The sequence below is a fragment of the Somniosus microcephalus genome, chromosome 3 (assembly GCF_052327205.1).
Source record: "Somniosus microcephalus isolate GS21.2 chromosome 3, FLI_Smic_1.0, whole genome shotgun sequence".
Taxonomy (NCBI): Eukaryota; Metazoa; Chordata; class Chondrichthyes; order Squaliformes; family Somniosidae; genus Somniosus; species Somniosus microcephalus.
In genome coordinates this window covers 127338515-127482693 of record NC_140989.1, presented here as the reverse complement: position 1 = coordinate 127482693, position 144179 = coordinate 127338515, and positions in this window count along the sequence as shown.

Genomic DNA, 144179 nt, shown 5'->3' with positions numbered 1-144179 from the left:
ATACAATAAGCATCATCTCCACTCAATTGGGATAATTTCTTTTTACCTTTTAACAAGGTAAACTTTCATAAAATCGCATGGTGCGTTAATTTTCCATTTTACAGCTAAGTATCCTATCATTTACAATAAATTTCTCTTCCAAACAAACATCAAATCTGTTTATTTAACTTCCTATTGAGTGATGAGGGTACTTTGCTGTACCCTGCCGGTAAATGTGGCAGGGTTAGTAGTTCTCTGTTTGATTCCAATGATGTATCAGATCAAGCATAGCCAACACCCTGCTCTAGTCTAACTCTGCAAGGTTTATTTACATTTTTAATAGCCATATCTCCTTAATGTATTCTGTTATGTTTTGACCCCCCGAACTTCCTGCAGCACGCAGTCTGCAAATTGATTTACAATTACATATTTCAAAAATCATTTGTTTAAAGAATCATAATCCCTTCTGGAATACAGCTAAGAGTTCATATTCAGGTCATTTGCTTTTTCACTTATAAATCTCTGCACTTGTACCTCACCCTTTTTCTTTTCTTCTTCAGTGCCATTTGAGCTAATCTAACTGGAATATAGAACAGCATCAGTTAAGGCAGGTATTATTCCAGAATCAGGAAGCTTGCAAATGCAGAAATAGATGCAACTGATTAAAAAGATCTATGGCTCTATATATTTGAAGCAGAGAAAGGCATTGGCCCGTAATTTGCAGTCAGCGGCGAAGCAAAGCCGTTTGCCGCTGGCCCCGAAGAAAGCTGCCCACAGAAATCTTGCAATCTCTGTGGCTAGAAGCTTGCCTTTCTTGGCGCACAATTGATTGTAGCACAGTGTAATGGGAATCCTCAGCAAAGAGCTGCAGTGACATCAACAAGCTGTCTAAGCAACCAATCGCATTGAAGAATTCTCACAGACAGCAAACCAGGAAATGAAAAGCAGCTTTTATCCGCACTTTTAAAAAATGCTACAGAGAGAAAAATAAAGATTCGGACTTTCATATGGGGATAAGGTAACATTTTTTTTAAACTATTTTATATAGTTTTTAAAATTGTAATTTTTATCACAATGGAGAAATTTGACACTCCACAAATATAAAAAATAGTTTTTCAGGGCCAGAACATTTGATTAGCAGTCAATGCGCTTATTAAACCCCAGTTACACCTATTCCAACAAGGCTTAACATTTAATGGGGTATTTAACCGCGATATATAGTGCAGAAAAGCCCAAGTTTTCGTCAGTTCCACTGATTTCACTGATTGCTGGCTATGGGGGGCGGGGAGGGTCCACAATGCAGCCAGTGTCGGAGCAGTGAATGCCTGACCGTAACTTCAGGATTTCCGTGTTTAGATGCGCATGTGCTAAATCCTGATGTCCGTTTCAGAGGGGTAATGACAGGGAACGCTGACAGTTCGCCATTATTACCCACTGCAAAATCTGGGCCATTGAAAGACAGTGAGAATAGTTTTGGGTTGCTCTGTCAAAGAGCCAGCACAGGAACAATGAGAACTGGCCTCCTCCTGTGCTATAAACTTCTATGGTGCTATGGCAGGCTCATGGCACTGAAAGAAGCTAAGACCCTGGGTGCAGATGGATTGCACATTTAGTACTAAAAGAATTAGCTAATGAAACGGGACATATTCTAACAAATATTGTTCAGGAGTTCTTAGAAACAAGGGCCTAGAAATTCAGTGCCCTTAGCACCGATTTTGCGGCGCTAGAGGGCCTAGCGCTGCAATTGGCGCCGGTTCCTAAATTGCCTGGGGCCCTTCCGCGGCGGTAGACCGGTAGCGCTGCGCCGGCACCGATGACGTCATCGGTGTGTGCAGCGTCCCGGTTGCCGTGGTAACCCGGCCCCAAGCCGAAATTCAGTTGCGGCCGCCTCGCCAGTGGCAGCCGCAACTAAGACTCCGGCAAACGAGTGTTGCCGGAGTCTGCGCCGGCGCTTTAAGGAGGCGCGGCGGCCGGCCGCTTTCCCGCCGGCCGCCTGCCCGCAGCTCCCTCCCCGGACTTCTCCCCGCCACCCCCCCCCCGGAACAGATGCAAGCCCGGCACTTGTCCGAGGTGCCGGGCTCATTTTTGCAGAGATTTGCGCGGGCCGCGGCCGGGTGCAGGCAGCTCCTCCTTAACGGAAGGAGGAGGCCTGCACTTCCCGAGCCTGCCGCACCGCAGTGGGCGCCGCAGCGCCGGAATAGCGCCGCAATGCGGCGCGTTGCGCCAGTTTTCAGGCGCTAAAACCCTTCAGTAGCGCCGGCAGCCGTTTGAGCGTGGCGCTACTGAATTTTTGGCGCGCGCAAAGGGACTTAGCGCCGGCGCTAACGTCCGGCGTTAAAGCCCTGGCGCAGCGCAAACTCAATTTCTAGGCCAAGGACTGTGTCTGAGGATTGAAGAAATATTGATGCCAATATTACATAGAATTTACAACACAGAAACAAGCCATTTGGCCCAACCAGTCTATGCCGGCGTTTATGCTCCACCCGAACCTCCTCCCACTCTATTTGCTTCATCTCACCCTATTGACATATCCTTCTATCCCTCATTTACTTATCTAGCTTCCCCTTAAATGCACCTACAATGTAAAGAAATGGCAAAGAGATAACGCAGCAAACTATAGGCCGGTCAGTCTGACATTCATTATAGGGAAAGTCTTTGAGGGTCTCTTGAGGGAATGAATGATGAATCAGCTGGAGAAATAAAGAGGTATAACAGGGAGCCAGCATGGCTTTAGGGGAGGGAGATCCTGCCTGATAAATCTCAACTCCATCCCTGCCTCAGCTTATTTGCTGTCGAAACTCTCATTCATGCCTTTGTTACCTCTAGGCTGGACTCTTCCAACGCTCTCCTGGCCGGGTTCCCACCTTCCACCCTCCATAAACTTAAGGTCATCCAAAACAACGCTGCCTGTATCCTAACTCACACCATGTCCCGTTCACCCATCACCCCTGTGCTCGCTGACCTACATTGGCTCCTGGTTAAGAAAGATAAATGGTATTATTCTACAGGATCCATTACAGGAGAACGATTTGGGATTACTGATGGATAGATCGTCAGAGCTATCATTACAGTGAAGAAAGCAAATAGGATCTTGCTCGGTATTGCCAGAAGATTAGAGCATAAACGTTGGCAAATAATTGGGAGTTTGCACAGTACTGATCTACACCCTTTTCCCACAACAGAGTACTGTGTATAATTTAGATCACCGTGTTATAAGAAAGAAATCCAGGCATTTGAGAGGCTGCGGGGGAAGGGCAACTAGATTGATAGTTGGGATCGGGCATGTGAGTTATGAGGAGAGTCTGTAGAAGCTGGAAATGTTGACACCAGAAGAGTCTCAGAGGTGATTGTACAGAAGTATTCAAGGTCCTGAAAGGTAAAGACAAAATCAACATCAGTAGCCTAGAATTTCATTGAAATGACTTACACCACTGTTGCACTTTTAAAACAAATGTTGCATTTACCGGTGGCCTCTAAAGGGAGATGCACACAGAGTTTCCTGGATTTTCAGGCACTAGTGTGAAACCGTACCTGAACTGCCTGGAAATGTCTGTGCAGCCTTTAAAAAGGCAGTACAGCCCACACTCTTTACCAGCAGACTGGGGGACAGGTAAGAGAAGAACAGTGTTTTGCTCTTCCACTTCATTCTCTAAGTATTTCACTGCATGCCTTGGCGATAGTTTTATTACACTTGTAAAAAGATTATGACCACTGAAGCGCCATCTGTGCCCAGAGGGCTTCAGGGCCCGGCTCCAAGCCAGAGAAGAAGAAAGCATTCAGAGCTCCAATCCCTCCTGGGGGGGGGGGCACTGAAAGCAGAACAAACAGGCGTGGGTAACACCAAGTCACCTAGAATTATCACTTATGCCACCTGGATAGAGGCGGTACAACAACAACTAGTATTTCTATAGCGCCACAGGCGTCCCAAGGCACTTCACAGGAGCGTTATCAAACAAAATTTGACACTGAGCCACATAAGGAGAAATTAGGGCAGATGACCAAAAGCTTGGTGAAAGAAGTAGGTTTAAAGGAGTGTCTTAACAGAGGAAAGGGAGGTAGCAAGGCAGAAAGGTTTAGGGAGGAAATTCCAGAGCTTAGGGTCTAGGTAGTTGAAGGCATGGCCACCAATGGTGGAACGATTAAAATCAGGGATGGTCCAGAGGCCAGAATAAGAGGAGCACAGAGATCTCGGATGTTGTAGGGCTGGAGGAGATTACAGAGATAGGGAGGGGCGAAGCCATGGAGGGATTAGAAAACAAGGATGAGAATTTTAAAATCGTGGCATTGCTTAACAGGAGCCAATGTAGGTCAGCGAGCACAGGGGTGATGGGTGAACAGGACTTTGTGCAAGTTAGGACATGGGCAGCAGAGTTTTGGATGACCTCAGGTTTATGGAGGCCAGAATGTGGGAGGCCAGCCAGGAGTGCATTGGAATAGTCAAGTCGAAAGGTAACGAAGGCATGGATGAGGGTTTCAGCACCAGATGAGCTGAGGCAGGGGCGGAGTCAGGCGATGTTATGGAGGTGGAAATAGGTGGTCTTAGTGATGGCGTGGATATGTGGTCGGAGGCAAAGGCCACTCAAGGTACCACCTTTTCGGGTGGATGTAAACAATCCCATGGGATTATTCGAAGAGGGGCAGGGAGTTCTCTCAGTGTCCTGGCCAATACTTGTCCCCCAACCAATATCACTGAAACAGATTATCTTGTCATTTAATTCATTGTTGTTTGTGGGATCTTGCGGTGTGCAATTTAACTACCATGTTTCCCTACATTACAATTTCTGAAGTATTTAATTCACTGTGCAGTACTTTGGGCATCAAAGGTGTAGTATAAATTTATTTCCTTCCTTCCTCCCTCCCTCTCTTTCTATCTCTCTCCCTCCTCTCTCTCCCTCCCCTCTCTCCCTCCCCTCCCTCCCTCTCTCCCTCTCTATGTACCTCCCTCCCTCTCTTTCCCTCTCTCTCCCTCCCTCTCTCCATCCTCTTCTCTCTCTCTCTCACCCAGCTCAACTTACTCCCCTGCCCCACCCAAATTAATTTTAAAAACTGTGGAATTTAACCTAAAGCTATACTTTCAGCTCTGCATACAATGGTTACTTATCACCCTTTACTAACGCCTTACCAGTGGCAAACACCTATTTCCTCCAATAAGCAACTAACTGAACAATCTGACTAAATAGAGATGATGACTTAGGCTCAGCAAGTTTATCCAGAGAGTAACTGAGCCATAAAGGCCTGTGAGATGAATTTCCTCAGAGCTTCTCCCACTCCACTGCAGTAACTTTGGCAGCGATTCAGCGGAAAGCCCCGTTTGAAGCTCGTCGTTGCCTGACACTTACATGGCACAAATGTCGCTTTCTGCTCATCAGCCCAAGCCTGGATGTCATGCTTTGGTCTGACTTGAGCAGTTAATGGAGCTGATCTCATTGGCGAGGTGGCCTCTGGTCTAAGGAGGATGAAATCTGACAGTGTTCCTGTTCACTAAACAGTGTCACCTGCTGGAAATGCATGTTTGTGCGTCTGAGAAAGTGCGGACATCAAACGAGGACAGGATCAGGCCCAACTGTGATGTCTGAACAGTCAAACAGCCTAACGACATACCATCAAGGCTCACGTGTAAATAATGGTCATTAGCGTGAGGCACCAGTGCCACTGGATTTGTAACCCAGTAAGGACTCACTACATTTGACACTTCTAATTTTCTGAATTCACACACCCAGCAGGGAGTCTCACCCACTGAGAGTGCATTTGAGACATTCTGGCACACTGCACTTCATAAAGGTCAGAAAATCAAGCATACTCTGTGCTGGAAATTTCAGTACTTGCTCCGATGGGCAAGGTTCCCTGATGAGACTGCCTTTAATTACCCCAATATAATGGCTTTAATGCGATGAAATGTCCCCAGGTGCTTTACAAGATGAATGACTGACCCAAGCAGGAGTAGGGAGTTAAGGAGGGGGTCAAATACATTGTCAGAAGAATAAGTTTTGAAGGTGGGGAGAGATGTAGCAAGGGTTTAGGGAGAGAGTTCCAGAGTGGGGGGATAAGATGGCTGAAGACTGTCACCAATGGTGGAGTAGAGAAAATGGAAGTCATCAAGTGGATGATCCTACTACCACATAAGTTAGAAGCAGGGTTTTTTAACATAAGATCATAAGAAATAAGAGCAGGAGTAGGCCATGCGGCCCCTCGAGCCTGCTCCGCCATTCAATAAGATCGTGGCTGATCTTCTACCTCAAATCCACTTTCTCACCCTCTCCCCACATCCCTTGATTCCCTTAGTGTCCACGATCCCAGCCTACCAGTCGCCACACACCATGACCAGGAGAGAAACTTGTAGCATGATTTGGAAAATTACATCATATGTCCACATAATGTTGGAAATGATCCAAAATGATTCAGCAAATCATATTTGAAATAAAAAATGTAGGAAAAAGACAAACTAATCAGCTATGGGTCAACTGCATTATTTAACAACTGCAATTAAACAACAAAATGCTAATTTCTTGCCCAATTAATTGTGAAACTAAATAATTAAGCCAATACAGATTTTAGTTTCCTCATCTTTAAAGGTATCTAAAAAAATGTTTTTTTTAAATCCTACGGCATCTCCAGTTTTACTGCAGAAATGAAACCATCTTGTGTAACATCCCTACAAATAATCAGGCAACACTGTGCCCTGTTCCATCCCTGACAACTGTAGTCTAAAGTCACTCAAGGTCATCTGCACAGCCGGCTGGGTAATGACATTGGGTGCAGAGGAGGGAACTGCTGATTGTCTACAATGCTGCTACACTGTTGCCAACAAGACAAGCCAGCCTAAGATCATATGATGGCAGCAAATTGTATTTATTTTTTCCTATTTCAAAGATGCTGCTCTCTCTCAGTTGTAGAATGATGACAATAGCGCTTCTATCGCCAACAAGTAATTTAAAAACTAAGCATTTGACAATTATTCCCCCTCAAATACTCAGTATGCAGAATACATCGAGCTTTCACTTGATGAATAAAGTCTTCCAAATCAAATTACAAAATGGTGTTAAAATGACAGCATTACCTTTGTTGCATTAAAGGACAATGCTGTCCTATTTGTAAAATTGCAAAATTAATTACTTGCAAAACAAGGCTCTCTGCCAAGTGCTATGTATATTTTGTATATATATAGGATTGCTTACTTCAGCTGAAAATAGTTCACAATAAGATCCTCTACTGATAGACAACAAACTCCATGAAAACTCCCCAAATGATTTGCATTTGGCAATTCTGTGTTTATTTGTGCTTATTTGAAATTTTGGTTCAAAGCCATTTGGGGTTCAGAGGCTCCTGTCCCTTTAAATAGAATGTCATTGTTGATTGGTACAGCATAAAATGTGCCCCTGTGGACATATGACATAATTTTCCATATCGTGCTATAATTTTCTCTGCTGGTCATGGTGTGTGGTGGCTGCTAGGCTGGGATCTGGTCACAGAAACAAAGGTAGGCTTTTACACAGCTATTATTCTTTATGTGTGCTTATGCTAATTGTGTGCTCATCAATTTTATGAGGCGACGGAACATTTTTTTTTTCACTTTCTGCAACCAGTGTGAGCATTAAGCACTCCCAGGTCAGATGTAACATGCATTAGATGCAGGATAAAGCTCCCTTTACAGCACTCCGACAATATGCCTTAACCCCAATCTCTGAAGAGCACCCCTTACTACATCAATGTGACATTTTCATTTCCTCACTCCAGACATCCTTATGTCCTCTCTGAGTGAGACATCCAATTTAGTGCCAATTAGTGCTGAATTATGGGCAGTTTTGTGTTGTGGACTTGTGCCCACTAGAAACTGAATTGACACTGCTCAATTATATTTCACTTAGAACAGTTACAGCTGGCAGTGGCAGAATCATTTCATTCCATCACTCTGATCTAGATTCGAACCTAAGTCCCAGAAGTGAATATATGTGTGTATATATATATTTTAATCTTGATTGGGGCTGGCTGATATGACCAATGCTTAGCTGCGGAGTGAGATACATCTAATCCCTAGTGATCCACTGGCAGATGTGCTAGCTGGTCGATCTAGAGGTCCGAGTGCGGTAGTTATATATAACCTGATCTTTGCTAGACTAGTGCTGGGTATCTTTTCAGGTAGTTACATAGTTCGATCGAGTCTACAGCATAGAAACAGGCCATTCAGCCCAACTGGTCTAAGGGGCATTTATGTTCCACATGAGCCTCCTCCCACCCCATCAACATATCCTTCTATTCCTTTCTCCCTCATGTGCTTATCTAGCTTCCCCTTGAAGGCATCTATACCATTTGCCTCAACTACTCCTTGTGATAGAGAGTTCCACTTTCTCACCACTCTCTGGGTAAAGAAGTTTCTCCTGAATTCTCTGCAAGATTTATTAGTGACTATCTTATATTTATGACCTCTCGATAGGTAGTCTTGATAGCCAAGCTGAATTAAGGCCCCCTTGTCTGCAAGGCTTCAGCGATAAATAATCATCAGTCTGGCAGTTGGTTTACATCCAGCCAGGAATTTCATTGGCCATTCTCCCAATGAGCCAGCGCAAGATCGGTGGAAACACCAGATACACCACAAAAAGAAGGTTTTGTGTTGACCTTCTGTCAAAGCTACAGTGGCTGATTGAAAGAATGAACTTGCATTTCTATAGCGTCTTTCACGACCTCAGGACATCCCAAAGTGCTTCACAGCCAATGAAGTACTTTTGAAGTGTAGTCACCGTTGAAATTAAAAAAAAATTATTTGCTTATGCGATGTGGGCGTTGCTGGCAAGGCCAGCATTTATTGCCCATCCCTAATTGCCCTTGAGAAGGTGGTGGTGAGCTGCCTTCTTGAACTGCTGCAGTCCATGTGGTGAAGGTGCTGTTAGGGAGGGAGTTCCAGGATTTTGACCCAGTGACGAAGAAGGATCGGCGATATACTTCTAAGTCAGGATGGTGTGTGACTTGGAGGGGAACATGGAGGTGATGGTGTTCCCATGTGCCTGCTGCCCTTATCCTTCTAGGTGGAAGAGGTTGCAGGTTTGGGAGGTGCTGCCGAAGAAGCCTTGGCAAGTTGCTGCAGTGCATCTTGTAGATGGTACACACTGCAGCCACGGTATGCCGGTGGTGGAGGGAGTGAATGTTTAAGGTGGTAGAGGGGGTGCCAATCAAGCAGGCTGCTTTGTCCTGGATGATGTCGAGCTTCTTGAATGTTGTTGGAGTTGACTTCCATCTTACTTGTACGTCTCTCTTCCATTTCCTCATCCAGGCAAGTGGAGATTATTCCATCATACTCCTTACTTGTGCCTTGTAAATGGTGAAAAGGCTTTGGGGGTCAGGAGGTGAGACACTCGCCGCAGAATACCTAGCCTCTGACCTGCTCTTGTTGACGCAGTATTTATGTGGCTGGTCCAGTTAAGTTTCTGGTCAATGGTGACCCCCAGGATGTTGATGGTGGGGGATTTGGCGATGGTAATGCCGTTGAATGACAAGGAGCGGTGGTTAGACTCTCGCTTGTTGGAGATAGTCATTGCTGGCACTTCTGTGGCATGAATGTTACCTACCACTTATCAGCCCAAGCCTGAACTTCGTCCAGGTCTTGTTGCATGCGGGCATGGACTGCTTCATTATCTGAGGAGTTGTGATTGGCACTGAACACTGAGCAGTCATCAGCGAACATCCCCATTTCTGACCTTATATTGCAGGGAAGGTCATTGATGAAGCAGCTGAAGATGTTTGGGTGTAGGACACTGCCCTGAGGAATGCCTGCAGCGATGTCCTGGGGCTGTGATGATTGACCTTCAACCACCACAACCATCTTCCTTTGTGCGAGGTATGACTCCAGCCAGTGGAGAGTTTTCCCCCCGATTCCCATTGACTTCAGTTTTACTAGGGCTCCTTGATGCCACACTCGGTCAAATGCTGCCTTGATATCCAGAGCAGTCACTCTCACCTCATCTCTGGAATTCAGCTCCTTTGTCCATGTTTAGACCAAGGCTGTAATGAGGTCGGGAGCTGAGTAGTCTTGGCGGAACCCAAACTGGGCATCAGTGAGCAGGTTATTGGTCAGTACGTGCCGCTTGATAGCACTGTCGATGACACCTTCCATCACTTTGCTGATGATTGAGAGTAGACTGATGGGGCGGTAATTGGCAGGGTTGGATTTGTCCTACTTTTTGTGGACAGGACATACCTGGGCAGTTTCCCACATTGTTGGATAGATGCCAGTGTTGTAGCTGTACTGGGACAGCTAGGCTGAACCCCAAGGAAACTTGTGGCTAATGGGAAACACAATCATTTTGCGGAAGTTGGTACGCATCTATTCTCTTCACTAATAGTGGGTTGAGGGAATGCATCCAGGTTTAGGGAGACCTGAATGCTTCAATTTTCAGACTCAGTTTCTGCCTTTCTAAATACCTGAGTATTAAGGTTGTAAACCTCCCCGAACCGTACAACAAAAATAATCCAAATGACCATTCTTAAAATGCTATTGGCCAAATCAGAATAAGAATCTGGGTAAAACGAGCATTAAAGCAGCTCTCATGAAATGATCATTACAAACAAGGTAGAGATGCAGAATAAATAAATAATAAAAATGAGTCACTACATTGGTATGAAATCAAGGTTGTGGAGTAATCCATCTTCAAACTTTCACTGGCATTTGAAGTTGCTAAAATAATAATACATATCTCTTTTAATTATAAACCAAAATTCTGAGGCAATTTTATAACTACAAAAATGAGTCACAGTTATATAAAGCCACCCACCTCTGGGTTTTGCATTTCATCTAAGCTATACATCAAGAGGTTTGTAAGAGCCTGGTATAGATGCTTAATATGAGTTATCATTCACCAGAACTAAAATTCCATTGTATGCCCTGAACAGGCAATTTAACACCATCTAGGAACATGGATGAAGGATGCACAGATACTTAAATAGAGCGACATAACAGTCCGAAATAAAAACAGGAAATGCTGGAAATACTGAACAGGTCAGGCAGCATCTGTGGAGAGAAAAACAGAGTTAACGGCCGGAATCTTACCTGAAGAGATGCGTTGGGGGCAGGACTGCTGCCTTTCGGGTTCTAGTCCCACCCCAGTGACGTCCGACGCACAGATGCTATTTTGCGTCAATTGGCCTTGTTCAGCCCGCCCTGTGGGCTTGCCGGCCAATTAAGAGAAAGCCGGTGTCAGTTGATGACGCGTCATCTGCCGGTTTTCTTAAAGGGGCCACAACCATTTCTTTTTGACAGATGATTTTTTTCAGTGTTTGACAGCATTGAGGTGCTGCAAACACTGACAATCACTGTACAAAGGTGAGCCCTTGCACCCAGACTCTCCAGTGACTCTCTCCTTAGGCTACAACAGATGGCAGTTGCAGGTGAGGTTACAGAAGCGATCTGTCACTGGTGAGAGAGGTCCTCCCAATGAGGTGGGACTACACAAACACTTCAAAGCTTGTCACGTACAGAAAATTCTAAACACATTAAAAATGACTTTCCCAACATTTTCTTACCTCTGCAACTCACCAGTGTCCCATTGGATCCTTCACACCAATTCTGTAGCTGTCATCTATACACTAACATTACAGTAGACCCACAGCATGCCACACTTACCCTGGCAGGGTTTCCCGACATCGGGAAGCCCACAGTAGAAGTGTCAAAATTGGAAAAAGCCTCTTAACTGCCTGTTAACTACCTGTTAATAAGCAGTGAAGTGGCTATAATCCTCTTCCCACCGCTAGAAGTCGGGTCCCTGTGCAAATCGGGGACCCGACTCCCGGGAAGAATGATTGGAAGCGGGTTTGGGACCCGCTGCCAATCTTTTTGATTTTTCCAGCAGTCCTGCCTCCAAACCCAACCCGAGCACCGCCAAAATCCCTCCCAACATCTCAGGTCGAAGACTGAAGATTTTACAGATACACAGCTTAGAAGTAGGTACAGAGCCAGGGAAAAGGGGGCAAAAAAAGAAATAATGGGTGCCGGGCAGGAGATGCCTTGTAGAAAGATGAGGTGCTGTTCCTCGAGCTTGCGTTGAGCTTCATTGGAACAGCGGAGAAGGCCGAGGACTCCTACTAGGGTTGTATTCCCTGGAATTTAGAACATTAAGGGGTGATTTGATTGAAGTTTTCAACATATTAAGGGGAACTGATAGGGAAGATAGAGAGAAACTATTTCTGCTGGTTGGGGAGTCTAGGACCAGGGGACATAGCCTAAAAATTAGAGCCAGGCCTTTCAGGAGTGAAATAACAACAGAAAATGCTGGAAAAACTCAGGAGTGAAGTTAGGAAACACTTCTACATGCAAATGGTGGGAGAAGTTTGGAATTCTCTTCCGCAAATGGCAGTTGATGCTAGGTCAATTGTTAATTTTAAATCTGAGATTGACAGATTTTTGTTAACCAAAGGTATTAAGGGATATGGGGCAAAGGCAGGTATATGGAGTTAGGTCACAGATCAGCCATGATCCGATTGAAATGGCGGAATAGACTCGAGGGACTGAATGGCCTCCTGTTCCTATGAAACTCTGAAGAGAATTAGTTGAGGCGGATAACTTCCATCATTGGTGAGAAAAGGAAGCAGGAACTATTGTGTAATAAAATTAATTATAGGAGAAATTGTAAGCTATTTATTACTTTCTATTTACAACAAACAATTAGTTAAATTTAGCAAATACTACTGAGGTCATCCAACAGGGTTTCTGTTCATTTCTGGCCACACTGTGGATTTTACCGAGATAGTGGGCAAATGAAACACTCTTGGGGACAATAGGGAGTTCGGCCTCACCTAGGAGAGTAACTTAAAACACAAAGGTCCAAGGACGTGTAGAGAAACCACAAAAATCTAATAATGCTATTAAATGCTAAAGTATATTTATGATATATATTATTCATAAAACAAGATGCATGTCGCCTCTTCTTTCTGCTCTGATTATTTTGACAAGTGCAATTTTCTTTAGCTTTGTGCTAATGCTGAAGAGTCAAAGGACTAACAACCCTATCTGTTTAATTTTGCTTATTGCTTTTATGATAAATGTGCTGATAATATTGCATACTATAATTTCCATGGTAATTATGCCCAGGGGATTATTTCTAGAGTGTGAGGTGCTTTAGATGAAACCACACAAGAATCTTCAAACACAGTTGACTTTAAACTATGCAGAAGGCACAGCGGTCCTTGTTTTCAATATACCTGTTAATTGTGGATTTATTTCTATAATTTATGACCTTGTGCTCATGGGCTCATTAAGAAATCAATCTGGCACCAAGCCAATCGTAGACAAAAACTCCATGGGGGCTTTACTGTTCATGAAATATCCTTACAATCTCTGCTCATAAAATAACTCAAAGTTTGATGCCCTCCCATTGGTCTATGTATGTTTTACTGATGTAAAATAGAATGATACAGCACAGAAGGAGGGCATTCAGCCCATTGTGTCTGTGCACCCCACTACCGCAAATGCCCTGGGGCCACCACCCCCAAGCTGTAGATCCATCCCAAATCCCAAGGACGAGGTCATTTGCATAACCGAGATGGGCATACTGCCACCTGCAAGGGTGCTTCAGTTTACCAGGAGGTGGAACCGCTTAAAGCTGCTCTGCCTGATGTGCCTCCAGGCCCTTCTGTGCCTTAGACTTGAAAGGAAGACTTCATTGTCAGCAGAGCCATTGGGCTGGATTTTATCAATGGAGGCGAGTAGGAGGCGGGACTCTCACTTTTGGGGTTGTAGTCCAGCCTCCATCGAGTTGTGGTCAACCCACTCGATTTTCCCTTGATTGACCTTGTTGAGCCCGCCCAGTGGGCTCAGCAGGCCAATTAAGGGCCACCAGGCAACAGGTGACATCACAGATTGACATTTCATCTCTCAAGAGCTTTTGACAATGTAAGATTCGCAAAATTTCCACATTTCCCCAAAGGTTATTATTAATAAAAGGGACCCTGCATGGACATTAAAAAAAAAAGTGTACCCAAAGATGGCATCCGCACCTCATGGCCAAAAGCCTGCAAGATTTTAAAAGCTTGGACTCTGTGGCACAAGCAGCTTTTGAGAAAATCGAAACCTAAAATGCCGTTTCTGTGAAGAAGGACTTTGTATTTTGAAAAGCAGACAGAACTCTGAATTATGCATTAAGCCAAATCGCAGACAGACCAAAACCAGTTAGGCCTATACTTGAGGCCATCAAGCTGTTTGCATAAATAATCGGAAACAGCTTAAGGAAGCCATCGAGGCTGGTCAGGCCGATTAAGATGCATTAATAACAAAACAACTCAATAATCAGGCCAGTAGGTGCGATCACCGGCCATCTAAAAACAGTTAGTTTAGATTGCTACAATTATTTAAACTAGCCCGCCAAGATTGGGACAATGAACTAACCTGATTTGGTGCGCAGATAAGGGCCATCCGAATGAGTATAATTGTAGGCCCACTAGCAACCGACGCTCTCTTCTCTTTGCTCTTGCTCTTGGCTCCTGCTCGGGCCCCTCGCCCTCATGGCTGCTGCTCTTTCCCCTCCCGCGCTTGCCGCCTGGCCACTGCCCGTGCCTTTCCCCATCCCATCAGGAACGCCCGGCATTGCACCAGGTGGACACGGACAAACCAGGCCAGGCGAGGCGGGACGAAACGGGGCGAGGTGGTGAGATGAGACGAATTGGGAGACGATTGAAGAACGCTTCGAATAATCGGGCCTTCAATCCAGCTGACCTGCGACTATCTTCATGCAAACTCCAACTGCCGCCCGAGGAAGAGGAACCATCATCCCTGTGAGGTAAAGTACCCAAGCAAAGAATTTAACCTTGGGGTACTTGTACCTGGACGATGCCCTTACAGCGCCCCGGGACCACGTGACAACGGCAAGCCCCAGAGAGCACAAAGAGCGAACCCCAAGCCCCACCGCTGTTTGAATTCAGCAGATCTTTGATTGGTGAGCATGAATTCTGGCCCCTCATAGCTTAATCTAGTTAGGTATAAGGGGTGGGATAAGGATAAGGGGATTGTTAAGATAGTTGTTTTCCCTCGATGTGCCATGTGTTCCCCATTCCCTGTATAAGTATAGTTATTTTGTATTTGCCTGTAATTTTATACTAGTAACTTTTCATAAGATTGTGTTAATTTCTATTTCAAAAAAATCTTGGTTTTCTCACATCCAAACCACCTGCCTACTCGAGTCTTTTCTGTATCGCCGCCTGTACCTAAGTCCGGTGACTAGAACCCAGGGGCGTGTGAGCGATTCGAACCACTCACAAACAGTCAGGGGCATAAATGACTGGGCGCATGCGCCAACCCCACACCACCTCCTACAACAAATGAAATATCAGCGTTTGACAGCTCTTTGAAGCTGTCAAACACTGACAATCTGTACTCTAAGTTAATTCCTTCATCTCAGGCTGATTTAGAAATCTCTCCAGAACAGAAAGCAAAGGTTGCAACTTTTGACAGCTCGCGGCCATTCTGCTTTCTGTGCCGGTGAGATGAGGGACTCCCGAGATCTGAAGGAAGGAAGCCTAAGTAAAGGTAAGTAAAACTTATTTAAACACTTTACACACACCAAACACACTTATCTCTGCACTCATGCACCCATCACTCACCTGAACACCGGACATCTCGAACCCTCCAAGTTCTTCAGCCCGACAGTCCGCCTCGCTAACTGGGAGTGGTTTGGAGCCGTCGGGCAGCCCACACTTCAGGGATAAAAATAGAGATTAGGCTAAAAACTGCCTGTTAACTACCTGTTAACAGGCAGTTAATTGGCACTAATCCCCTTCCCGCCTCGGGGAGGCGGCTCCCAGCACAGGTTGGGTACCTGCCTCCTGGGAAATGGGCATGGAGGAGGTTTGGGGGCAGGATGGGTTCGTGCCCCCGATTTCGCGCTTTTAACACCCCACACGCCTCCATTCCCGCCTCCATGGCCCTGGGAAATTCTAGCCCATTGTGTCTTCAGAATAAGGTATCTGATGCTGCCCAGGATTGATTACCTTACTGTAGTAAAGGTTTTGACGCCTACACTAGGCCCATAACTAAAGCTATGCCTGCTCCATTGGACTTATCAGGAGTTATACTAGGAGAAATTTCTGGGAAAGTCTGGAAACTCCTCCAAACAATGCCTCCTTAATGCGGGGAGGGGGCAAGCGGAAGATCCACCCATGGCACCCTCAGAATTTAAAGGCCACAGCAAATGGGACTGGATCCTGGTAAAACCGAGTTCCTCGCCAAATTTCTTGCCCTCCCCGCCCCCACGGGCAGAAATCTGGCTTTCCACCTTCTCTGGTTCCAGAAATTTTAGGGCCTATGAAGCCTCCCAAAACTAGGAAAAAAGGATTACAACTAAGAAGCATTGGGACAATACGCTATACATCGGATCCACAACTATGCAGTTTGGATATATGTAAAACTATTGAAATATGAATTGAGGATTCCCCATTTCCTTCTATTCATCTTCAATAAAGTGTTGTCCCATTTGAATGAATACCTTATGGTGCACTTTTGCCACAGTATGTTACCACATTGAGATGTTACCACACTGAGTTACTACACTGTATTTATCATACAGAGATGGTTCTTCTCATTTCCAAATATGCTTATCCTTCTTACAAAGTATTTACGGCACAGAAACAGGCCATTCGGCCCAACTGGTCCATGCCGGTGTTTATGCTCCACATGAGCCTCCTCCCACCCTGCTTCATCTCGTCCTTCTATTCCTTCCTCCCTCATGTGCTTATCTAGCTTCCCCTTAAATGCATCTATGCCAGTTGCCTCAACTACTCCCTGTGGTAGCGAGTTCCACATTCTCACCACTCTCTGGGTAAAGACATTTCTCCTGAATTTCCTATTGGATTTATTAGTGACTATCTTATATTTATGGCCTCTAGTTCTGGTCTCCCCACAAATGGAAACATCTTCTCTACGTCTACCCTATCAAACCCTTTCATAATCTTAAAGACCTCCATCAGGTCACCCCTCAGTCTTCTCTTTTCTAGAGGAAAGAGCCCCGGCCTGTTCAATAGATTCTGGCATCATTCTCGTAAATCTTTTTTGTACCTTCTACAGTGCCTCTGTATCCTTTATATAATAGGGAGAACAGAACTGTTCACAGTACTCCAAGTGTGGTCTAACCAAGGTTCTATACAAGTTTAACACAAATTCTCTGCTTTTCAATTCTATCCCTTTAGAAATGAACCCCAGTGCTTTGTTTGCTTTTTTATGGCCTTATTAACCTGTGTTGTTACTTTTAGTGATTTGTTTATCTGTACCCCCAGATCCCTCTGTTCCTCTACCCCATTTAGGTACTTATTTTCCAAGGAATATGTGTCCTCCTTATTCTTCCTACTAAAATGCACTACCACACATTTTCTATATTGAAGTTCATTTGCCAATTACATGCTCATTCTGGAAGTTTATTAATGCCTTCCTGTACTTTATCACAGTCCTCCTCTGTACTAACTACACCTCCCAAATTGGCATCATCCGCAAATTTTGAAATCGTACTTCCGACTCCTGAGTCCAAATCATTTATGTAAATGGTAAACAACAGTGGTCCCAGCAGTGATCCTTATGGAACACCACTTCCCATCACTTGCCAGTCTGAGTAACTACCTGTAACCCCTACTCTCTGTTTTGTAGCCAGCTTGCTATCCATTTTGCCACTTGTACCCTGACTCCACATGTTCTGACATTAGTCATGGGTCTACTATGCGGTACCTTATCAAAGGCTTCTGGGAAATCTAAATATATTATATCTACTACACTACCCATATCCACCCTTTCTTTTATTGGCCCAGAAATTCGGGTCGGAGGCTTCCCGTGGGTGCAAGCCTCCAACCTGCACTTACCTAGCGTGCCGGCCATTGTGCTGTGGGCCCGCGTGGGATTCCGATCCTGGGCCTCCTCCAACTGCCAGCGCGCAGTGCTTGCGTATCCCAGGGGCGTAGTTAGTTCGAAGCATCCCCTGAGATCACGTGGGCCATGGAGAGCCAATGGTAGCAGGGAAATGCCCTTTCATAAAATTGACAGGAAGAGCTGTCAAAACTATAAATACTATAAGCCCCAAAACATTACTAAAACTTCAAATAATTTTTTTTTTAAAGCATACTTTTAAAATAACTATAAATTACATAAAATAACTATTATAAACAATAATTTAAATTTTTGAAAAATTAATTACATTTTCTAACGGGGCTAAAAAATAAACTTACCTTTCTTTAAAGTATTTAAAAATAATAAACCTGTGGAAAAAATATGTTTTAATTTTAATTAATTCACTACTTACCTTGTTAAAAGCAGGCCTTGCGTCAGCTTTTTAAAAGTGTAACTGTTAGAGACTTACCCTCCCGGAGAAACCTGGAAAAAAAACCATAAGTTCCATGCGCACGCGCTGCCTCTCTGGCGTACGCGTCGACCTCTGAACCCCTTCCTTTAAAGGAACGGAAGTTCCGGTTTCCCGCGCATGCGCAGTGCATGCATGAAACCGGCACTTTCATTGGGCCTACGGGTGAGTACCCAACGTGTACTCACCTGTGGAGACCCGAATTGCTGGGCCAATGGCCCAGAAATTCGGCTCTCCCCGGGTGAGTACGCACGGGGTACTCATCCGTAGGCCGAATGGAATTGCCGGTTTCCTGCATGCACTGTGCATGTGCGGGAAACCGGCACTTCCGATCCTCGGAACGAAGGGGTTCAGAGGTCGAACGCGCGCGCAGGGGAGGTTGCGCGTGCGCTTTGAACTTAGTTTCTTTTTACAGGTTTTCCCGGGAGGGTAAGCCTGCAGGATTTACACATAAAAAGCAGGCGTAAGGCCTGCTTTTTGCAAGGTAAGTGGTCAATTAATTAAAATTAAATCATTTTTTCCACAGGTTTATTATTTTTAAATTCTTTAAAGCAAGGTAAGTTTATATTTAGCCCCGTTATAATATAAAATTATTTTTTTCAAAAATTTTAATTATTTTTTAAAATAGTTATTTCATGTAATTTATAGTTTATTTAAAAAGTGTGATTTAAAAAAGAATTTATTGGAAGGTTTACTGCTATTTTGGGCCCGTAGTATTTATAAGTTTTGACAGGTCTACCTGTCAATCTTATGAATGGGCTTTTCCCTCCTCCGATTGGCTGCCCATGGCTCACGTGATCCCAGGGGACGCATCGCACTAACTGCGCCCCTGGGACACTCAAGCACTGCGCGCCGGTAGCTGGGCCAGGCCCCTGAGCGGAATTCCACGGGGCCCTACAGCTCAACTGCCAGCGCGCAAGGTAAGTGCAGGTCGGGGGCTTGCACCCGCGGGAAGCTCCCGACCTGAATTTCTGGGCCATTATTTTTTTGATGTGCCTCTTCCAACACAACATCCAAACTGTTCCTATCAAACTGAGCAGTTCCAGAATCATTCCTTTGCTGGCTGGGTAGGTTTCCTGCAGCCGAATAAAACAGCTTGATCTGAAGTCAGCATCCCTTTAAGAACTGCTGTTCTCCAGATGCCTTGCCCCCTACCAACCTATCACTTCTTGCACCTAATAAGCGTGGAAACCCTATAGCTGCAGTCCTGTCGTTTATATCATCAGTACTTGTGTCATTTTTGATGTGTTAGGTCTTTCTCTTAAGAGTAGCTAAAATTTAAACAGAACACAGGTGAGTTGCAAGTCTCATGTAGTAGTTTATCAGGTGATTTTAAATATTTTTTCATATAATCATGTCAGTTGCATTAGATTCTGCTGCCACAATGTAACATTACAAGGTTTCTTGGCAGGAATCTAATAGAAACTCTACAATTTCAACCTATCACCAGTTGTCCCCATCACCAGTTGTCCCATCACCACCACATGTTGTGAGAAGAGATGACCTGTTTTCAAGAAGTAGGATTAAGCACCTGAGGAAAGATTTTCCTCAGGGTAGGTAATAGGAGATTTACCATGGTTGGGCCAAGAGAAAATCAGCCATTAACTGAGGTTTGTTTTTATTACTTTTATTTTCCCACCTCTAAATGCGAGGTTATCCACTTTGGTGGCAAAAACAGGAAGACAGATTATTATCTGAATGGCAATAGATTGGTAAAAGGTGAAGTGCAATGAGACCTGGGTGTCCTTCTGCACCAGTCGCTGAAGGTAAGCATGCAGGTGCAGCAGGCGGTTAAAAAGGCAAATGGTATGTTGGCCTTCATAGCGAGAGGGTTCGAGTACAGGAGCAAGGATGTCTTGCTGCAGTTGTACAGGGCCTTGGTGAGACCACATCTTGAGTACTGTGTGCAGTTTTGGTCGCCTTATCTGAGGAAGGATGTTCTTGCCATGGAGGGAGTGCAGCGAAGATTCACCAGACTGATACCTGGGATGGCAGGAATGACGTATGAAGAGAGATTGGGTCGATTAGGCTTATATTCACTAGAGTTTAGAAGAATGAGAGGGGGTCTCATTGAAACTTATAAAATTCTAACAGAACTAGACAGACTAGATGCAGGAAGGATGTTCCCGATGGCGGGGGAGTCCAGAACCAGGGGTCACAGTCTAAGGATAAGGGGTAAGCCATTTAGGACTGAGATGAGGAGGAATTTCTTCACCCAGAGAGTGGTGAACCTGTGGAATTCTCTACCACACAAGGCAGTTGAGACCAATTCATTAAATATATTCAAGAAGGAGTTAGATATATTTCTTAAGGCTAAAGGAATCAAGGGATGTGGGGAGAAGGCAGGGACAGGGTACTGAATTTGGATGATCAGCCATGATCTCATTAAATGGCGGAACAGGCTCGAGGGGCCGAATGGCCTACTCCTGCTCCTATCTTCTATGCTTCTATGTCCCTTGCCTAACAGAATGATATGCTCTGGGACTGCCACCATTGCTTCTCTGTAGCCAGTTCCAGCCTGGTAATTAACATTGGCTTTATGCATTATGCCAGAGGCAATTAAGCAACAACAACTTGCATTTATAGAGCACCTTTAACATCATAAAACATCCCAAGGTGCTTGACAGGAGCGATTATCAAACAAAATTTGACACCAAGACACATAAGGAGGTATTAAGAAAAGTGACCAAAAGCTTGGTCAAAGAGGTAGATTTTCAGGAGAATCTTAAAGGAGGAAAGAGAGATGGAGAGGTTTAGGGAAGGAATTCCAGAGCTTAGGGCCTAGGCAGCTGAAGGCATGGCCACCAATGGTGGAGCTATGAAAATCGGGGATGCGCAAGAGGCCAAAACTGGAGGAGCGCAGAGATCCTCGGGGTGGGGGTTTGTAGGGCTGGAGGAGATTACAGAGATAGGGAGGGGCGAGGCCATGGTGGGATTTGAAAACAAGGATAAGAATTTTTCTGTAAGGGGCAGCCATTTTGGTGGTTCTGTGCTTTGCGTGCACTGAGCAGCTGTACTAAAATTGCTGCAGGTTTTTTCAGCGGGTGATACACTTTAGCTCAAATTATGCAGGATGATTATTTGGCAGGCAAGCCTGGTTACTATATTGTAGTTAAAGGGGGAGCCCAGTAAATTGCTGTCTTCACACATTGCACTAGTCATACCCATATGAAATAGGTGTTAGAACTTATCCAGGTTGTCATGCTTCAGACAAATGCTACATTTTGAACCGTTGGATATTCATGTATCAGATTTTTCGCCCAGAGAAGGTGTAGAGTTGTTACTGATCCTGAACAGAAAAATTGAGAGTCCTGTAGAATTACATTGCTGCCTTCAATGTGATCTATGCACTGAAATATTAGGAGGGCACAGTTAATTAACCCCAGAGAATATCTAGAAAGGTAACGTTTTAAAACGTTCTTGGTACTGTGCTATTAATAATATTTCATATGTTCTGTTAGAAGTTCTGGATGATGATTCATGAGATGCATCATGATAATAGTAGTTTTTTTCTTTTTTTAAACTACTGATAGCCAATGAAGTCATCAAAGCCGAGATATTGGTGTATATTCCACCATCAGCAACTGTAGGATCAGTACAAGAAGGAGCAGAGAAGACCCACCAGAGATATCAGATGGTACTAGCAGTGTACTCTACACACTCATGCTATGCCAGCCATCACATCTACTGGTCCAGGCGCAGTACCAGGCAATGACTGAGCAGTACTGCCATAGGAACATGAGGAGACCATTCAGACCCTCAAGCTTATTCCACCATTCAATGAGATAATGTCTGATTTGTATCTTAACTCCTTCCACCCGCCTTGGTTCTGTATCCCTTTATACCCTTGGCTAGCAAAAATCTATCGATCTCAGGTTTCAAATTATGAATTGAGCTAGCATCTACTGCTTTTTGTGCGAGACAGTTCCACACTTCTACCACACTTTATGTGAAGAAGTGTTTCCTAACTTCTCTCCTGAATGGCCTGGCTCTGACTTTAAGGTTTTGTCCCCTTGTCCAAGAAGCCCTCACCAGCAGAAAAAGTTTCTCTCTATCCCATCAATTCCTTTCAAAATCCTAAAAACCTTAATCAAATCACCCCTTAAACCTTCTCTATTCCAGGGAATACAAGCCCAGTTTATGTTATTTCTCCTCATGATCTAACCCTTACAGCCCTGGTAACATTCTGATGAATCTGCGCTGCACTCCTTCTAAGGCCAATATATCCTTTCTATGGTGCAAAGCAATCATAACCTAATAAAGGAAAGTTTAAAACCTACCATTGGGTGGGACGTGCACTACAACAACTTGCATTTATATAGCGCCTTTAACATAGTAAAACTTCCCAAGGCGCTTCACAGGAGCGATTATTAAACAAAATTTGACACCGAGACGCATAAGGAGATATTAGGACATGTGAGCAATAGTTTGGTCAAAGAGATAGGTTTTAAGGAGCATCTTAAAGGTTGAGAGAGGTAGAGAGGTTTAGGGAGGGAATTCCAGAGCTTAGGGCCTGGGCAGTTGAAGGCACGACCGCCAATGGTGGAGCGAAGAAAATCAGGGATGCACAAGAGACCAGAATTGGAGGAGCACAGATATCTTGGAGGGTTGTAGGGCTTGGAGGGATAAGGAGCAGCGAGGCCATGCAGGGATTTGAAAACAAGGATGAGTTTTAAAAATCGAGGCGTTGCTTAACCGGGAGCCAATGTAGGTCAGCGAGCACAGGGGTGATGGGTGAACGGGACTTGGTGTGAGTTAGGACATGGGCAGCAGGGTTTTGGATGAGCTGAAGTTTACGGAGGTTGCAAGGTGGGAGGCCAGCCAGGAGAAATTACCCTAAATAGCTGTGTGAAAAATCTGGATACTTAGTGAACTAAAGAAATTAGTGCTGTCCTGTGCAGATCAGTAGCACATTATTAACAAATGCAAAGGTGTTCTACGATCTTACAAAAAAAAATCAGAGGAAAAGTACAATTAGTCAATTAATTGACTATTAATTGACTGCAGCTGTAGTCAAATAAAAGTGAAATGGCTGATTAACTGAAAAATAATCATTGGCTGTTCTTTAAAAATCCCCTGTTCCAGAGCCATACTTGAGTCAATTTGCCATTATAATGAAGCAAATTATAGAATTTGCATAATATGCATGGTCGCAATCTTACAATGCAAATGGCATAATCCCCTACAAACGTGTCATTAGAGCGCTGAAAATAAATTGATTGTTAAGCATCACCACCCGCAGTTATTGAAACTCCACTGCATTAAATTTCTCTTTGGCGAGACTTTCTTCCTCCAAATGTTGGAATCCAGACCCATTACACAGCAAAAAATACAAAGTTACAATGCAAAAACTTAATTCCCCCATTAAAACGTCATTATTTTGATGTACTTTTCATGACTACATGAATATTTAGAATCTGCAATATTTACGCACAAAGTCTGTAGCCTATGACTTAGCATTGCTAGTAGCTGCACTGTTTTCTAATTAAACTGCCATGTTAGTTGCTTTTGTGAGAGTTATACATCTTTCTCTTGCTATTGATGTCCATTTAAGTCGAATAAAGACAAGTTGCAAGTGTCATGTTGTATTTTCTGAGCTTCATTTAAAAATATACTTTTCATATGAACACGTCTAGAAACTGTCAGCTGGTTTATTGCTCACGAGTATTTTATCTAAATTAAACACCGTACTCCATTTTTTGCTGTGAATTACACTAAAACAGAAGCATGGATGTCCGATTAAGTGTTGCCGTCGGTCATTATATAACCTGTGGAATGGAAAGTGGTCACTTAGCCAATTGAGCTCGTTCTAGACGCGATGGGCAGCTTCCAAATGTTGCTATTATCTGAGTGTGTCGGGGGAGAACTTCAGCTCGCATGAGGCCCGAGCTAGCCTGAGACCCGAGCCCCGAGCCAGGCTGGTCCAAGACCCGAGACTCGAGCTGGCCCGAAATCTGAGCCCGGAGACTCAAGACCTGAGCAGTCCCAAGACTCATATTGTCATGGTGTTGGGGGTAACAGTATTGTCACAGTGCCAGGGGTAACAGTATTGTCACAGTGACGAGGTAACACTATTGCCACAGTGTCAGGGGGTAACAGTATTGTCACAGTGTCGGGGGGCAACAGTGTTGCCACAGTGACGAGGTAACACTATTGTCACAGTGTCGAGGTAACAGTATTGACACAGTGTTGGGGGTAACACAATTGTCACAGAGTCGGGGGTAACAATATTGTCACAGAGTCGGGGGTAACAGTATTGTCACAGTGTCGAAGGAGGTAACAGTATTGTCAATGTCGGGAGGGTAACAGTAATGTCAAAGTATCGGGGGGGTTAACAGTATTGTCAGTGTCAGGGGTAACAGTATTGTCACAGTGTCGGGGGGGGGTAACAGCATTGCTACAGTGTCAGAGGTAACAGTCTTGTCACAGTGTCGGGGGTAACAGTAATGTCACAGTGTCGGGGGGGTAACAGTATTGTTACAGTCACGGAGGTAACAGTATTGTCACAGTGTCGGGGGGTGACAGTATTGTTACAGTGTTGGAGGTAACAGTATTGTCACAGTGTCGGGGGTAACAGTATTGTCACTGTCGGGGGGGTAACAGTACGGTCACAGTGTCGGTGGTAACAGTATTGTTACAATGTCGGAGGTAACAGTACTGTCACAGTGTCGGGGGTAACAGAATTGTCACAGTGTCGGGGGGTGACATTATTGTCACACTGTCGGGGGTAACAGTATTGTCACAGTGTCGGGTGGGTAACAGTATTGTCAGTGAAGGGGGGTAACATTATTGTTACAGTGTCAGGGGTATCAGTATTGTCACAGTGCCAGGGGGTAACAGTATGGTCACACTGTCGGGGGGTAACATTATTGTCACAGTGTCGGGGGTAACAGTATTGTCATAGTGTCGGGGGGTAACAGTATTGTCACAGTGTCGGGAGTAACAATATTGCCACAGTGTTGGGAGGTAAAAGTATTGTCAGTGTCGGGGGGTAACAGTGTTGTCACAGTGTCAGCGGTAACAGTATTGTCAGAGTGTCGGTGGTAACAGTATTGTTACAGTGTCGGGGGTAATATATTGTCACAGTTTTGGGGGGTAACAGTATTGCCACAGTGTCGTGGGGGTAACAGTATTGTCAGTGTCAGGGGTAACAGTATTGTCAAAGTATCAGGGGGGTAACAGTATTGTCAGTGTCGAAGGGGTAACAATATTGTAACAGTGTTGGGGTAACATTAGTATCACAGTGTTGGGGGTATCAGTATTGGCACAGTGCCGGGGGCTAACAGTATTGTCAGTGTCGGGGGTAACAGTATTGTCACAACGTCGGGGGGGTAACAGTATTGTCACAGTGTCGGGGGTAACAGTATTGTCAGTGTCGGGGGGTAACAGAATTGTCACATTGTCATGGGGTAACAGTAGTGTCACAGTGCCGGGGGGTAACAGTATTGTCACAGTGTCAGGGGTGACAATATTGACAGTGTCGGAGGGTAACAGTGTTGTCACAGTGTCGGCGCGTAACAGTATTGTCACAGTGTCGGGGGGGGTAACAGTGTTGTCACAAAGTCGGGGGGGTAACAGTATTGTCACAGTGTCAGGGGGTAACAATATTGTCACAGTGTTGGGGGATAACAGAATTGTCACAGTGCTCGTGGGGTAACAGTATTGTCACAGTGTCGGGGGGTAACAGTATTGTCACAGTGTCGGGGGTGGTAACAGTATTGTCACAGTGTCGGGGGGTAACAGTATTGTCAGAGTATCAGGGCGTAACAGTATTGTCAGTGTCGGGGGGTAACAGTATTGTCACATTGTCAGGGCCTAACAGCATTGTCACATTCTCAGGGGGTAACAGTATTGTCATAGTGTTGGGGGTTAACAGTATTATCAGTGTCAGGGGGTAACAATATTCTCAGAGTGTTGGGGGGGGGTAACAATATTGTCAGTGTCGGGGGGTAACAGTATTGTCACAGTGGCGGGGGGTTACAGAATTGGCACAGTGTCGGTGGTAACAGTACTGTTAGAGTGTTGGAGGTAACAGTATTGTCACAGTGTCGTGGGGGGTAGCAGTATTGTCACAGTGTCCGGGTGTATCAGTATTGTCAGTGTCGGAGGGGTAACAATATTGTCACAGTGGCGGGGGGGTTACAGTATTGTCACAGTGTTGGGGGGTAACAGAATTGTCACATTGCGGGGGGTAACAGTATTGTCACAGTTTTTGGGGGTAACAGTATTGTCACAATGTCGGGGGGTAATAGTATTGTCACAATGTCAGGGGGTAACAACATTGTCACAGTGTCGAGGAGTAACAATATTTTCAGTGTCGGGGGTAACAGTATTGTCAGTTTTGGGGTTAACAGTATTGTCACAGTGTCGGGAGGTAACAGTATTGTCACAGTGTCAGGGTGTAACAGTATTGTCACAGTGTCGGTGGGGTAACAATATTGTCAGTGTCGGGGGGTAACAGTATTGTCAGTGTCGGGGGGTAACAGTATTGTCACAGTGGCGGGGGGTTACAGTATTGGCACAGTGTCAGGGGGGGGTAACAGTGTTGTCACAGTGTCATGGGGCGTAGCAGTATCGTCACAGTGTCCGGGAGTAACAGTATTGTCAGTGTCAGAGTGGTAACAGTATTGTCACAGTGGCGGGGATAACACTATTGTCACAGTGTTGGGGGGGTAACAGAATTGTAACAGGGTCGGGAGGTAACAATATTAACACAGTGTCAGGGTAACAGTATTCACAGTGTCAGGGGTAACAGTATTGTCACAGTGTCAAGGGTTACAGTATTGTCACTTTGTTGGGGGTAACAGTATTGTTACACTGTCGGTGGTAACAGCATTGTCACAGTGTCGGGGGATTACAGTATTGTCACAGTGTCGGGGGTAACAGTATTGTCACGGGGTATCAGTATTGTCACAGTGCCATGTGGTAACAGTATTGTCACTGTGTCGAGGGGTAACAGTATTTTCAGTGTCGGGGGGTAACAGTATTGTCACAATGTCGGGGGATAACAATATTGTCACAGTGTCGGAGGTAACAGTATTGTCACAGAGTCGGGGGGTAACAGTATTGTTAGTGTCGGGGGGTAACAGTATTGTCACATTGTCAGGGGGTAACACTATTGTCACAGTGCCGGGGGGGGTAGCAATATTGTCACAGTGTTGGGGGGTAACAGTATTGTCAGTGTCGGGGGGTATCAGTATTGTCACAGTGGCGGGGGTTACAGTATTGGCACAGTGTCGGTGGTAACAGTATGGTTACAGTATTGGAGGTAACAGTACTGTCAGTGTCGGGGGTAACAGTATTGTCACAGTGTCAGGGGTAACAGTATTGTCACAGTGTCGAGGGTAACAGTATTGTCACAGTGTCGAGGGTAACAGTATTGTCACAGTGTCGGGGGATTACAGTATTGTCACAGTGTCGGGGGTAACAATATTGTCACACTGTCAGGTGGTAACAGCATTGTCAGTGTCGGAGGTGTAACAGTATTGTCACAGTGTCGGGGGGCAACAGTATTTTCAGTGTCAGCAGGTAACAGTATTGTCACAATGTCGGGAATAACAGTATTGTCAGTGTTGTGGGGGTAACAGTATTGTCTCTGTCGGGGGGGAACAGTACTGTCACAGTGTCGGTTGTATTGGTATTGTTACAGTGTCAGAGGTAACTGTTGTCATAGTGTTGGGGGGTAACATAATTGTCACAATGTCGGGGGGTAACAGTATTGTCACAATGTCGGGGGGTAACAGTATTGTCAGTGTTGGGGGGGTAACAGTATTGTCACAGTGTCAGGGGGGTAGCAGTATTGTCACAGTGTCTGGGGGTAACAGTATTGTCAGGGTCGGAGGGGTAACAGTATTGTCACAGTGTCGGAGGTAACAGTATTGTCAATGTCGGGCGGTAACAGTATTGTCAGTGTCGGGGGGTGGGGGTAGCAGTATCGTCACAGTGTCCGGGAGTAACAGTATTGTCAGTGTCAGAGTGGTAACAGTATTGTCACAGTGGCGGGGATAACACTATTGTCACAGTGTTGGGGGGGTAACAGAATTGTAACAGGGTCGGGAGGTAACAATATTAACACAGTGTCAGGGTAACAGTATTCACAGTGTCAGGGGTAACAGTATTGTCACAGTGTCAAGGGTTACAGTATTGTCACTTTGTTGGGGGTAACAGTATTGTTACACTGTCGGTGGTAACAGCATTGTCACAGTGTCGGGGGATTACAGTATTGTCACAGTGTCGGGGGTAACAGTATTGTCACGGGGTATCAGTATTGTCACAGTGCCATGTGGTAACAGTATTGTCACTGTGTCGAGGGGTAACAGTATTTTCAGTGTCGGGGGGTAACAGTATTGTCACAATGTCGGGGGATAACAATATTGTCACAGTGTCGGAGGTAACAGTATTGTCACAGAGTCGGGGGGTAACAGTATTGTTAGTGTCGGGGGGTAACAGTATTGTCACATTGTCAGGGGGTAACACTATTGTCACAGTGCCGGGGGGGGTAGCAATATTGTCACAGTGTTGGGGGGTAACAGTATTGTCAGTGTCGGGGGGTATCAGTATTGTCACAGTGGCGGGGGTTACAGTATTGGCACAGTGTCGGTGGTAACAGTATGGTTACAGTATTGGAGGTAACAGTACTGTCAGTGTCGGGGGTAACAGTATTGTCACAGTGTCAGGGGTAACAGTATTGTCACAGTGTCGAGGGTAACAGTATTGTCACAGTGTCGAGGGTAACAGTATTGTCACAGTGTCGGGGGATTACAGTATTGTCACAGTGTCGGGGGTAACAATATTGTCACACTGTCAGGTGGTAACAGCATTGTCAGTGTCGGAGGTGTAACAGTATTGTCACAGTGTCGGGGGGCAACAGTATTTTCAGTGTCAGCAGGTAACAGTATTGTCACAATGTCGGGAATAACAGTATTGTCAGTGTTGTGGGGGTAACAGTATTGTCTCTGTCGGGGGGGAACAGTACTGTCACAGTGTCGGTTGTATTGGTATTGTTACAGTGTCAGAGGTAACTGTTGTCATAGTGTTGGGGGGTAACATAATTGTCACAATGTCGGGGGGTAACAGTATTGTCACAATGTCGGGGGGTAACAGTATTGTCAGTGTTGGGGGGGTAACAGTATTGTCACAGTGTCAGGGGGGTAGCAGTATTGTCACAGTGTCTGGGGGTAACAGTATTGTCAGGGTCGGAGGGGTAACAGTATTGTCACAGTGGTGGGGGGGTTACAGTAGTGTTAGTGTCGGGGGTAACAGCATTGTCAGTGTTGGGGGTTTAACAGAATTGTCACATTGTCAAGGTGTAATATTATTGTCACAGTGCCCGGGGGGTAACAGTATTATCACTGTGTCGGGGGGGAACAGTATTTTCAGTGTCGGGGGGTAACAATATTTTCACAGTGTCGGGGGTAACAGTATTGTCAATGTTGGGAGGGTAACAGTATTGTCAAAGTGTCGGGGGTAACAGTATTGTCACAGTGTCGGAGGTAACAGTATTGTCAATGTCGGGCGGTAACAGTATTGTCAGTGTCGGGGGGTGGGGGTAGCAGTATTGTCACAGTGTCCGGGGGTAACAGTATTGTCAGTGTAGGAGGGGCAACAGTATTGTCAGTGTGTCTGGGGTAACAGTATTGTCAATGTCGGAAGGGTAACAGTATTGTCACAGTGTCGGGGGTAACAGTATTGTCACAGTGTCGGGGGTAACAGTATTGTCACAGTGTCGGGGGTAACAGTATTGTCACAGTGTCGGGGTTTTACAGTATTGTCACAGTGTCGGTGGTGACAGCATTGTCACAGTGTCGGGGGGTAACAGTATTGTCACAGTGTCGGGGGGTAACAGTATTGTCAGTGTCGGGGGGGGTAACAGTATTGTCACAGTGTCGGGGGGGTAGCAGTATTGTCACAGTGTCCGGGGTTAACAGTATTGTCAGTGTTGGAGGGGTAACAGTATTGTCAGAGTGGCGGGGGGTTACAGTATTGTTACAGTTTCGGGGGTGTAACAGAATTGTAACAGTGTCAGGAGGTAACAGTATTGACAAAGTGTCAGGGGTAACAGTATTGTCAGAATGTCAGGGGTAGCAGTATTGTCACAGTGTCGAGGGTAACAGTATAGTCACTTTGTCGGTGGTAACAGTATTGTTACACTGTCGGTGGTAACAGTATTGTCACAATGTCGAGGGGTAACAGTATTGTCAGTGTCGGGGGTAACAGTATTGTCACAATGTCGGGGAGTAACAGTATTGTCAGTTTTGGGGGGTAACAGTATTGTCAGTGTCGGGGTAACAGTATTTTCACAATGTCGGGGGGTAACAGTATTGTCAGTGTCGGGGGTAACAGTATTGTCACATTGTCAGGGGGTAACAGTATTGTCACAGTGCCGGGGGGGGGGTAACAGTATTGTCACAGTGCCGGGGGGGGGGTAACAGTATTGTCAGTGTCGGAGGGTAACAGTAATGTTACAGTGTCGGAGTTAACAACATTGTCACAGAGTCGGGTGGTAACAGTATTGTCAGTGTGTCGGGGGGTAACAGTATTGTCACAGTGTCGTGGTGGTAACAGTCTTGTCACAGTGTCGGGGGTAATAGTATTGTCACAGTGTCGGGGGGTAACAGTATTGTCACAGTGTCGTGGTGGTAACAGTCTTGTCACAGTGTCGGGGGTAATAGTATTGTCACAGTGTCGGGGGGGGGTAACAGTTTTGTTACAGTCTCGGAGGTAACAATATTGTCACAGTGTTGGGGGGGGGGTGACAGAATTGTAACAGTGTCGAAGTTAACATTATTGTCACAGTCTCAGGGATAACAGCATTGTCACAGTGTTGGGGGGTAACAGAATTGTAACAGTGTTGGGAGGTAACAGTATTGACACAGTGTCAGGGGTAACAGTATTGTCAGATTGTCAGGGGTAACAGTATTGTCACAGTGTCGAGGGTAACAATATTGTCACTTTTACGGGGGTAACACTATTGTTACACTGTCGGTGGTAACAGTATTGTCACAGTGTCGGGGATTACAGTATTGTCACAGTGTCAGGTGGTAAGTGTATTGTCAGTGTCGGGGGTGGTAACAGTATTGTCACAGTGTCGGGGGGCAACAGTATTTTCAGTGTCAGGGGGTAACGGTATTGTCACAATATCGGGAATAACAGTATTGTCACAGTGTTGGGGGTAACAGTATTGTCACAGGGGTATAGGTATTGTCACAGTGCCGGGGGGTAACAGGATTGTCAGTGTCGGGGTAACAGTGTTGTCACAATGTCGGGACTTAACAGTATTGTCAGTGTCGGGGCATAACAGTATTGTCAGTGTCGGGGTAAATTTATTTTCGCAATGTCGTGGGGTAACAGTATTGTCAGCATCGGGGGGTTACAGTATTGTCACATTGTCAGGGGGTAACAGTATTGTCACAGTGCCGGGGGGGTTAACAGTATTGTTACAGTGTCGTGGGTAACAGTATTGTCAGTGTTGGGGGTGTAACAGTATTGTCACATTGTCAAGGTGTAACATGATTGTCACAGTGTCGGGGGGGTAACAGTATTTTCAGTGTCGGGGGTAACAATATTTTCACAGTGTCGGGGGTAACAGTATTGTCAATGTCGGGAGGGTAACAGTATTGTCACAGTGTCGGGGGTAACAGTATTGTCACAGTGTCGAGGGAGGTAACATTATTGTCAGAGTGTCGGAGGTAACAGTATTGTCAATGTCGGGCAGTAACAGTATTGTCACAGTGTCGGGGGGTAACAGTATTGTCAGTGTCGGGGGGGGGGTAGCAGTATTGTCACTGTGTCCGGGGGTAACAGTATTGTCAATGTCGGAAGGGTAACAGTATTGTCACAGTGTCGGGGGTAACAGTATTGTCACAGTGTCGGAGGTAACATTATTGTCACAGTGTCGGGGGGTAACAGTATTGTCACAGTGTTGGGGGGTAACAGTATTGTCACCGTGTTGGGGGGGTAGCAATATTGTCACAGTGTCCGGGGTTAACAGTATTGTCAGTGTCGGAGGGGTAACAGTATTGTCACAGTGGCGGGGAGTTACGGTATTGTTACAGTGTCGGGGGTGACAGTATCGTCACAGTTTTGGGGGGTAACAGAATTGTAACAGTGTCGGGAGGTAACAGTATTGACAAAGTGTCAGGGGTAACAGTATTGTCACAATGTCGAGGGGTAACAGTATTGTCACTTTGTCGGGGGTAACAGTATTGTCAGTTTCGGGGGTAACAATATTGTCAGTATCGGGGTAACAGTATTGTCACATTGTCAGGGGGTAACAGTATTGTCACAGTGCCGGGGGGGCTAACAGTATTGTCACAGTGCCGGGGGGTAACAGTATTGTCACCGTGTTGGGGGGTAAAAGTATTTTCAGTGTCGGGGCGTAACAATATTACAGTGTCGGGGGTAACAGTATTGTCAATGTTGGGAGGCTAACAGTATTGTCACAGTGTCGAGGGAGGTAACAGTATTGTCACATTGTCGGAGGTAACAGTATTGTCAATGTCGGGAGGGTAACAGTATTGTCACAGTGTCGGGGTGTTAACAGTATTGTCAGTGTCGGGGCTAACAGTATTGTCACAGTGCCGGGGGTAAAAGTATTGTCACAGTGTCGGGGGTAAAAGTATTGTCACAGTGTCGGGGTAACAGTATTGTCAATGTCGGGAGGGTAACAGTATTGTCACAGTGTCGGGGGTAACAGTAATGTCACAGTGTCGAGGGAGGTAACAGTATTGTCACAGTGTTGGAGGTAACAGTATTGTCAATGTCAGGAGGGTAACAGTATTGTCACAGTGTAGGGGGGGTAACAGTATTGTAAGTGTCGGGGTTAACAGTATTGTCACAATGTCGGGGGTAACAGCATTGTCACAGTGCCGGGGCTAACAGTATTGTCACAGTGTTGGGGGGTAACAGTATTGTCACAGTGTCGGGGGGGTAACAGTCTTGTCACAGTGTCGGGGCTAATAGTATTGTCACAGTGTCGGGGGGGGTAACAGTATTGTTACAGTCTTGGAGGTAACAATATTGTCACAGTGTCGGGGGGTGACAGTATTGTTACAGTGTCGGAGTTAACAGTATTGTCACAGTTTCGGGGGGGGGGGGGAACAGTATTGTCACAGTGCCGGGGGTAAGAGTATTGTCACAGTGTTGGGGGGGGGGCACCAGTATTGACACAGTGTCGGGGGTAACAGTATTGTCACAGTGTCGGGGGGGTCACAGAACTGTGATTGAGGTGGGTAACGGTTTTGTCACAGTATCAGGGGAGTAACGATATTGTCACAGTGTCAGAGGGGTAACAATATTGTTACAGTGTCGGGGTAACAGTATTGTCACAGTTTCGGGGATAACAGTATTGTCACAGTGCCGGGGGTAACAGTATTGTCACAGTGTCGGGGGGTAACATTATTGTCACAGAGTCGGGGTAACAGTATTGTCAATGTCGGGAGGGTAACAGTATTGTCAAAGTGTCGGGGGTAACAGTATTGTCAAAGTGTCGAGGGAGGTAACAGTATTGTCACAGTGTCGGAGGGAACAGTATTGTCAATGTTGGGAGAGTAACAGTATTGTCACAGTGTTGGGGGTGGTAACAGTATTGCCAGTGTCGGGGGGTAACAGTATTGTCAGTGTCGGGGGTAACAGTATTGTCACAGTGTCGGGGTAACAGTATTGTCACAGTGCCGAGGGTAACAGTATTGTCAATATCGGGAGGGTAACAGTATTGTCACAGTGTCGGGGTTAACAGTATTGTCACATTTTCGGGGATAACAGTATTGTCAGTGTTGGGGGGGTAATGGTATTGTGACAGAGTCGAGGTTAACAGTATTGTCACAGCGTCGGTGGTAACAGTATTGTCACAGTGTCGGTGTAACAGTATTGTCAGTGTCGGGGGTAACAGTAATGTCATAGTGTCGGGGGTAACAGTATTGTCACAGTGTCGAGGGGTAACAATATTGTCAGTGTCGGGGGTAACAGTATTGTCACATTGTCAGAGGGTAACAGTATTGTTACAGTGCCGGGAGGTTACAATAAGGCCACAGTTTCGGAGGGGTAACAGTATTGTCAATGTCGGGGGTAAGAGTATTGTCACAGTGTCGGGGGAAACAGTATTGTCACAGTGTCGGTGGTAACAGTATTGTCAGTGTCAGGGGTAACAGTATTGTCAAAGTGTCGGGGGGTAATAGTATTGTTACAGTGTCGGAGGTAACAATATTGTCACAGAGTCGGGGGAGTAACAGTATTGTCACAGTGTCGGGGTGGTAACAGTCTTCTCACAGTGTCGGGGCGAGACAGTATTGTTACAGCGTCGGAGGTAACAGTATTGTCAGTGTCGGGGGTAGCAGTATTGTCACCGTGTCGGGGGTAACAGTATTGTCACCGTGCCGGGGGTAACAGTATTGTCACAGTGTCGGGGGGTAACAATATTTTCACAGTGTCGGGGGTAACAGTATTGTCAATGTCGGGTGGGTAACAGTATTTTCACAGTGTCGGGGTTAACAGTATTGTCACAGTGTTGGGGAGTTAACAGAATTGTAACAGTGTCGGGAGGTAATAGTATTGTCAAAGTGTCGGGGGTAACAATATGGTCACATTTTCAGGTGGTAACAGTATTGTCAGTGTTGGGGGGGTAACAGTATTGTCAGTGTGTTGGGGGCAACATTATTGTCAGTGTCAGGGGGTAAAAGTATTGTCACAATATCAGGAATAACAGTATTGTCACAGTGTTGGGGGGTAACAGTATTGTCACAGGGGTAGCAGCATTGTCACAGTGCCGGGGGGTAACAGTATTGTCACACTGTCAGGGGGTAACAGTATTGTCACATTGTCAGGGGGTAACAGTATTGTCACAGTGCCGGCGGGGTAACAGTATTGTCACAGTGTCGGGGGGGGTGAACAGTATTGTCAGTGTCGGGCGGTAACATTATTGTCACAGTGTCGAGGGGTAACAGTAATGTCACAGAGTCGGGGGGTAGCAATATTGTCACAGTGTCCGGGGGTAATAGTATTGTCAGTGTAGGAGGGGTAACAATATTGTCACAGTGTCTGGGGTAACAGTATTGTCAATGTCGGAAGGGTAACAGTATTGTCAGTGTCAGGGGTAACAGTTTTGTCACAGTGTCCGGGTTTAACAATATTGTCAGTGTCGGAGGGGTAACAGCATTGTCAGTGGCGGGGGGTTACAGTATTGTTACAGTGTCGGGGGTGACAGTATTGTCACAGTTTCGGGGGGGTAACAGTTTTGTCACCGTGTTGGGGGGTAACTGTATTTTCAGTGTCGGGGGGTAACAATATTGTCACAGTGTCGGGGGTAACTGTATTTTCAATGTCGGGAGGCTAACAGTATTGTCACAGTGTCGGGGTAACAGTATTTTCAATGTCGGGAGGCTAACAGTATTGTCACAGTGTCGGGGTAACAGTATTGTCACAGTGTCGAGGGAGGTAACAGTATTGTCACATTGTCGGAGGTAACAGTATTGTCAATGTCGGGAGGGTAACAGTATTGTCACAGTGTCGGGGTGGTGACAGTATTGTCAGTGTCGGGGGTAACAGGATTGTCACAGTGCCGGTGGTAACAGTATTGTCACAGTGTCTGGAGTAACAGTATTGTCAATGTCGGAAGGGTAACAGTATTGTCACAGTGTCGGGGTTTTACAGTATTGTCACGGTGTCGGTGGTAACAGTATTGTCACAGTGTTGGAGGTAACATTATTGTCAGAGTGTCGGGGGGTAACAGAATTGTAACAGTGTCAGGGGTAACAGTATTGTCACAGTGTCGAGGGTAACAGTATTGTCACTGTCGGGGGTAACAGTATTGTTACGCTGTTGTTGGTAACAGTATTGTCACAATGTCGGGGAATAACAGTATTGTCACAATGTCGGGGAATAACAGTATTGTCAGTTTCGGGGGGTAACATTATTGTCAGTGTCGGGGTAACAGTATTTTCACAATGTCAAGGGGTAACAGTATTGTCAGTGTCAGGGTAACAGTATTGTCACATTGTCAGGGGGTAACAGTATTGTCACAGTGCCAGGGGGGTAACAGTATTGTCACAGTGTCAGGGGGTAACAGTATTGTCAATGTCGGGGGGTAATAGTATTGTCACATTGTCAGGGGGTAACAGTATTGTCACAGTGCCGGGGGGGCGAACAGTATTGTCACAGTGCCAGAGGGCTAACAGTTTTGTCACCGTGTTGGGGGGTAACAGTATTGTCAGTGTCGGGAGGCTAACAGTCTTGTCACAGTGTCGGGGTAACAGTATTGTCACAGTGTCGATGGAGGTAACAGTATTGTCACATTGTCGGAGGTAACAGTATTGTCAATGTCGGGAGGGTAACAGTATTGTCACAGCGTTGGGGTGGTAACAGTATTGTCAGTGTCGGGGGTAACAGGATTGTCACAGCGCCGGTGGTAACAGTATTGTCACAGTGCCAGGGGGGTAACAGTATTGTCACCGTGTTGGGGGGTAACAGTATTGTCACCGTGTTGGGGGGTAACAGTATTGTCAGTGTCGGGGGGTAACAGCATTGTCAGTGTCGGGGGGTAACAATATTGTCACAGTGTCGGGGGTAACAGTATTGTCACAGTGTCGAGGGAGGTAACAGTATTGTCAATGTCGGGAGGGTAACATTATTGTCAGTGTGTCGGGGTGGTAACAGTATTGGCAGTGTCGGGGGGTAACAATATTGTCAGTGTCAGGGGTAACAGTATTCTCAATGTCGGGAGGCTAACAGTCTTGTCACAGTGTTGGGGTAACAGTATTGTCACAGTGTCGAGGGAGGTAACAGTATTGTCACAGTGTTGGAGGTAACAGTATTGTCAATGTCGGGAGGGTAACAGTATTGTCACAGTGTCGGGGGGTAACTTTATTGTCAGTGTCAGGGTTAACTGTATTGTCACATTGTCAAGGGGTAACAGTATCGCCACAGTGCCGGAAAGTAACAGTAATGCCACAGTTTCAGGGGGGAAACAGTATTGTCACTGTGTCGGGGGGTAACAGAAATGTCACTGTCGGGGGTAACAATATTGTCACATTGTTGGGGGTAACAGTATTGTCAGTGTCGTGGGGTAATAATAATGTTAGTGTCGGAGTTAACAATATTGTCACAGAGTCGGGTGGTAACAGTATTGTCACAGTGTCGGGGGGGTAACAGTATTGTCACAGTGTCGGGGTGGTAACAGTCTTGTCACAGTGTCGGGGTAATAGTATTGTAACAGTGTCGGGGGGGGTAACAGTATTGTTACAGTCTCGGAGGTAACAATATTGTCACAGTGTCGGGGGGTGACAGTATTGTTACAGTGTCGGAGATAACAGTATTGTCACGGTGTCGTGGGTAACAATATTGTCACAGTGCCGGGGGTAACAGTATTGTCACAGTGCCGGGGGTAACAATATTGTAACAGTGTCGGGGGGTAAACGTATTGTCACAGTGTCGGGGGGTAAACGTATTGTCACAGTGTCAGGGGTAACAGTATTGTCAATGTCGGGAGGGTAACTGTATTGTCACAGTGTCGAGGGGGTAACAGAATTGTAACAGTGTCGGGAGGTAACAGTATTGTTACAGTGTTGGGGTAACAATATTGTCACATTGTAAGGTGGTAACAGTATTGTCAGTGTTGGGGGGTAACATTATTATCACAATGTCGGTGGGCAACAGTATTGTCAGTGTCAGGGGGTAACAGTATTGTCACAATGTCGGGGTAACAGTATTGTCACAGTGTCGGGGGGTCACAGAACTGTCATTGAGGTGGGTAACGGTTTTGTCACAGTATCAGGGGAGTAACAGTATTGTCACAGTTTCGGGGGTAACAGCATTGTCACAGTGCAGGGCGTAACAGTATTGTCACAGTGTCGGGGGGGTATCATTATTGTCACAGAGTCGGGGTAACAGTATTGTCAATGTCGGGAGGGTAACAGTTTTGTCAAAATGTCGGGAGTAACAGTATTATCAAATTGTCGAGGGAGTTAACAGTATTGTCATAGTGTCGGTGGGTAACAGCATTGTCAGTGTCGGGGGTAACAGTATTGTCACAGTGTCGGGGGGTAAACGTATTGTCACAGTGTCGGGGGGTAAACGTATTGTCACAGTGTTAGGGGTAACAGTATTGTCAATGTCGGGAGGGTAACTGTATTGTCACAGTGTCGAGGGGGTAACAGAATTGTAACAGTGTCGGGAGGTAACAGTATTGTTACAGTGTTGGGGTAACAATATTGTCACATTGTAAGGTGGTAACAGTATTGTCAGTGTTGGGGGGTAACATTATTATCACAATGTCGGTGGGCAACAGTATTGTCAGTGTCAGGGGGTAACAGTATTGTCACAATGTCGGGGTAACAGTATTGTCACAGTGTCGGGGGGTCACAGAACTGTCATTGAGGTGGGTAACGGTTTTGTCACAGTATCAGGGGAGTAACAGTATTGTCACAGTGTCGGGGGGGTATCATTATTGTCACAGAGTCGGGGTAACAGTATTGTCAATGTCGGGAGGGTAACAGTTTTGTCAAAATGTCGGGAGTAACAGTATTATCAAATTGTCGAGGGAGTTAACAGTATTGTCATAGTGTCGGTGGGTAACAGCATTGTCAGTGTCGGGGGTAACAGTATTGTCACATTGTCAGGGGGTAACAGTAATGTCACAGTGCCGGGAGGTAACAGTAATGCCACAGATTCGGGGGTAACAATATTGTCACTGTGTCGGGGTGGGGTAACAGAATTGTCACGGTCGGGGGTAACAGTATTGTCACAGTGTTGGGGGTAACAGTATTGTCAGCGTCGGGGGGTAACAGTGTTGGAGGTAACAATATTGTCACAGAGTCGGGGGGTAACAGTAATGTCGCAGTGTCGGGGATAACAGTACTGTCACAGTTTCGGGTCGGTAACAGTATTGTTACAGTGTCGGGGGGTAACAGTATTGTTACAGTGTCGGGGAGTAACAGTATTGTCAGTGTCGGGGTAACAGTAATGCCACAGTTTCGGGGGGGAAACAGTATTGTCACTGTGTCGGGGCGTAACAGAAATGTCACTGTCGGGGGTAACAGTATTGTCACAGTGTCGGGGGTAACAGTATTGTCACAGAGTCGGGTGGTAACAGTATTGTCACAGTGTCGGGGGGAGTAACAGTATTGTCACAGTCTCGGGGTGGTAACAGTCTTGTCACAGTGTCGGGGGGTAACAGTATTTTCAGTGTCGGGGGGGTAACAGTATTGTTACAATCTCGGAAATAACAGTATTGTCACAATGTCGGGGGGGTGACAGTATTGTTACAGTGTCGGGGGTAATAGTATTGTCACAGTGTCGGGAGGTAACAATATTGTCACTGTCGTTGGGGTAACAATACGGTCACAGTGTCGGTGGTAACAGTATCGTTACAGTGTAGGTGGTAACAGTATTGTCAGTGTCGGGGGGGGTAACAGTATTTACACAGTGTCGGGGGGTAACAGTATTGTCACAGTGTCGGGGGGTATCCGTATTTACACAGTGTCGGGGGGTAACAGTATTGTCACAGTATCAGGGGAGTAACAGTATTGTCACAGTGTCGGGGGTAACTGTATTGCCACAGTATCAGGGGAGTAACAGTATTGTCACAGTGTCGGAGGGGGAACAGTATTGTCACAGTGTCGGGGTAACAGTATTGTCAGTGTCAGGGGTAACATTATTGTCACAGTGTCGGGGGTAACAGTGTTGTTACAGTGTCGGGGGGGTAATAGTATTGTCACAGTGTCGGGGGGGGTTATGGTATTGTCAGTGTCGGAGGGGTAACAGTATTGTAACAGTGGCGGGGGTTACAGTTTTGACACAGTGTCAGGGGTAACAGTATTGTCACAGTGTCATGGGTAAATGTATTGTCACAGTGTTGAGGGTAACAGTATTGTCACTTTGTCGGGGGTAACAGTATTGTCAGTGTTGGGGATAACAATATTTTCACAGTGTTGTGGGGGGTTACAGTATTGTCACAGTGTCGGGGGCTAACAGTATTGTCACAGTGTCGGGGAGGGCAACAGTATTGTCATTGTCAGGGGGTAACAGTGTTGTCACAGTGTCGGGGTATCAGTATTGTTACAGTGTCAGGGATAACAGTATTGTCACAGTGTCAGAGGGTAACAGTATTGGCACAGTGTCGGGGTGTAACAGTATTGTCAGTGTCGGGTGTAACATTATTGTCAGTGGCGGAGGGGTATCAGTATTGTCACAGTGCCGGGGGTAACAGTATTGTCACAGTGTCGGGGGTAACAGTATTGTCACAGTGTCGGGGGTAACAGTATTGTCACAGTGTCGGGGGTAACAGTATTGTCACAGTGTCGGGGGTAACAGTATTATCAGTTTCGGGGGGGTAACAGTTTTGTCACCGTGTTGGGGGGTAACTGTATTTTCAGTGTCGGGGGGTAACAATATTGTCACAGTGTCGGGGGTAACAGTATTTTCAATGTCGGGAGGCTAACATTATTGTCACAGTGTCGGGGTAACAGTATTGTCACAGTGTCGAGGGAGGTAACAGTATTGTCACATTGTCGGAGGTAACAGTATTGTCAATGTCGGGAGGGTAACAGTATTGTCACAGTGTCGGGGTGGTGACAGTATTGTCAGTGTCGGGGGTAACAGGATTGTCACAGTGCCGGTGGTAACAGTATTGTCACAGTGTCTGGAGTAACAGTATTGTCAATGTCGGAAGGGTAACAGTATTGTCACAGTGTCGGGGTTTTACAGTATTGTCACGGTGTCGGTGGTAACAGTATTGTCACAGTGTTGGAGGTAACATTATTGTCAGAGTGTCGGGGGGTAACAGAATTGTAACAGTGTCGGGAGGTAACAGTATTGACAAAGTGTCAGGGGTAACAGTATTGTCACAGTGTCGAGGGTAACAGTATTGTTACGCTGTTGTTGGTAACAGTATTGTCACAATGTCGGGGAATAACAGTATTGTCACAACGTCGGGGATTAACAGTATTGTCAGTTTCGGGGGGTAACATTATTGTCAGTGTCGGGGTAACAGTATTGTCACATTGTCAGGGGGTAACAGTATTGTCACAGTGCCAGGGGGGTAACAGTATTGTCACAGTGTCGGGGGTAACAGTATTGTCAATGTCGGGGGGTAATAGTATTGTCATATTGTCAGGGGGTAACAGTATTGTCAGTGCCGGGGGGGCTAACAGTATTGTCACAGTGCCAGAGGGCTAACAGTTTTGTCACCGTGTTGGGGGGTAACAGTATTGTCAGTGTCGGGAGGCTAACAGTCTTGTCACAGTGTCGGGGTAACAGTATTGTCACAGTGTCGATGGAGGTAACAGTATTGTCACATTGTCGGAGGTAACAGTATTGTCAATGTCGGGAGGGTAACAGTATTGTCACAGCGTTGGGGTGGTAACAGTATTGTCAGTGTCGGGGGTAACAGGATTGTCACAGTGCCGGTGGTAACAGTATTGTCACAGTGCCAGGGGGGTAACAGTATTGTCACCGTGTTGGGGGGTAACAGTATTGTCACCGTGTTGGGGGGTAACAGTATTGTCAGTGTCGGGGGGTAACAATATTGTCACAGTGTCGGGGGTAACAGTATTGTCAATGTCGGGAGGCTAACAGTCTTGTCACAGTGTCGGGGTAACAGTATTGTCACAGTGTCGAGGGAGGTAACAGTATTGTCAATGTCGGGAGGGTAACATTATTGTCAGTGTGTCGGGGTGATAACAGTATTGGCAGTGTCGGGGGGTAACAATATTGTCACAGTGTCAGGGGTAACAGTATTCTCAATGTCAGGAGGCTAACAGTCTTGTCACAGTGTTGGGGTAACAGTATTGTCAGTGTCGAGGGAGGTAACAGTATTGTCACAGTGTTGGAGGTAACAGTATTGTCAATGTCGGGAGGGTAACAGTATTGTCAGTGTCGGGGGTAACAGTATTGTCACAGTGTCGGGGGTAACAGTATTGTCACAGTGTCGGGGGTAACAGTATTGTCACAGTGTCGGGGGGTAACTTTATTGTCAGTGTCAGGGTTAACTGTATTGTCACATTGTCAAGGGGTAACAGTATCGCCACAGTGCCGGAAAGTAACAGTAATGCCACAGCTTCAGGGGGGGAAACAGTATTGTCACTGTGTCGGGGGGGTAACAGAAATGTCACTGTCGGGGGTAACAATATTGTCACATTGTTGGGGGTAACAGTATTGTCAGTGTCGTGGGGTAATAATAATGTTAGTGTCGGAGTTAACAATATTGTCACAGAGTCGGGTGGTAACAGTATTGTCACAGTGTCGGGGGGGTAACAGTATTGTCAGTGTCGGGGTGGTAACAGTCTTGTCACAGTGTCGGGGTAATAGTATTGTAACAGTGTCGGGGGGGTAACAGTATTGTTACAATCTCGGAAATAACAGTATTGTCACAATGTCGGGGGGGTGACAGTATTGTTACAGTGTCGGGGGTAATAGTATTGTCACAGTGTCGGGAGGTAACAATATTGTCACTGTCGTTGGGGTAACAATACGGTCACAGTGTCGGTGGTAACAGTATCGTTACAGTGTAGGTGGTAACAGTATTGTCAGTGTCGGGGGGGGGTAACAGTATTTACACAGTGTCGGGGGGTAACAGTATTGTCACAGTGTCGGGGGGTATCCGTATTTACACAGTGTCGGGGGGTAACAGTATTGTCACAGTATCAGGGGAGTAACAGTATTGTCACAGTGTCGGGGGTAACTGTATTGCCACAGTATCAGGGGAGTAACAGTATTGTCACAGTGTCGGAGGGGGAACAGTATTGTCACAGTGTCGGGGTAACAGTATTGTCAGTGTCAGGGGTAACATTATTGTCACAGTGTCGGGGGTAACAGTGTTGTTACAGTGTCGGGGGGGTAATAGTATTGTCACAGTGTCGGGGGGGGTTATGGTATTGTCAGTGTCGGAGGGGTAACAGTATTGTAACAGTGGCGGGGGTTACAGTTTTGACACAGTGTCAGGGGTAACAGTATTGTCACAGTGTCATGGGTAAATGTATTGTCACAGTGTTGAGGGTAACAGTATTGTCACTTTGTCGGGGGTAACAGTATTGTCAGTGTTGGGGATAACAATATTTTCACAGTGTTGGGGGGGGTTACAGTATTGTCACAGTGTCGGGGGCTAACAGTATTGTCACAGTGTCGGGGAGGGCAACAGTATTGTCATTGTCAGGGGGTAACAGTGTTGTCACAGTGTCGGGGTATCAGTATTGTTACAGTGTCAGGGATAACAGTATTGTCACAGTGTCAGAGGGTAACAGTATTGGCACAGTGTCGGGGTGTAACAGTATTGTCAGTGTCGGGTGTAACATTATTGTCAGTGGCGGAGGGGTATCAGTATTGTCACAGTGCCGGGGGTAACAGTATTGTCACAGTGTCGGGGGTAACAGTATTGTCACAGTGTCGGGGGTAACAGTATTGTCACAGTGTCGGGGGTAACAGTATTGTCACAGTGTCGGGGGTAACAGTATTATCAGTTTCGGGGGGGTAACAGTTTTGTCACCGTGTTGGGGGGTAACTGTATTTTCAGTGTCGGGGGGTAACAATATTGTCACAGTGTCGGGGGTAACAGTATTTTCAATGTCGGGAGGCTAACAGTATTGTCACAGTGTCGGGGTAACAGTATTGTCACAGTGTCGAGGGAGGTAACAGTATTGTCACATTGTCGGAGGTAACAGTATTGTCAATGTCGGGAGGGTAACAGTATTGTCACAGTGTCGGGGTGGTGACAGTATTGTCAGTGTCGGGGGTAACAGGATTGTCACAGTGCCGGTGATAACAGTATTGTCACAGTGTCTGGAGTAACAGTATTGTCAATGTCGGAAGGGTAACAGTATTGTCACAGTGTCGGGGTTTTACAGTATTGTCACGGTGTCGGTGGTAACAGTATTGTCACAGTGTTGGAGGTAACATTATTGTCAGAGTGTCGGGGGGTAACAGAATTGTAACAGTGTCGGGAGGTAACAGTATTGACAAAGTGTCAGGGGTAACAGTATTGTCACAGTGTCGAGGGTAACAGTATTGTCACTGTCGGGGGTAACAGTATTGTTACGCTGTTGTTGGTAACAGTATTGTCACAATGTCGGGGAATAACAGTATTGTCACAACGTCGGGGAATAACAGTATTGTCAGTTTCGGGGGGTAACATTATTGTCAGTGTCGGGGTAACAGTATTGTCACATTGTCAGGGGGTAACAGTATTGTCACAGTGCCAGGGGGGTAACAGTATTGTCACAGTGTCGGGGGTAACAGTATTGTCAATGTCGGGGAGTAATAGTATTGTCATATTGTCAGGGGGTAACAGTATTGTCAGTGCCGGGGGGGCTAACAGTATTGTCACAGTGCCAGAGGGCTAACAGTTTTGTCACCGTGTTGGGGGGTAACAGTATTGTCAGTGTCGGGAGGCTAACAGTCTTGTCACAGTGTCGGGGTAACAGTATTGTCACAGTGTCGATGGAGGTAACAGTATTGTCACATTGTCGGAGGTAACAGTATTGTCAATGTCGGGAGGGTAACAGTATTGTCACAGTGTCGGGGGTAACAGGATTGTCACAGTGCCGGTGGTAACAGTATTGTCACAGTGCCAGGGGGGTAACAGTATTGTCACCGTGTTGGGGGGGTAACAGTATTGTCACCGTGTTGGGGGGTAACAGTATTGTCAGTGTCGGGGGGTAACAATATTGTCACAGTGTCGGGGGTAACAGTATTGTCAATGTCGGGAGGCTAACAGTCTTGTCACAGTGTCGGGGTAACAGTATTGTCACAGTGTCGAGGGAGGTAACAGTATTGTCAATGTCGGGAGGGTAACATTATTGTCAGTGTGTCGGGGTGGTAACAGTATTGGCAGTGTCGGGGGGTAACAATATTGTCACAGTGTCAGGGGTAACAGTATTCTCAATGTCAGGAGGCTAACAGTCTTGTCACAGTGTTGGGGGTAACAGTATTGTCAGTGTCGTGGGGTAATAATAATGTTAGTGTCGGAGTTAACAATATTGTCACAGAGTCGGGTGGTAACAGTATTGTCAGTGTCGGGGGGGTAACAGTATTGTCAGTGTCGGGGTGGTAACAGTCTTGTCACAGTGTCGGGGTAATAGTATTGTAACAGTGTCGGGGGGTGACAGTATTGTTACAGTGTCGGAGATAACAGTATTGTCACGGTGTCGTGGGTAACAATATTGTCACAGTGCCGGGGGTAACAGTATTGTCACAGTGCCGGGGGTAACAATATTGTCACAGTGTCGGGGGGTAAACGTATTGTCACAGTGTCAGGGGTAACAGTATTGTCAATGTCGGGAGGGTAACTGTATTGTCACAGTGTCGAGGGGGTAACAGAATTGTAACAGTGTCGGGAGGTAACAGTATTGTTACAGTGTTGGGGTAACAATATTGTCACATTGTAAGGTGGTAACAGTATTGTCAGTGTTGGGGGGTAACATTATTATCACAATGTCGGTGGGCAACAGTATTGTCAGTGTCAGGGGGTAACAGTATTGTCACAATGTCGGGGTAACAGCATTGTCACAGTTTCGGGGGGGAACATTATTGTCACAGTGCCGGGGATAACAGTATTGTCACAGTGTCGGGGGGTCACAGAACTGTCATTGAGGTGGGTAACGGTTTTGTCACAGTATCAGGGGAGTAACAGTATTGTCACAGTTTCGGGGGTAACAGCATTGTCACAGTGCAGGGCGTAACAGTATTGTCACAGTGTCGGGGGGGTATCATTATTGTCACAGAGTCGGGGTAACAGTATTGTCAATGTCGGGAGGGTAACAGTTTTGTCAAAATGTCGGGAGTAACAGTATTATCAAATTGTCGAGGGAGTTAACAGTATTGTCATAGTGTCGGTGGGTAACAGCATTGTCAGTGTCGGGGGTAACAGTATTGTCACATTGTCAGGGGGTAACAGTAATGTCACAGTGCCGGGAGGTAACAGTAATGCCACAGTTTCGGGGGTAACAATATTGTCACTGTGTCGGGGTGGGGTAACAGAATTGTCACGGTCGGGGGTAACAGTATTGTCACAGTGTTGGGGGTAACAGTATTGTCAGCGTCGGGGGGTAACAGTGTTGGAGGTAACAATATTGTCAGAGTCGGGGGGTAACAGTAATGTCGCAGTGTCGGGGATAACAGTACTGTCACAGTTTCGGGGCGGTAACAGTATTGTTACAGTGTCGGGGGGTAACAGTATTGTTACAGTGTCGGGGCGTAACAGAAATGTCACTGTCGGGGGTAACAGTATTGTCACAGTGTCGGGGGTAACAGTATTGTCACAGAGTTGGAGTTAACAATATTGTCACAGTCTCGGGGTGGTAACAGTCTTGTCACAGTGTCGGGGGTAACAGTATTTTCAGAGTGTCGGGGGGGTAACAGTATTGTTACAATCTCGGAAATAACAGTATTGTCACAATGTCGGGGGGGTGACAGTATTGTTACAGTGTCGGGGGTAATAGTATTGTCACAGTGTCGGGAGGTAACAATATTGTCACTGTCGTTGGGGTAACAATACGGTCACAGTGTCGGTGGTAACAGTATTGTTACAGTGTAGGTGGTAACAGTATTGTCACAGTGTCGGGGGGGGTAACAGTATTTACACAGTGTCGGGGGGTAACAGTATTGTCACAGTGTCGGGGGGTAACAGTATTGTCACAGTGTCGTGGGGTAACAGTATTGTCACAGTGTCGGGGGTAACTGTATTGCCACAGTATCAGGGGAGTAACAGTATTGTCACAGTGTCAGGGGTAACTGTATTGCCACAGTATCAGGGGAGTAACAGTATTGTCACAGTGTCGGAGGGGGAACAGTATTGTCACAGTGTCGGGGTAACAGTATTGTCAGTGTCAGGGGTAACATTATTGTCACAGTGTCGGGGGTAACAGTGTTGTTACAGTGTCGGGGGGGGTAATAGTATTGTCACAGTGTCGGGGGGGGTTATGGTATTGTCAGTGTCGGAGGGGTAACAGTATTGTAACAGTGGCGGGGGTTACAGTTTTGACACAGTGTCAGGGGTAACAGTATTGTCACAGTGTCATGGGTAAATGTATTGTCACAGTGTTGAGGGTAACAGTATTGTCACTTTGTCGGGGGTAACAGTATTGTCAGTGTTGGGGATAACAATATTTTCACAGTGTTGGGGGGGGGGGGGTTACAGTATTGTCACAGTGTCGGGGGCTAACAGTATTGTCACAGTGTCGGGGAGGGCAACAGTATTGTCATTGTCAGGGGGTAACAGTGTTGTCACAGTGTCGGGGTATCAGTATTGTTACAGTGTCAGGGATAACAGTATTGTCAGTGTCAGAGGGTAACAGTATCGGGGTGTAACAGTATTGTCAGTGTCGGGTGTAACATTATTGTCAGTGGCGGAGGGGTATCAGTATTGTTACAGTCTCGGAGGTAACAGTATTGTCACAGTGCCGGGGGTAACAGTATTGTCACAGTGTCGGGGGGGGAACAGTATGGTCACAGTGTCGAGGGGGGTAACAGTATTGTCACAGTCTCAGGGTGGTAACATTCTTGTCACAGTGTCGGGGGTAACAGTATTGACACAGTGTCGGGGCGGTAACAGTATTGTTACAGTCTCGGAGGTAACAGTATTGTCAGTGTCGGGGGGTGACAGTATTGTTACAGTGTCGGGGGTAACAGTATTGTCACAGTGTCGGGGTAACAGTATTGTTACAGTGTCATGGATAACAGTATTGTCACAGTGTTGGTGTGAGGAATGGAACTTGGTGAACTCAACTGCAGGAAGGCAAACTGAGGCAGAGGTTAGATTGCAAAAACAAAGATAGACTTTACTTGAAATAAACAAAATAACAACAGCACAGATACAGGCTAGCAGGCCGGCAAGCGGATCACAAGGCAGTGAATCTCAAGACTGAGCAATGAACATAAACTAAGCACCACTTAAATAGCAGGCATATAACCATGCACAGGTGAGTACAATTAGGAATAAAGAAGGAAACAATTAAGAGTTCATGGTGCCCTCTGGTGGCGAGGCGAGGCAGAACCTGGGTCATTCCTGACAGCGCCCCCCCCGCCTAGGAACGGCCCCTGACGTTCTCCCAGAAGCTCCATGGCGACGACGAAGAAAGTTCTGCACTAAATCGCGATCCATGATGTTCCGATCCGGGACCCAGGAGCGTTCCTCTGGACCATATCCCTCCCAGTCCACCAGGAACTGGAGGCCCCCGCAAACCCGGCGAGAGTCCATCAGGCGACAGACCGTGTAGGCAGGCTGGCCTTCGATGATGCGGGGAGCAGGAGGAGGCCTCGTGGCGGGCGCCAGGGAACTGATGGCCACTGGCCGGAGCCGGGAGACGTGGAAGGTAGGATGAATCCGCATGGAGCGGGGCAGCTGGAGACGGTAGGACACCAGGTTGACCTTCCTCAACACTGTGAAGGGACCGATGAAATGGGGCGCCAGCTTGCGGGACTCCACTCGCAGCAGGAGATCCTGCATAGAAAGCCAGACCCTCTGACCAGGACGGAATGAAGGAGCCGGTCTGCGCCGCTTGTTGGCCTGGATCCGTCGTTGCCAAGAAGCTCGTTGTAAGGCCAGCCGCGCTCTCCTCCAGGTCCGTCGACAGCGCTGGACAAACTTCTCCACGGAGGGAACCCCCACCTCAAGCTCCTGGAACAGTGGAGGCTGAAACCCGAACTGGCACTCGCATGGTGACATTCCTGTGGGAGAGCAGCGCAAGGTGTTGTGCGCGTACTCAGCACAGACGATGTGACGACTCCAGGTCGCAGGGTTAGCGGACACGAGACACCTCAGGGTCGTCTCCAGGTCTTGGTTGATCCGTTCTGTTTGACCATTAGACTGAGGGTGGAAGCCTGAGGAAAGGCTGACAGTAGCTTCAATGAGCTTATAGAAAGCTCTTCAAAACCGGGAGGCAAATTGTGGACCACGGTCAGAGACGATGTCAAGAGGCAAACCGAACAACCTGAAAACATGTTGGACCACGAGCTCGGCTGTCTCTTGGGCTGAGGGAAGCTTGGGCAAGGGCAGAAAGCAACAGGCTTTGGAGAAGCGATCTACGATGACCAGAATGACAGTGTTGCCTTGAGATGGTGGAAGGCCTGTGATGAAATCCACAGCGAGGTGTGACCAGGGGCGGGTGGGAATGGGGAGAGGATGCAGCAAACCCTGGGGGCGAGATCGGGGGTTCTTGTTTCGTGCATAAATAGCACAAGCTGCCACGAACGCCTTTACGTCCTTCTCCATGGTGGGCCACCAGAACCTTCTGCAAAGGAACTCCAGCGTCCTGGATGTGCCTGGATGGCCGGTGAGTCACGACGAATGTCCCCACTGCAGGACTTGTGAGCGTGCCGTGTTGGGAACAAAAAGGCGACCTGGTGGGCCGTTGCCAGGGTCTGCCTCCCTCTGTTGCGCCTTTCTGACCAGTGTCTCGATCCCCCAGCGAACCGGTGCTACAATTCGAGAAGTTGGAAGAATAGGTTCTGGTTGTCTCTCCCGCTCGGGTGGATCAAATTGCCTGGAGAGAGCATCAGGCTTGAGATTCTTGGATCCTGGACGATATGACAGGACAAAGTCGAAACGATTGAAAAACAGTGCCCAGCGAGCTTGACGAGAGTTAAGCCATTTGGCCTCCTGGATATAGGCCGGATTCTTATGGTCTGTCCAGACAATGAATGGGTGTTTAGACCCCTCCAACCAATGTGTCCACTCCTCCAGTGCCAACTTAACTGCTAGTAGTTCCCTGTTTCCAATATCGTAGTTTCGTTCTGCAGGAGTGAGTCGACGAGAAAAGGAGGCGCAAGGGTGCAGTTTGTTGTCGTTAGACCACTGGGACAAAACGGCACCCACTCCTATATCAGAGGCATCCACCTCGACAATGAAGGGGAGTGAGGGATCCGGAATCACGAGGACAGGAGCAGACGTGAAGTGCCGCTTGAGATCCTCGAAAGCCTGCGCAGCCTCAGCGGGCCAATTGAACCGGGTGGAAGCGGTTTTGGTGAGGGCGTTGAGAGGGGCAGCAATGGTGCCGAAGTTCCTGATGAATCTCCGATAGAAATTAGCAAACCCCAAGAAACGTTGCACCTGTTTGAGAGAGGTGGGTGGTGGCCAATCTCGGACAGCTTGGGTCTTGCCAGGGTCCATTTGGATGTTGCCGCAGGAGATGATGAAGTCCAGGAATGAAACCGTGGAAACGTGAAACTCACAGTTCTCAGCCTTGACAAACAAGAGGTTATTAAGCAGACGTTGCAGGACTTGCCTTACATGCTGGACATGATCGTGAAGAGTTTTGGAGAAAATGAGAATGTCGTCCAGGTAGACAAAGACAAAGCGATTCAGCATGTCTCGGAGGACGACGTTGATGAGCGCCTGGAACACAGCAGGGGCGTTGGCCAATCCAAAAGGCATGACCAGGTTCTCATAGTGCCCCGTAGGTGTGTTGAATGCCGTCTTCCACTCGTCGCCTTCGTGGATGCGGATGAGGTTGTAGGCGTTGCGGAGATCCAATTTTGTGAAGACTGTGGCTCCCTGTAGTAGCTCGAAGGCCGTCGACATGAGCAGAAGAGGATAACGGTTTTTTATAGTAATCTTGTTAAGGCCACGGTAGTCGATGCAGGGGCGGAGACCTCCATCTTTCTTACTCACAAAGAAAAAACCGGCACCAGCAGGAGAGGTGGACGGACGGATGAAGCCAGCGGCGAGGGCGTCACGGATGTAATCCTCCATGGCGGCGGTCTCTGGAGCAGAAAGGGAGAAGATCCTACCCCTAGGTGGGTATGTCCCAGGCAGGAGGTCAATGGCACAGTCATATGGCCTATGAGGGGGGAAGTGATGTGGCTCGAACCTTACTGAAGACCTCTTTTAAATCCTCATACTCGGGAGGCACTCGGGACAATTCAGGGTGCGATGGGGGCTCCTGGGGCTGGGAAGGAGATTTGGAGCGAAGACAGGTGGTATGGCAGGCAGAGCCCAATTACGTAAGCCGGCCGGCGGCCCAATCCATGAGTGGATTATGGCAGGCCAACCAAGGGTAACCCAGAACTAATGGAAACTCGGGAGAGTGGATAAGGGAGAATTGGATGGTCTTGAAATGTTGTCCTTCCACGCCCAAACACAGGGGGGCAGTAAGATGGTGAATAGTTCCGGAGCCCAGGGGTTTTCCATCCAGGGCGATAACAGTGAGGGGGTGAACTGGATGGGTCAGGGGAATCTTGAGCTGTTTAGCTAAACCCAGATCCATGAAGTTACCATCGGCCCCAGAATCCACCAGGGCCTTAAGATCATGTTGTTGATTGCCCCAGAAAAGGGAGGATGCCAGCAGGACCCTAGAAACAGTGGGACCGGGAGGGATGGCTACGCTTATCTCAGGTCCCTCCGTCCTGGACAAGCCCTGGCTTTTCCCACCAACTTTGGGCAAGAAGAGCGAAAGTGGCCCGGTTCCCCACAATAGAGGCACGATCCCTCTCTCATTCGGCGATCACGTTCAGGCTGCGAGAGACACGAGTTACTCCCAACTGCATGGACTCCTCTGGATCAGTCAAAGATGGACTCGGGATGGCTTGGAGGTTCTCGGATGGCTTCGGAGCAGGGAAGGTTCTTGTCTCCGGAAGTGGGGTGAAAAAGGAGCGGCGGTCTCTTCGCCTCTCACGGGGAAGATTATCCACTCGAATGGAGATATCAAAGAGAGACTCCAAATCACTCACTGGATCTCTGGAAGCCAGTTTGTCCTTGATTTCATTCGTGAGACCATGGCGAAAAGTGGCGATGAGCGCCTCCGAATTCCATTGGCTCTCTGCAGCGAGAGTGCGAAACTCAATAGCGTAGTCCACAATGCTACGAGCTCCCTGGCGAAGCCAAAGCAGTTTGTTAGATGCCTCTCTCCCACTGACAGGATGATCAAAGACCCTTCTCATTTCCTCAGAGAAAAGTTGGAAGTTTGAACATGCCGGAGTTTGCTGTTCCCAGATGGCCGTAGCCCAGGTAAGTGCTTTGCCGGTGAGTAGCGAAATGATGTAGGCTACTCGGGAACGGTCACTGGGAAATAATGAATCTTGCAGTTGGAAAGCCAGGGAACACTGAGTTAGAAAGCCTCGACATCCTCCCGGGTTACCGTCGTAGCGCTCGGGTGCAGGTAATCGGGGTTCTTTCAGAGGGGGAGGCGAAACCGGAGGAGTGGGTAACAGTGCTGGAGTAGCTTGGGTCGCCTGACTCTGGCTCTGATGGAAAGCAATGACGAGGGCCTCCAGCAGTTTCTGGCTTCGGGAGAATGACGTGGCGAGGCACCGCAGTTCGTCCAAGACCAGTTGTAGCTGTTCAAAGACTTGTCATAGCCATTGGTCCTTCTCTGCTGGGTCCATGTTTGGCTCAGTCTTGCTGTGAGGAATGGAAGTGGTGAACCCAACTGCAGGAAGGCAAACTGAGGCAGAGGTTAGGTTGCAAAAACAAAGATAGACTTTACCTGAAATAAACAAAATAACAACAGCAAAGATACAGGCTAGCAGGCCGACAAGAGGATCACAAGGCAGTGAAACTCAAGACTGAGCAATGAACATAAACTAAGCACCACTTAAATAGCAGGCATATAACCATGCACAGGTGAGTACAATTAGGATTAAAGAAGGAAACAATTAAGAGTTCATGGTGCCCTCTGGTGGTGAGGCGAGGCAGAACCTGGGTCATTCCTGACAGTTGGGGATAACAATATTGTCACATTGTTGGGGGGGTAACAGTATTGTCAGTGTCAGGGGGTAACATTATTGTCACAGTGTCGGGGGGGTTACAGTATTGTCACAGAGTCGGGTGTAACAGTATTGTCAATGGCGGAGGGGTAACAGTATTGTCACAGTGTCGGGGGGGTATCAGTATTGTTCCAGTCTCGGAGATAACAGTAGTGTCACAGTGTCGGGGGTAACAGTATTGTCACAGTGCTGGGGGTAACACTATTGTCACAGTGTCGGGGGTAACAGTATTGTCAAAGTGTCGGGGTAACGGTATTGTCAGTGCCGGGGGTAACAGAATTGTCATAGTGTCGGGGGTAACAGTATTGTCACAGTGTCGGGGGGTAACAGTATTGTCAGTTTCGGGGGTAACATTATTGTCACATTGTCAGGGGGTAACAGTATTGTCACAGTGCCGGGAGGTAACAGTAATGCCACAGTTTCTGGGGGGTAACAGAATTGCCACAGTGTCGGGGGGTAACAGTATTGTCACAGTGTCTGGGGGGGAGGTAACAGTATTGTCACAGTGTCGGGGGTAACAGTATTGTCACAGTGTCGGGGAGTAACAGTATCGTCACAGTGTCAAGGATAACAGGATTGTCACAGTTTCGGGGGGGTAACAGTATTGTTACAGTGTCGGGGGTAACAGTATTGACAGTGTCGGGGGTAACAGTATTGTATGGAGTGTCGAGGGTAACATTATTATCAGTGTCGGGGGGTAACAGTATTGATACTCTGTCGGAGGTAACAATATTGTCAGAGAGTCGGGGGGTAAACAGTTTTGTCACAGTGTCGGGGGGTAACAGTGTTGTCACAGTCTCGGGGTGGTAACAGTCTTGTCACAGTGTCGGGGGTAACAGTATTGTCACAGTGTCGGGGGGGGGTAACAGTATTGTTACAGTCTCGGAGGTAACAGTATTGTCACAGTGTCGGGGGGGGTAACAGTATTGTTACAGTCTCGGAGGTAACAGTATTGTCACAGTGTCGGGGCGTAACAGTATTGTCACAGTGTTGGGGGGGTAACAGTATTTTCAGTGAAGGAGGATAAAATTATTTTACAGTGGGGTAACAGTATTGTCACAGTGTCAGGAGGGTAACTCTGTTGTCAGTGTCGGGTGTAACAGTATTGTCACAGTGTCAGGGAGTAACAGTATTGTCAGTGTCGTGGGTAAAAGTATTGTCACATTGTCAGGGGGTAACAGTATTGTAACAGTGGCGGGGGTAACAGTATTGTCACAGTGTCGGGGGATTACAGTATTGTCACAGTGTCGGAGGTAACAATATTGTCACATTTTCAGGTGGTAACAGTATTGTCAGTGTCAGGGGGGTAACAGTATTGTCACAGTGTCGGGGGGTTACGGTATTGTCACAGTGTCGGGGGGGTAACAGCATTGTCAGTGTCGCAGGGGTAATTGTATTGTCACAGTGGCGGGGGGTTACAGTATTGTCACTGTGTTGGGGGTGACAGTATTGTCACAGTGTCGGGGAGGGTAACAGTATTGTCATTGTCGGGGGGTAACAGTGTTGACACAATGTCAGGGGTAACAATATTGTCACAGTGTTGGGGATAACAATATTGTCACAGTGTTGGGGGGTAACAGTATTTTCAGTGTCAGGGGGTAACATTATTGTCACAGTGTTGGGGGGTAACAGTATTTTCAGTGTCAGGGGGTAACCTTATTGTCACAGTGTCGGGGGGTTACGGTATTGTCACAGAGTCGGGTGTAACAGTATTGTCAGTGGCGGAGGGGTAACAGTATTGTCACAGTGTCGGGGGGGTAACAGTATTGTCACAGTCTCAGAGGTAACAGTATTGTCAAAACGTCAAGGGTAACAATATAGTCACAGTGTCGGGGGTAACAGTATTGTCACAGTGCTGGGGGTAACACTATTGTCACAGTGTCGGGGGTAACAGTATTGTCAAAGTGTCGGGGTAACGGTATTGTCAGTGCCGGGGGTAACAGAATTGTCATAGTGTCGGGGGTAACAGTATTGTTACAGTGTCGGGGGGTAACAGTATTGTCAGTGTCAGGGGTAACAGTGTTGTCACATTGTCAGGGGGTAACAGTATTGTCACAGTACCGGGAGGTAACAGTAATGTCACAGTTTCTGGGGGTAACAGAATTGCCACAGTGTCGGAGGCTAACAGTATTGTCACAGTGTCTGGGGAGGAGGTAACAGTATTGTCACAGTGTCGGGGGTAACAATATTGTCACAGTGTCGGGGATAACAATATTGTCACAGTGTCAGGGGGTAACAGTATCATCACAGTGTCAGGGATAACAGTATTGTCACAGTTTTGGGGGGTAACAGTATTGTCAGTGTCGGGGTAACAGTATTGTCACAGTGTCGGGGGTAACAGTATTGTCACAGTGTCGGGGGGTAACAGTATTGTCACAGTCTCGGGTGGTAATAGCCTTGTCACCGTGTCGGGGGTAACAGTATTGTCACAGTGTCAGGGGGGTAACAGTATTGTTACAGTCTCGGAGGTAACAGTATTGTCACAGTGGCGGGGGGTGACAGTATTGTTACAGTGTCGGGGGTAACAGTATTGTCACAGTTTCGGGGGGTAACAGTATTTTCACTGTTGTTGGGGTAACATTACGGTCACAGTGTCAGTGGTAACAGTATTGTTACAGTGTCGCAGGTAACAGTATTGTCACAGTGTTGGGGGGTAACAGAATTGTCACAATGTCGGGGGGGTAACAGTATTGTCACAGTGTTGGGGGGTAACAGTATTGTCACAGTGTCGGGGGGTAACAGTATTGTCACAGCTAGGTAGCAGATTAAAGAGCAGGACCTGAAAGTTTGTAATCTCTGGATTACTCCCAGTGCCAGGTGCTAGTGAGTATAGGAATAGGAGGATAGAGCAGATGAATGCGTGGCTAAAGAGTTGGTGCAGGATGGAGGGCTTTAGTTTCCTGGATCACTGGGCCTGCTTCTGGGAAAGGTGGGACTTTTACAAGTCGGATGGGTTGCATCTGAACCAGATCAGGACAAATATCCTTGCGGGGAGGTTTGCTAGAACTGATCGGGAGGGTTTAAACTGAAATGGCAGGGTGTTGGGAACCTGAGCAGGGAGACAGAGGAAAGGAAAACAGGGATAAAAGCAAAAGATAGGAAGGAGAAAAACAAAAGTGGCAGTCAGAGAAATCAGCGGTTTAAATCAAACGTGGCCACAGTAAATAATAATTCTAATAGGTCTAAGAGCGTTAAAAAAACAAGCCTGAAGGCTTTGTGTCTTAATGCGAGGAGCATTTGTAATAAGGTGGATGAATTGGCTGCGCAAATAGAGGTAAACGAATACGATTTGGTTGGGATTACAGAAACTTGGCTCAAGGATGGCCAAGACTGGGAACTCAACATCCAGCGGTATTCGATATTCAGGAAAGATAGGCAAAAAGGAAAGGGAGGTGGGGTAGCATTACTGGTTAAAGAAGGGATTAATACAATTGTAATGAAGGATATTAGCTCTGATGATGTGGAATCTGTATGGGTAGAATTGAGAAATACTAAGGGGAAAAAAACATTAGTGGGAGTGGTATATAGACCTCCAAACAGTAAGTTGGAGGTTGGGGATGGCATTAAAAGGGAAATTAAAGAAGCGTGCAATAAGGGCACAGCAGTCATCATGGGTGACTTTAATCTACATATAGATTGGGCCAACCAAATTAGTAACAATACTGTGGAGGAGGAATTCCTGGAGTGTTTACGGGATGGTTTCCTGGACCAATATGTCGAGGAACCAACCAGACATCAGGCCATCTTAGACTGGGTATTATGTAACGAGAAAGGATTAATTAGCAATCTTGTTGTACAAGGCCCCTTGGGTCGGAACGATCATAATATGATCGAATTCTTCATTAAGATGGAGAATGAAGTAGTTGACTCAGAGACAAGGGTCCTCAATTTAAATAAAGGAAACTACGATGGTCTGAGGAGCAAGTTGGGTAGGATTGAGTGGGGAATGGCGCTCAAAGGGTTGACGGTGGATAGGCAATGGCAAACATTCAAAGACCGAATGGATGAGCTATAGAATTTGTTCATCCCAGTTTGGCATAAAAATAAAACAAAAAAGGTGACTCAACCGTGGCTAACAAGGGAAATTAGGGATAGCATAAGATCCAAGGAGAGGACATATAAATTGGCTCAAAAAAGCAATAATCCTGAGGATTGGGAGCAGTTTAGGAGTCAACAAAGGAGGACAAAGGGATTAATTAAGAAAGGGAAAATAGAATATGAGAGTAAGCTAGCAGGGAACATAAAAACTGACTGTAAAAGCTTTTATAGATATTTGAAGAGAAAAAGATTAGTGAAGTCAAGCGTAGGTCCCTTACAGTCAGAATCAGGGGAATTTATAATGGGAAACAAGGAAATGGCAGACCAACTAAATACATACTTTGGTTCTGTCTTCACAAAGGAGGACACAAATAACCTCCCAGAGATGCCGGGGAACATAGGGTCTGATGAAAGAGAGGAACTGAAAGAAATCAGTATTTGTAGGAAAATGGTGTTAGGAAAATTGATGGGACTGAAGGCCGATAAATCCCCAGGGCCTGATGGTCTACATCCCAGGGTACTTAAGGAAGTGGCCCTCGAGATAGTAGATGCATTACTAGTCATCTTCCAGAACTCGATAGACTCTGGAATGGTACCCATGGATTGGAGGGTAGCTAATGTTACCCCACTATTCAAAAAAGGTGGTAGAGAAAAAGCAGGGAATTATAGACTGGTAAGCCTGACATCGGTAGTGGGGAAAATGCTAGAGTCTATTATTAAAGATGTAATAGCAGAGCACTTGGAAAGCAGTGACAGGATCGGACAAAGTCAACATGGATTTACAAAAGGTAAATCATGCTTGACTAATCTACTGGAATTTTTTGAGGATGTAACTGGTAAAATAGATAGAGGAGAACCAGTGGATGTGGTGTATTTGGACTTTCAGAAGGCTTTCGATAAGGTCCCACACAAGAGATTAGCGTGCAAAATGAAGGCACATGGGATTGGGGGCAAGGTATTGACTTGGATAGAGAACTGGTTGGTGGACAGAAGGCAAAGAGTTGGAATAAATGGGTCGCTTTCCGAGTGGCAGGCAGTGACTAGTGGTGTACCGCAAGGATCGGTCCTAGGACCCCAGCTGTTCACAATATATATTAATGATCTGGATGAGGGAATTGGATGTAATATCTCCAAATTTGCAGACGACACAAAGCTGGGCGGGAGGGTAAGCTGCGAGGAGGATGTCGGGAAACTCCAGCATTGTCAGTGTTGGGGGTATCAGTATTGTCACAGTATCGGGGGTGAAAGTATTGTCACAGTTTCGGGGGGTAACAGTATTGTCACAGTGTCGGGGGGTAACAGAATTGTCACAGTGTCAGGGTGTAACAATATTGTCATAGTGTTGGCGGGGTAACAGTATTGTCAGTGAAGGGGGATAACATTATTGTTACAGTGTCGTGGGGTAACAGTACTGTCACAGAAATAACAACAGAAAATGCTGGAAAAACTCAGCAGGTCAAGCAACATCCGTGGAGAGAAACTTGAGTTGACTTTTCGGGTCAGGAGGGTAACTCTGTTGTCAGTGTCGGGGGTAACAGTATTGTCATTGTCGGGGATAACAGTGTTGACACAATGTCAGGGGTAACAGTATTGTCACAGTGTCAGGGGGTAACAGTATTGTCACATTGTCGGGGTGTAACAGTATTGTCAGTGTCGTGGATAACAGTATTGTCACATTGTCAGGGAGGTAACAGTATTGTCACAGTGTTGGAGATAACAATATTTTCACAGTGTTGGGGGGTAACAGTATTGTCAGTGTCAGGGGGTAACAATATTGTCACAGTGTCGGGGGGTTATGGTATTGTCACAGAGCCGGGTGTAACAGTATTGTCAGTGGCAGAGGGATAACAGTATTGTCACAGTGGCGCGGGTTTACAATATTGTCACAGTGTCGCTGGTAACAGTATTGTTACAGTGTTGGAAGTAACAGTATTGTCACAGTGTCAGGTTTAACAGTATTGTCACAGTGTTGGGGGTAACAGTATCGTCACAGTGTCAGGGATAACAGTATTGTTACAGTGTCGGGGGTAACAGTATTGTCACAGTGTCAGGGGGGTAACAGTACTGTCAGTGTCGGGGGTAACAGTATTGTCACAGTGTCGGGGGTAACAGTATTATCAGTGTCGGGGGGTAACAGTATTGCTACAGTGTTGGAGGTAACAATATTGTCACAGAGTCGGGGGGGTAACAGTATTGTCACAGTGTCGGGGGGGTAACAGTATTGTCACAGTCTCGGGGTGGTAACAGTCTTGTCACAGTGTCGGGGGTAACAGTATTGTCACAGTTTTGGGGGTAACTGTATTGTCAGTGTTGTGGTTAACAGTATTGTCACAGTGTTGGGGTTAACAGTATTGTCACAGTGTCAGTGGTAATGGTATTGTCACAGTGTCGGGGGAACAGTATTTTCAGTGTCAGGGGGCAACAGTATTGTCAGAGTGTCGGGGGGAACAGTATTGTTCAGTGTCGGGGGGGTAACAGTATTGTCACAGTGTCGGGGAGATAAAAATATTGTCACAGTGTCGGGGGTAACAGTATTGTCAGTGTCGGGTTAACAGTATTGTCACAGTGTCGAGGGGTAACACTATTGTCAGAGTCGGGGGGTAACAATATTGTCACAGTGTCGGGGGTAACAGTATTGTCAGTGTCGGGGTGTAACAGTATTGTCAGTGTCGGGGTGTAACAGTATTATCAGTATCGAGGATAACAGTATTGTCAGCGTCGGCAGTAACAGCATTGTCACAGTGACAGAGCTAACAGTATTGTGACAGTGTTGGGGGGTAAGAGTATTGTCAATGTCGCGTGGTAACAGTATTGTCAATGTCGTGGGGTAACAGTATTGTCAATGTCTTGGGGTAACAGTCTGGTCACAGTGTCGGGGGTAACAGTGTTATAAGTGTCGGAGGGGTAACAGTATTGTCAGAGTCATTGGGGTACCCGTATTGTCAATGTCGGTGGGTAACAGTATTGTCAGTGTTGGGTTTAGCTGTATTGTCACAGTGTCGGGGGTAACAGTATTGTCACAATCTCGGGGGTAACAGTATTGTCACAGTGTCTGGGGTAACAGTACTGTCACAGTGTCGGTGGTAACACTATTGTCACAGTGTCGGGGGGTAACAGTATTGTCACAGTGTCGGTGGTAACACTATTGTCACAGTTTTGGGGGTAACAGTATTGTCACAGTGTCGGGGGTAACAGTGTTGTCACAGTGTCCGGGGGGTAACAGTATTGTCACAGTGTCGGGGGTAACAGTATTGTCACAGTGTTGGGGATAACAGTATTGTCACAGTGTCAGGGGGGTAACAGTATTGTCAGTGTCGGGGAGTAACAGTATTGTTACAGTGTCAGAGGTAACAATACTGTCACAGAGTCGGGTGGGTAACAGTATTGTCACAGTCTCGGGGTGGTAACAGTCTTGTCACAGTGTCGGGGCTAACAGTATTGTCACAGTGTTGGGGGTAACAGTATTGTTACGGTGTCGGGGGTAACAGTATTGTCACAGTGTCGGGGGTAACAGTATTGTCACAGTGTCGGGGGTAACAATATTGTCACAGTGTCGGGGATAACGTTATTGTCACAGTGTCGGGGGGTAACCGTATTGTTACAGTGTCGGAGGTAACAATATTGTCACAGTGTCGGGGGGTAACAGTATAGTTACAGCGTCGGAGGTAACAATATTGTCAGTGTTGGGGGCTAACAGTATTGTCACACTGTTGGGGGGGTTACGGTATTGTCACAGTGTCGGTGGTAACAGTATTGTTACAGTGTCGGTGGTAACAGTATTGGAACAGTGTCGGGGGGTAATAGTATTGTCACACTGCTGGGGGGGTTATGGTATTGTCACAGTGTCGGTGGTAACAGTATTGTTACAGTGTCGGGGGGGTAATAGTATTGTCACAGTGTCGGGGGGGCGGGGTAGCAGTACTGTCACCGTGTCCGGGGGTAAAATTATCATCAGTGTCAGGGGGTAACAGTATTGTCACAGTGTCAGGGGTAACAGTATTGTCACAGTGTCGGGGGGTAACAATATTGTCAGTGTTGCGGGGGATAACTGTATTGTCACAGAGTCGGTGTTAACAGTATTGTCAGTGTCGGGGGTAACAATATTGTCACAGTGTCGGGGGTAAAAGTATTGTCACAGTGTCAGGGGGTAACATTATTGTCAATCCCGGGGGGTAACTGTATTGTCGGTATCGGGGGGTAACAGTATTGTCAATGTTGTGAGGTAACAATATTGTCACAGTGTCGGCGGTAACAGTATTGTCAATGTCGGTCGGGTAACAGTATTGTCACAGGGTCAGGGGTAACAATATTGTCACAGTGTCGGGGGTAACATTATTGTCAGTGTCGTGGTGGTAACAGAATTGTCAGTGTTGGGTTTAACAGTACTTTCACAGTGTCAGGAGTAACAGTATTGTCACAGTGTTGAGGATAACAGTTTCGTCACAGTGTCGGTGGTAACAGTACTGTCACAGTGTTGGGGGTAACAGTATTGTCACAGTGTCTGGGGTAACAGTATTGTCACAGTATCGGGGGGTAACACTATTGTCAGAGTCGGGGGGTAACAGTATTTTCACAGTGTCGGGGGTAACAGTATTGTCAGTGTCGGGGTGTAACAGTATTGTCAGTGTCGGGGTGTAACAGTATTATCAGTATCGAGGATAACAGTATTGTCAGTGTCGGCAGTAACAGTATTGTCACAGTGTCGGAGCTAACAGTATTGTCACAGTGTTGGGGCATAAGAGTATTGTCAATGTCGGGTGGTAACAGTATTATCAATGTCGTGGGGTAACAGTATTCTGAATGTCGTGGGGTAACAGTATTGTCACAGTGTCAGGGGGGTAACAGTATTGTCAGTGTCGGGGGTAACAGTATTGTCACAGTGTCGGGTTAACAGTATTATCAGTGTCGGGGAGTAACAGTATTGTTACAGTGTCAGAGGTAACAATACTGTCACAGAGTCGGGTGGGTAACAGTATTGTCACAGTCTCGGGGCTAACAGTATTGTCACAGTGTTGGGGGTAACAGTATTGTTACGGTGTCGGGGGTAATAGTATTGTCACAGTGTCGGGGGTAACAATATTGTCACAGTGTCGGGGATAACGTTATTGTCACAGTGTCGGGGGGTAACCGTATTGTTACAGTGTCGGAGGTAACAATATTGTCAGTGTTGGGGGCTAACAGTATTGTCACACTGTCGGGGGGGTTACGGTATTGTCACAGTGTCGGTGGTAACAGTATTGTTACAGTGTCGGTGGTAACAGTATTGTTACAGTGTCGGGGGGGTAATAGTATTGTCACAGTGTCGGGGGGCGGGGTAGCAGTACTGTCACCGTGTCCGGGGGTAAAATTATCATCAGTGTCAGGGGGTAACAGTATTGTCACAGTGTCAGGGGTAACAGTATTGTCACAGTGTCGGGGGGTAACAATATTGTCAGTGTTGCGGGGGATAACTGTATTGTCACAGAGTCGGTGTTAACAGTATTGTCAGTGTCGGGGGTAACAATATTGTCACAGTGTCGGGGGTAAAAGTATTGTCACAGTGTCAGGGGGTAACATTATTGTCAATGCCGGGGGGTAACTGTATTGTCGGTATCGGGGGGTACCAGTATTGTCAATGTTGTGAGGTAACAATATTGTCACAGTGTCGGCGGTAACAGTATTGTCAATGTTGGTCGGGTAACAGTATTGTCACAGGGTCAGGGGTAACAATATTGTCACAGTGTCGGGGGTAACATTATTGTCAGTGTCGTGGTGGTAACAGAATTGTCAGTGTTGGGTTTAACAGTACTTTCACAGTGTCAGGAGTAACAGTATTGTCACAGTGTTGAGGATAACAGTTTCGTCACAGTGTTGGTGGTAACAGTACTGTCACAGTGTTGGGGGTAACAGTATTGTCACAGTGTCTGGGGTAACAGTATTGTCACAGTGTCGGGGGGTAACAGTATTTTCACAGTGTCGGGGGTAACAGTATTGTCAGTGTCGGGGTGTAACAGTATTGTCAGTGTCGGGGTGTAACAGTATTATCAGTATCGAGGATAACAGTATTGTCAGTGTCGGCAGTAACAGTATTGTCACAATGTCGGAGCTAACAGTATTGTCACAGTGTTGGGGCATAAGAGTATTGTCAATGTCGGGTGGTAACAGTATTATCAATGTCGTGGAGTAACAGTATTCTGAATGTCGTGGGGTAACAGTATGGTCACAGTGTCAGGGGTAACAGTGTTATAAGTGTCGGAGGGGTGACAGTATTGTCAGAGTCGTTGGGGTACCCGTATTGTCAATGTCGGGGGTAACAGTATTGTCAGTGTTGGGTTTAACAGTATTGTCACAGTGTCTGGGGTAACAGTACTGTCACAGTGTCGGTGGTAACACTTTTGTCACAGTGTCGGGGGTAACAGTATTGTCACAGTGTCGGTGGTAACACTATTGTCACAGTTTTGGGGGTAACAGTATTGTCACAGTGTCGGGGGTAACAGTATTGTCAAAGTGTCCGGGGGGTAACAGTATTGTCACAGTGTCGGGGGCAACAGTATTGTCACAGTGTCGGTGGTAACAGTATTGTCAGTGTCAGGGGTAACAGTATTGTCAATGTCGGGGGGTAACAGTATTGTCACAGTGTCCGGGGGGTAACAGTATTGTCACAGTGTCAGGGGTAACAGTATTGTCAATGTCGGGGGGTAACAGTATTGTCACAGTGTCGGGGGTAACATTGGGCCAGTAATTCCGGTCCCAACGCGTGAGTACGGATGGGGTACTCACGCGTGGGCCCGTTGGAAGTGCCGGATATCAGCATGCACAGCGCATGCGCGGGAAACCGGCATTTCCTCCAAGGGGTTCAGAGGTCCAACGCGTACGCGCAGGACTCTGCGCGCACGCGTTGAACTTCCTTCTTTTTGACAGGTTTGCCCGTGTGTAAGGGCCTGAACTTTTTAGAAATGTAAAAAGGAGGCGTAAGGGCTTGATTCTTTCAGATAAGTGGTCTATTATTTAAAATTATAACATTTTTTCCACAGCTTTATTGTTTTTAAGGAATTTACAGTAAGGTAAGTTTATTTTTAGACCCGATTTCTTAAAAAATTATTATTTTCAAAAATTTGATTAATTGTTTAAAATAATTTATTTAAGTTATTTATAGTTCATTTAATTACTGGGATGTTTTTTAAAATTTTATTTGAAGTATAAGTAGTGTTTTGGACGCCTGTAGTTTTCATGGGTTTGACAGTTCTTACTATCAAACTCATGAGTGAAGTTTCCCCTCCCCTAATTGGCTGCCCAGTGCTCACCTGATCCCAGCCGGCACATCGCACGAACTACGCCGCTGGATCAGGCAAGCACAGAGCACCGACAGCTGAACCGGGCCAGTGACAGGAATTCCAAGCAGTCCCAGGCTTCAGCTGTCGGCGCGCTGGGTAAGTGCACATCGGGGGCTTGCACGCGCGGCAAGCTCCCGATCCTAATTTCTGGGCCAATATTGTCAGTGCCGGGGGGTAACAGTATTGTCACAGTGTCGGGGGTAACAGTATTGTCACAGTGTCAGGGGGGTAACAGTATTGTCAGTGTCGGGGGTAACAGTATTGTCACAGTGTCGGGGGTAACAGTATTGTCACAGTGTCAGGGGGGTAACAGTATTGTCAGTGTCGGGGGTAACAGTATTGTCACAGTGTCGGGTTAACAGTATTATCAGTGTCGGGGAGTAACAGTATTGTTACAGTGTCAGAGGTAACAATAATGTCACAGAGTCGGGTGGGTAACAGTATTGTCACAGTCTCGGGGCGGTAACAGTCTTGCCACAGTGTCGGGGCTAACAGTATTGTCACAGTGTTGGGGGTAACAGTATTGTTACAGTGTCGGGGGTAATAGTATTGTCACAGTGTCGGGGGTAACAGTATTGTCACAGTGTCGGGGGTAACAGTATTGTCACAGTGTCGGGGGTAACAGTATTGTCACAGTGTCGGGGGGTAACAGTATAGTTACAGCGTCGGAGGTAACAATATTGTCAGTGTTGGGGGCTAACAGTATTGTCACACTGTCGGGGGGGGTTACGGTATTGTCACAGTGTCGGTGGTAACAGTATTGTTACAGTGTCGGAGGTAACAGTATTGGAACAGTGTCGGGGGGGTAACAGTATTGTCACAGTGTCGGGGGGGGGGTAGCAGTACTGTCACCTTGTCCGGGGGAAAATTATCATCAGTGTCAGGGGGTAACAGTATTGTCTCAGTGTCGGGGGTAACAGTATTGTCACAGTGTCGGGGGGTAACAATATTGTCAGTGTTGCGGGGGTTAACTGTATTGTCACAGAGTCAGGGTTAACAGTATTGCCAGTGTCGGGGGTAACAGTATTGTCACAGTGTCGGGGGTAACAGTATTGTCACAGTGTCAGGGGGTAACATTATTGTCAATGTCGGGGGGTAACTGTATTGTCGGTATCGGGGGGTAACAGTATTGTCAATGTTGTGGGGTAACAATATTGTCACAGTGTCGGCGGTAACAGTATTGTCAATGTCGGTCGGGTAACAGTATTGTCACAGGGTCAGGGGTAACAATATTGTCACAGTGTCGGGGGTAACAGTATTGTCAGTGTTGGGTTTAACAGTACTTTCACAGTGTCAGGGGTAACAGTATTGTCACAGTGTTGGGGATAACAGTTTCGTCACAGTGTCGGTGGTAACAGTATTGTCACAGTGTTGGGGGTAACAGTATTGTCACAGTGTCTGGGGTAACAGTATTGTCACAGTGTCGGGGGGGTAACAGTATTGTCACAGTGTCGGGGGTAACATTATTTTCAGTGTCGGGGTGTAACAGTATTGTCAGTGTCGGGGTGTAACAGTAATATCAGTATCGAGGATAACAGTATTGTCAGCGTCGGGGGTAACTGTATTGTCACAGTGTCGGGGCTAACAGTATTGTCACAGTGTTGGGCGTTAAGAGTATTGTCAATGTCGGGCGGTAACAGTATTGTCAATGTCGTGGGGTAACAGTATTGTCAATGTCGTGGGGTAACAGTATGGTCACAGTGTCGGGGGTAACAGTGTTATAAGTGTCGGAGGGTTAACAGTATTTTCAGTTTCGTGGGGGTACCCGTATTGTCAATGTCAGGGGGTAACAGTATTGTCAGTGTTGGTTTAACAGTATTGTCACAGTGTCGGGGGTAACAGTATTGTCACAATCTCGGGGGTAACAGTATTGTCTCAGTGTCTGGGGTAACAGTACTGTCACAGTGTCGATGGAGCACTATTGTCACAGTGTCGGGGGTAACAGTATTGTCACAGTGTCGGTGGTAACACTATTGTCAGAGTTTTGGGGGTAACAGTATTGTCACAGTGTCGGGGGTAACAGTATTGTCAAAGTGTCCGGGCGTTACAGTATTGTCACTGTTAAGTCTGTGTGTTCTAGTTATTGTTAATAAGAATCACTGCACACAGACCACAAGAATAAATTCAACAGGTCTTTACTAGTCGAAGGTCAGGCTGAACTGCCCAATAAATCATTACACAGCACTTATATACCGGTGTGGTCACCACCGGTATTACAGTATACAGCAGCCAAGATAAAGTAGTGCATCTCTTAAAATAGTTCTCTTAAAGGTGGAACGGTTACATACACCACAATCCTCCCTTTTTAGCTTATATTATATTCCCCATTTAACATAACATAATAACATATATACAGAACTTCACGTAAAAACAGTTCACAGATTCAGTCTCTGAGGAGGCCTCCTGATCCGAGACGGATAACGCCTTTCAGGGGTCTCTGGTTCTTGTTGCTGGGGTGACTCATCTAGTTGATCCCCTATGGATAGGACATCATCATCAGGTATATTCACTTCTGAGGTAGATGCTTCAGGTTCACTAACGTCCTCCACGGTTGTCTCTGTCGTAACCATGGGCTCAACCCTTGTTCTCGATCCCACCAGTTGGTCAGCATGACGTCGCATTACGTTTTCACCAACATCTACCGTGTACATCAGGGGTCCTTGTCTGGCCCGAATTGTTCCAGATTGCCATTTCTCATTTTTATAGTCCCTGGCTAACACCGGTTGTCCTATTTCAAAACTCCGAGTGGGCTTGTTATTGATATGCTGGAACTGTTTGTTTTCGACTTCCCTCCGCACATTAGGTTTTAACAAGTCCAACCTGGACCGCAACCTCCTGTTATAGAACATCATGGCAGGACTTTGGTTTGTTGTTGCATGGGTGGCGTTTCGATATGCCAGTAGGAAATTGTCCACCTTGTGTTGCAGTGGAATCTGATCTTCGCTCATGGCCTTTATTGCCTTTTTGAACGTCTGTACAAACCTCTCGGCCAGCCCATTCGTAGCTGGATGATATGGGGCAGAGGTATAATGTTTCACCCCATTCTTCTTCAGGAATTTCTGGAATTCCTCTGACACGAACTGTGGTCCGTTGTCTGAACATATTTGCTCTGGCAATCCATTTCTTGCAAATATCGTTCTTAGCACCGCGATCGTCTTCTCCGAGGTAGTGGTAGTCATTTTAATCACTTCTGGCCATTTAGAATGTGCGTCCACCGCAATTAAAAACATGGAGTCCATGAATGGACCAGCAAAGTCAATATGTACACGTTGCCATGGGGTTGAAGGCCATTCCCATGGATGCAGCGGTGCAATTGGAGGTGCATTTTGGACTTTTTGGCACCCTGAGCAGCTTTTCGTCAGATCCTCTATCTGTTGGTCGATACCCGGCCACCACACATAAGCCCTAGCAAGGCTTTTCATCTTGACTCCCCCCAGATGACCTTCATGTAGTTCTTTTAGAACTCTCTCTCTTAGGAGGGATAATCACCCTTGTTCCATACATCAATGTTCCCTGACAGATGGACAGCTGTTCTCGTCTTGCTGAGAATGCCGGTAACAGTGGATCACCATGGGCTGGCCATCCCTTTACTGTCAATTCGTAGACCCGGGACAGTGTCGGGTCATTCCTAGTCTCCCTTTCAATATTTGCATTGGTGACAGGTAAACACATTCGATGATGGTCGAGTGAAATAACTCCACCGGGTCAACCGTCGGTGCCTCCTCCTCAGTAGGTAGTGGCAGGCGCGACAGCCCATCAGCATTACCATGCTGCTTTGTACCTTTGAATTCTATCTGATATTGATGTGCCCCTAGGAAAAGGGACCACCTCTGGAGCCTCTGTGCTGTCATCACCGAAACACCCTTCTTAGGGTTAAAAATGGATACCAACGGCTGGTGGTCTGTCAGCAGTGTAAACTTCTGGCCCTGCAGGTAATGATTAAACTTCTTTACTCCCCACACAAGGCTGAGAGCCTCCCTATCTATCTGAGCATAGTTGCGCTCAGCGGAGGTCAATGATCTGGATGCAAATGCGACTGGCCTTTCCAAGCCATTTGGCAACTTGTGTGAGAGTACTGCTCCAATACCATAAGGAGAAGCATCACAAGCTAAACGAATAGGTAGCATTGGGTTGAAGTGAGCCAACACTTCCTCTGAGGTGATCAATGCCTTGCTTTTGCGAAAGGCCTTCTTACAGTCCTCGCTCCACTTCCATGGTACTTCTTTCTGCAAAAGAGCGTTCAGCGGGTGCAGCACCGTGGATAGATTTGGCAGAAACTTATGGTAATAGTTAATCAACCCTAGGAACGACCTCAACTGGGATACATTTTCCGGAGAGGGAGCCTTCACAACAGCTTCGATCTTGTCAGGTGACTTGTGCAGCCCCTCCTGGTCAATGACATGACCACAGTACGAGATCCGTTTCTGAAAGAACTCACATTTCTGGCGATTAACTCGAAGTCCATATTCCTTCAATCTGGTGAGCACCAGTTTCAAATTTGCAAGGTGTTCCTCATCGTCATCTCCTGTAATCAGGATATCGTCCAAGTAACATTGAGTGCTTGGAATTCCCTGTAATACCTGATATACCTATCAATTTGTCCAATGAAAAGCGACGAGTTAAGAAAGTAACTATAGGTTTTTATTGACTAAATAACAGAGCCCACCCTCGTGGGTGATCGGATCCAAGAAGGAGGAATACCAGCCAGTCGACCACCTTTATACCCGGGCAGGTAGGCGGAGCCATGGGCGGAGTCGGCAGTGGTCAGCCCAGGTATAGCAGCGTGACAAGAGGCGACCTCGTACAGTGATACAACAATGTGAACAGTGATAACTATAGGGAAACGATCTAACAGTGATAACTATAGTGTAACGATAGTGAACGGTAAAAGTGGTTTACCACAATACCTGCTCCATGGCCCTCTGCCAAATTGCTGGAGCCGAAGCCACTACAAAAACCAGTCTATTATATCGATACAAGCCTCTGTGCGTGTTGATTGTGAGATGCTGGCGCGACTCTTCCTCAACTTCCATCTGTAAGTACGCTTGCGCCAGGTCTATCTTGGTGAAGTGTTTCCCGCCAGACAATGAAGCAAAGATATCCTCAATCCGCAGAAGCGGATATTGCACCGTGTGAAGCACCGGATTAACCGTGATCTTGAAGTCTCCACAGATGCGGACATTCCCCGGTTCCCCTGGCTTGTTACTCGATGAACGCTTCATGACGGGAACAACGGGTGTGGCCCACTCACTCCAGTCCACCTTAGACAGTACTCCTGAACGTTCTAGCCCTTCCAGCTCAGCTTCCACAGCAGGTCGTATCGCATAAGGTACCGGTCTGGCTTTGAAAAATTTTGGGTTTGCATGTTCTGCAATCTTGATTTTTGCCGTAATTCCTCTCAGTGTTCCCAATCCCTGTTGGAACACCTCTTTAGCCTCATCCAATATTCTGGACAATCGTTCAGGTTTGACATCTTTTTTTCCGGAATCTATCGTTATTGCTTTTAGGGAGTGCCAGTCCATATTTATTTTCCTGATCCACTCCCGTCCCAGAAGTGGTGGACCTCCCTCACGTAGTACATATATGTCCATTCCTTGGTGTTCTTTGCCCTTGTGTACCACCTTGACTTTTATCTTTCCGATGGGGTATACTTTTTGCCCCGTGTATGTCTGCAATACTATCTCCGTATCCCGTAGGGGAATATGTGTGAATAACCTTTTGTAATCTTGCTTATTCATGACCGTCAACGCCGATCCGGTGTCCAATTTCGTCTTCACTTGGACTCCTGCTATCTGAAGTGTGACCCAGATAGTTTGTAGTCAGCTTCCTTACTCACATTGTGAATTCTCAGACTACCCAGTTCCTTGCTGTTGGAGTCTGAATCCGAATTCTGTTCATCCGAACTCTTCTCAGCCACCTTATGTACCTTTCTGCACTTTTCCTGCGGTGACTTTTTGTTGCTGGTCTTCTTTCCTGACCGGCATACTTTAGCTATGTGACCAAGCTTGCCACATTTTCTACATTCCTGATTTTTAAACCAGCATTGGTTCTGATCGTGTGTTGTCTTTCCACAACGATAACATTTCGCTGTACCCAAAGCCATTTGATCTACGCTGAGTACCGCTGCCTTCAGCTGCATTTCCGCAGTGCCTCTCGCTGCGGCTTCGTGCAATGCTGCAATAGTGACAGCCTTATCAAGTGTAAGATCATTCTCTTCAAGCAGCCGCTTTTGTGTTCCTTCTTTCGACAATCCACACACGAATTTGTCTCTCAGTGCCTCTGTCAGTCTTTCCCCAAACTGACAGTATTTCGCTAGCTTACGCAGTTCAATTAAATACTCCGCGTTGCTTTCCTCTTTCAGTTGCGTTCTCGCATAAAATTTAAATCGTTCCGCTAACATCAGCGGTGTGGGGTTCAAATGATTTCTCAGGACAGCAACAATATTAGTGAAAGCCTGATCCGCCGGTTTAGCTGGTGATAGAAGATGCTTTAATAGCCCGTATGTCTTCGCACCCATTGAGTTTAGTAAGGTTAGTGCTTTATCTTCATCTGATATTTTATTTGCCTTACAATAAATCTCTATGCGTTCTACATACGTGGCCCAATCTTCAACATCGGCATCGAAATCGTTGATGTTACCATGCTTAGGCATCCTCGCAATCTTCTTGAGAAACAAAAAGAAATTTTTCTTTTATTTTTTTTTTCAAAATGGCGGTTTCCCGCGCTTGTCTTCTTCCCCCACCTACGAAAATGGCGGCTCCCCGCAGTTGCCTTTCTCCCCCGCTGGCTGTAATGGCGATTGCTGTATTGCTGCGTTCGCCCTCCCCAGCGGTTTTCAAATCGTGCCTCCCAGCCCCTCTTGCAGTCCGGTCCTTTCCCCCGGCTGCGGCTGAGTTCTCCGCGGTTTTTTTTTTTTTTTTTCTCCCGCGCCTCGCGGCCTCAGTAGCTGCCCGGCCTTTTTCCCCGGTCGCGGTCGAGCTCTCTCTCGACGTTGTTGCCTCTCCCAGCCCGCTTGCAGCCCAGTCTTTTACACCGGCTGCGTTTGCATTCACCGCGGCTCCCATGCCTTACGTTGCCCCAGTCTCAGCGCCTCTGGCCCCGACTTCTGTCCGGCTCTTTTCCCCGGCCGTGGTCGAGTTCTCCGCCCTTATATCCTCCGTTTTTCCCTCCCCTACTTCACAGCCAACGTGGCCGACTTGCTGCTCATCGCTGATCGGCTTACCCACGACCGTGGTAGAAGGGATGATCACTGCCTGTTGCTGATGGAAGGCTTCGTGTCAGGATTCTTCCTTGCTCTTCAGACCCGAGTCTTTTCTCAGCAGGATGATGAGGGCGGATGCCTCTTCTCGACGCCCGTTAAACTGCCTTGGATATATCTCTGCCGCAGGGTAAGAGCGTCATCGTCGCCACTGTTAAGTCTGTGTGTTCTAGTTATTGTTAATAAGAATCACTGCACACAGACCACAAGAATAAATTCAACAGGTCTTTACTAGTCGAAGGTCAGGCTGAACTGCCCAATAAATCATTACACAGCACTTATATACCGGTGTGGTCACCACCGGTATCACAGTATACAGCAGCCAAGATAAAGTAGTGCATCTCTTAAAATAGTTCTCTTAAAGGTGGAACGGTTACATACACCACAGTCACAGTGTCGGGGGTAACAGTATTGTCAGTGTCAGGGGTAACAGTATTGTCAATGTCGGGGGGTAACAGTATTGTCACAGTGTCGGGGATAACAATATTGTTAGTGCCGGGGGGTAACAGTATTGTCACAGTGTCGGGGGTAACATTATTGTCAGTGCCGGGGGGTAACTATATTGTCGGTGTCGGGGGGTAACAGTATTGTCAATGTCGGGGGGTAACAGTATTGTCACAGTGTTGGGGGTAACAGTATTGTCACAGTGCCGGGCGGTAACAGTATTATCACAGTGTCGGGGGTAACAGTATTGTCACAGTGTGGGTGGTAACAGTATTGTCAGTGTCGGGGGGTAACTGTACTGTCACAGTGTCGGGGGTAACAGTATTCTCACAGTGTCGGGGGTAACAGTATTGTCACAGTGTCGGGGGTAACAGTATTGTCACAGTGTCGGGGGTAACAGTATTGTCACAGTGTCAGGGGGTAACATTATTGTCAATGTCGGGGGGTAATTATATTGTCGGTGTTGGGGGTAACAGTATTGTCAATGTCGTGGGGTAACAACATTGTCAGTGTCGGGGGTTAAACAGTATTGTCAGTGTCGGGGGGTAACAGTACTGTCACAGTGTCGGGGGTAACAGTATTCTCACAGTGTCGGGGGTAACAGTATTCTCACAGTGTCGGGGGTAACAATATTGTCACAGTGTCGGGGTAACAGTACTGTCACAGTTTCGGGGGTAACAGAATTGTCACAGTGTTGGGGTTAACAGTATTGTCAGTGTCCGGGGTAACAGTATTGTCAGAGTCGTGGGGTAACATTATTGTCACAGTGTCGGGGGTAACAGTATTATCAGTGTCGGAGGTAACAGAATTAACAATGTCGCGGGGTAACAATATTGTCACAGTGTCAGGGGTAACAGTATTGTCAGTGTTGGGGGGTTACAGTATTGTCAGTGTCAGGCGGTAACAGTATTGTCAATGTCGGTGCGGTAACAGTATTGTCACAGTGTCGGGGGTAACAGTATTGTCACAGTGTCGGGGAGGTAACAGTATTTTCAGTGTTGGGGTGGTAACAGTATTGTCAGTATTGGGTTTAACACTATTGTCACAGTGTCGGGGGAAACAGTATTGACACAGTGTCGGGGGTAACACTATTGTCACAGTGTCGGGGGTAACAGTATTGTCACAGTGTCGGGGAGCTAACAGTATTTTCAGTGTTGGTGTGGTAAAAGTATTGTCAGTGTTGGGATTAACACTATTGTCACATTGTTGGTGGTAACACTATTGTCACAGTGTCGGGGTAACAGTATTGTCACAGTGTTGGGGGTAACAGTATTGTCACAGTGTTGGTGGTAACACTATTGTCACAGTGTCGGGGGGTAACAGTATTGTCACAGTATTGGGGTTAACAGTATTGTCACAGTGTCAGTGGTAACAGTATTGTCACAGTGTCGGGGGGAACAGTATTGTCAGTGTCGGGGGGTAACAGTTTGTCAGAGTGTTGGGGGGAACAGTATTGTTCAGTGTCGGGGGGGTAACAGTATTGTCACAGTGTCGGGGGGATAAAAATATTGTCACAGTGTCGGGGGTAACAGTATTGTCAGTGTCAGGGGTAACAGTATTGTCACAGTGTCGGGGGGTAACACTATTGTCAGAGTCGGTGGGGTAACAGTATTGTCACAGTGTCGGGGGTAACAGTATTGTCAGTGTCGGGGTGTAACAGTATTGTCAATGTCGGGGTGTAACAGTATTATCAGTATCGAGGATAACAGTATTGTCAGCGTCGGCAGTAACAGTATTGTCACAGTGTCGGAGCTAACAGTATTGTCACAGTGTTGGGGGGGAAGAGTATTGTCAATGTCGGGTGGTAACAGTATTGTCAATGTCGTGGGGTAACAGTATTGTCAATGTCGTGAGGTAACAGTATGGTCACAGTGTCGGGGGTAACGGTGTTATAAGTGTCGGAGGGGCAACAGTATTGTCAGAGTCGTTGGGGTACCCGTATTGTCAATGTCGGGGGGTAACAGTATTGTCAGTGTTGGGTTTAACAGTATTGTCACAGTGTCGGGGGTAACAGTACTGTCACAGTGTCAGTGGTAACACTATTGTCACAGTGTCGGGGGTAACAGTATTGTCACAGTGTCGGTGGTAACACTATTGTCACAGTTTTGGGGGTAACAGTATTGTCACAGTGTCGGGGGTAACAGTATTGTCACAGTGTCGGGGATAACAGTATTGTCACAGTGTCCGGGGGGTAACAGTATTGTCACAGTGTCGGGGGTAACAGTATTGTCAATGTCGGGGGGTAACAGTATTGTCACACCTGGCAGCTATCTTTTGCCCTGCCAGTACACTTTACACCTAATCACAGCCTATTACCATCTCGTCTAGCTTCTAATCTCTTTTACTTCTTTTGGTTCTTTAATTCTTTTGTCCGATCGCAGCCCTGCCTTCGATCTAGTTCCTTTTCTCTCCAGTTTTGAAGAAGGGTCAAACCCGAAACGTCAACTCAAATTTCTCTCCACGGATGTTGCCTGACTTGCTGAGTTTTTCCAGCATTTTCTGTTGTTATTTCGGATTTCCAACATCTGCAGTATTTTGCTACAGTATTGTCACAGTGTCGGGGGTAACAGTATTGTCACAGTGTCCGGGGGGTAACAGTATTGTCAGTGTCAGGGGTAACAGTATTGTCAATGTCGGGGGGTAACAGTATTGTCACAGTGTCGGGGGTAACATTGGGCCAGTAATTCCGATCCCAACGCGTGAGTACGGACGGGGTACTCACGCGTGGGCCCGTTGGAAGTGCAGCATGCACAGCACGTGCGCGGGAAACCGGCATTTCCTCCAAGGGGTTCAGAGGTCCAACGCGTGCGCGCAGGACTCTGCGCACACGCGTTGAACGTCCTTCTTTTTGACAGGTTTGCCCGTGTGTAAGGGCCTGAACTTTTTAGAAATGTAAAAAGGAGGCATAAGGACTTGATTCTTTCAGGTAAGTGGTCTATTACTTAAAATTATAAAAATTTTTCCACAGCTTATTGTTTTTAAGGACTTTACAGTAAGGTAAGTTTATTTTTAGACCCGATTTCTTAAAAAATTATTTTTTTCGAAAATTTGTTAATTGTTTAAAATAGTTTTTTAAAGTTATTTATAGTTCATTTAATTAGTGGGATGTTTTTTAACATTTTATTTGAAGTTTAAGTAGTGTTTTGGGCACCCGTAGTTTTCATGAGTTTGACAGTTCTCACTATCAAACTGATGAATGAAGTTTCCCCTCCCCTGATTGGCTGCCCAGTGCTCACCTGATCCCAGCCGGCACATCGCACGAACTACGCCGCTGGATCAGGCAAGCACAGAGCGCCGACAGCTGAACCGTGCCAGTGACAGGAATTCCAAGCAGTCCCAGGCTTCAGCTGTCGGCGCGCTGGGTAAGTGCACATCGGGAGCTTGCACACGCGGCAAGCCCCCGATCCTAATTTCTGGGCCAATATTTTCAGTGCCGGTGGGTAACAGTATTGTCACAGTGTCGGGGGTAACAGTATTGTCACAGTGTCGGGGGTAACAGTGTTGTCACAGTTTCAGGGGGTAACATTATTGTCAATGTCGGGGGTAACTATATTGTCGGTGTCGGGGGGTAAACAGTATTGTCAGTATCTGGGGGATAACAGTATTGTCAGTGTTGGGGGTGTAACAGTATTGTCAGTGTCGGGGGTAACAGTATTGTCAGTGTCGTGGGGTAACAATATTGTCACAGTGTCGGGGGTAACAGTATTGTCACAGTGTCGGGGGTAACAGTATTGTCACAGGGTTGCGGGTAACAGTATTGTCACAGTGTCGGGGGTAACAGAATTGTCACAGTGTCGGGGTAACAGTACTGTCACAGTGTCGGGGGTAACAGTACTGTCACAGTGTTGGTGGTAACACTATTGTCACAGTGTCGGGGGTAACAGTATTGTCACAGTGTCGGGGGTAACAATATCGTCACAGTGTCGGGGGTAACATTATTGTCAATGTCGGGGGGTAACTGTATTGTCAGTGTTGGGGGGTAACAGTATTGTCAATGTCTTGGGGTAACTGTATTGTCAGTGTCAGAGGTAACAGAATTGACAATGTCGTGTGATAACAATATTGTCATAGTGTCGGGGGTAACAGTATTGTCACAGTGTCGGGGGGTACCAGTACTGTCACAGTGTCGGTGGTAACACTATTGTCACAGTGTCGGGGGTAACAGTACTGTCACAGTGTTGGTGGTAACACTATTGTCACAGTGTCGGGGGTAACAGTATTGTCACAGTGTTGGTGGTAACAGTATTGTCACAGTGTCGGTGGTAACATTATTGTCACAGTGTCGGAGGTAACAGTATTGTCACAGTTTTGGGGGTAACTGTATTTTCAGTGTCGGGGGTAAACAGTATTGTCAGTATCGGAGGGGTAACTGTATTGTCACAGTGTCGGGTGGAACAGTGTTGTCAGTGTCGGGGGTAACAGTATTGTCAGTGTTGGGGGGAACTCTATTGTCAGTGTCGGGGGGTAACAGTATTGTTCAGTGTCGGGGGGGTAACAGTGTTGTCACAATGTCGGGGGGTAAAAATATTGTCACAGAGTTGGGGGTAACAGTATTGTCAGTGTCGGGGGTAACAGTATTGTCACAGTGTCGGGGGGTTACAGTATTGTCAGTGTCGGGGGATAACAGTATTGTCAATGTCGTGGGAGAACAATATTGTCACAGTGTCGGGGGTAACAGTATTTTCTGTGTCGGGGGGTAAACATTATTGTCAGTATTGGGGGGTTAACTGTATTGTCACAGTGTCGGGAGTAACAGTATTGTCACAGTTTCGGCGCGTAACACTATCGTCAATGTCGGGAGTAAAAGTATTGTCAGTGTCGGGTGGTAACAGTATTGTCAATGTCAGGCGGTAACAGTATTGTCAATGTCGTGGCATAACAGTATGGTCACAGTGTCGGGGGTAACAGTGTTATAAGTGTCGGGGGGTAACAGTATTGTCAGAGTCGTGGGGGTAACCATATTGTCAATGTCGGGGGGTAACAGTCTTGTCAGTGTTGGGCTTAACAATATTGTCACAGTGTCGGGGGTAACAGTATTGTCACAATCTCGGGGGTAACAGTATTGTCACAGTGTCGGGGGTAACAGTACTGTCACAGTGTCGGTGGTAACACTATTGTCACAGTGTCGGGTAACAGTATAGTCACAGTGTCAGTGGTAACACTATTGTCACAGTTTTGGGGGTAACAGTATTGTCACAGTGTCGGGGGTAACAGTATTGTCACAGTGTCGGTGGTAACACTATTGTCACAGTTTCAGGGGTACCAGTATTGTCACAGTGTAGGGGGTAACAGTATTGTCGCAGTGTCCGGGGGGTACCAGTATTGTCACAGTGTCGGGGGTAACATTATTTTCAGTGTCGGTGGGTAACAGTATTGTCACAGTATCGGGGGGTAACAGTATTGTCACAGTGTCGGGGGTAAAAGTATTTGTCATAAAGCTCATCAGCGAGAAACTACCTATGAAATAACACTGGACGACCAGCTGGTGGCGTCGTCCAAGGAGTATAAATACTCGGGCGTGGGCCCCAGCTTGCCAGGGACATTTTGTAAAGACAAGGGAGCTAGTGGATACAACTAGACTTCCATGTTCTGAAACAAGTTGATTAAAGCCTTGCTTTATGCTCAAACCAAGTGCGTAGTGAGTTTTATTACGTCAATTTAATCAACTTAATATCGACTCCACGCTTTGGGTGATTTCGGGGACAGCCAGCTACGACTCGAACCGTAGAAGTGAACTCAGACAAGTAATCGATCCATCATGGAGAAACTACTCAGCCCCGCCCGTCTTTGATTATATCGAAGACTGTGTAGACTATGACGCCGCTATCCAAATACTACAGCAGCTATATGTCAAGTCCCCAAATGAAATTTTTTCTCGGCATCTACTGGCCACAACTCGACAACCCGGGGAATCACTTGACGAATTCCTTCAGAAACTTCGCAGGCTCAGCAAGGATTGCAATCTTAAAGCTGTTGCAGCTGAGCAATACCAGGAGGAGTTAATTCGTGATTCCTTTATTAATGGGATTGCGTCTCCCTTCACACGTCAGCGTCTGTTGGAGAATAAAACCCTCAAGTTACAGGCTGCCTATGACCAGGCATATTCTCTGGACTTAGCAAAGAGGAATGCAGATACCTATCTTTCACCACGTGCACGGGCTGCTGCTACCTCTTTTAGTGACTCTTTCAATAGGCCTCGGGTGGAAGCCCTCACAGACGACGACTCCAACCCGGCTGATGACAACCCTACCCGAGAACCCTACACTGATGACGACCCCGCCCTAGCGGCATCTTGGCAATCTGGAAGGAAGTGTTTCTTCTGTGGAGGAGCGTTCCATTATCGGAAATGTTGTCCTGCTCGTAATGCGACCTGCAATCATTGCAGCAAGAAAGGTCACTTTTCTAAGGTATGCCAGTCAAGAACCGCTGTTAGTAAGGAAGGCCAGCTTTCTAAGGTATACCAGTCGAGAGCTCCTGTTAGTTTTGCTGCTACTATCTCTAAAACTGCTCCTCCCCCAAGAGCCACTACTAAGGTTACAGCTGCAATCTATAAAACTGCTCCTCCCTCAAGAACCACGACTGAGGTTACAGCTTTCAAGGGTAAAACAGCCCCTCCTCCCATCATAGCTGTTTTTCTCCAAAGTCCCTCCCATGCAGCCACGGAGGTTTCGATAAATGGACACATTTTGAGTGCATTAGTTGACTCATGCAGCTCTGACAGCTTCATTAGTGAGCGGGCTGTCAGTAAGTTAAAACTGCATATTTACCTCTCAGACAGGGAAATTGCAATGGCTCTGACGACACTGACCACCAATTCTTCCGGCTTTTGTCTTGTCGACCTTATTCTCAATGGCCGCACTTATTTCTCCACCCGGCTCGGGGTGCTCAAGAACCTATGCAGTGATGTGCTCCTGGGACAGGATTTCCAGAAACAACACAGAAGACTCACTTTCGAGTTTGGAAGGTCAAAGCCGGAGCTTACTATTTCCAAAGTACCGTTTTGTGCGCTTTTGGCGGCTTCGCTCGATGAGCCCTCCTTGTTTGCCAATCTTTCCGCCCGATGTAAGCCCATAGTCACTAAATCATGACGTTTTAGCCGAGATGATCGATCCTTTATCGAGGCAGAAATGTCTTGCCTTCTAGCTGACGGTATCATTGAGCCATGTTCATCTCCCTGGCGGCCTCAAGTCGTCGTTGTTAAAAATCCTCTGAAGCAACACAAGAAACGTCTTTGCATCGATTACTCGCAAACTATTAACCAGTATACCGACCTGGATGCCTACCCACTACCACACATTGATGACATGGTCAATAACCTTGTCAACTACAAGGTATTTTCAACTTTTGATTTAAAGAGCGCATATCATCAAGTACCGTTACAGGACTCTGACAAAAAGTATACGGCCTTTGAGGCCAATGGTTGGCTTTACCAGTTTTGTCGCCTCTCATTTGGGGTCACCAATGGGGTGACCGTCTTTCAATGGGCAATGGATAGCCTAGTCAAACAGGAGAACTTAATGGACAATTTTCCATATCTAGATAATATCACCATTGCTGGTCATAACCAGAAGGTGCATGATGCCAATCTCCAGAAATTTTTTGACGTTCTCCGTCGTCGCAACTTAACCTTAAATGAGTCCAAATCTGTGAAATCAGTACCATCAGTCAGCATCCTTGGCTACTGGGTGGGCAACGGTGTCATCAAACCGGATCCGGAGCGACTTCATCCACTTCAGGAGCTCCCTCCCCCTACGAATCTCGGCTCTCTTCATCGGGCACTCGGCATGTTCGCCTATTATGTGAAAAGGATACATAGAAACATAGAAACATAGAAGATAGGAGCAGGAGTAGGCCATTCGGCCCTTCGAGCCTGCTCCACCATTCAATGAGATCATGGATGATCATCCAAATTCAGTACCCTGTCCCTGCCTTCTCCCCATATCCCTTGATCCCTTTAGCCTCAAGAAATATATCTAACTCCTTCTTGAATATATTTACTGAATTGGCCTCCACCGCCCTCTGTGGCAGAGAATTCCACAGGTTCACCACTCTCTGGGTGAAGAAATTCCTCCTCATTTCAGTCCTAAATGGCCTACCCCTTATCCTTAGACTATGACCCCTGGTTCTGGACTCCCCGACCATCGGGAACATCTTTCTGCATCTAGTCTGTCCAGACCTGACAGAATTTTATAGGTTTCGATGAGATCCCCTCTCAATCTTCTAAACTCCAGTGAGTATAAGCACAATTGACACAATCTCTCCTCATACGTCATTCCTGCCATCCCAGGTATCAGCCTGGTGAATCTTCGCTGCACTCCCTCCATGGCAAGAATATCCTTCCTCAGGTAAGGTGACCAAAACTGCACACAATACTCAAGGTGTGGTCTCACCAAGGCCCTGTACAACTGCAGCAAGACATCCTTGTTCCTGTACTCGAACCCTCTCGCTACGAAGGCTAACATACCATTTGCCTTCTTAACCGCCTGCTGCACCTGCATGCTTACCTTCAGCGTCTGGTTAACAAGAACACCCAGGTCTCTTTGCACTTCCCCTTCTCCCAATCTATTGCCATTCAAATAATAATCTGCCTTCCTGTTTTGGCCACCAAAGTGGATAACCTCACATTTATCCACATTATAGTGCATTTGCCATGTTTCTGCCCAATCACCCAACCTGTCCAAATCGTACTGGAGTTTCACGACATCCTCCTCACAGCATATCCTCCCACCCAGCTTTGTGTCGTCTGCAAATTTGGAGATATTACATCCAATTCCCCCGTCCAGATCATTAATATATATTGTGAACAGCTGGGGTCCTAGGACCGATCCTTGCGGTACCCCACTAGTCACTGCCTGCCACTCAGAAAATGACCCGTTTATTCCAACTCTTTGCCTTCTGTCCACCAACCAGTTCTCTATCCAAGTCAATACCTTGCCCCCAATCCCATGTGCCTTAATTTTGCACGCTAACCTCTTATGCGGGACCTTATCGAAAGCCTTCTGAAAGTCCAAATACACTACATCCACTGGTTCTCCCTTATCTATTTTACCAGTTACATCCTCAAAAAATTCCAGTAGATTAGTCAAGCATGATTTACCTTTTGTAAATCCATGTTGACTTTGTCCGATCCTGTCACTGCTTTCCAAGTGCTCTGCTATTACATCTTTTATAATGGACTCTTGCATTTTCCCCACTACCGATGTCAGGCTTACCGGTCTATAATTCCCTGCTTTTTCTCTGCCACCTTTGTTGAATAGTGGGGTAACATTAGCTACCCTCCAATCCATGGGTACTGTTCCAGAGTCTATTGAGTTCTGGAAGGTGACCAGCAATTCATCTACTATTTCTAGGGCCACTTCCTTAAGTACCCTGGGATGTAGATTATCAGGCCCTGCGGATTTATCGGCCTTCAGTCCCATCAATTTTCCTAACACCATTTCCCTACAAATACTGATTTCTTTCAGTTCCACCCTTTCATCAGACCCTATGTTCCGCGGTATTTCTGGGAGGTTATTTGTGTCCTCCTTTGTGAAGACCGAACCAAAATATGTATTTAGTTGGTCTGCCATTTCTTTGCTCCCCATTATAAATTCCCCCGATTCTGACTGCAAGGGACCTACGCTTGACTTCACCAATCTTTTTCTCTTTACATATCTATAAAAGCTTTTACAGTCAGTTTTTATGTTCCCTGCAAGCTTACTCTCATATTCTATTTTCCCTTTCTTAATTAATCCCTTTGTCCTCCTTTGTTGAATCCTAAACTGCTCCCAATCCTCAGGATTATTGCTTTTTCTGGCCAATTTGTATGTCCTCTCCTTGGATCTTATGCTATCCCTAATTTTCCTTGTTAGCCACGGTTGAGTCACATTTTTTGTTTTATTTTTATGCCAAACTGGGATGAACAACTTCTGTAGTTCATCCATTCAGTCTTTGAATGTTTGCCATTGCCTATCCACAGTCAACCCTTTGAGTGCCATTCCCCAATCAATCCTACCCAACTCGCTCCTCAGACCATCGTAGTTTCCTTTATTTAAATTGAGGACCCTAGTTTCTGAGTCAACTACTTCATTCTCCATCTTAATGAAGAATTCGATCATATTATGATCGCTCCGACCCAAGGGGCCTCGTACAACAAGATTGCTAATTAATCCTTTCTCGTTACATAATACCCAGTCTAAGATGGCCTGATCTCTGATTGGTTCCTCGACATATTGGTCCAGGAAACCATCCCGTAAACACTCCAGGAATTCCTCCTCCACAGTATTGTTACTAATTTGGTTAGCCCAATCAATATGTAGATTAAAGTCACCCATGATGACTGCAGTGCCCTTATTGCACGCTTCTTTAATTTCCCTTTTAATGCCATCCCCAACCTCCACCTTACTGTTTGGAGGTCTATATACCACTCCCACTAATGTTTTTTTCCCCTTAGTATTTCTCAATTCTACCCATACAGATTCCACATCATCAGAGCTAATATCCTTCATTACAATTGTGTTAATCTCTTCTTTAGCCAGTAATGCTACCCCTCCTCCCTTTCCTTTTTGCCTATCTTTCCTGAATATCGAATACCCCTGGATGTTGAGTTCCCAGTCTTGGCCATCCTTGCGCCACGTTTCCGTAATCCCAACCAAATCATATTCGTTTACCTCTATTTGCGCAGCCAATTCACCCACCTTATTACAAATGCTCCTCGCATTAAGACACAAAGCCTTCAGGCTTGTTTTTTTAACGCTCTTAGACCTATTAGAATTATTATTTACTGTGGCCACATTTGATTTAAACCATTGATTTCTCTGACTGCCACTTTTGTTTTTCTCCTTCCTATCTTTTGCTTTTATCCTTGTTTCCCTTTCCTCTGTCTCCCTGCTCAGGTTCCCAACCCCCTTCCATTTTAGTTTAAACCCTCCCCCACAGCACTAGCAAACACTCCCCCTAGGACATCGGTTCCAGCCCTGCCCAGGTGCAGACCGTCCGGTTTGAACTGGTCCCACCTCCCCCAGAACCGGTTCCAATGTCCCAGGAACTTGAATACCTCCCCCTGGCACCATTCCTCTAGCTACGTATTCATCTGAAGTATCCTTCTATTTCTACTCTGACTAGCACGTGGCACTGGTAACAATCCTGAGATTACTACCTTTGAGGTCCTGTTTTTTAATTTACCTCCTAACTCCCTGTATTCCGCTTTTAGGATCTCATCCCGCTTTTTACCTATATCGTTGGTGCCCATATGCACCATGACAACTGGCTGTTCACCCTCCCCTTCCAAGATGTTCTGCAGCCGCTCAGAGACATCCTTGACCCTTGCACCAGGGAGGCAACACACCATCCTGGAGTCTCGTTTGCGGCCGCAGAAACACCTATCTACTCTCCTTACAATTGAATCCCCTATTACTATAGCTCTACCCCTCTTTTTCCTCCCATTCTGTGCAGCAGAGCCACCCCTGGTGCCAGGAAGTTGGCTGCTGCTGCCTTCCTCTGATAAGCTATCCCCCGCAACAGTACTCAAAGTGGTATATCTGTTGGAGAGGGGGATGGCCACAGGGGACCCCTGCACTACCTGCCTGCACCTAGTCCTCTGCCTGTTGGTCACCCGTTCCCTTTCTTCCTGTCCAACCTCTACCTGTGGTGTGTCCAACTCCCTAAACGTGCTATTCATGCTGTCCCGAGCATCGTGAACGCTCCAGTATGCATCCAATCGCAGCTCCAGTGCCGCAATGCGGTCTGTCAGTAGCTGCAGCTGGGTGCACTTCCTGCACACGTAGTTGTCAGGGACACAGGAAGTGTCCCTGAGTTCCCACATTTCGCAGGAGGAGCAGATCACAGGGCTGGGCTGTCCTGCCATGACTTACCCTTTAATTAATTGAGTTTAAATTAAATCAATCAATCCCACTAATTACGCTACAGTTAAATAGTTTACCAACAGTCCCCGTTACATCAGAGAGACCTTAGAAACTATAAAACAGAGTTAAAGTTTAAAAAAGAGAGAAATACTCACCAACCAATCACTTACCTGCTTCCTGCTGACGTCACACTTGGATTACTTTTTACCTCTCTCCCGGAACCTGGATTGGTCGGGCCTCTGGTGCTCCCTCGCAGGTCCGCTGCCTCTCCGGTCTCGGGGCTCTGGGCCTCGCTGCCTCGGGCTGCTCTTTAAGTAGCTCCGCCGCCTCTGGTGCTCCCTCGCAGGTCCGCTGCCTCTCCGGTCTCGGAGCTCTGGGCCTCGCTGCCTCGGGCTTCTCCTTTTATCCTCCGCTGCCTCTGGTGATCCCTCGCAGGTCCGCTGCCTCTCCGGTCTCGGGGCTCTGGGCCTCACTGCCTCGGGCTGCTCTTTAAGTAGCTCCGCCGCCTCTGGTGATCCCTCGCAGGTCCGCTGCCTCTCCGGTCTCGGGGCCCCACTTCTCCGACAAGATCCAGCCCCTGCTTCACGCAAAGTCATTTCCATTGGCGGCAACGGCTATTTCAGCTTTCAACCTCCTCAAGCGACAACTGGAAAAAGCCACGCTTCGTTCCATTGATGAAAATCTTCCTTTCGTGGTCGAGTGCGATGCATCGGATGTGGCGATCTCTGCTACCTTGAATCAAGGTGGTCGACCCGTTGCATTTCTGTCCAGAACTTTGCAGGGTAGCGAGCTCCATTATCCTCCTGTCGAGAAGGAGACTACGGCCATCATCGAAGCGGTACGTAAATGGAGTCATTTTCTCGCTCGTCACCATTTCACACTTATAACCGATCAGCGCTCCATGGCCTTTATGCTGGATAACCGGAAACGCACTAAGATCAAGAATAACAAAATACAACTCTGGAGGATGGAATTGGCTGCCTTTGGATACACCATACATTATCGACCCGGCAAAGAGAATGTGGCCACGGATACCCTCGCGCGGGCATTCTGCTCTTCTATGTCAACTTCGACTCTTGCGGATCTTCATACTGACTTATGCCATCCTGGCGTTACCCGTATGTTGCACTTTGTGCGACCTAAAAATCTCCCATTTTCTACGGAAGATGTGAAAAGAACGTGCTCTTCCTGTAAAATTTGTGTGGAGTTAAAACCGCAATTCTTCCATCCATCGGATGGCTCAATCATACACGCTATGCAGCGACTCAGCATTGACTTTAAAGGGCCATTGCCTTCCTCAACGCGGAACATCTACTTACTGACTATGGTGGACGAATATTCACGCTTTCCCTTTGCTTTCCCGTGTCCCAATATGCTTACTTCCACAGTGATCAAATGCCTTGATCAAGTCTTTACCCTTTGCGGTACGGCCAATTTCATCCACTCTGATCGGGGTCCCTCCTTCATGTCAAGCGAACTCAAAAGTTATCTCTCCCAACGGGAATTTGCTACAAGTAAAACAACACCGTACCATCCCATCGGTAACGGACAGGTTGAGAGATACAATGCTATCATTTGGAATGCTGTTCGGCTTGCGCTGAGGTCACGCAATCTACCAGACCAGCAGTGGGAAACTATGCTCCTTGAAGCATTGCATTCCATCAGGTCTCTCCTTTCTACTTCTACCAACGTCACACCTCACTGTTAAGTCTGTGTGTTATAGTGAGAATTACTACACAGACCACAAGAGTAACTTTTAACAGGTCTTTACTAGTCGAAGGTCAGGGCGGAACTGCCCAATAAATCATTACACAGCACTTATATACCGGTGTGGTCACCACCGGTATTACAGTATACAGCAGCCAAGATAAAGTAGTGCAACCCTTAAAATAGTTTTCTTAAAGGTGGAACGGTTACATACACTACAATCCTCCCTTTTTTGCTTAACAGTATATATTCCCCATTAAACATAACATCATAACATATATACACAACTTCATGTAAAACAGTTCACCGATTCCGTCTCCGAGGAGGCCTCCTGACTCGGTCCGGATAACGCCTCGGTGGTGTAGTAGTTTTCGGTGGTGTAGTAGGTTCTCGTTGCTGGGGTGACTCATCTAATAGTCCTTCACTGGACTTAACAGCTTGAACTTTCGTAACTTCAGAACCAGCATTGTTGACCTCTAAAGGCTCGAGTACCTTGGGAAGTTTTTCTGCTTCCAGACTGATTTGGCTCAGTTCAGAGGGACCACGTGCGTGACCTGGTAGGGGTGATAATGGTTCAGATGAGTCATCATCTTCTGCTTCCTCTCTATTGTCTTCTATTTCCTCCATCACTTCAGCTTTTGCCTCTGCCACCAATTTCCTGAGTGGCTTATTACTGCTGACACTGCTCACAAAAGGGTGCTCTTTCTTCTTAGCTTTCAACTGATCGATGAATTTGACATATTCCCTTTCTTGCTCAGCTTTGATTCGTTTGGCCTCATCGTGCAGACGGTTTGTGTGTTCCTGTTCCATTTTCTCAATCAGCTGCTTCTGCTGTCTTCCCAGATTCTCCCACTCTGTGTCAAAGAACTTTTTCTTTGCATTCATCTCTTGCTCAAAACAGCGAATCATTTGTTCTAATTGCTGTTGTAGTTTGAAATTGAGTTGAGTTCGAGCCCGGTGTTCCTCAGAAATGTGCATGTCTGTAGACTGGACAGACTCAGAATTCTCTGTCAAGCTATGTTGTTGTTGTTCAGTGGAATTCTGTTCTGATACTTTGTTCTCTTCTGAAGCATTTATGCACTCCTTTGTTTTTCCATCATTAGACTGCAAGTCCATTTTAGACTTGTCTCTTGCACATGGGCTGGTCTTACCATCATCAGTTCCAGAGTCTGAGCTGATTGTCTTCACCGAGTTCTCACTCTCTGCTTTGTCACTGTCACTGCTGCATATGCCCTCATCCAATATTCTGGACAATCGTTCAGGTTTAACATCTTTATTTCCGGAATCTACCGTTATTGCTTTTAGGGAGTGCCAGTCCATATTTATTTTCCTGATCCACTCCCGTCCCAGAAGTGGTGGACCTCCCTCAGGTAGTACATATATGTCCATTCCTTGGTGTTCTTTGCCCTTGTGTACCACCTTGACTTTTATCTTTCCGATGGGGTATACTTTTTGCCCCGTGTATGTCTGCAATACTATCTCCGTATCCCGTAGGGGAATATGTGTGAATAACCTTTTGTAATCTTGCTTATTCATGACCGTCAACGCCGATCCGGTGTCCAATTCCATCTTCACTTGGACTCCTGCTATCTGAAGTGTGACCCAGATAGTTTGTTGGTCAGCTTCCTTACTCACATTGTGAATTCTCAGACTACCCAGTTCCTTGCTGTTGGAGTCTGAATCCGAATTCTGTTCATCCGAACTCTTCTCAGCCACCTTATGTACCTTTCTGCACTTTTCCTGCGGTGACTTTTTGTTGCTGGTCTTCTTTCCTGACCGGCATACTTTAGCTATGTGACCAAGCTTGCCACATTTTCTACATTCCTGGTTTTTAAACCAGCATTGGTTCTGATCGTGTGTTGTCTTTCCACAATGATAACATTTCGTTGTACCCAAAGCCATTTGATCTACGCTGAGTACCGCTGCCTTCAGCTGCATTTCCACAGTGCCTCTTGCTGCGACTTCGTGCGATGCTGCAATAGTGACAGCCTTATCAAGTGTAAGATCATTCTCTTCAAGCAGCCGCTTTTGTGTTCCTTCTTTCGACAATCCACACATGAATTTGTCTCTCAGTGCCTCTGTCAGACTTTCCCCAAACTGACAGTATTTCGCTAGCTTACGCAGTTCAATTAAATACTCCGCGTTGATTTCCTCTTTCAGTTGTGTTCTCGCATAAAATTTAAATCGTTCCGCTAACATCAGCGGTGTGGGGTTCAAATGATTTTTCAGAACAGCAACAATTTTAACGAAAGTCTGATCCGCCGGTTTAGCTGGTGATAGAAGATGCTTCAATGGCCCGTATGTCTTTGCACCCATTGAGTTTAGTAAGGTTAGTGCTTTATCTTCATCTGATATTTTATTTGCCTTACAATATATCTCTATGCGTTCTATATACGTGGCCCAATCTTCAACATCGGGATCGAAATCGTTGATGTTACCACGCTTAGGCATCCTCACAATCTTCTTGAGAAACAAAAAGAAATTTTTTTTTTCTTTTTTTTTTTCAAAATGGCGGTTTCCCGCGCTTGTCTTCTTCCCCCGCCTATGAAAATGGTGGCTTCCCGGGTTTGCCTTTCTCCCCCGCTGGCTGTAATGGCGATTGCCGCATTGCTGCGTTCGCCCTCCCCAGCGGTTTTCAAATCGTGCCTCCCAGCCCCTCTTGCAGTCCGGTCCTTTCCCCCGGCTGCGGCTGAGTTCTCCGCGTTTTTTTTTTTAAATTTTCTCCCTCGCCTTACGCTGGCCCGGTCGCTGCACCTTGCGGCCTCGGTAGCTGCCCAGCCTTTTTCACCGGTCGCGGTCGAGCTCTCTCGCGACGCAGCTGCGTCTCCCAGCCCGCTTGCAGCCCGGTCTTTCGCACCGGCTGCGTTTGCATTCACCGCGGCTCCCGTGCCTTACGCTGCCCCAGTCTCAGCGCCTCTGGCCCTGACTTCTGTCCGGCTCTTTTCCCCCGGCCGTGGTCGAGTTCTCCGCCCTTATATCCTCCGTTTTTCCCTCCCCTACTTCACAGCCAACGTGGCCGACTTGCTGCTCGTCGCTGATCGGCTTACCCACCACCGTGATAGAAGGGATGATCACTGCCTGCTGCTGATGGAAGGCTTCGTGTCAGAATTCTTCCTTTGCTCTGCAGACCCGAGTCTTCTCTCAGCAGAATGATGAGGGCGGATGCCTCCTCTCGACGCCCGTTAAACAGCCTTGGATGTATCTCTGCCGCAGGGTAAGATCGTACTCGTCGCCACTGTTAAGTCTGTGTGTTATAGTGAGAATTACTACACAGACCACAAGAGTAAATTTTAACAGGTCTTTACTAGTCGAAGGTCAGGGCGGAACTGCCCAATAAATCATTACACAGCACTTATATACCGGTGTGGTCACCACCGGTATTACAGTATACAGCAGCCAAGATAAAGTAGTGCAACCCTTAAAATAGTTCTCTTAAAGGTGGAACGGTTACATACACTACACTCACGAGCGATTCTTCAGCTTCCGGCATCGCTCCACCCATGGGATGTCTCTACCATCATGGTTGGCAGCTCCTGGCCCCGTGCTGCTCTGAAGATTTGTCCGATCATCAAAAAACGATCCTCTAGGCGTTGAGGTAGAACTTACAGACGTCAACTCCATGTACGCCCACGTGTGGTACTCGGATGTCCGGGAGTCCACCGTCTCGCTCCGGGACCTGGCTCGCTGTCCGGCCGGTTCCATAGACCCGACTGATGGAGGGAGCCGCGGGGATGAGGCCGACTCTCTGCGCCCCCCGAGGATGACGCCCTACCTGGGACATTGAGGGATCTGCCGGCTGCCTTGCCGGATCCGCTCGGGGAGCCGAGCACTCCCCGTGGGATGGCAACCCCGGGTCGGGACGCCGGTCAATCCCCAGCTAACCAACGGGACGAAGGCAGTTCTGTGCCTGTGGGGACCCACACCCGGAGTCACGATTTCCCCAGCCTCCCTCGGGTTGATCAGAGCAACACGAGCCCTGTCGATCCACCGGCACGGATCAAGCGGCCCAGGGACCAAGACACGGTCCGGGGAGACGTGCCTTCTGGCCATAAACAAAAATCTAAAAGACTGCGGCTATTCGTGGTCCGCCTAATCCGTTAACAGGAAGTCATCGGATTTCCAAATCTTTTAGGCAGGAAGAATGTCATAAATCTCATCATCGAGAAACTACCTATGAAATAACACTGGACGGCCAGCTGGTGGCGCCGTCCAAGGAGTATAAATACTCGAGCGTAGGCACCAGCTTGCCTGGGACATTTTGCAAAGACAAGGGAGCTAGTGAAGTACAACTAGACCTCCATGTTCTGAAACAAGTTGATTAAAGCCTTGCTTTATGCACAAACCAAGTGCGTAGTGAGTTTTATTACATCAGTATTGTCAGTGTCGGGGGTAACAGTATTGTCAGTGTCGGGGGTAACAGTGTTGTCACAGTGTTGGGGTAACAATATTGTCAGTGTCGGGGATAACAGTATTGTCAGTGTCGGGGGTAACAATATTGTCAGATTCGGGGGGTAAGAGTATGGTCAGTGACGGGGGGGTAACAGTATTGTCAGTGTTGAGGGTGTGGGGGCGTAACAGTATTGTCACAGTGTTGGGGGAAACAGTATTGTCAGTGTTGGGGGGTAACAGTATAATCACAGTGTCAGGGGGTAACAGTATTGTTACAGTGACAGTGGTAACAGTATTGTCAGTGTCGGGGGTAATAGTATTGTCAGTGTCGGGGGGTAACAGTATTGTCACAGTGTTGGGGGTAACAGTATTGTCACAGTGTCAGGGTAACAGTATTGTCACAGTGTCAGGGGTAACAGTTTTGTCAGTGTCGGGGGTAACAGTATTGTCAGTGTTGGGGTAACAGTATTGTCAGTGTCGGTGGAAAATAGTATTGTCAGTGTTGGAGGGGCAACAGTATTGTCACAGAGTTGGGGGTAACAGTATTGTCAGTGTCGGAGGGTAACAATATTGTCAGTGTCGGGGTAACAGTATTGTCACAGTGTCAGGGGTAACAGTATTGTCAGTGTCGGGGTAACAGTATTGTCACAGTGTCAGGGGTAACAGTATTGTCACAATGTCAGGGGTAACAGTATTGTCAGTGTCAGGGGTAACAGTATTGTCAGTGTTGGGGTAACAGTATTGTCAGTGTCGGTGGAAAATAGTATTGTCAGTGTTGGAGGGGCAACAGTATTGTCACAGAGTTTGGGTAACAGTATTGTCAGTGTCGGGGGGTAACAGTATTGTCAGTGTCGGGGTAACAGTATTGTCACTGTCTTGGGGGTGTAACAGTATTGTCAGTGTCGGGGGGGTAACAGTATTGTCAGTGTTGGTTTTAACAGTATTGTCATAGTGTTGGGGGTAACAGTATTGTCACAGTGTCGGGGATAACAGTATTGTCACAGTGTCGGGGGGTAACAGTACTGTCACAGTGTCGGTGGTAACACTATTGTCACAGTGTCGGTGGTAACCTTATTGTCACAGTGTCGGGGGGTAATAGTACTGTCATAGTGTCTGGGGTAACAGTATTGTCAGTGTGGGGGGTAACAATATTCTCTGTGTCGGGGGGTAACAATATTGTCACAGCGTCGGTGGTAACATTATTGTCACTGTCGGGGGGTAACAGTATTGTCAATGTTGGGGGGTAACAATATTGTCAGTGTCGGGAGGGGTAACAATATTGTCAGTGTCGGGGGGTTACAGTATTGTCACAATGTCGGGGTGTAACAGTATTGTCACAGTGTCGGGGTAACAGTATTTTCACAGTGTCAGGGGTAACAGTATTGTGACAGCGTCGGGGGTAACAGTATTGTCACAGTGTCGGGGGTAACAGTATTGTCACAGTGTCGGGGGTAACAGTATTGTCACAGTGTCGGAGGGGTAACAGTATGGTAACAGTATTATCACAGTGTCGGGGGTAACAGTATTGTCAGTGTCGGGGGGGTAACTGTACTGTCACAGTGTCGGGGAGTAACAGTATTGTCACAGTGTCGGGGGTAACAGTATTGCGACAGCGTTGGGGGTAACAGTATTGTCACAGTGTCGGGGGGGTAACACTATTATCAGTGTCGGGGTAACAGTATTGTCACAGTGTCGGAGGTAACAGTATTGTGACAGTGTCGGGGGTAACAGTATTGTGACAGCGTCGGGGGGGATAACAGATTTGTCACAGTGTCGGGGTAACAGTATTGTCACAGTGTCAGGGGGTAACAGTATTGTAACAGTGTCGGGAGGGTAACAGTATTGTCACAGTGTCAGGTGTAACAGTATTGTCACAGTGTTGGGGGGAAACAGTATTGTCAGTGTCAGGGAGGTAACATTATTGTCAGTGTCGGGGGTAACAGTATTTTCACAGTGTCGGGGGTAACAATATTGTCAGTGTTGTGGGTTAACAGTATTGTCACAGTGTCGGGGGTAACAGTGTTGTCAGTGTCGGGGAGGTAACATTATTGTCAGTGTCGGGGGTAACAGTATTTTCACAGTGTCGAGGGTAACAATATTGTCAGTGTTGGGGGTTAACAGTATTGTCACAGTGTCGGGGGGCAACAGTATTGTCACAGTGTCAGGGAGTAACAGTATTGTCACAGTGTCGGGGGTAACAGTATTATCAGTGTTGGGGGTAGCAATATTGTCAGTGTCGGGGGGGTAACAGTATTGTCACAGTGTCGGGGTATAACAGTATTGTCAGTGTCGGTGTAACAATATTGTCAGTGTTGGGGGTTAACAGTATTGTCACAGTGTCGGGGGGTAACAGTATTGTCACAGTGTCGGGGAGTAACAGTATTGTCACAGTGTTGTGGGGTAACAGTATTGTCAGTGTTGGGGGTAACAATATTGTCAGTGTCGAGGGGGTAACAGTATTGTCACAGTGTCGGGGGATAACAGTATTGTCAGTTTCGGGGGAAACAGTATTGTCAGTGTTGGGGTAACAGTATTGTCAGTGTCTGGGGGTAAGAGTATTGTCAGTGTCGGGGGGGGGTAACAGTATTGCCACAGTGACGGGGGGGGAACAGTATAGTCACAGTGTCGGGGGGTAACTGTATTGTCACAGTGTCGGGTGTGTAACAGTATCGTCACAGTGTCGGGGGGAATAACAGTATCGTCACAGTGTTGGTGGTAACTTTATTGTCAAAGTGTCGGGGGTAACAGTATTGTCAGTGACGGGTGTAATAATATTGTTGCAATATCGAGGGGTAACATTATTGTCAGTGTCGAGAGGGTAACAGTATTGTCACAGTGTCGAGATGGTAACAGTATTGTCAGTGTCGGGGGGTAACAGTATTGTCAGTGTCGGGGTAACAGTATTGTCACTGTCTTGGGGGTGTAACAGTATTGTCAGTGTCGGGGGGTAACAGTATTGTCAGTGTTGGTTTTAAAAGTATTGTCATAGTGTTGGGGGTAACAGTATTGTCACAGTGTCGGGGATAACAGTATTGTCACAGTGTCGGGGGGTAATAGTACTGTCACAGTGTCTGGGGTAACAGTATTGTCAGTGTGGGGGGTAACAATATTCTCTGTGTCGGGGGGTAACAATATTGTCACAGCGTCGGGGGTAACATTATTGTCACTGTCGGGGGGTAACAGTATTGTCAATGTTGGGGGGTAACAATATTGTCAGTGTCGGGGGGGTAACTGTACTGTCACAGTGTCGGGGAGTAACAGTATTGTCACATTGTCGGGGGTAACAGTATTGTCACAGTGTCGGGGTAACAGTATTTTCACAGTGTCAGGGGTAACAGTATTGTGACAGCGTCGGGGGTAACAGTATTGTCACAGTGTCGGGGGTAACAGTATTGTCACAGTGTCGGGGGTAACAGTATTGTCACAGTGTCGGGGGTAACAGTATTGTCAGTGTCGGGGGGGTAACTGTACTGTCACAGTGTCGGGGAGTAACAGTATTGTCACAGTGTCAGGGGTAACAGTATTGTGACAGCGTTGGGGGTAACAGTATTGTCACAGTGTCGGGGGGGTAACACTATTATCAGTGTCGGGGTAACAGTATTGTCACAGTGTCAGAGGTAACAGTATTGTGACAGTGTCGGGGGTAACAGTATTGTGACAGCGTCGGGGGGGATAACAGATTTGTCACAGTGTCGGGGTAACGGTATTGTCACAGTGTCAGGGGGTAACAGTATTGTAACAGTGTCGGGAGGGTAACAGTATTGTCACAGTGTCAGGTGTAACAGTATTGTCACAGTGTTGGGGGGAAACAGTATTGTCAGTGTCGGGGAGGTAACATTATTGTCAGTGTCGGGGGTAACAGTATTTTCACAGTGTCGGGGGTAACAATATTGTCAGTGTTGGGGGTTAACAGTATTGTCACAGTGTCGGGGGTAACAGTGTTGTCAGTGTCGGGGAGGTAACATTTTTGTCAGTGTCGGGGGTAACAGTATTTTCACAGTGTCGGGGGTAACAATATTGTCAGTGTTGGGGGTTAACAGTATTGTCACAGTGTTGGGGGGTAACAGTATTGTCACAGTGTCAGGGAGTAACAGTATTGTCACAGTGTCGGGGGTAACAGTATTATCAGTGTTGGGGGTAGCAATATTGTCAGTGTCGGGGGGGTAACAGTATTGTCACAGTGTCGGGGTATAACAGTATTGTCAGTGTCGGTGTAACAATATTGTCAGTGTTGGGGGTTAACAGTATTGTCACAGTGTCGGGGGGTAACAGTATTGTCACAGTGTCGGGGAGTAACAGTATTGTCACAGTGTTGTGGGGTAACAGTATTGTCAGTGTTGGGGGTAACAATATTGTCAGTGTCGGGGGGGTAACAGTATTGTCACAGTGTCGGGGGATAACAGTATTGTCAGTGTCGGGGGAAACAGTATTGTCAGTGTTGGGGGTAACAGTATTGTCAGTGTCTGGGGGTAAGAGTATTGTCAGTGTCGGGGGTGTAACAGTATTGCCACAGTGACGGGGGGGGTTAACAGTATAGTCACAGTGTCGGGGGGTAACTGTATTGTCACAGTGTCGGGTGTGTAACAGTATCGTCACAGTGTCGGGGGGAATAACAGTATCGTCACAGTGTTGGTGGTAACTTTATTGTCAAAGTGTCGGGGTAACAGTATTGTCAGTGACGGGTGTAATAATATTGTTGCAATATCGAGGGGTAACATTATTGTCAGTGTCGGGAGGTAACAGTATTGTCACAGTGTCGGGGGGGTAACAGTATTGTCATTGTTGGGGGGGTAATAGTACTGTCACAGTGTCGGGGGTAACAGTATTGTGACAGCATCGGAGGTAACAGTATTGTCACAGTACAGGGGGGTAACAGCATTATCACAGTGTCGGGGGTAACAGTATTGTCACAGTTCGGGGGGGGTAACAGCATTATCACAGTGTCGGGTGTAACAGTATTGGCACAGTGTCTGGGTGTAACAGTATTGTCACAGTGTCAGGGGTTAACATAATTGTCAGTGTCAGTGGATAACAGTACTGTCAGTGAGGGGTGTAATAATATTGTCGAAATAGTGGGGGTAACAGTATTGTCAGTGTCGAGAGGGTAACAGTATTGTCACAGTGTTGGGGGGTAACAGTATTGTGACAGCATGGGGGGCTTAACAGATTTGTCAGTGTCGGGGGTAACATTATTGTCACAGTGTCGGGGGTAACAGTATTGTCACAGTGTCGGGGATTAACAGTATTGTCACAGTGTCGGGGGGGTAACAGTATTGTCAGTGTCGGGGGGTAACAGTATTGTCACAGTGTCGGCGGGGTAACAGTATTGTCAGTGTCGGGGGCTAACAGTATTGTGACAGTGTCGGGGGTAACAGTATTGTGACAGTGTCAGGGTAACAGTATTGTCACAGTGTCGGGGGGGTTAACAGTATTGTCACAGTGTCAGGTGTAACAGTATTGTCACAGTATTTGGGGGGTAACAGTATTGTCAGTGTCGGGGGTAACAGTATTGTCAGCGATGGGTGAAATAATATTGTCGTAATGTCGGGGGGTAACAGTATTATCAGTGTCGGGGGTAACAGTATTGTCAGTGTCGGGGTAACAATATTGTCACGGTGTCGGGGGGTAACAGTATTGCCAGTGTCGGGGGTAACATTATTGTCACATTGTCAGGTGTAACAATATTGTCACATTGTTGGGGGGTAACAGTGTTTTCAGTGTCAGGGGGGTAACATTATTGTCACAGCGTCGGGGGGGTAACATTATTGTCACAGTGTCGGGGGTAAGAGTATTGACACAGTGTCGGGGTAACAGTATTTTCAGTGATGGGTGTAATAATATTGTCGCAATGTCGGGGGGTCACAGTATTGTCAGTGTCGGGGTAACAGTATTGTCACAGTGTCGGGGGTAACAGTATTGTCACAGTGTCGGGGGGTAACAGTATTGCCAGTGTCAGGGGTAACAGTATTGTCACAGTGTCGGGGGATAACAGTATTTTCAGTGTCAGGGGGGTAACATTATTGTCACAGCGTCGGGGGGTAACATTATTGTCACAGTGTCGGGGGATAACTGTATTGTCAGTGTCGGGGGTAACAGTATTGTCAGTGTCAGCGTGTAACAGTATTGTCACAGTGTCAGGGTGGTAACAATATTGTCACAGTGTTGGGGGGCAACAGTATTGTCAGTGTATGGGGTAACAGTATTTTAAGTGTCGGGGGGGTTAACAGTCTTGTCACAGTGTCGAGGGGTAACAGTATTGTCACAGTGTCGGGGGTGTAACAGTATCAGCACAGTGTCGGGGGGAGTAACAGTATCATCACAGTGTCGGGGGTAACATTATTATCACAGCATCAGGGGGGTAACAGTATTGTCATTGTCGGGTGTAATTATATTGTCACAGTGTCGGGGGATAACAATATTGTCAATGTGTCGGCGGTAACAGTATTGTCAGTGTCGTGGTGGTAACCGTATTGTCAGTGTTAGGGGTAACAGTATTGTCAGTGTCGGGGTGGTAACAGTATTGTCAGTGTTAGGGGTAACAGTATTGTCAGTGTCAGGGTGGTAACAGTATTGTCAGTGTCGGGGGTAACAGTAATGTCAGTGCCGGGTGTAATAATATTGTCCCAATATCGGGGTGTAACAGTATTGTCAGTGTCGAGATGGTAACAGTATTGTCACAGTGTCGGGGGGTTAACAGTATTGTCAGTGTCGGTGGGTAACAGTATTGTCAGTGTAGGTGGGTAACAGTATTGTCAGTGTCGGTGGGTAACAGTATTGTCAGTGTAGGTGGGTAACAGTATTGTCAGTGTCGCTGGGTAACAGTATTGTCAGTGTCGGTGGGTAACAGTATTTTCAGTGTTGGGGGTATCAGTATTGTCACAGTGTCGGGGGGTAACAGTATTTTCAGTGTCGGGAGTAACAGTATTGTCAGTGACGGGTGTAATAATTTTGTCGGAATATCGGGGGGTAACAGTATTGTCAGTGTCGAGAGGGTAACAGTATTGTTACAGTGTCGAGGAGTAACAGTATTGTCACAGTGTCGGGGGGGTAACAGTATTGTCATTGTCGGGGGGTAATAGTACTGTCACAGTGTCGGGGGTAACAGTATTATGACAGCATCGGGGTAACAGTATTGTCACAGTTCGGGGGTTAACAGCATTATCACAGTGTCGGGGGTAACAATATTGTCACAGTGTCGGCGTGTAACAGTATTGTTACAGAGTCGGGGGTTAAAATTATTGTCAGTGTCAGGGGGTAACAGTACTGTCAGTGTCGGGTGTAATTACATTGTCACAGTGTCGGGGGGTAACAATATTGTCAAAGTGTCGGCGGTAACAGTATTGTCAGTGTCGGGGAGTAACAGTATTGTCACAGCGTCGGGGGTAACAGTATTGTGAGAGCGTCGGGGCAGTGTCGGGGTGTAACAGCATTGTCAGAGTCGGGGGTAACAGTATTGTCACAGTGTAGGGGTGTAACAATATTGTCACAGGTCAGGGAGTAACAGTATTGTCACAATGTTGGGGGGTAACAGTATTGTCAGTGTCGGGTAACAGTATTGTCACAGTGTCGGGGGTAACGGTACTGTCACAGTGTCAGGGAGTAACAGTATTGTCACAGTGTCGGGGGTAATGGTACTGTCACAGTGTCAGGGAGTAACAGTATTGTCACAGTGTCGGGGGTGTAACAGTATTGTCACAGTGTCGGGGTTGTAACAGTATCATCACAGTGTCGGGGGGAGTAACAGTATCGTCACAGTGTCGGGGGTAACATTATTATCACAGCATCAGGGGGGTAACAGTATTGTCAGTGTCAGGTGTAATTATATTGTCACAGTGTCGGGGGATAAAAATATTGTCAAAGTGTCGGTGGTAACAGTATTGTCACAGTGTCAGGGGGGTAACAATATTGTCACAATGTCGGGGGGTAACAGTATTGTCAGTGTATGGGGGAACAGCATTGTCAGTGTCGGGGGGGTTAACAGTATTGTCACAGTGTCGGGGGCAACAGTATTGACACAATGTCGGGGTAACAGTATTGTCAGTGATGGATGTAATAATATTGTTGCAATGTCGGGGGGTAACAGTATTGTCAGTGTCAGGGTAACAGTATTGTCACAGTGTCGGGGGATAACAGGATTGTCAGTGTCAGTGGTAACAGTATTGTCAGTGTCGGGGTGGAAACAGTATTGTCAGTGTCGGGGAGGAACAGTATTGTTAAAGTATCGGGGGGTAACAGTATTGTCACAGTGTCCGGGGGTAACAGCATTATCACAGTGTCGGGGTAACAGAATTGTCACAGTGTCGGGGGGGTAACAGTATTTTCACAGTGTAAGGGGGTAACAGTATTGTCACAGTGTCGGGTTTATTAGCATTGTCACAGTGTCGGGGGTAACAGTATTGTCACCGTGTCAGGGGTAACAGTATTGTGACAGCGTCGGGGGTAACAGTATTCTGACAGCGTCGGGGTAACAGTATCGTTACAGTGTCGGGGGGTAACAGCATTGTCAGAGTCGGGGGTAACAGTATTGTCACAGTGTAGGGGAGTAACAATATTGTCACAGGTCAGGGAGTAACAGTATTGTCACAATGTTGGGGTGGTAACAGTATTGTCAGTGTCGGGGTAACAGTATTGTCACAGTGTCGGGGGTAACAGTACTGTCACAGTGTCGGGGAGTAATACTATTGTCAAAGTGTCGGGGGTGTAACAGCATCGTCACAGTGTCGGGGGTAACATTATTATCACAGCGTCAGGGGGTAACAGTATTGTCAGTGTCGGGTGAAATTATATTGTCACAGTGTCGGGGGATAACAATATTGTCAAAGTGCCGGCGGTAACAGTATTGTCACAGTGTGGGGGGGTAACAATATTGTCACAGTGTCGGGGGGTAACAGTATTGTCAGTGTATGGGGGAACAGTATTGTCAGTGTCGGGGGGTTAACAGTACTGTCACAGTGTCGGGGGTAACTGTATTGACACAGTGTCGGGGTAACAGTATTGTCAGTGATGGGTGTAATAATATTGTCGCAATGTCGGGGGGTAACAGTATTGTCAGTGTCGGGGTAACAGTATTGTCACAGTGTCGGGGGGTAACAATATTGTCACATTGTCGGGGGTAACAATATTATCAGTGTCAGGGGGGTAACATTATTGTCACAGTGTCGGGGGGTAACAGTATTGTCAGTGTCAGGGGTAACATTATTGTCAGTGTCGGGGGGGTAACAGTATTGTCACAGTGTCAGGGGTAACAGTATTGTCAGTGTCGGGGAGGTAACAGTATTGTCACAGTGTCAGTGGTAACAGTATTGTCAGTGTCGGGGGGGTAACAGTATTATCACAGTGTCGAGGGGTAACGGTATTGTCACAGTGTCGGGGGATAACTGTATTGTCAGTGTCGGGGGCAACAGTATTGTCAGTGTCAGCGTGTAATTTTATTGTCACAGTGTCAGAGGGGTAACAATATTGTCACAGTGTCGGGGGGTAACAGTATTGTCAGTGTATGGGGTAACATTATTGTCAGTGTCGGGGGGGTTAACAGTATTGTCACAGTGTCGAGGGGTAAAAGTATTGTCACAGTGTCGGGTGTAACTGTATTGTCAGTGTCTGGGGTAACAGTATTGTCATTGTTGGGGGGGTAACAGTATTGTCACAGTGTCGGGGGCTAACTGTATTGTCACAGTGTCGGGTGTAACTGTATTGTCACAGTGTCGGGTGTAACAGTATTGTCACAGTGTCGGGGGTGTAACAGTATTGTCATTGTCAGGGGGGTAATAGTACTGTCACAGTATCGGGGGTAAAAGTATTGTGACACCATCGGGGTAACAGTATTTTCACAGTTCGGGGGGGTAACAGCATTATCACAGTGTCGGGGTAACAGTTTTGTCACAGTGTCGGGGGTAACAGTATTGTCAGTGTGGGGGGTAACAATATTCTCTGTGTCGGGGGGTAGCAATATTGTCACAGCGTCGGGGGTAACATTATTGTCACTGTCGGGGGGTAACAGTATTGTCAATGTTGGGGGGTAACAATATTGTCAGTGTCGGGGGGGGTAACTGTACTGTCACAGTGTCGGGGAGTAACAGTATTGTCACATTGTCGGGGGTAACAGTATTGTCACAGTGTCGGGGTAACAGTATTTTCACAGTGTCAGGGGTAACAGTATTGTGACAGCGTCGGGGGTAACAGTATTGTCACAGTGTCGGGGGTAACAGTATTGTCACAGTGTCGGGGGTAACAGTATTGTCACAGTGTCGGGGGTAACAGTATTGTCAGTGTCGGGGGGGTAACTGTACTGTCACAGTGTCGGGGAGTAACAGTATTGTCACAGTGTCGGGGGTAACAGTATTGTGACAGCGTCGGGGGTAACAGTATTCTGACAGCGTCGGGGTAACAGTATCGTTACAGTGTCGGGGGGTAACAGCATTGTCAGAGTCGGGGGTAACAGTATTGTCACAGTGTAGGGGAGTAACAATATTGTCACAGGTCAGGGAGTAACAGTATTGTCACAATGTTGGGGTGGTAACAGTATTGTCAGTGTCGGGGTAACAGTATTGTCACAGTGTCGGGGGTAACAGTACTGTCACAGTGTCGGGGAGTAATACTATTGTCAAAGTGTCGGGGGTGTAACAGCATCGTCACAGTGTCGGGGGTAACATTATTATCACAGCGTCAGGGGGTAACAGTATTGTCAGTGTCGGATGAAATTATATTGTCACAGTGTCGGGGGATAACAATATTGTCAAAGTGCCGGCGGTAACAGTATTGTCACAGTGTGGGGGGGTAACAATATTGTCACAGTGTCGGGGGGTAACAGTATTGTCAGTGTATGGGGGAACAGTATTGTCAGTGTCGGGGGGTTAACAGTACTGTCACAGTGTCGGGGGTAACAGTATTGACACAGTGTCGGGGTAACAGTATTGTCAGTGATGGGTGTAATAATATTGTCGCAATGTCGGGGGGTAACAGTATTGTCAGTGTCGGGGTAACAGTATTGTCACAGTGTCGGGGGGTAACAATATTGTCACATTGTCGGGGGTAACAATATTATCAGTGTCAGGGGGGTAACATTATTGTCACAGTGTCGGGGGGTAACAGTATTGTCAGTGTCAGGGGTAACATTATTGTCAGTGTCGGGGGGGTAACAGTATTGTCACAGTGTCAGGGGTAACAGTATTGTCAGTGTCGGGGAGGTAACAGTATTGTCACAGTGTCAGTGGTAACAGTATTGTCAGTGTCGGGGGGGTAACAGTATTATCACAGTGTCGAGGGGTAACGGTATTGTCACAGTGTCGGGGGATAACTGTATTGTCAGTGTCGGGGGCAACAGTATTGTCAGTGTCAGCGTGTAATTTTATTGTCACAGTGTCAGAGGGGTAACAATATTGTCACAGTGTCGGGGGGTAACAGTATTGTCAGTGTATGGGGTAACATTATTGTCAGTGTCGGGGGGGCTAACAGTATTGTCACAGTGTCGAGGGGTAAAAGTATTGTCACAGTGTCGGGTGTAACTGTATTGTCAGTGTCTGGGGTAACAGTATTGTCATTGTTGGGGGGGTAACAGTATTGTCACAGTGTCGGGGGCTAACTGTATTGTCACAGTGTCGGGTGTAACTGTATTGTCACAGTGTCGGGTGTACAGTATTGTCACAGTGTCGGGGGTGTAACAGTATTGTCATTGTCAGGGGGGTAATAGTACTGTCACAGTATCGGGGGTAAAAGTATTGTGACACCATCGGGGTAACAGTATTTTCACAGTTCGGGGGGGTAACAGCATTATCACAGTGTCGGGGTAACAGTTTTGTCACAGTGTCGGGGGTAACAGTATTGTCAGTGTGGGGGGTAACAATATTCTCTGTGTCGGGGGGTAACAATATTGTCACAGCGTCGGGGGTAACATTATTGTCACTGTCGGGGGGTAACAGTATTGTCAATGTTGGGGGGTAACAATATTGTCAGTGTCGGGGGGGGTAACTGTACTGTCACAGTGTCGGGGAGTAACAGTATTGTCACATTGTCGGGGGTAACAGTATTGTCACAGTGTCGGGGTAACAGTATTTTCACAGTGTCAGGGGTAACAGTATTGTGACAGCGTCGGGGGTAACAGTATTGTCACAGTGTCGGGGGTAACAGTATTGTCACAGTGTCGGGGGTAACAGTATTGTCACAGTGTCGGGGGTAACAGTATTGTCAGTGTCGGGGGGGTAACTGTACTGTCACAGTGTCGGGGAGTAACAGTATTGTCACAGTGTCGGGGGTAACAGTATTGCGACAGCGTTGGGGGTAACAGTATTGTCACAGTGTCGGGGGGGTAACACTATTATCAGTGTCGGGGTAACAGTATTGTCACAGTGTCAGAGGTAACAGTATTGTGACAGTGTCGGGGGTAACAGTATTGTGACAGCGTCGGGGGGATAACAGATTTGTCACAGTGTCGGGGTAACGGTATTGTCACAGTGTCAGGGGGTAACAGTATTGTAACAGTGTCGGGAGGGTAACAGTATTGTCACAGTGTCAGGTGTAACAGTATTGTCACAGTGTTGGGGGGAAACAGTATTGTCAGTGTCGGGGAGGTAACATTATTGTCAGTGTCGGGGGTAACAGTATTTTCACAGTGTCGGGGGTAACAATATTGTCAGTGTTGGGGGTTAACAGTATTGTCACAGTGTCGGGGGTAACAGTGTTGTCAGTGTCGGGGAGGTAACATTATTGTCAGTGTCGGGGGTAACAGTATTTTCACAGTGTCGGGGGTAACAATATTGTCAGGGTTGGGGGTTAACAGTATTGTCACAGTGTTGGGGGTAACAGTATTGTCACAGTGTCAGGGAGTAACAGTATTGTCACAGTGTCGGGGGTAACAGTATTATCAGTGTTGGGGGTAGCAATATTGTCAGTGTCGGGGGGGTAACAGTATTGTCACAGTGTCGGGGTATAACAGTATTGTCAGTGTCGGTGTAACAATATTGTCAGTGTTGGGGGTTAACAGTATTGTCACAGTGTCGGGGGGTAACAGTATTGTCACAGTGTCGGGGAGTAACAGTATTGTCACAGTGTTGTGGGGTAACAGTATTGTCAGTGTTGGGGGTAACAATATCGTCAGTGTCGGGGGGGTAACAGTATTGTCACAGTGTCGGGGGATAACAGTATTGTCAGTGTCGGGGGAAACAGTATTGTCAGTGTTGGGGGTAACAGTATTGTCAGTGTCTGGGTGTAACAGTATTGTCAGTGTCGGGGGTAACAGTATTGTCAGTGTCGTGGGGTAACAATATTGTCACAGTGTCGGGGGTAACAGTATTGTCACAGTGTCGGGGGTAACAGTATTGTCACAGGGTTGCGGGTAACAGTATTGTCACAGTGTCGGGGGTAACAGAATTGTCACAGTGTCGGGGTAACAGTACTGTCACAGTGTCGGGGGTAACAGTACTGTCACAGTGTTGGTGGTAACACTATTGTCACAGTGTCGGGGGTAACAGTATTGTCACAGTGTCGGGGGTAACAATATCGTCACAGTGTCGGGGGTAACATTATTGTCAATGTCGGGGGGTAACTGTATTGTCAGTGTTGGGGGGTAACAGTATTGTCAATGTCTTGGGGTAACTGTATTGTCAGTGTCAGAGGTAACAGAATTGACAATGTCGTGTGATAACAATATTGTCATAGTGTCGGGGGTAACAGTATTGTCACAGTGTCGGGGGGTACCAGTACTGTCACAGTGTCGGTGGTAACACTATTGTCACAGTGTCGGGGGTAACAGTACTGTCACAGTGTTGGTGGTAACACTATTGTCACAGTGTCGGGGGTAACAGTATTGTCACAGTGTTGGTGGTAACAGTATTGTCACAGTGTCGGTGGTAACATTATTGTCACAGTGTCGGAGGTAACAGTATTGTCACAGTTTTGGGGGTAACTGTATTTTCAGTGTCGGGGGTAAACAGTATTGTCAGTATCGGAGGGGTAACTGTATTGTCACAGTGTCGGGTGGAACAGTGTTGTCAGTGTCGGGGGTAACAGTATTGTCAGTGTTGGGGGGAACTCTATTGTCAGTGTCGGGGGGTAACAGTATTGTTCAGTGTCGGGGGGGTAACAGTGTTGTCACAATGTCGGGGGGTAAAAATATTGTCACAGAGTTGGGGGTAACAGTATTGTCAGTGTCGGGGGTAACAGTATTGTCACAGTGTCGGGGGGTTACAGTATTGTCAGTGTCGGGGGATAACAGTATTGTCAATGTCGTGGGAGAACAATATTGTCACAGTGTCGGGGGTAACAGTATTTTCTGTGTCGGGGGGTAAACATTATTGTCAGTATTGGGGGGTTAACTGTATTGTCACAGTGTCGGGAGTAACAGTATTGTCACAGTTTCGGCGCGTAACACTATCGTCAATGTCGGGAGTAAAAGTATTGTCAGTGTCGGGTGGTAACAGTATTGTCAATGTCAGGCGGTAACAGTATTGTCAATGTCGTGGCATAACAGTATGGTCACAGTGTCGGGGGTAACAGTGTTATAAGTGTCGGGGGGTAACAGTATTGTCAGAGTCGTGGGGGTAACCATATTGTCAATGTCGGGGGGTAACAGTCTTGTCAGTGTTGGGCTTAACAATATTGTCACAGTGTCGGGGGTAACAGTATTGTCACAATCTCGGGGGTAACAGTATTGTCACAGTGTCGGGGGTAACAGTACTGTCACAGTGTCGGTGGTAACACTATTGTCACAGTGTCGGGTAACAGTATAGTCACAGTGTCAGTGGTAACACTATTGTCACAGTTTTGGGGGTAACAGTATTGTCACAGTGTCGGGGGTAACAGTATTGTCACAGTGTCGGTGGTAACACTATTGTCACAGTTTCAGGGGTACCAGTATTGTCACAGTGTAGGGGGTAACAGTATTGTCGCAGTGTCCGGGGGGTACCAGTATTGTCACAGTGTCGGGGGTAACATTATTTTCAGTGTCGGTGGGTAACAGTATTGTCACAGTATCGGGGGGTAACAGTATTGTCACAGTGTCGGGGGTAAAAGTATTTGTCATAAAGCTCATCAGCGAGAAACTACCTATGAAATAACACTGGACGACCAGCTGGTGGCGTCGTCCAAGGAGTATAAATACTCGGGCGTGGGCCCCAGCTTGCCAGGGACATTTTGTAAAGACAAGGGAGCTAGTGGATACAACTAGACTTCCATGTTCTGAAACAAGTTGATTAAAGCCTTGCTTTATGCTCAAACCAAGTGCGTAGTGAGTTTTATTACGTCAATTTAATCAACTTAATATCGACTCCACGCTTTGGGTGATTTCGGGGACAGCCAGCTACGACTCGAACCGTAGAAGTGAACTCAGACAAGTAATCGATCCATCATGGAGAAACTACTCAGCCCCGCCCGTCTTTGATTATATCGAAGACTGTGTAGACTATGACGCCGCTATCCAAATACTACAGCAGCTATATGTCAAGTCCCCAAATGAAATTTTTTCTCGGCATCTACTGGCCACAACTCGACAACCCGGGGAATCACTTGACGAATTCCTTCAGAAACTTCGCAGGCTCAGCAAGGATTGCAATCTTAAAGCTGTTGCAGCTGAGCAATACCAGGAGGAGTTAATTCGTGATTCCTTTATTAATGGGATTGCGTCTCCCTTCACACGTCAGCGTCTGTTGGAGAATAAAACCCTCAAGTTACAGGCTGCCTATGACCAGGCATATTCTCTGGACTTAGCAAAGAGGAATGCAGATACCTATCTTTCACCACGTGCACGGGCTGCTGCTACCTCTTTTAGTGACTCTTTCAATAGGCCTCGGGTGGAAGCCCTCACAGACGACGACTCCAACCCGGCTGATGACAACCCTACCCGAGAACCCTACACTGATGACGACCCCGCCCTAGCGGCATCTTGGCAATCTGGAAGGAAGTGTTTCTTCTGTGGAGGAGCGTTCCATTATCGGAAATGTTGTCCTGCTCGTAATGCGACCTGCAATCATTGCAGCAAGAAAGGTCACTTTTCTAAGGTATGCCAGTCAAGAACCGCTGTTAGTAAGGAAGGCCAGCTTTCTAAGGTATACCAGTCGAGAGCTCCTGTTAGTTTTGCTGCTACTATCTCTAAAACTGCTCCTCCCCCAAGAGCCACTACTAAGGTTACAGCTGCAATCTATAAAACTGCTCCTCCCTCAAGAACCACGACTGAGGTTACAGCTTTCAAGGGTAAAACAGCCCCTCCTCCCATCATAGCTGTTTTTCTCCAAAGTCCCTCCCATGCAGCCACGGAGGTTTCGATAAATGGACACATTTTGAGTGCATTAGTTGACTCATGCAGCTCTGACAGCTTCATTAGTGAGCGGGCTGTCAGTAAGTTAAAACTGCATATTTACCTCTCAGACAGGGAAATTGCAATGGCTCTGACGACACTGACCACCAATTCTTCCGGCTTTTGTCTTGTCGACCTTATTCTCAATGGCCGCACTTATTTCTCCACCCGGCTCGGGGTGCTCAAGAACCTATGCAGTGATGTGCTCCTGGGACAGGATTTCCAGAAACAACACAGAAGACTCACTTTCGAGTTTGGAAGGTCAAAGCCGGAGCTTACTATTTCCAAAGTACCGTTTTGTGCGCTTTTGGCGGCTTCGCTCGATGAGCCCTCCTTGTTTGCCAATCTTTCCGCCCGATGTAAGCCCATAGTCACTAAATCATGACGTTTTAGCCGAGATGATCGATCCTTTATCGAGGCAGAAATGTCTTGCCTTCTAGCTGACGGTATCATTGAGCCATGTTCATCTCCCTGGCGGCCTCAAGTCGTCGTTGTTAAAAATCCTCTGAAGCAACACAAGAAACGTCTTTGCATCGATTACTCGCAAACTATTAACCAGTATACCGACCTGGATGCCTACCCACTACCACACATTGATGACATGGTCAATAACCTTGTCAACTACAAGGTATTTTCAACTTTTGATTTAAAGAGCGCATATCATCAAGTACCGTTACAGGACTCTGACAAAAAGTATACGGCCTTTGAGGCCAATGGTTGGCTTTACCAGTTTTGTCGCCTCTCATTTGGGGTCACCAATGGGGTGACCGTCTTTCAATGGGCAATGGATAGCCTAGTCAAACAGGAGAACTTAATGGACAATTTTCCATATCTAGATAATATCACCATTGCTGGTCATAACCAGAAGGTGCATGATGCCAATCTCCAGAAATTTTTTGACGTTCTCCGTCGTCGCAACTTAACCTTAAATGAGTCCAAATCTGTGAAATCAGTACCATCAGTCAGCATCCTTGGCTACTGGGTGGGCAACGGTGTCATCAAACCGGATCCGGAGCGACTTCATCCACTTCAGGAGCTCCCTCCCCCTACGAATCTCGGCTCTCTTCATCGGGCACTCGGCATGTTCGCCTATTATGTGAAAAGGATACATAGAAACATAGAAACATAGAAGATAGGAGCAGGAGTAGGCCATTCGGCCCTTCGAGCCTGCTCCACCATTCAATGAGATCATGGATGATCATCCAAATTCAGTACCCTGTCCCTGCCTTCTCCCCATATCCCTTGATCCCTTTAGCCTCAAGAAATATATCTAACTCCTTCTTGAATATATTTACTGAATTGGCCTCCACCGCCCTCTGTGGCAGAGAATTCCACAGGTTCACCACTCTCTGGGTGAAGAAATTCCTCCTCATTTCAGTCCTAAATGGCCTACCCCTTATCCTTAGACTATGACCCCTGGTTCTGGACTCCCCGACCATCGGGAACATCTTTCTGCATCTAGTCTGTCCAGACCTGACAGAATTTTATAGGTTTCGATGAGATCCCCTCTCAATCTTCTAAACTCCAGTGAGTATAAGCACAATTGACACAATCTCTCCTCATACGTCATTCCTGCCATCCCAGGTATCAGCCTGGTGAATCTTCGCTGCACTCCCTCCATGGCAAGAATATCCTTCCTCAGGTAAGGTGACCAAAACTGCACACAATACTCAAGGTGTGGTCTCACCAAGGCCCTGTACAACTGCAGCAAGACATCCTTGTTCCTGTACTCGAACCCTCTCGCTACGAAGGCTAACATACCATTTGCCTTCTTAACCGCCTGCTGCACCTGCATGCTTACCTTCAGCGTCTGGTTAACAAGAACACCCAGGTCTCTTTGCACTTCCCCTTCTCCCAATCTATTGCCATTCAAATAATAATCTGCCTTCCTGTTTTGGCCACCAAAGTGGATAACCTCACATTTATCCACATTATAGTGCATTTGCCATGTTTCTGCCCAATCACCCAACCTGTCCAAATCGTACTGGAGTTTCACGACATCCTCCTCACAGCATATCCTCCCACCCAGCTTTGTGTCGTCTGCAAATTTGGAGATATTACATCCAATTCCCCCGTCCAGATCATTAATATATATTGTGAACAGCTGGGGTCCTAGGACCGATCCTTGCGGTACCCCACTAGTCACTGCCTGCCACTCAGAAAATGACCCGTTTATTCCAACTCTTTGCCTTCTGTCCACCAACCAGTTCTCTATCCAAGTCAATACCTTGCCCCCAATCCCATGTGCCTTAATTTTGCACGCTAACCTCTTATGCGGGACCTTATCGAAAGCCTTCTGAAAGTCCAAATACACTACATCCACTGGTTCTCCCTTATCTATTTTACCAGTTACATCCTCAAAAAATTCCAGTAGATTAGTCAAGCATGATTTACCTTTTGTAAATCCATGTTGACTTTGTCCGATCCTGTCACTGCTTTCCAAGTGCTCTGCTATTACATCTTTTATAATGGACTCTTGCATTTTCCCCACTACCGATGTCAGGCTTACCGGTCTATAATTCCCTGCTTTTTCTCTGCCACCTTTGTTGAATAGTGGGGTAACATTAGCTACCCTCCAATCCATGGGTACTGTTCCAGAGTCTATTGAGTTCTGGAAGGTGACCAGCAATTCATCTACTATTTCTAGGGCCACTTCCTTAAGTACCCTGGGATGTAGATTATCAGGCCCTGCGGATTTATCGGCCTTCAGTCCCATCAATTTTCCTAACACCATTTCCCTACAAATACTGATTTCTTTCAGTTCCACCCTTTCATCAGACCCTATGTTCCGCGGTATTTCTGGGAGGTTATTTGTGTCCTCCTTTGTGAAGACCGAACCAAAATATGTATTTAGTTGGTCTGCCATTTCTTTGCTCCCCATTATAAATTCCCCCGATTCTGACTGCAAGGGACCTACGCTTGACTTCACCAATCTTTTTCTCTTTACATATCTATAAAAGCTTTTACAGTCAGTTTTTATGTTCCCTGCAAGCTTACTCTCATATTCTATTTTCCCTTTCTTAATTAATCCCTTTGTCCTCCTTTGTTGAATCCTAAACTGCTCCCAATCCTCAGGATTATTGCTTTTTCTGGCCAATTTGTATGTCCTCTCCTTGGATCTTATGCTATCCCTAATTTTCCTTGTTAGCCACGGTTGAGTCACATTTTTTGTTTTATTTTTATGCCAAACTGGGATGAACAACTTCTGTAGTTCATCCATTCAGTCTTTGAATGTTTGCCATTGCCTATCCACAGTCAACCCTTTGAGTGCCATTCCCCAATCAATCCTACCCAACTCGCTCCTCAGACCATCGTAGTTTCCTTTATTTAAATTGAGGACCCTAGTTTCTGAGTCAACTACTTCATTCTCCATCTTAATGAAGAATTCGATCATATTATGATCGCTCCGACCCAAGGGGCCTCGTACAACAAGATTGCTAATTAATCCTTTCTCGTTACATAATACCCAGTCTAAGATGGCCTGATCTCTGATTGGTTCCTCGACATATTGGTCCAGGAAACCATCCCGTAAACACTCCAGGAATTCCTCCTCCACAGTATTGTTACTAATTTGGTTAGCCCAATCAATATGTAGATTAAAGTCACCCATGATGACTGCAGTGCCCTTATTGCACGCTTCTTTAATTTCCCTTTTAATGCCATCCCCAACCTCCACCTTACTGTTTGGAGGTCTATATACCACTCCCACTAATGTTTTTTTCCCCTTAGTATTTCTCAATTCTACCCATACAGATTCCACATCATCAGAGCTAATATCCTTCATTACAATTGTGTTAATCTCTTCTTTAGCCAGTAATGCTACCCCTCCTCCCTTTCCTTTTTGCCTATCTTTCCTGAATATCGAATACCCCTGGATGTTGAGTTCCCAGTCTTGGCCATCCTTGCGCCACGTTTCCGTAATCCCAACCAAATCATATTCGTTTACCTCTATTTGCGCAGCCAATTCACCCACCTTATTACAAATGCTCCTCGCATTAAGACACAAAGCCTTCAGGCTTGTTTTTTTAACGCTCTTAGACCTATTAGAATTATTATTTACTGTGGCCACATTTGATTTAAACCATTGATTTCTCTGACTGCCACTTTTGTTTTTCTCCTTCCTATCTTTTGCTTTTATCCTTGTTTCCCTTTCCTCTGTCTCCCTGCTCAGGTTCCCAACCCCCTTCCATTTTAGTTTAAACCCTCCCCCACAGCACTAGCAAACACTCCCCCTAGGACATCGGTTCCAGCCCTGCCCAGATGCAGACCGTCCGGTTTGAACTGGTCCCACCTCCCCCAGAACCGGTTCCAATGTCCCAGGAACTTGAATACCTCCCCCTGGCACCATTCCTCTAGCTACGTATTCATCTGAAGTATCCTTCTATTTCTACTCTGACTAGCACGTGGCACTGGTAACAATCCTGAGATTACTACCTTTGAGGTCCTGTTTTTTAATTTACCTCCTAACTCCCTGTATTCCGCTTTTAGGATCTCATCCCGCTTTTTACCTATATCGTTGGTGCCCATATGCACCATGACAACTGGCTGTTCACCCTCCCCTTCCAAGATGTTCTGCAGCCGCTCAGAGACATCCTTGACCCTTGCACCAGGGAGGCAACACACCATCCTGGAGTCTCGTTTGCGGCCGCAGAAACACCTATCTACTCTCCTTACAATTGAATCCCCTATTACTATAGCTCTACCCCTCTTTTTCCTCCCATTCTGTGCAGCAGAGCCACCCCTGGTGCCAGGAAGTTGGCTGCTGCTGCCTTCCTCTGATAAGCTATCCCCCGCAACAGTACTCAAAGTGGTATATCTGTTGGAGAGGGGGATGGCCACAGGGGACCCCTGCACTACCTGCCTGCACCTAGTCCTCTGCCTGTTGGTCACCCGTTCCCTTTCTTCCTGTCCAACCTCTACCTGTGGTGTGTCCAACTCCCTAAACGTGCTATTCATGCTGTCCCGAGCATCGTGAACGCTCCAGTATGCATCCAATCGCAGCTCCAGTGCCGCAATGCGGTCTGTCAGTAGCTGCAGCTGGGTGCACTTCCTGCACACGTAGTTGTCAGGGACACAGGAAGTGTCCCTGAGTTCCCACATTTCGCAGGAGGAGCAGATCACAGGGCTGGGCTGTCCTGCCATGACTTACCCTTTAATTAATTGAGTTTAAATTAAATCAATCAATCCCACTAATTACGCTACAGTTAAATAGTTTACCAACAGTCCCCGTTACATCAGAGAGACCTTAGAAACTATAAAACAGAGTTAAAGTTTAAAAAAGAGAGAAATACTCACCAACCAATCACTTACCTGCTTCCTGCTGACGTCACACTTGGATTACTTTTTACCTCTCTCCCGGAACCTGGATTGGTCGGGCCTCTGGTGCTCCCTCGCAGGTCCGCTGCCTCTCCGGTCTCGGGGCTCTGGGCCTCGCTGCCTCGGGCTGCTCTTTAAGTAGCTCCGCCGCCTCTGGTGCTCCCTCGCAGGTCCGCTGCCTCTCCGGTCTCGGGGCTCTGGGCCTCGCTGCCTCGGGCTTCTCCTTTTATCCTCCGCTGCCTCTGGTGATCCCTCGCAGGTCCGCTGCCTCTCCGGTCTCGGGGCTCTGGGCCTCACTGCCTCGGGCTGCTCTTTAAGTAGCTCCGCCGCCTCTGGTGATCCCTCGCAGGTCCGCTGCCTCTCCGGTCTCGGGGCCCCACTTCTCCGACAAGATCCAGCCCCTGCTTCACGCAAAGTCATTTCCATTGGCGGCAACGGCTATTTCAGCTTTCAACCTCCTCAAGCGACAACTGGAAAAAGCCACGCTTCGTTCCATTGATGAAAATCTTCCTTTCGTGGTCGAGTGCGATGCATCGGATGTGGCGATCTCTGCTACCTTGAATCAAGGTGGTCGACCCGTTGCATTTCTGTCCAGAACTTTGCAGGGTAGCGAGCTCCATTATCCTCCTGTCGAGAAGGAGACTACGGCCATCATCGAAGCGGTACGTAAATGGAGTCATTTTCTCGCTCGTCACCATTTCACACTTATAACCGATCAGCGCTCCATGGCCTTTATGCTGGATAACCGGAAACGCACTAAGATCAAGAATAACAAAATACAACTCTGGAGGATGGAATTGGCTGCCTTTGGATACACCATACATTATCGACCCGGCAAAGAGAATGTGGCCACGGATACCCTCGCGCGGGCATTCTGCTCTTCTATGTCAACTTCGACTCTTGCGGATCTTCATACTGACTTATGCCATCCTGGCGTTACCCGTATGTTGCACTTTGTGCGACCTAAAAATCTCCCATTTTCTACGGAAGATGTGAAAAGAACGTGCTCTTCCTGTAAAATTTGTGTGGAGTTAAAACCGCAATTCTTCCATCCATCGGATGGCTCAATCATACACGCTATGCAGCGACTCAGCATTGACTTTAAAGGGCCATTGCCTTCCTCAACGCGGAACATCTACTTACTGACTATGGTGGACGAATATTCACGCTTTCCCTTTGCTTTCCCGTGTCCCAATATGCTTACTTCCACAGTGATCAAATGCCTTGATCAAGTCTTTACCCTTTGCGGTACGGCCAATTTCATCCACTCTGATCGGGGTCCCTCCTTCATGTCAAGCGAACTCAAAAGTTATCTCTCCCAACGGGAATTTGCTACAAGTAAAACAACACCGTACCATCCCATCGGTAACGGACAGGTTGAGAGATACAATGCTATCATTTGGAATGCTGTTCGGCTTGCGCTGAGGTCACGCAATCTACCAGACCAGCAGTGGGAAACTATGCTCCTTGAAGCATTGCATTCCATCAGGTCTCTCCTTTCTACTTCTACCAACGTCACACCTCACTGTTAAGTCTGTGTGTTATAGTGAGAATTACTACACAGACCACAAGAGTAACTTTTAACAGGTCTTTACTAGTCGAAGGTCAGGGCGGAACTGCCCAATAAATCATTACACAGCACTTATATACCGGTGTGGTCACCACCGGTATTACAGTATACAGCAGCCAAGATAAAGTAGTGCAACCCTTAAAATAGTTTTCTTAAAGGTGGAACGGTTACATACACTACAATCCTCCCTTTTTTGCTTAACAGTATATATTCCCCATTAAACATAACATCATAACATATATACACAACTTCATGTAAAACAGTTCACCGATTCCGTCTCCGAGGAGGCCTCCTGACTCGGTCCGGATAACGCCTCGGTGGTGTAGTAGTTTTCGGTGGTGTAGTAGGTTCTCGTTGCTGGGGTGACTCATCTAATAGTCCTTCACTGGACTTAACAGCTTGAACTTTCGTAACTTCAGAACCAGCATTGTTGACCTCTAAAGGCTCGAGTACCTTGGGAAGTTTTTCTGCTTCCAGACTGATTTGGCTCAGTTCAGAGGGACCACGTGCGTGACCTGGTAGGGGTGATAATGGTTCAGATGAGTCATCATCTTCTGCTTCCTCTCTATTGTCTTCTATTTCCTCCATCACTTCAGCTTTTGCCTCTGCCACCAATTTCCTGAGTGGCTTATTACTGCTGACACTGCTCACAAAAGGGTGCTCTTTCTTCTTAGCTTTCAACTGATCGATGAATTTGACATATTCCCTTTCTTGCTCAGCTTTGATTCGTTTGGCCTCATCGTGCAGACGGTTTGTGTGTTCCTGTTCCATTTTCTCAATCAGCTGCTTCTGCTGTCTTCCCAGATTCTCCCACTCTGTGTCAAAGAACTTTTTCTTTGCATTCATCTCTTGCTCAAAACAGCGAATCATTTGTTCTAATTGCTGTTGTAGTTTGAAATTGAGTTGAGTTCGAGCCCGGTGTTCCTCAGAAATGTGCATGTCTGTAGACTGGACAGACTCAGAATTCTCTGTCAAGCTATGTTGTTGTTGTTCAGTGGAATTCTGTTCTGATACTTTGTTCTCTTCTGAAGCATTTATGCACTCCTTTGTTTTTCCATCATTAGACTGCAAGTCCATTTTAGACTTGTCTCTTGCACATGGGCTGGTCTTACCATCATCAGTTCCAGAGTCTGAGCTGATTGTCTTCACCGAGTTCTCACTCTCTGCTTTGTCACTGTCACTGCTGCATATGCCCTCATCCAATATTCTGGACAATCGTTCAGGTTTAACATCTTTATTTCCGGAATCTACCGTTATTGCTTTTAGGGAGTGCCAGTCCATATTTATTTTCCTGATCCACTCCCGTCCCAGAAGTGGTGGACCTCCCTCAGGTAGTACATATATGTCCATTCCTTGGTGTTCTTTGCCCTTGTGTACCACCTTGACTTTTATCTTTCCGATGGGGTATACTTTTTGCCCCGTGTATGTCTGCAATACTATCTCCGTATCCCGTAGGGGAATATGTGTGAATAACCTTTTGTAATCTTGCTTATTCATGACCGTCAACGCCGATCCGGTGTCCAATTCCATCTTCACTTGGACTCCTGCTATCTGAAGTGTGACCCAGATAGTTTGTTGGTCAGCTTCCTTACTCACATTGTGAATTCTCAGACTACCCAGTTCCTTGCTGTTGGAGTCTGAATCCGAATTCTGTTCATCCGAACTCTTCTCAGCCACCTTATGTACCTTTCTGCACTTTTCCTGCGGTGACTTTTTGTTGCTGGTCTTCTTTCCTGACCGGCATACTTTAGCTATGTGACCAAGCTTGCCACATTTTCTACATTCCTGGTTTTTAAACCAGCATTGGTTCTGATCGTGTGTTGTCTTTCCACAATGATAACATTTCGTTGTACCCAAAGCCATTTGATCTACGCTGAGTACCGCTGCCTTCAGCTGCATTTCCGCAGTGCCTCTTGCTGCGACTTCGTGCGATGCTGCAATAGTGACAGCCTTATCAAGTGTAAGATCATTCTCTTCAAGCAGCCGCTTTTGTGTTCCTTCTTTCGACAATCCACACATGAATTTGTCTCTCAGTGCCTCTGTCAGACTTTCCCCAAACTGACAGTATTTCGCTAGCTTACGCAGTTCAATTAAATACTCCGCGTTGATTTCCTCTTTCAGTTGTGTTCTCGCATAAAATTTAAATCGTTCCGCTAACATCAGCGGTGTGGGGTTCAAATGATTTTTCAGAACAGCAACAATTTTAACGAAAGTCTGATCCGCCGGTTTAGCTGGTGATAGAAGATGCTTCAATGGCCCGTATGTCTTTGCACCCATTGAGTTTAGTAAGGTTAGTGCTTTATCTTCATCTGATATTTTATTTGCCTTACAATATATCTCTATGCGTTCTATATACGTGGCCCAATCTTCAACATCGGGATCGAAATCGTTGATGTTACCACGCTTAGGCATCCTCACAATCTTCTTGAGAAACAAAAAGAAATTTTTTTTTTCTTTTTTTTTTTCAAAATGGCGGTTTCCCGCGCTTGTCTTCTTCCCCCGCCTATGAAAATGGTGGCTTCCCGGGTTTGCCTTTCTCCCCCGCTGGCTGTAATGGCGATTGCCGCATTGCTGCGTTCGCCCTCCCCAGCGGTTTTCAAATCGTGCCTCCCAGCCCCTCTTGCAGTCCGGTCCTTTCCCCCGGCTGCGGCTGAGTTCTCCGCGTTTTTTTTTTTAAATTTTCTCCCTCGCCTTACGCTGGCCCGGTCGCTGCACCTTGCGGCCTCGGTAGCTGCCCAGCCTTTTTCACCGGTCGCGGTCGAGCTCTCTCGCGACGCAGCTGCGTCTCCCAGCCCGCTTGCAGCCCGGTCTTTCGCACCGGCTGCGTTTGCATTCACCGCGGCTCCCGTGCCTTACGCTGCCCCAGTCTCAGCGCCTCTGGCCCTGACTTCTGTCCGGCTCTTTTCCCCCGGCCGTGGTCGAGTTCTCCGCCCTTATATCCTCCGTTTTTCCCTCCCCTACTTCACAGCCAACGTGGCCGACTTGCTGCTCGTCGCTGATCGGCTTACCCACCACCGTGATAGAAGGGATGATCACTGCCTGCTGCTGATGGAAGGCTTCGTGTCAGAATTCTTCCTTTGCTCTGCAGACCCGAGTCTTCTCTCAGCAGAATGATGAGGGCGGATGCCTCCTCTCGACGCCCGTTAAACAGCCTTGGATGTATCTCTGCCGCAGGGTAAGATCGTACTCGTCGCCACTGTTAAGTCTGTGTGTTATAGTGAGAATTACTACACAGACCACAAGAGTAAATTTTAACAGGTCTTTACTAGTCGAAGGTCAGGGCGGAACTGCCCAATAAATCATTACACAGCACTTATATACCGGTGTGGTCACCACCGGTATTACAGTATACAGCAGCCAAGATAAAGTAGTGCAACCCTTAAAATAGTTCTCTTAAAGGTGGAACGGTTACATACACTACACTCACGAGCGATTCTTCAGCTTCCGGCATCGCTCCACCCATGGGATGTCTCTACCATCATGGTTGGCAGCTCCTGGCCCCGTGCTGCTCTGAAGATTTGTCCGATCATCAAAAAACGATCCTCTAGGCGTTGAGGTAGAACTTACAGACGTCAACTCCATGTATGCCCACGTGTGGTACTCGGATGTCCGGGAGTCCACCGTCTCGCTCCGGGACCTGGCTCGCTGTCCGGCCGGTTCCATAGACCCGACTGATGGAGGGAGCCGCGGGGATGAGGCCGACTCTCTGCGCCCCCCGAGGATGACGCCCTACCTGGGACATTGAGGGATCTGCCGGCTGCCTTGCCGGATCCGCTCGGGGAGCCGAGCACTCCCCGTGGGATGGCAACCCCGGGTCGGGACGCCGGTCAATCCCCAGCTAACCAACGGGACGAAGGCAGTTCTGTGCCTGTGGGGACCCACACCCGGAGTCACGATTTCCCCAGCCTCCCTCGGGTTGATCAGAGCAACACGAGCCCTGTCGATCCACCGGCACGGATCAAGCGGCCCAGGGACCAAGACACGGTCCGGGGAGACGTGCCTTCTGGCCATAAACAAAAATCTAAAAGACTGCGGCTATTCGTGGTCCGCCTAATCCGTTAACAGGAAGTCATCGGATTTCCAAATCTTTTAGGCAGGAAGAATGTCATAAATCTCATCATCGAGAAACTACCTATGAAATAACACTGGACGGCCAGCTGGTGGCGCCGTCCAAGGAGTATAAATACTCGAGCGTAGGCACCAGCTTGCCTGGGACATTTTGCAAAGACAAGGGAGCTAGTGAAGTACAACTAGACCTCCATGTTCTGAAACAAGTTGATTAAAGCCTTGCTTTATGCACAAACCAAGTGCGTAGTGAGTTTTATTACATCAGTATTGTCAGTGTCGGGGGTAACAGTATTGTCAGTGTCGGGGGTAACAGTGTTGTCACAGTGTTGGGGTAACAATATTGTCAGTGTCGGGGATAACAGTATTGTCAGTGTCGGGGGTAACAATATTGTCAGATTCGGGGGGTAAGAGTATGGTCAGTGACGGGGGGGTAACAGTATTGTCAGTGTTGAGGGTGTGGGGGCGTAACAGTATTGTCACAGTGTTGGGGGAAACAGTATTGTCAGTGTTGGGGGGTAACAGTATAATCACAGTGTCAGGGGGTAACAGTATTGTTACAGTGACAGTGGTAACAGTATTGTCAGTGTCGGGGGTAATAGTATTGTCAGTGTCGGGGGGTAACAGTATTGTCACAGTGTTGGGGGTAACAGTATTGTCACAGTGTCAGGGTAACAGTATTGTCACAGTGTCAGGGGTAACAGTTTTGTCAGTGTCGGGGGTAACAGTATTGTCAGTGTTGGGGTAACAGTATTGTCAGTGTCGGTGGAAAATAGTATTGTCAGTGTTGGAGGGGCAACAGTATTGTCACAGAGTTGGGGGTAACAGTATTGTCAGTGTCGGAGGGTAACAATATTGTCAGTGTCGGGGTAACAGTATTGTCACAGTGTCAGGGGTAACAGTATTGTCAGTGTCGGGGTAACAGTATTGTCACAGTGTCAGGGGTAACAGTATTGTCACAATGTCAGGGGTAACAGTATTGTCAGTGTCAGGGGTAACAGTATTGTCAGTGTTGGGGTAACAGTATTGTCAGTGTCGGTGGAAAATAGTATTGTCAGTGTTGGAGGGGCAACAGTATTGTCACAGAGTTTGGGTAACAGTATTGTCAGTGTCGGGGGGTAACAGTATTGTCAGTGTCGGGGTAACAGTATTGTCACTGTCTTGGGGGTGTAACAGTATTGTCAGTGTCGGGGGGGTAACAGTATTGTCAGTGTTGGTTTTAACAGTATTGTCATAGTGTTGGGGGTAACAGTATTGTCACAGTGTCGGGGATAACAGTATTGTCACAGTGTCGGGGGGTAACAGTACTGTCACAGTGTCGGTGGTAACACTATTGTCACAGTGTCGGTGGTAACCTTATTGTCACAGTGTCGGGGGGTAATAGTACTGTCATAGTGTCTGGGGTAACAGTATTGTCAGTGTGGGGGGTAACAATATTCTCTGTGTCGGGGGGTAACAATATTGTCACAGCGTCGGTGGTAACATTATTGTCACTGTCGGGGGGTAACAGTATTGTCAATGTTGGGGGGTAACAATATTGTCAGTGTCGGGAGGGGTAACAATATTGTCAGTGTCGGGGGGTTACAGTATTGTCACAATGTCGGGGTGTAACAGTATTGTCACAGTGTCGGGGTAACAGTATTTTCACAGTGTCAGGGGTAACAGTATTGTGACAGCGTCGGGGGTAACAGTATTGTCACAGTGTCGGGGGTAACAGTATTGTCACAGTGTCGGGGGTAACAGTATTGTCACAGTGTCGGAGGGGTAACAGTATGGTAACAGTATTATCACAGTGTCGGGGGTAACAGTATTGTCAGTGTCGGGGGGGTAACTGTACTGTCACAGTGTCGGGGAGTAACAGTATTGTCACAGTGTCGGGGGTAACAGTATTGCGACAGCGTTGGGGGTAACAGTATTGTCACAGTGTCGGGGGGGTAACACTATTATCAGTGTCGGGGTAACAGTATTGTCACAGTGTCGGAGGTAACAGTATTGTGACAGTGTCGGGGGTAACAGTATTGTGACAGCGTCGGGGGGGATAACAGATTTGTCACAGTGTCGGGGTAACAGTATTGTCACAGTGTCAGGGGGTAACAGTATTGTAACAGTGTCGGGAGGGTAACAGTATTGTCACAGTGTCAGGTGTAACAGTATTGTCACAGTGTTGGGGGGAAACAGTATTGTCAGTGTCAGGGAGGTAACATTATTGTCAGTGTCGGGGGTAACAGTATTTTCACAGTGTCGGGGGTAACAATATTGTCAGTGTTGTGGGTTAACAGTATTGTCACAGTGTCGGGGGTAACAGTGTTGTCAGTGTCGGGGAGGTAACATTATTGTCAGTGTCGGGGGTAACAGTATTTTCACAGTGTCGAGGGTAACAATATTGTCAGTGTTGGGGGTTAACAGTATTGTCACAGTGTCGGGGGGCAACAGTATTGTCACAGTGTCAGGGAGTAACAGTATTGTCACAGTGTCGGGGGTAACAGTATTATCAGTGTTGGGGGTAGCAATATTGTCAGTGTCGGGGGGGTAACAGTATTGTCACAGTGTCGGGGTATAACAGTATTGTCAGTGTCGGTGTAACAATATTGTCAGTGTTGGGGGTTAACAGTATTGTCACAGTGTCGGGGGGTAACAGTATTGTCACAGTGTCGGGGAGTAACAGTATTGTCACAGTGTTGTGGGGTAACAGTATTGTCAGTGTTGGGGGTAACAATATTGTCAGTGTCGAGGGGGTAACAGTATTGTCACAGTGTCGGGGGATAACAGTATTGTCAGTTTCGGGGGAAACAGTATTGTCAGTGTTGGGGTAACAGTATTGTCAGTGTCTGGGGGTAAGAGTATTGTCAGTGTCGGGGGGGGTAACAGTATTGCCACAGTGACGGGGGGGGAACAGTATAGTCACAGTGTCGGGGGGTAACTGTATTGTCACAGTGTCGGGTGTGTAACAGTATCGTCACAGTGTCGGGGGGAATAACAGTATCGTCACAGTGTTGGTGGTAACTTTATTGTCAAAGTGTCGGGGGTAACAGTATTGTCAGTGACGGGTGTAATAATATTGTTGCAATATCGAGGGGTAACATTATTGTCAGTGTCGAGAGGGTAACAGTATTGTCACAGTGTCGAGATGGTAACAGTATTGTCAGTGTCGGGGGGTAACAGTATTGTCAGTGTCGGGGTAACAGTATTGTCACTGTCTTGGGGGTGTAACAGTATTGTCAGTGTCGGGGGGTAACAGTATTGTCAGTGTTGGTTTTAAAAGTATTGTCATAGTGTTGGGGGTAACAGTATTGTCACAGTGTCGGGGATAACAGTATTGTCACAGTGTCGGGGGGTAATAGTACTGTCACAGTGTCTGGGGTAACAGTATTGTCAGTGTGGGGGGTAACAATATTCTCTGTGTCGGGGGGTAACAATATTGTCACAGCGTCGGGGGTAACATTATTGTCACTGTCGGGGGGTAACAGTATTGTCAATGTTGGGGGGTAACAATATTGTCAGTGTCGGGGGGGTAACTGTACTGTCACAGTGTCGGGGAGTAACAGTATTGTCACATTGTCGGGGGTAACAGTATTGTCACAGTGTCGGGGTAACAGTATTTTCACAGTGTCAGGGGTAACAGTATTGTGACAGCGTCGGGGGTAACAGTATTGTCACAGTGTCGGGGGTAACAGTATTGTCACAGTGTCGGGGGTAACAGTATTGTCACAGTGTCGGGGGTAACAGTATTGTCAGTGTCGGGGGGGTAACTGTACTGTCACAGTGTCGGGGAGTAACAGTATTGTCACAGTGTCAGGGGTAACAGTATTGTGACAGCGTTGGGGGTAACAGTATTGTCACAGTGTCGGGGGGGTAACACTATTATCAGTGTCGGGGTAACAGTATTGTCACAGTGTCAGAGGTAACAGTATTGTGACAGTGTCGGGGGTAACAGTATTGTGACAGCGTCGGGGGGGATAACAGATTTGTCACAGTGTCGGGGTAACGGTATTGTCACAGTGTCAGGGGGTAACAGTATTGTAACAGTGTCGGGAGGGTAACAGTATTGTCACAGTGTCAGGTGTAACAGTATTGTCACAGTGTTGGGGGGAAACAGTATTGTCAGTGTCGGGGAGGTAACATTATTGTCAGTGTCGGGGGTAACAGTATTTTCACAGTGTCGGGGGTAACAATATTGTCAGTGTTGGGGGTTAACAGTATTGTCACAGTGTCGGGGGTAACAGTGTTGTCAGTGTCGGGGAGGTAACATTTTTGTCAGTGTCGGGGGTAACAGTATTTTCACAGTGTCGGGGGTAACAATATTGTCAGTGTTGGGGGTTAACAGTATTGTCACAGTGTTGGGGGGTAACAGTATTGTCACAGTGTCAGGGAGTAACAGTATTGTCACAGTGTCGGGGGTAACAGTATTATCAGTGTTGGGGGTAGCAATATTGTCAGTGTCGGGGGGGTAACAGTATTGTCACAGTGTCGGGGTATAACAGTATTGTCAGTGTCGGTGTAACAATATTGTCAGTGTTGGGGGTTAACAGTATTGTCACAGTGTCGGGGGGTAACAGTATTGTCACAGTGTCGGGGAGTAACAGTATTGTCACAGTGTTGTGGGGTAACAGTATTGTCAGTGTTGGGGGTAACAATATTGTCAGTGTCGGGGGGGTAACAGTATTGTCACAGTGTCGGGGGATAACAGTATTGTCAGTGTCGGGGGAAACAGTATTGTCAGTGTTGGGGGTAACAGTATTGTCAGTGTCTGGGGGTAAGAGTATTGTCAGTGTCGGGGGTGTAACAGTATTGCCACAGTGACGGGGGGGGTTAACAGTATAGTCACAGTGTCGGGGGGTAACTGTATTGTCACAGTGTCGGGTGTGTAACAGTATCGTCACAGTGTCGGGGGGAATAACAGTATCGTCACAGTGTTGGTGGTAACTTTATTGTCAAAGTGTCGGGGTAACAGTATTGTCAGTGACGGGTGTAATAATATTGTTGCAATATCGAGGGGTAACATTATTGTCAGTGTCGAGAGGGTAACAGTATTGTCACAGTGTCGAGATGGTAACAGTATTGTCAGTGTCGGGAGGTAACAGTATTGTCACAGTGTCGGGGGGGTAACAGTATTGTCATTGTTGGGGGGGTAATAGTACTGTCACAGTGTCGGGGGTAACAGTATTGTGACAGCATCGGAGGTAACAGTATTGTCACAGTACAGGGGGGTAACAGCATTATCACAGTGTCGGGGGTAACAGTATTGTCACAGTTCGGGGGGGGTAACAGCATTATCACAGTGTCGGGTGTAACAGTATTGGCACAGTGTCTGGGTGTAACAGTATTGTCACAGTGTCAGGGGTTAACATAATTGTCAGTGTCAGTGGATAACAGTACTGTCAGTGAGGGGTGTAATAATATTGTCGAAATAGTGGGGGTAACAGTATTGTCAGTGTCGAGAGGGTAACAGTATTGTCACAGTGTTGGGGGGTAACAGTATTGTGACAGCATCGGGGGCTTAACAGATTTGTCAGTGTCGGGGGTAACATTATTGTCACAGTGTCGGGGGTAACAGTATTGTCACAGTGTCGGGGATTAACAGTATTGTCACAGTGTCGGGGGGGTAACAGTATTGTCAGTGTCGGGGGGTAACAGTATTGTCACAGTGTCGGCGGGGTAACAGTATTGTCAGTGTCGGGGGCTAACAGTATTGTGACAGTGTCGGGGGTAACAGTATTGTGACAGTGTCAGGGTAACAGTATTGTCACAGTGTCGGGGGGGTTAACAGTATTGTCACAGTGTCAGGTGTAACAGTATTGTCACAGTATTTGGGGGGTAACAGTATTGTCAGTGTCAGGGGTAACAGTATTGTCAGCGATGGGTGAAATAATATTGTCGTAATGTCGGGGGGTAACAGTATTATCAGTGTCGGGGGTAACAGTATTGTCAGTGTCGGGGTAACAATATTGTCACGGTGTCGGGGGGTAACAGTATTGCCAGTGTCGGGGGTAACATTATTGTCACATTGTCAGGTGTAACAATATTGTCACATTGTTGGGGGGTAACAGTGTTTTCAGTGTCAGGGGGGTAACATTATTGTCACAGCGTCGGGGGGGTAACATTATTGTCACAGTGTCGGGGGTAAGAGTATTGACACAGTGTCGGGGTAACAGTATTTTCAGTGATGGGTGTAATAATATTGTCGCAATGTCGGGGGGTCACAGTATTGTCAGTGTCGGGGTAACAGTATTGTCACAGTGTCGGGGGTAACAGTATTGTCACAGTGTCGGGGGGTAACAGTATTGCCAGTGTCAGGGGTAACAGTATTGTCACAGTGTCGGGGGATAACAGTATTTTCAGTGTCAGGGGGGTAACATTATTGTCACAGCGTCGGGGGGTAACATTATTGTCACAGTGTCGGGGGATAACTGTATTGTCAGTGTCGGGGGTAACAGTATTGTCAGTGTCAGCGTGTAACAGTATTGTCACAGTGTCAGGGTGGTAACAATATTGTCACAGTGTTGGGGGGCAACAGTATTGTCAGTGTATGGGGTAACAGTATTTTAAGTGTCGGGGGGGTTAACAGTCTTGTCACAGTGTCGAGGGGTAACAGTATTGTCACAGTGTCGGGGGTGTAACAGTATCAGCACAGTGTCGGGGGGAGTAACAGTATCATCACAGTGTCGGGGGTAACATTATTATCACAGCATCAGGGGGGTAACAGTATTGTCATTGTCGGGTGTAATTATATTGTCACAGTGTCGGGGGATAACAATATTGTCAATGTGTCGGCGGTAACAGTATTGTCAGTGTCGTGGTGGTAACCGTATTGTCAGTGTTAGGGGTAACAGTATTGTCAGTGTCGGGGTGGTAACAGTATTGTCAGTGTTAGGGGTAACAGTATTGTCAGTGTCAGGGTGGTAACAGTATTGTCAGTGTCGGGGGTAACAGTAATGTCAGTGCCGGGTGTAATAATATTGTCCCAATATCGGGGTGTAACAGTATTGTCAGTGTCGAGATGGTAACAGTATTGTCACAGTGTCGGGGGGTTAACAGTATTGTCAGTGTCGGTGGGTAACAGTATTGTCAGTGTAGGTGGGTAACAGTATTGTCAGTGTCGGTGGGTAACAGTATTGTCAGTGTAGGTGGGTAACAGTATTGTCAGTGTCGCTGGGTAACAGTATTGTCAGTGTCGGTGGGTAACAGTATTTTCAGTGTTGGGGGTATCAGTATTGTCACAGTGTCGGGGGGTAACAGTATTTTCAGTGTCGGGAGTAACAGTATTGTCAGTGACGGGTGTAATAATTTTGTCGGAATATCGGGGGGTAACAGTATTGTCAGTGTCGAGAGGGTAACAGTATTGTTACAGTGTCGAGGAGTAACAGTATTGTCACAGTGTCGGGGGGGTAACAGTATTGTCATTGTCGGGGGGTAATAGTACTGTCACAGTGTCGGGGGTAACAGTATTATGACAGCATCGGGGTAACAGTATTGTCACAGTTCGGGGGTTAACAGCATTATCACAGTGTCGGGGGTAACAATATTGTCACAGTGTCGGCGTGTAACAGTATTGTTACAGAGTCGGGGGTTAAAATTATTGTCAGTGTCAGGGGGTAACAGTACTGTCAGTGTCGGGTGTAATTACATTGTCACAGTGTCGGGGGGTAACAATATTGTCAAAGTGTCGGCGGTAACAGTATTGTCAGTGTCGGGGAGTAACAGTATTGTCACAGCGTCGGGGGTAACAGTATTGTGAGAGCGTCGGGGCAGTGTCGGGGTGTAACAGCATTGTCAGAGTCGGGGGTAACAGTATTGTCACAGTGTAGGGGTGTAACAATATTGTCACAGGTCAGGGAGTAACAGTATTGTCACAATGTTGGGGGGTAACAGTATTGTCAGTGTCGGGTAACAGTATTGTCACAGTGTCGGGGGTAACGGTACTGTCACAGTGTCAGGGAGTAACAGTATTGTCACAGTGTCGGGGGTAATGGTACTGTCACAGTGTCAGGGAGTAACAGTATTGTCACAGTGTCGGGGGTGTAACAGTATTGTCACAGTGTCGGGGTTGTAACAGTATCATCACAGTGTCGGGGGGAGTAACAGTATCGTCACAGTGTCGGGGGTAACATTATTATCACAGCATCAGGGGGGTAACAGTATTGTCAGTGTCAGGTGTAATTATATTGTCACAGTGTCGGGGGATAAAAATATTGTCAAAGTGTCGGTGGTAACAGTATTGTCACAGTGTCAGGGGGGTAACAATATTGTCACAATGTCGGGGGGTAACAGTATTGTCAGTGTATGGGGGAACAGCATTGTCAGTGTCGGGGGGGTTAACAGTATTGTCACAGTGTCGGGGGCAACAGTATTGACACAATGTCGGGGTAACAGTATTGTCAGTGATGGATGTAATAATATTGTTGCAATGTCGGGGGGTAACAGTATTGTCAGTGTCAGGGTAACAGTATTGTCACAGTGTCGGGGGATAACAGGATTGTCAGTGTCAGTGGTAACAGTATTGTCAGTGTCGGGGTGGAAACAGTATTGTCAGTGTCGGGGAGGAACAGTATTGTTAAAGTATCGGGGGGTAACAGTATTGTCACAGTGTCCGGGGGTAACAGCATTATCACAGTGTCGGGGTAACAGAATTGTCACAGTGTCGGGGGGGTAACAGTATTTTCACAGTGTAAGGGGGTAACAGTATTGTCACAGTGTCGGGTTTATTAGCATTGTCACAGTGTCGGGGGTAACAGTATTGTCACCGTGTCAGGGGTAACAGTATTGTGACAGCGTCGGGGGTAACAGTATTCTGACAGCGTCGGGGTAACAGTATCGTTACAGTGTCGGGGGGTAACAGCATTGTCAGAGTCGGGGGTAACAGTATTGTCACAGTGTAGGGGAGTAACAATATTGTCACAGGTCAGGGAGTAACAGTATTGTCACAATGTTGGGGTGGTAACAGTATTGTCAGTGTCGGGGTAACAGTATTGTCACAGTGTCGGGGGTAACAGTACTGTCACAGTGTCGGGGAGTAATACTATTGTCAAAGTGTCGGGGGTGTAACAGCATCGTCACAGTGTCGGGGGTAACATTATTATCACAGCGTCAGGGGGTAACAGTATTGTCAGTGTCGGGTGAAATTATATTGTCACAGTGTCGGGGGATAACAATATTGTCAAAGTGCCGGCGGTAACAGTATTGTCACAGTGTGGGGGGGTAACAATATTGTCACAGTGTCGGGGGGTAACAGTATTGTCAGTGTATGGGGGAACAGTATTGTCAGTGTCGGGGGGTTAACAGTACTGTCACAGTGTCGGGGGTAACTGTATTGACACAGTGTCGGGGTAACAGTATTGTCAGTGATGGGTGTAATAATATTGTCGCAATGTCGGGGGGTAACAGTATTGTCAGTGTCGGGGTAACAGTATTGTCACAGTGTCGGGGGGTAACAATATTGTCACATTGTCGGGGGTAACAATATTATCAGTGTCAGGGGGGTAACATTATTGTCACAGTGTCGGGGGGTAACAGTATTGTCAGTGTCAGGGGTAACATTATTGTCAGTGTCGGGGGGGTAACAGTATTGTCACAGTGTCAGGGGTAACAGTATTGTCAGTGTCGGGGAGGTAACAGTATTGTCACAGTGTCAGTGGTAACAGTATTGTCAGTGTCGGGGGGGTAACAGTATTATCACAGTGTCGAGGGGTAACGGTATTGTCACAGTGTCGGGGGATAACTGTATTGTCAGTGTCGGGGGCAACAGTATTGTCAGTGTCAGCGTGTAATTTTATTGTCACAGTGTCAGAGGGGTAACAATATTGTCACAGTGTCGGGGGGTAACAGTATTGTCAGTGTATGGGGTAACATTATTGTCAGTGTCGGGGGGGTTAACAGTATTGTCACAGTGTCGAGGGGTAAAAGTATTGTCACAGTGTCGGGTGTAACTGTATTGTCAGTGTCTGGGGTAACAGTATTGTCATTGTTGGGGGGGTAACAGTATTGTCACAGTGTCGGGGGCTAACTGTATTGTCACAGTGTCGGGTGTAACTGTATTGTCACAGTGTCGGGTGTAACAGTATTGTCACAGTGTCGGGGGTGTAACAGTATTGTCATTGTCAGGGGGGTAATAGTACTGTCACAGTATCGGGGGTAAAAGTATTGTGACACCATCGGGGTAACAGTATTTTCACAGTTCGGGGGGGTAACAGCATTATCACAGTGTCGGGGTAACAGTTTTGTCACAGTGTCGGGGGTAACAGTATTGTCAGTGTGGGGGGTAACAATATTCTCTGTGTCGGGGGGTAGCAATATTGTCACAGCGTCGGGGGTAACATTATTGTCACTGTCGGGGGGTAACAGTATTGTCAATGTTGGGGGGTAACAATATTGTCAGTGTCGGGGGGGGTAACTGTACTGTCACAGTGTCGGGGAGTAACAGTATTGTCACATTGTCGGGGGTAACAGTATTGTCACAGTGTCGGGGTAACAGTATTTTCACAGTGTCAGGGGTAACAGTATTGTGACAGCGTCGGGGGTAACAGTATTGTCACAGTGTCGGGGGTAACAGTATTGTCACAGTGTCGGGGGTAACAGTATTGTCACAGTGTCGGGGGTAACAGTATTGTCAGTGTCGGGGGGGTAACTGTACTGTCACAGTGTCGGGGAGTAACAGTATTGTCACAGTGTCGGGGGTAACAGTATTGTGACAGCGTCGGGGGTAACAGTATTCTGACAGCGTCGGGGTAACAGTATCGTTACAGTGTCGGGGGGTAACAGCATTGTCAGAGTCGGGGGTAACAGTATTGTCACAGTGTAGGGGAGTAACAATATTGTCACAGGTCAGGGAGTAACAGTATTGTCACAATGTTGGGGTGGTAACAGTATTGTCAGTGTCGGGGTAACAGTATTGTCACAGTGTCGGGGGTAACAGTACTGTCACAGTGTCGGGGAGTAATACTATTGTCAAAGTGTCGGGGGTGTAACAGCATCGTCACAGTGTCGGGGGTAACATTATTATCACAGCGTCAGGGGGTAACAGTATTGTCAGTGTCGGATGAAATTATATTGTCACAGTGTCGGGGGATAACAATATTGTCAAAGTGCCGGCGGTAACAGTATTGTCACAGTGTGGGGGGGTAACAATATTGTCACAGTGTCGGGGGGTAACAGTATTGTCAGTGTATGGGGGAACAGTATTGTCAGTGTCGGGGGGTTAACAGTACTGTCACAGTGTCGGGGGTAACAGTATTGACACAGTGTCGGGGTAACAGTATTGTCAGTGATGGGTGTAATAATATTGTCGCAATGTCGGGGGGTAACAGTATTGTCAGTGTCGGGGTAACAGTATTGTCACAGTGTCGGGGGGTAACAATATTGTCACATTGTCGGGGGTAACAATATTATCAGTGTCAGGGGGGTAACATTATTGTCACAGTGTCGGGGGGTAACAGTATTGTCAGTGTCAGGGGTAACATTATTGTCAGTGTCGGGGGGGTAACAGTATTGTCACAGTGTCAGGGGTAACAGTATTGTCAGTGTCGGGGAGGTAACAGTATTGTCACAGTGTCAGTGGTAACAGTATTGTCAGTGTCGGGGGGGTAACAGTATTATCACAGTGTCGAGGGGTAACGGTATTGTCACAGTGTCGGGGGATAACTGTATTGTCAGTGTCGGGGGCAACAGTATTGTCAGTGTCAGCGTGTAATTTTATTGTCACAGTGTCAGAGGGGTAACAATATTGTCACAGTGTCGGGGGGTAACAGTATTGTCAGTGTATGGGGTAACATTATTGTCAGTGTCGGGGGGGTTAACAGTATTGTCACAGTGTCGAGGGGTAAAAGTATTGTCACAGTGTCGGGTGTAACTGTATTGTCAGTGTCTGGGGTAACAGTATTGTCATTGTTGGGGGGGTAACAGTATTGTCACAGTGTCGGGGGCTAACTGTATTGTCACAGTGTCGGGTGTAACTGTATTGTCACAGTGTCGGGTGTACAGTATTGTCACAGTGTCGGGGGTGTAACAGTATTGTCATTGTCAGGGGGGTAATAGTACTGTCACAGTATCGGGGGTAAAAGTATTGTGACACCATCGGGGTAACAGTATTTTCACAGTTCGGGGGGGTAACAGCATTATCACAGTGTCGGGGTAACAGTTTTGTCACAGTGTCGGGGGTAACAGTATTGTCAGTGTGGGGGGTAACAATATTCTCTGTGTCGGGGGGTAACAATATTGTCACAGCGTCGGGGGTAACATTATTGTCACTGTCGGGGGGTAACAGTATTGTCAATGTTGGGGGGTAACAATATTGTCAGTGTCGGGGGGGGTAACTGTACTGTCACAGTGTCGGGGAGTAACAGTATTGTCACATTGTCGGGGGTAACAGTATTGTCACAGTGTCGGGGTAACAGTATTTTCACAGTGTCAGGGGTAACAGTATTGTGACAGCGTCGGGGGTAACAGTATTGTCACAGTGTCGGGGGTAACAGTATTGTCACAGTGTCGGGGGTAACAGTATTGTCACAGTGTCGGGGGTAACAGTATTGTCAGTGTCGGGGGGGTAACTGTACTGTCACAGTGTCGGGGAGTAACAGTATTGTCACAGTGTCGGGGGTAACAGTATTGCGACAGCGTTGGGGGTAACAGTATTGTCACAGTGTCGGGGGGGTAACACTATTATCAGTGTCGGGGTAACAGTATTGTCACAGTGTCAGAGGTAACAGTATTGTGACAGTGTCGGGGGTAACAGTATTGTGACAGCGTCGGGGGGATAACAGATTTGTCACAGTGTCGGGGTAACGGTATTGTCACAGTGTCAGGGGGTAACAGTATTGTAACAGTGTCGGGAGGGTAACAGTATTGTCACAGTGTCAGGTGTAACAGTATTGTCACAGTGTTGGGGGGAAACAGTATTGTCAGTGTCGGGGAGGTAACATTATTGTCAGTGTCGGGGGTAACAGTATTTTCACAGTGTCGGGGGGTAACAATATTGTCAGTGTTGGGGGTTAACAGTATTGTCACAGTGTCGGGGGTAACAGTGTTGTCAGTGTCGGGGAGGTAACATTATTGTCAGTGTCGGGGGTAACAGTATTTTCACAGTGTCGGGGGTAACAATATTGTCAGGGTTGGGGGTTAACAGTATTGTCACAGTGTTGGGGGTAACAGTATTGTCACAGTGTCAGGGAGTAACAGTATTGTCACAGTGTCGGGGGTAACAGTATTATCAGTGTTGGGGGTAGCAATATTGTCAGTGTCGGGGGGGTAACAGTATTGTCACAGTGTCGGGGTATAACAGTATTGTCAGTGTCGGTGTAACAATATTGTCAGTGTTGGGGGTTAACAGTATTGTCACAGTGTCGGGGGGTAACAGTATTGTCACAGTGTCGGGGAGTAACAGTATTGTCACAGTGTTGTGGGGTAACAGTATTGTCAGTGTTGGGGGTAACAATATCGTCAGTGTCGGGGGGGTAACAGTATTGTCACAGTGTCGGGGGATAACAGTATTGTCAGTGTCGGGGGAAACAGTATTGTCAGTGTTGGGGGTAACAGTATTGTCAGTGTCTGGGGGTAAGAGTATTGTCAGTGTCGGGGGGGGTAACAGTATTGCCACAGTGACGGGGGGGTTAACAGTATAGTCACAGTGTCAGGGGGTAACTGTATTGTCACAGTGTCGGGTGTGTAACAGTACCGTCACAGAGTCGGGGGGAATAACAGTATCGTCACAGTGTTGGTGGTAACTTTATTGTCAAAGTGTCGGGGGTAACAGTATTGTCAGTGACGGGTGTAATAATATTGTTGCAATATCGAGGGGTAACATTATTGTCAGTGTCGAGAGGGTAACAGTATTGTCACAGTGTCGAGATGGTAACAGTATTGTCAGTGTCGGGGGGTAACAGTATTGTCACAGTGTCGGGGGGGTAACAGTATTGTCATTGTCGGGGGGGTAATAGTACTGTCACAGTGTCGGGGGTAACAGTATTGTGACAGCATCGGAGGTAACAGTATTGTCACAGTACAGGGGGGTAACAGCATTATCACAGTGTCGGGGGTAACAGTATTGTCACAGTTCGGGGGGGGTAACAGCATTATCACAGTGTCGGGTGTAACAGTATTGGCACAGTGTCTGGGTGTCACAGTATTGTCACAGTGTCAGGGGTTAACATAATTGTCAGTGTCAGTGGATAACAGTACTGTCAGTGAGGGGTGTAATAATATTGTCGAAATAGTGGGGGTAACAGTATTGTCAGTGTCGAGAGGGTAACAGTATTGTCACAGTGTTGGGGGGTAACAGTATTGTGACAGCATCGGGGGCTTAACAGATTTGTCAGTGTCGGGGGTAACATTATTGTCACAGTGTCGGGGGTAACAGTATTGTCACAGTGTCGGGGATTAACAGTATTGTCACAGTGTCGGAGGGGTAACAGTATTGTCAGTGTCGGGGGGTAACAGTATTGTCACAGTGTCGGCGGGGTAACAGTATTGTCAGTGTCGGGGGCTAACAGTATTGTGACAGTGTCGGTGGTAACAGTATTGTGACAGTGTCAGGGTAACAGTATTGTCACAGTGTCGGGGGGGTTAACAGTATTGTCACAGTGTCAGGTGTAACAGTATTGTCACAGTATTTGGGGGGTAACAGTATTGTCAGTGTCGGGGGTAACAGTATTGTCAGCGATGGGTGAAATAATATTGTCGTAATGTCGGGGGGTAACAGTATTATCAGTGTCGGGGGTAACAGTATTGTCTGTGTCGGGGGTAACAGTATTGTCACAGTGTCGGGGGTAACAGTATTGTCAGTGTCGGGGTAACAATATTGTCACGGTGTCGGGGGGTAACAGTATTGCCAGTGTCGGGGGTAACATTATTGTCACAGTGTCAGGCGTAACAATATTGTCACATTGTTGGGGGGTAACAGTATTTTCAGTGTCAGGGGGGTAACATTATTGTCACAGCGTCGGGGGGGTAAAATTATTGTCACAGTGTCGGGGGTAAGAGTATTGACACAGTGTCGGGGTAACAGTATTTTCAGTGATGGGTGTAATAATATTGTCGCAATGTCGGGGGGTCACAGTATTGTCAGTGTCGGGGTAACAGTATTGTCACAGTGTCGGGGGTAACAGTATTGTCACAGTGTCGGGGGGTAACAGTATTGCCAGTGTCAGGGGTAACAGTATTGTCACAGTGTCGGGGGATAACAGTATTTTCAGTGTCAGGGGGGTAACATTATTGTCACAGCGTCGGGGGGTAACATTATTGTCACAGTGTCGGGGGATAACTGTATTGTCAGTGTCGGGGGTAACAGTATTGTCAGTATCAGCGTGTAACAGTATTGTCACAGTGTCAGGGTGGTAACAATATTGTCACAGTGTTGGGGGGCAACAGTATTGTCAGTGTATGGGGTAACAGTATTTTAAGTGTCGGGGGGGTTAACAGTCTTGTCACAGTGTCGAGGGGTAACAGTATTGTCACAGTGTCGGGGGTGTAACAGTATCAGCACAGTGTCGGGGGGAGTAACAGTATCATCACAGTGTCGGGGGTAACATTATTATCACAGCATCAGGGGGGTAACAGTATTGTCATTGTCGGGTGTAATTATATTGTCACAGTGTCGGGGGATAACAATATTGTCAATGTGTCGGCGGTAACAGTATTGTCAGTGTCGTGGTGGTAACCGTATTGTCAGTGTTAGGGGTAACAGTATTGTCAGTGTCGGGGTGGTAACAGTATTGTCAGTGTTAGGGGTAACAGTATTGTCAGTGTCGGGGTGGTAACAGTATTGTCAGTGTCGGGGGTAACAGTAATGTCAGTGCCGGGTGTAATAATATTGTCCCAATATCGGGGTGTAACAGTATTGTCAGTGTCGAGATGGTAACAGTATTGTCACAGTGTCGGGGGGTTAACAGTATTGTCAGTGTCGGGGGTAACAGTATTGTCAGTGTCAGCGTGTAACAGTATTGTCACAGTGTCAGGGTGGTAACAATATTGTCACAGTGTTGGGGGCAACAGTATTGTCAGTGTATGGGGTAACAGTATTTTAAGTGTCGGGGGGGTTAACAGTCTTGTCACAGTGTCGAGGGGTAACAGTATTGTCACAGTGTCGGGGGTGTAACAGTATCAGCACAGTGTCGGGGGGAGTAACAGTATCATCACAGTGTCGGGGGTAACATTATTATCACAGCATCAGGGGGGTAACAGTATTGTCATTGTCGGGTGTAATTATATTGTCACAGTGTCGGGGGATAACAATATTGTCAATGTGTCGGCGGTAACAGTATTGTCAGTGTCGTGGTGGTAACCGTATTGTCAGTGTTAGGGGTAACAGTATTGTCAGTGTCGGGGTGGTAACAGTATTGTCAGTGTTAGGGGTAACAGTATTGTCAGTGTCGGGGTGGTAACAGTATTGTCAGTGTCGGGGGTAACAGTAATGTCAGTGCCGGGTGTAATAATATTGTCCCAATATCGGGGTGTAACAGTATTGTCAGTGTCGAGATGGTAACAGTATTGTCACAGTGTCGGGGGGTTAACTGTATTGTCAGTGTCGGGGGTAACAGTATTGTCAGTGTCAGCGTGTAACAGTATTGTCACAGTGTCAGGGTGGTAACAATATTGTCACAGTGTTGGGGGGCAACAGTATTGTCAGTGTATGGGGTAACAGTATTTTAAGTGTCGGGGGGGTTAACAGTCTTGTCACAGTGTCGAGGGGTAACAGTATTGTCACAGTGTCGGGGGTGTAACAGTATCAGCACAGTGTCGGGGGGAGTAACAGTATCATCACAGTGTCGGGGGTAACATTATTATCACAGCATCAGGGGGGTAACTGTATTGTCATTGTCGGGTGTAATTATATTGTCACAGTGTCGGGGGATAACAATATTGTCAATGTGTCGGCGGTAACAGTATTGTCAGTGTCGTGGTGGTAACCGTATTGTCAGTGTTAGGGGTAACAGTATTGTCAGTGTCGGGGTGGTAACAGTATTGTCAGTGTTAGGGGTAACAGTATTGTCAGTGTCGGGGTGGTAACAGTATTGTCAGTGTCGGGGGTAACAGTAATGTCAGTGCCGGGTGTAATAATATTGTCCCAATATCGGGGTGTAACAGTATTGTCAGTGTCGAGATGGTAACAGTATTGTCACAGTGTCGGGGGGTTAACAGTATTGTCAGTGTCGGGGGTAACAGTATTGTCAGTGTCAGCGTGTAACAGTATTGTCACAGTGTCAGGGTGGTAACAATATTGTCACAGTGTTGGGGGGCAACAGTATTGTCAGTGTATGGGGTAACAGTATTTTAAGTGTCGGGGGGGTTAACAGTCTTGTCACAGTGTCGAGGGGTAACAGTATTGTCACAGTGTCGGGGGTGTAACAGTATCAGCACAGTGTCGGGGGAGTAACAGTATCATCACAGTGTCGGGGGTAACATTATTATCACAGCATCAGGGGGGTAACAGTATTGTCATTGTCGGGTGTAATTATATTGTCACAGTGTCGGGGGATAACAATATTGTCAATGTGTCGGCGGTAACAGTATTGTCAGTGTCGTGGTGGTAACCGTATTGTCAGTGTTAGGGGTAACAGTATTGTCAGTGTCGGGGTGGTAACAGTATTGTCAGTGTTAGGGGTAACAGTATTGTCAGTGTCGGGGTGGTAACAGTAATGTCAGTGCCGGGTGTAATAATATTGTCCCAATATCGGGGTGTAACAGTATTGTCAGTGTCGAGATGGTAACAGTATTGTCACAGTGTCGGGGGGTTAACTGTATTGTCAGTGTCGGGGGTAACAGTATTGTCAGTGTCAGCGTGTAACAGTATTGTCACAGTGTCAGGGTGGTAACAATATTGTCACAGTGTTGGGGGGCAACAGTATTGTCAGTGTATGGGGTAACAGTATTTTAAGTGTCGGGGGGGTTAACAGTCTTGTCACAGTGTCGAGGGGTAACAGTATTGTCACAGTGTCGGGGGTGTAACAGTATCAGCACAGTGTCGGGGGGAGTAACAGTATCATCACAGTATCGGGGGTAACATTATTATCACAGCATCAGGGGGGTAACAGTATTGTCATTGTCGGGTGTAATTATATTGTCACAGTGTCGGGGGATAACAATATTGTCAATGTGTCGGCGGTAACAGTATTGTCAGTGTCGTGGTGGTAACCGTATTGTCAGTGTTAGGGGTAACAGTATTGTCAGTGTCGGGGTGGTAACAGTATTGTCAGTGTTAGGGGTAACAGTATTGTCAGTGTCGGGGTGGTAACAGTATTGTCAGTGTCGGGGGTAACAGTAATGTCAGTGCCGGGTGTAATAATATTGTCCCAATATCGGGGTGTAACAGTATTGTCAGTGTCGAGATGGTAACAGTATTGTCACAGTGTCGGGGGGTTAACAGTATTGTCAGTGTCGGTGGGTAACAGTATTGTCAGTGTAGGTGGGTAACAGTATTGTCAGTGTCGGTGGGTAACAGTATTGTCAGTGTAGGTGGGTAACAGTATTGTCAGTGTCGCTGGGTAACAGTATTGTCAGTGTCGGTGGGTAACAGTATTTTCAGTGTTGGGGGTATCAGTATTGTCACAGTGTCGGGGGGTAACAGTATTTTCAGTGTCGGGAGTAACAGTATTGTCAGTGACGGGTGTAATAATTTTGTCGGAATATCGGGGGGTAACAGTATTGTCAGTGTCGAGAGGGTAACAGTATTGTTACAGTGTCGAGGAGTAACAGTAATGTCACAGTATCGGGGGGGTAACAGTATTGTCATTGTCGGGGGGTAATAGTACTGTCACAGTGTCGGGGGTAACAGTATTATGACAGCATCGGGGTAACAGTATTGTCACAGTTCGGGGGTTAACAGCATTATCACAGTGTCGGGGGTAACAATATTGTCACAGTGTCGGCGTGTAACAGTATTGTTACAGAGTCGGGGGTTAAAATTATTGTCAGTGTCAGGGGGTAACAGTACTGTCAGTGTCGGGTGTAATTACATTGTCACAGTGTCGGGGGGTAACAATATTGTCAAAGTGTCGGCGGTAACAGTATTGTCAGTGTCGGGGCGGTAACAGTATTGTCAGTGTTGGGGGTAACAGTATTGTCAGTGTCGGGGAGTAACAGTATTGTCACAGCGTCGGGGGTAACAGTATTGTGAGAGCGTCGGGGCAGTGTCGGGGTGTAACAGCATTGTCAGAGTCGGGGGTAACAGTATTGTCACAGTGTAGGGGTGTAACAATATTGTCACAGGTCAGGGAGTAACAGTATTGTCACAATGTTGGGGGGTAACAGTATTGTCAGTGTCGGGTAACAGTATTGTCACAGTGTCGGGGGTAACGGTACTGTCACAGTGTCAGGGAGTAACAGTATTGTCACAGTGTCGGGGGTAACGGTACTGTCACAGTGTCAGGGAGTAACAGTATTGTCACAGTGTCGGGGGTGTAACAGTATTGTCACAGTGTCGGGGTTGTAACAGTATCATCACAGTGTCGGGGGGAGTAACAGTATCGTCACAGTGTCGGGGGTAACATTATTATCACAGCATCAGGGGGGTAACAGTATTGTCAGTGTCGGGTGTAATTATATTGTCACAGTGTCGGGGGATAAAAATATTGTCAAAGTGTCGGTGGTAACAGTATTGTCACAGTGTCAGGGGGGTAACAATATTGTCACAATGTCGGGGGGTAACAGTATTGTCAGTGTATGGGGGAACAGCATTGTCAGTGTCGGGGGGGTTAACAGTATTGTCACAGTGTCGGGGGCAACAGTATTGACACAATGTCGGGGTAACAGTATTGTCAGTGATGGATGTAATAATATTGTTGCAATGTCGGGGGGTAACAGTATTGTCAGTGTCAGGGTAACAGTATTGTCACAGTGTCGGGGGATAACAGGATTGTCAGTGTCAGCGGCAACAGTATTGTCAGTGTCGGGGTGGAAACAGTATTGTCAGTGTTGGGGTAACAGTATTGTCAGTGTCGGGGAGGAACAGTATTGTTAAAGTATCGGGGGGTAACAGTATTGTCACAGTGTCCGGGGGTAACAGCATTATCACAGTGTCGGGGTAACAATATTGTCACAGTGTTGGGGGGCAACAGTATTGTCAGTGTATGGGGTAACAGTATTTTAAGTGTCGGGGGGGTTAACAGTCTTGTCACAGTGTCGAGGGGTAACAGTATTGTCACAGTGTCGGGGGTGTAACAGTATCAGCACAGTGTCGGGGGAGTAACAGTATCATCACAGTGTCGGGGGTAACATTATTATCACAGCATCAGGGGGGTAACAGTATTGTCATTGTCGGGTGTAATTATATTGTCACAGTGTCGGGGGATAACAATATTGTCAATGTGTCGGCGGTAACAGTATTGTCAGTGTCGTGGTGGTAACCGTATTGTCAGTGTTAGGGGTAACAGTATTGTCAGTGTCGGGGTGGTAACAGTATTGTCAGTGTTAGGGGTAACAGTATTGTCAGTGTCGGGGTGGTAACAGTAATGTCAGTGCCGGGTGTAATAATATTGTCCCAATATCGGGGTGTAACAGTATTGTCAGTGTCGAGATGGTAACAGTATTGTCACAGTGTCGGGGGGTTAACTGTATTGTCAGTGTCGGGGGTAACAGTATTGTCAGTGTCAGCGTGTAACAGTATTGTCACAGTGTCAGGGTGGTAACAATATTGTCACAGTGTTGGGGGGCAACAGTATTGTCAGTGTATGGGGTAACAGTATTTTAAGTGTCGGGGGGGTTAACAGTCTTGTCACAGTGTCGAGGGGTAACAGTATTGTCACAGTGTCGGGGGTGTAACAGTATCAGCACAGTGTCGGGGGGAGTAACAGTATCATCACAGTGTCGGGGGTAACATTATTATCACAGCATCAGGGGGGTAACTGTATTGTCATTGTCGGGTGTAATTATATTGTCACAGTGTCGGGGGATAACAATATTGTCAATGTGTCGGCGGTAACAGTATTGTCAGTGTCGTGGTGGTAACCGTATTGTCAGTGTTAGGGGTAACAGTATTGTCAGTGTCGGGGTGGTAACAGTATTGTCAGTGTTAGGGGTAACAGTATTGTCAGTGTCGGGGTGGTAACAGTATTGTCAGTGTCGGGGGTAACAGTAATGTCAGTGCCGGGTGTAATAATATTGTCCCAATATCGGGGTGTAACAGTATTGTCAGTGTCGAGATGGTAACAGTATTGTCACAGTGTCGGGGGGTTAACAGTATTGTCAGTGTCGGGGGTAACAGTATTGTCAGTGTCAGCGTGTAACAGTATTGTCACAGTGTCAGGGTGGTAACAATATTGTCACAGTGTTGGGGGGCAACAGTATTGTCAGTGTATGGGGTAACAGTATTTTAAGTGTCGGGGGGGTTAACAGTCTTGTCACAGTGTCGAGGGGTAACAGTATTGTCACAGTGTCGGGGGTGTAACAGTATCAGCACAGTGTCGGGGGAGTAACAGTATCATCACAGTGTCGGGGGTAACATTATTATCACAGCATCAGGGGGGTAACAGTATTGTCATTGTCGGGTGTAATTATATTGTCACAGTGTCGGGGGATAACAATATTGTCAATGTGTCGGCGGTAACAGTATTGTCAGTGTCGTGGTGGTAACCGTATTGTCAGTGTTAGGGGTAACAGTATTGTCAGTGTCGGGGTGGTAACAGTATTGTCAGTGTTAGGGGTAACAGTATTGTCAGTGTCGGGGTGGTAACAGTAATGTCAGTGCCGGGTGTAATAATATTGTCCCAATATCGGGGTGTAACAGTATTGTCAGTGTCGAGATGGTAACAGTATTGTCACAGTGTCGGGGGGTTAACTGTATTGTCAGTGTCGGGGGTAACAGTATTGTCAGTGTCAGCGTGTAACAGTATTGTCACAGTGTCAGGGTGGTAACAATATTGTCACAGTATTGGGGGGCAACAGTATTGTCAGTGTATGGGGTAACAGTATTTTAAGTGTCGGGGGGGTTAACAGTCTTGTCACAGTGTCGAGGGGTAACAGTATTGTCACAGTGTCGGGGGTGTAACAGTATCAGCACAGTGTCGGGGGGAGTAACAGTATCATCACAGTATCGGGGGTAACATTATTATCACAGCATCAGGGGGGTAACAGTATTGTCATTGTCGGGTGTAATTATATTGTCACAGTGTCGGGGGATAACAATATTGTCAATGTGTCGGCGGTAACAGTATTGTCAGTGTCGTGGTGGTAACCGTATTGTCAGTGTTAGGGGTAACAGTATTGTCAGTGTCGGGGTGGTAACAGTATTGTCAGTGTTAGGGGTAACAGTATTGTCAGTGTCGGGGTGGTAACAGTATTGTCAGTGTCGGGGGTAACAGTAATGTCAGTGCCGGGTGTAATAATATTGTCCCAATATCGGGGTGTAACAGTATTGTCAGTGTCGAGATGGTAACAGTATTGTCACAGTGTCGGGGGGTTAACAGTATTGTCAGTGTCGGTGGGTAACAGTATTGTCAGTGTAGGTGGGTAACAGTATTGTCAGTGTCGGTGGGTAACAGTATTGTCAGTGTAGGTGGGTAACAGTATTGTCAGTGTCGCTGGGTAACAGTATTGTCAGTGTCGGTGGGTAACAGTATTTTCAGTGTTGGGGGTATCAGTATTGTCACAGTGTCGGGGGGTAACAGTATTTTCAGTGTCGGGAGTAACAGTATTGTCAGTGACGGGTGTAATAATTTTGTCGGAATATCGGGGGGTAACAGTATTGTCAGTGTCGAGAGGGTAACAGTATTGTTACAGTGTCGAGGAGTAACAGTATTGTCACAGTGTCGGGGGGGTAACAGTATTGTCATTGTCGGGGGGTAATAGTACTGTCACAGTGTCGGGGGTAACAGTATTATGACAGCATCGGGGTAACAGTATTGTCACTGTTCGGGGGTTAACAGCATTATCACAGTGTCGGGGGTAACAATATTGTCACAGTGTCGGCGTGTAACAGTATTGTTACAGAGTCGGGGGTTAAAATTATTGTCAGTGTCAGGGGGTAACAGTACTGTCAGTGTCGGGTGTAATTACATTGTCACAGTGTCGGGGGGTAACAATATTGTCAAAGTGTCGGCGGTAACAGTATTGTCAGTGTCGGGGCGGTAACAGTATTGTCAGTGTTGGGGGTAACAGTATTGTCAGTGTCGGGGAGTAACAGTATTGTCACAGCGTCGGGGGTAACAGTATTGTGAGAGCGTCGGGGCAGTGTCGGGGTGTAACAGCATTGTCAGAGTCGGGGGTAACAGTATTGTCACAGTGTAGGGGTGTAACAATATTGTCACAGGTCAGGGAGTAACAGTATTGTCACAATGTTGGGGGGTAACAGTATTGTCAGTGTCGGGTAACAGTATTGTCACAGTGTCGGGGGTAACGGTACTGTCACAGTGTCAGGGAGTAACAGTATTGTCACAGTGTCGGGGGTAACGGTACTGTCACAGTGTCAGGGAGTAACAGTATTGTCACAGTGTCGGGGGTGTAACAGTATTGTCACAGTGTCGGGGTTGTAACAGTATCATCACAGTGTCGGGGGGAGTAACAGTATCGTCACAGTGTCGGGGGTAACATTATTATCACAGCATCAGGGGGGTAACAGTATTGTCAGTGTCGGGTGTAATTATATTGTCACAGTGTCGGGGGATAAAAATATTGTCAAAGTGTCGGTGGTAACAGTATTGTCACAGTGTCAGGGGGGTAACAATATTGTCACAATGTCGGGGGGTAACAGTATTGTCAGTGTATGGGGGAACAGCATTGTCAGTGTCGGGGGGGTTAACAGTATTGTCACAGTGTCGGGGGCAACAGTATTGACACAATGTCGGGGTAACAGTATTGTCAGTGATGGATGTAATAATATTGTTGCAATGTCGGGGGGTAACAGTATTGTCAGTGTCAGGGTAACAGTATTGTCACAGTGTCGGGGGATAACAGGATTGTCAGTGTCAGCGGCAACAGTATTGTCAGTGTCGGGGTGGAAACAGTATTGTCAGTGTTGGGGTAACAGTATTGTCAGTGTCGGGGAGGAACAGTATTGTTAAAGTATCGGGGGGTAACAGTATTGTCACAGTGTCCGGGGGTAACAGCATTATCACAGTGTCGGGGTAACAATATTGTCACAGTGTTGGGGGGCAACAGTATTGTCAGTGTATGGGGTAACAGTATTTTAAGTGTCGGGGGGGTTAACAGTCTTGTCACAGTGTCGAGGGGTAACAGTATTGTCACAGTGTCGGGGGTGTAACAGTATCAGCACAGTGTCGGGGGAGTAACAGTATCATCACAGTGTCGGGGGTAACATTATTATCACAGCATCAGGGGGGTAACAGTATTGTCATTGTCGGGTGTAATTATATTGTCACAGTGTCGGGGGATAACAATATTGTCAATGTGTCGGCGGTAACAGTATTGTCAGTGTCGTGGTGGTAACCGTATTGTCAGTGTTAGGGGTAACAGTATTGTCAGTGTCGGGGTGGTAACAGTATTGTCAGTGTTAGGGGTAACAGTATTGTCAGTGTCGGGGTGGTAACAGTAATGTCAGTGCCGGGTGTAATAATATTGTCCCAATATCGGGGTGTAACAGTATTGTCAGTGTCGAGATGGTAACAGTATTGTCACAGTGTCGGGGGGTTAACTGTATTGTCAGTGTCGGGGGTAACAGTATTGTCAGTGTCAGCGTGTAACAGTATTGTCACAGTGTCAGGGTGGTAACAATATTGTCACAGTGTTGGGGGGCAACAGTATTGTCAGTGTATGGGGTAACAGTATTTTAAGTGTCGGGGGGGTTAACAGTCTTGTCACAGTGTCGAGGGGTAACAGTATTGTCACAGTGTCGGGGGTGTAACAGTATCAGCACAGTGTCGGGGGGAGTAACAGTATCATCACAGTATCGGGGGTAACATTATTATCACAGCATCAGGGGGGTAACAGTATTGTCATTGTCGGGTGTAATTATATTGTCACAGTGTCGGGGGATAACAATATTGTCAATGTGTCGGCGGTAACAGTATTGTCAGTGTCGTGGTGGTAACCGTATTGTCAGTGTTAGGGGTAACAGTATTGTCAGTGTCGGGGTGGTAACAGTATTGTCAGTGTTAGGGGTAACAGTATTGTCAGTGTCGGGGTGGTAACAGTATTGTCAGTGTCGGGGGTAACAGTAATGTCAGTGCCGGGTGTAATAATATTGTCCCAATATCGGGGTGTAACAGTATTGTCAGTGTCGAGATGGTAACAGTATTGTCACAGTGTCGGGGGGTTAACAGTATTGTCAGTGTCGGTGGGTAACAGTATTGTCAGTGTAGGTGGGTAACAGTATTGTCAGTGTCGGTGGGTAACAGTATTGTCAGTGTAGGTGGGTAACAGTATTGTCAGTGTCGCTGGGTAACAGTATTGTCAGTGTCGGTGGGTAACAGTATTTTCAGTGTTGGGGGTATCAGTATTGTCACAGTGTCGGGGGGTAACAGTATTTTCAGTGTCGGGAGTAACAGTATTGTCAGTGACGGGTGTAATAATTTTGTCGGAATATCGGGGGGTAACAGTATTGTCAGTGTCGAGAGGGTAACAGTATTGTTACAGTGTCGAGGAGTAACAGTATTGTCACAGTGTCGGGGGGGTAACAGTATTGTCATTGTCGGGGGGTAATAGTACTGTCACAGTGTCGGGGGTAACAGTATTATGACAGCATCGGGGTAACAGTATTGTCACAGTTCGGGGGTTAACAGCATTATCACAGTGTCGGGGGTAACAATATTGTCACAGTGTCGGCGTGTAACAGTATTGTTACAGAGTCGGGGGTTAAAATTATTGTCAGTGTCAGGGGGTAACAGTACTGTCAGTGTCGGGTGTAATTACATTGTCACAGTGTCGGGGGGTAACAATATTGTCAAAGTGTCGGCGGTAACAGTATTGTCAGTGTCGGGGCGGTAACAGTATTGTCAGTGTTGGGGGTAACAGTATTGTCAGTGTCGGGGAGTAACAGTATTGTCACAGCGTCGGGGGTAACAGTATTGTGAGAGCGTCGGGGCAGTGTCGGGGTGTAACAGCATTGTCAGAGTCGGGGGTAACAGTATTGTCACAGTGTAGGGGTGTAACAATATTGTCACAGGTCAGGGAGTAACAGTATTGTCACAATGTTGGGGGGTAACAGTATTGTCAGTGTCGGGTAACAGTATTGTCACAGTGTCGGGGGTAACGGTACTGTCACAGTGTCAGGGAGTAACAGTATTGTCACAGTGTCGGGGGTAACGGTACTGTCACAGTGTCAGGGAGTAACAGTATTGTCACAGTGTCGGGGGTGTAACAGTATTGTCACAGTGTCGGGGTTGTAACAGTATCATCACAGTGTCGGGGGGAGTAACAGTATCGTCACAGTGTCGGGGGTAACATTATTATCACAGCATCAGGGGGGTAACAGTATTGTCAGTGTCGGGTGTAATTATATTGTCACAGTGTCGGGGGATAAAAATATTGTCAAAGTGTCGGTGGTAACAGTATTGTCACAGTGTCAGGGGGGTAACAATATTGTCACAATGTCGGGGGGTAACAGTATTGTCAGTGTATGGGGGAACAGCATTGTCAGTGTCGGGGGGGTTAACAGTATTGTCACAGTGTCGGGGGCAACAGTATTGACACAATGTCGGGGTAACAGTATTGTCAGTGATGGATGTAATAATATTGTTGCAATGTCGGGGGGTAACAGTATTGTCAGTGTCAGCGGCAACAGTATTGTCAGTGTCGGGGTGGAAACAGTATTGTCAGTGTTGGGGTAACAGTATTGTCAGTGTCGGGGAGGAACAGTATTGTTAAAGTATCGGGGGGTAACAGTATTGTCACAGTGTCCGGGGGTAACAGCATTATCACAGTGTCGGGGTAACAGTATTGTCACAGTGTCGGGGGGGTAACAGTATTTTCACAGTGTAAGGGGGTAACAGTATTGTCACAGTGTCGGGGGCAACAGTATTGACACAATGTCGGGGTAACAGTATTGTCAGTGATGGATGTAATAATATTGTTGCAATGTCGGGGGGTAACAGTATTGTCAG